Consider the following 120,323-nt stretch of genomic DNA (forward strand, 5'->3'; position numbering starts at 1 on the left):
CCGGACGATCACACTACACAAATCATGAGCTTTATATGGTGATCATTTCCTGTATTTTTGTGACCTCGATATCTGATTCAGAGGTGAATTTGTAAGAAGAAATTTGATTTTAGTCACTCTTAGTGGTCAAAGGGTCAAAACAAATGCGAAGCTACATCTAATACCGAATCATCAAGATTACCTTGAGAAACACGATGAAGAGAATTTAGGAACATTTTCCGTTTCGATCTGCTGCCCTTCAGAAATATAAGCACCTGGTTTTACTTCCCTTGCTGGCTAAACTCACCTTGAGTGAACATTTTGACTTGTTTAGGTTTGTTATACCAGATCGTTTCTTGTTCCCCTGAAAGTCATTAAATTCCTTAAGTTTATCATCCCTTGCCGTCTGGACACGAGGATGGCTCCCTTTTGTCACCTCTATTCAACCTCTCACCTTCATCTTTAAAGGTCCATGTAGTTGTAAAGCGTCTGTCTTGCGTCCCACACCACATCCTGTAAGAATTACTTAGACGCAGCTTAGTATTAGCGACTGCTCACTTTTTATCGCCGGGGAAAAGGGGGAGGGGTTGGGACGGAGGATTTTGATAAAATGATGAATGATCTTAATCCACTGCAAGGCTATGTGATATATTTAGAACCCTCACCTTCTTTGCTGGCAGCTAAATAGCGCTCAATTTTCTTTAGTCCTTCACCTACACTCTACTAGCGACAAATGGTCCCCACACCGTTCCCATGTGATCTTTCCGCCAACATCCTCGCCCCTTCGTCTCACCCCACTCAGACGATTAATGGTGGCTAGAATTAATGATTGGTCCCCGGTAAACTTTAATTGTTCAATCCAAGGTGCTAGATTTAATAATGTTATGGAGTGAGAAGAGATACGTATTTACCTTCTCTTGGTGACGTAATTATGGGCCGATCAATTCGAAACTTCAGCAGCAGCACCATTAACTATTGCGAGACTGTGCTAAATTCTACAACATTTGTTAGTCACCTAAAGAATCGCTCAATATTTGGTGGACCAAATTTGGCCCGAGGTGGCGGGAATTTGAGCGAGGCAATCTTCAAAAGTTCAAATGCTCAGGGGGGGTTGCCCGCGAGGGATGTTAGCTTCGAATGTACAGTGGACGAAATGATCGGCAGTGTTGCGTGATCACGTGAAGGTGCATACTATGTGACCTTTCCCAAGGGGTGTTAGGTTACGAAATAATAATTAGTTTGTGGGATATTTGCATAGTAATCTGTTTGGTCAGAGTCGTATGCGAGAGACTTACCATTATGGCGAGGAAACTGATTGAAACTCTCTTTACATACTGCTTCGTTACATATTATGGGCTGATGATGTTCTTTGTAGTCTTATGGCAGATGATACGTCGACTTGCAATCCCTCCTCGAGCAAAGCGAAGAGAAACCCGTAAGTGGGTCGGCCCAATGTTTGTCGGCCACGTAGTGAATTTTTCCTGCGTTTATTTTACACCATACAAGCATAGTTCTTATGCATTACAATGGGTAGACTCGTCTAAAGAAAGCGTTCTCATGCCTATCCTCCCTTCCCTCTTCAGCCTGTCTCTTTTTGGGACAATATATCCCACTGACTATTGCTTCTATCTCCAGAAAGATTCCTGAAATGTTGTTTAAGTGAAAAGAATCATATGTTACTTTTAAATTTGCATGGGGGGGAGGAAGAAAAAGCATTTCAACAACTGTTTTTTCAAAAATCTTTCTCTGGCTACGTTCTTTTTTACTTTAGAGTAGTATCTGTAGACAGCCGTGTTTGCTTGTGAAGGTCAAAGGCTCCATCGTAGGGATTCTAGCGAGTTGTTTTCTGTGTTGTGGGATATCAAAAAGAAATACTGATGCAAATGAGAGCTAGTTGTCTGTGAAAGTCCGCCATCTGGACTGGACTGATTTTCAAAGTAAAAGTAATATTGGACTATATCTGGGTTAGCTACCTTCTAAGACTTGTACTCATAGCTTTTGGAAAATAGAAGGAATTCTCCATGTAAGGATTTTTTTTTCTGTCTTTTAGTTTATGATGTAGAAACAAATTTTGGTGATTCTAAAGGAATTTTAAACCTAAGATATCTGATGAAGTGAAGGTTTGCACACTTTAAATAAATGGCAGTCCATGACTGCATGAGCCTGCTGTTGTATGGTTTTAGATTGTTTCAGTAAAAAAGCAATGTGGTTTAAAATGCGGAGGGGCTAATGCACAGCCCTCATTGATGCAAAACTTGCAAACATAGGAGGACTTGGTCAGAACAGAGTCTTAAAACTGGTCCATCAACAGGCCAGGGACAGGGCAGGGAATTAAAAGAACAGTGAAACTTGTGCATCCCATATAATTTTATAGTAAACTTTGCCACTTTGCCACTTTGCACGCTCTGTTTACCTAGGGCAATGGAATTGAAGATATAAGGTTTTAGCCCTTACCACTTTCACTTTTTGGTTGTCTTTCTTTTTCTCATCTTTTTCCTTTTCATCCTTTTGATTTGCATTCTTCTTCAAAGGATATGTTAGATATGTTCAGAGTAAAATGCCATATGCCTTTTTTTAATTAGGGCTATTAAAATAAAGATATTAATGTAAATGTAAAAATGTTTTAAGTTCAAATTGATAACAAGTCAACAAGTTGAAATGCAGAGGTGAGACTCTGAACAAACATAGAACTAAACCCATCAAACCAAAATGACTCTAAAAAAACCCATGTCAGATTTGTTCAACGATGGCCAGAGTTGGAGCTGAACCAGCACAAGTCAAGAGACAAGAGACGTTACAGCTGTCTTACAATAGTCCACCATTTTGAAAACCATAAAGAGTTTAGGGGAAGGTTTATGGACTTACACCATTACCAACCATTATGTAGTGCCTACAGCGTTGTATATTGTATATGCACAGTTTTTCATGTGTCTTTAGTATATTGATGAGAATTGATTTTCTTCTTTTTCTGTGTTGTCAGCTCCAGTATGCCTTCTAAACCCTGAACTTGGAACTCACCACTTTCTAAGAACAGCTTCAAACATAAAAATTCACTATGTGGCCAAAGGTGATCCACAAAAACCACTTATGCTCTGCCTTCATGGCTTCCCTGAGGTGTGTCAGTGATAAAACATGTATGAGTTACTCTATTAGAGGGAGGGGTGGGAGGGGGGGAGAGAGGGTAACACAGAGAGTTTTATTGTATCACTTGATGTAAACAAACCAACTCTTCCTTGAATGGGGATACAAAATGGTAGATTTTCTTAACAGCTAACCAGCTGAATAGGATTGGGTTGGTCTAGAAAAAAGGAACCACTTTGTTTTCACCCAAAACTAGTTAAATAATTTTTTATCTGATTTCCAAACTGTTCCTTATAAAGTGCCCTGTTATGCATCATTTAATTCTTTGTGGTGTTTAGAGTTGTGCTGATGAAATATTGTCTTAAGTATTTTGTGTTACAAACACTTATTTTTGAAATGTACAATACATGTAGATATGTAAACTACCAGTCCTCTATAGGAACAGTGTCCATTTTCTTGCTACAGTATACATGTTTTTTGATGTATGTATTATGTTGTGTTGTATTTCTTGGCTTGCACCTGCAGTTTTGGTATTCATGGCGATATCAGTTGAAAGCTTTCAGTGATGAGTATAGGGTGGTTGCAGTAGATATGAGGTAAATTGAGAAGATTGTCATCAAATAATTTCATTCCATGTGATTTTTAACTTGTGACTAGTATTTGATTTAGGAGAAGTTAACTACTGCAGTATCAAACAAATGCTTGTTAAATAATTTCTTTCAACTGGCTACCACCCTGTTGACAATGTATACATGCCAAATACACCAAGTTTTCTTTTTTTTACACTGTTGAATAAGATATGGACTCAAGGTCTCTTTTTATTATTGCACAATAATGATAATGATAATAATAATATTATAGTCAATTGTTTGATTTTGACAGCATATTTGCAAATATCTAGAGGGTATATAAGAGTTGCTTAAACCTCTAGTTTTTAATTCAGTTTTGGAAGATTGAAGCCTTGTAGGTCCAGAAAACAGCTGAAATGTGTTAGGTATGATAATAGTACTCTGTTTTTTTCTTTTAGGGGTTATGGACTTAGTGATCATCCAGTAGGAAAGGACAAATACAAGGGTTCATACTTGGTGAATGATGTCAAAGAAGTGGTAAGTTGAAATTTTAAATTAATGGTGGTAATTTTATATAACAATTATGTTGATAATAGAGAAGGATATTTTTTTTGGTCTTGTCACGAGTGTGGATAAAGAAAAAATTCTGAGTCCCCAGGAGGAATCGCACCTCAGACCTTCAGATTCCATGTTCCAATGCTTTAACTGCTGAACCATGGAGACTCCATGGTGAGCAAGGTCTATTATGAAGTTCATATGACACATGTCCTGTACACTGCTAGGATCTGCAATGTGTAGAATAGTAGTTTTCTGTAAATGTTGTTGAACAGTAGCAACACATCAGCCTGGAAAATGTAATATGTTGTGCAAATTGCTGTTGTCCTCTGAAATAATAATATCATGTTGATAATGTTGACTATAACAATGATTATGATCATAATGATATTGATTACAATTATAGTCAAAAGGAAAGTCAATGCACATATATTGCTAACAAAGATAAATTTTAGAGTAAAAAGATATTTATGTCCTTTTTTTGTGAAGTGAAGTTGGTTTGTGCTTTTTTGTGGGGGTCTGTATCCAAAAGCTTCCTGTTAGATGTCTTTTTTATGCTTGTTTAATGATGTAACAAGTTGATGGTAACTATGAAAGCATGTTACTCACATGTTTCCCAGTGACTCTGAGGTGCACTTAATCTTCACAGTTCTTGCAGCATAGTTTTGTTATAATTAGTCTATGTGGTGATTGCCTTAAATAGCCCTTTTTGATTCATTTTCTTACCAGTTAAACCAGCCAGGGGTATTTCTTTCCCCTTAGCTTGTGTGTTGGTGATGGTTAACACTTCATCCCTACACCCTCCTACGCATGACATGCCCGTCCCCTTTTACCATAACAGGGTACTGTTACTGACCTAATTTAAAGACAAACTTGTGTGTAATCATGTATTTGTGTTGTTTGCGTATGCATTGATATTTGTATCCACAGATTGAGGGACTGGGCTACAGTTCATGTGTGTTGCTTGCCCATGACTGGGGAGGTGCCATTGCATGGTAAAAAAATTCTCATTTTATGGCTTATTTGAAAGAATAGTAATTTTCTGTAAATGTTGTTGAATAATAGCAACACATCAGCCTGGAAAATGTAGTATATTATCCAAATTGCTGTTTTCCATTGAAATAATTGTTAAGTCTGGCTGTGACAACCTAAAGGTGCAGTGACAAATTTTGTCCTGTTGCCCTAAGAGAGGTTGTTTTCTCATCACAATTTCAATACTTATCCAGTGAAAATAAGGGGAGAAGATACATGGATATCAGCTAACAAGTATTGTCATGGGAAAAAATGATAAAGAAAAAAAACATTTTGTCCAATGTAGTTTTAAAGGAAATGTCTGGAGGTTGGAAGGGAGAATTTGAATTTATTTCAGGGAGGTAACATGGAAGGGACTAAGTCTTAATCAGCCATGGGTCTTTTCAGAGTATTTCTTCTTTGTTAGAGATTTTTGATTGTGCATTGATCAATTTGAAGCTTCAAGAACATGCTCATTAGCTGGGGAAAGTGAACTTTTACCTTTAAACACCTCCATGTCTGAAGATGAAACACTTGTACTCCTCTGGAAAGACTTGATACTTTTGGGTCGAATTTCCTACCTCACCCAGGCAAGGTTCAAATTCCCTACCCACTCCCCTACTTCACTGAACAAATGTAACCTGTTTTTCTTTCTTTTAGGAGGTTCACCCACATTCACCCTGAGTTTGTTGACCGGCTGATTCTGTGCAACATTCCACATCCAGCGTATGTGTTGCTTAAGTTTTAGCTATAAAAAGATCATCCACTTTCCACTTTCCATCTCTATTACAGTCTGTATTGTTATTTAAATGTAACTGTTATTAAATTGTTGGAAATGTTTGCTAGGCATGACAAACATGAGTGGGTCATTGGGGCTAGCAACCTAAGAGCACTCAAATGTGTACTGTTGTATTTATTTTCTTAATTAATTTGACTCTCTTTGCTTTATTATTCATTCAATAGCCATGGTTAACCCTTTAGCTCCAGCCAAGACCTGTTTATTAATTCTCCCTTTTAGCTGCTACACATTTCCTTATAAACGAGTTATGAGAATATGGTGTTGGATCAAGATAAATCTAATACCTTGGCTAACAAGGTTGTGTGTTCTTTCCTGTTTGCTGGATAATGTATAGTTCATACAAGGAGAAGTTACATGAAATTAGAAGATCCTCGCAGCTAAGAACACTACTGAAACTAGTAGTTGTAAGTAGGACCTGAAAAAAATTTCAGGCCCGTACGGGATTTGAACCCATGACCTCTGCAATACCGGTGCAGTGCTCTACCAATTGAGCTAACAAGCCAACTGGGAGCTGGTCAATAATACAGGCCTGATGTTTATTTGTACCCAATTCATTGACCAGCTCCCAGTTGGCTTGTTAGCTCAATTGGTAGAGCGCTGCACCGGTATCGCAGAGGTCATGGGTTCAAATCCCGTACGGGCCTGAAATTTTTTTCAGGTCCTACTTACAACTACTAGTTTCAGTAGTGTTCTTAGCTGTGAGGATCTTCTAATTTCATCTTTCCACCGCAGTGCAAATATGTGAATTTTCATATATCTAAATCGAGAAGTTACATGTTTATCTCTACTGGGATTCTCAAGGTTTTAAAAAAATATCAATAGTCATTTCTTTCCATTATTATTTATTCAGATGCTTTGCAAAGTGTTTGAAGTCATCTAAGAAACAATTCCATGCTTCCTGGGTAAGAGACTATTTGTTTTATTACAATCTAAAACTGATTTTCAATACAAGTTATATTATCGGTACTTACCATAACGAAACTTATGAAACAGAACTTAAAATTACACTACATTGTCTTGAAGTGCAATAAATTATATAATATCACAAAAAAAGAAAATTTGAATAGTTTCAAATAATAGGAAATATTAATAAACAGTTTCTTCTCTTTCTTAACTGTGTTGAAAAACCAGTGCACATCAGTGAATGAAAGAAGAGGAAGGAGAAGGAGAAGTGAAGGAACTTTTATTACCATTTACATCCTTTCACTCTCAATTTATAAAAAGCAATTCTCTTCACTGTCCACCTTACATTTCCTATAATTTTAGCTTTGAGAATTAATTTTGGTGTTTGATAAAAAAATATCCCTAATTTGATATTTTCCTTTCCTCTTTTTGCCTTTCTGCTTGAAATGTATTGATATTTTAAGGCTAAATTTCTTTTTGGTCACTCCTGGGAGTGAAAGGGTTGAATGTTTTCCTTTACAAGATGACAGCTATGGAAGATCAGTGCTTAGATATCCACTCAACCCAAATTCTCCCCTTTGGTTACTGTGAATTTCTTGTTGATTTATTTGACATCATTTTGTTTAATTTATATCACCTTCTGGCTAATAAGTTAGTATGTTGTCATGTATGGTTATTGTTTGGTTAAGTTGGATCCCTAGCTATTACCTCTGTGAGTGAAAGGTTTAAAATAGTTAACAACTATTCATCAAAGTGAAGGCAGCTAGCTGTGAGGTAAATATCCATTGCTAACCACCAACACTAAGGTGAATAGTTGTTGTACTATATACTAAAACAGGGAAAAAGTATGGCACAAAAGGTGATTTTGACTGATTTATTCCTGCAAGTTTTTCAGAGGTGAATGGTGAATAACTATTTACCAAAGTGGAGGTGAATAACTTTTTCAGAATATACCACACAGAAACAAAAAAAATCAGTTTATTTCTGTCATGATACCAAAAATTGGTTGGTAATTAAATTTTTTGACATGCGATTTTGTCTCTTCAGCTGCTTGGAGGTGAATAGTACTTGCCATTCACTTCAACACCAATCACTTTTGCATCAGTCACTTCTGCTCTAATCACTTCTGCATCAATCACTTCGGCATCAATCACTTCCGCACCTATCACTTCTGCATCAATCAGTACTGCTACACGTGAAAAGCACTATTCACCTGTGTGGTATATACAAACAAAAGATATTCAGAGTTTTAGTTGCCAATTGGAAAGCACCTTCAGTGCTATCCACTGTTTTAGTTAACAAATAGAGAAGCCTTGACTGTGCTCTGTTCTGCTGCACGCAGGAAGCGGCTAGAGCACGAAAGAAGTGTAGGGAGAAACACGGAGATGTAGTCAAGTGTTTCTCCCCACTTCTTGAGTGCTCTAGCCGCTTCCTAAGTGCTTTACAACAGAACAGAGCACAGTCAAGGCTTCTCTATTTGTTTTATAATAAAGAATCTGTTAAATTCCCCAAGCATTACTTTCAATTTTCAAAACAAACTTTATTTCCAAAGCAAACAAAGGTGTCGTCAGCATTAATTAACCCCTAATGTCACACCCTAATGCACTTTTGTACAAAAGTCAAAGGTCTTACTTTTTTGATGATTTTGTTTTCTTTTGCAGTACATGTTTTTCTTTCAGTTGCCTTACCTTCCAGAGTACGTGCTAGAGATGGATGACTTCAAAGTTTTTGACGAAGGTTTTGGGGTAATGATAGTTGCATTTAACTTAAGTTGTTGAAACTTAAATGTTTGATTGTGCCTATGATGATTAGCATTATCTTGATATTATCTCTTTTTAGTGTCTCTTTTTAGCTCTTAAAAGTTTAGTTGCATGCTTAAGTGTCTGGTGATAAGGCTATGGAATATAATATGATAACAACAGGAAATAGGGTTCCTCGTTTGTTGTAACCTTGTATGAGAAATGGACTTAACAAGATGGTGATATTGTTAGTATGATAATGTAATCACTTGTGATGTTAACTGTAATCCATACATTAACTGTGAATCATGAGGCAAAAAAATGTTATTTCATAATTTTGGTATTTTGCTTTTACCAATAACCGCAGCCTGTTTTACATAAGAATGAATGGCCTTCTATCCTGGACAGAAAGTTTTGTACTTTAAAGATCCATTTTTGAAGAATCTACTGTCTCCATTACACCCCCTTGTTAAAGCCTGAAGTACTTTTACTCAAGGTTTATTACAGTAGTTTTTATTCCAGGGGGGTGCTTTAGGGGAAGTTTTACTAACTGCAACTGGAATTTTTTCTTTATTTTGTTAACAGGAAGGCAAAAATTTCCACGAAGAAGATTTAGAGGCATACAAATATTCTATGTGTCAGTCTGGGTGCAGTGGTCCTGTAAATTACTACAGGGCTGCATTTTCACACAGAGATTTGCCTCCCACAACCTTTCACACCAAGATCAAGGCTCCTACCCTTGTGGTTTGGGTAAGTCAGAAATAAAAATCCAACCTTGTAACGTTGGTAGGGAGTTTGAAAAGTTATGATGGCCACACGTCAACCGTCTTTGAAATGGTCGACTTAAAACTGATCTGGGATTTTCTTAGTAGATTTGCGTGAGGCTTCATGTGTTTATTGCGTAAAATGGCGCTAGCATTTTACAACCTGGATACAGGGCCTTTGTTCTGCTCTTAAAATATTTTGTTTCATCATAATCTCTCTACCGAGGGGGCTCTGGGAAAACACATTCGCAATTGCACTTCCAAGAAACCCCACCCCACTCCTGGTGATCTCTTGGTTTGCAAGAGTTTGTCTCCGATCTGCAATCACAGAGGTTTTTTTTCTTTTTTTACTCACCTACTATGCCAAATTGAGATATGACTGCCTCTGTTTTCAAATGCGGAAGAATTTTAAATTTTCCGCAATATTGTGGATTTTGTGTGAATTTTATGTATGTGACTATAAGGTTTTCTCAGTTGATTGATTTCTCGCACGAAACTTGAAAAATGAACAAGTGTATTTACATACAAATCAAAGATTCAGGACTTGAACGGAATTGAACCTTGAGCATCCTTGATGTTCTGACAGAAATGGAATGTATGGGAGTATATACTAGGAACTGAACAGTGAAGGTAAAAAAAGTATTTATTCTGGAGTAAAATAATTACTTCTTGATATAAGGCGTTTTTCGTCCAATACTAGTTCCCTGGTGTGATTCTTAATCGTAAAATTGTGTTGTTCATCTTAGAAAGCTAACAGGACCTTGGATTGATTGAATTTAATACCGTTATTATTATTGTTTCAATATCAGCTTGTTTTTTAAAGGAGCACCTTGATTTCCTTTGCATTTTAGGGCACAGGAGATGCGTTTCTAATGGTGGAAACGTTGAAAGGAACAGAAGATTTTGTGGAAGACTTGACCATCAAGTAAGGCGTTAATTTTTTCAGTGATGATGCGGAGGTTTCAAAAATAACCTGCGCTAGACCGCCGCCCTATAAGACCTCTTACCACCGTCTGTGAAGCTTCCAAGAAGATGTCCAGAATGCTGGAAATTACCTTTCCGTGATTTTAGGGTTTTTCATGTAACATGTTTGATAGCCTGACATTTGAACTTTTAAAATTGTAAACAGCTCGAGTCAGTCAGTTTCCTAATGTGATTACCATATGTTCACCCAACAGTGATAGCGAAAACATCTTATTTTGCTCTGAGGCAACACTAAAACGTGTTGGTGACCCACGGAAACTAAAATGTCAAAATAATTTACCCTCGTCAGCTGAATAGGTTGTGAAAATAGACAAATTCACCTGTGAAACAGCGTCATCTTGATAAAACGCCATTCGCTTCTTCTCAATTTTAACAGATACGTTGACGGAGCAACTCACTGGGTCCAAATCGATGAATATGAGGACGTGAACAAACACATTCGTGAGTTTCTCAATGTCCATCCTCTGGAATCTTTACAGAAACCAGATTAAGAGAAGACGTGAACATATCAGGGTGCCTTTTCGTTGATAACCTCTGTTCCGAAGAAGAAAGTGGATTTCTGTCAAAACTTTCGAAGAAATAAGTCTTCTGTTCTTAGAAAATAGAGTGGAAATAACTGATAACTTGGTATCAATTGGTAGTTCTCGCAATCATCATCAGGATCTTGAAGTTTGTAATATTTAGAGAAATTTGCCCTTATGGATGATATGAATAGTATTCCATATATTTTACGTAGGGTTTCTTACAAGGGAAGCAGTGTTAGATCACATAACAATTATCAATTAGATGAGAATGAAAGTATATGAAAATATATGACTTTCATATATTCTAACCGTTTATTAATTAGATGATGTTGAAAGATGTTAGAGATTCGTCCAGCTTACTGTTGGATGCTCACTACTAACGGAGCCACTTAGAAACCCCTGGTGAACTGGGCTCGAGCTAGGCCATTTCTAGAATGGACGATGTTTTTGTTATGAAGTTGTTAGTTTTCAGGAATGTGTTATGATAAAACTCGAAGACTTAAGTCGGGAGGGTTTGTGTGCAGTTTCCTTCGACATTTTAATAAATATAAATCAAAGTATTTTCACTGCACACATGGCTAAAGAAAACTCGGAGGAAAACTTGCAGGAGTACAGTTTTATCATGCAACACCTTAATAAATGTCTTTGTCTAGTCGCCTAGAATCATAGATATTATTGATTACAAGCTTTGAGAAGGTGGACCATCAAAGAAGAAAATTATCTCCGATAAACTTTGAAGGAATAGTAGCTTATTTTTATGCGACCAAAGAGTAATCGCCGCGTGGTCGTTCGCCTTTCCACGCGCTTGAGACTGTGACTGTGACTGACCCCAGAGAAATGAGTCATTTTTGCTTCCCCTATTAGTGAGAAAAAGAATGATAGTATAATAATAACAATAAAAATAAATAAAACTAAAAGAATAACGACAGTAAACAAACAAACAAACAGATGATTAAATCTCCCGAAATCCCCTCCTTTGCCCCTCCTTTACCTCCTGGTGATGTGTACCTGTGTTCTGATTGGCTATTGTGACCTTTAGTGTTGATTCCGACCGAAGAGCACTCTGATTTTCAAAGAAGTAAAATACGCCTTATGGAATTAATTGAGAAGTGAAATCATCCTTTTTCAACGTGTTAGCTGACTAGAATTTTCTTAGTTCGTTTTGCCACTGCAGCATAGAGAGGAAGCAGTGGCCTATAGCTGTTGGCAGAAAGGTTGTAGGAGAAAAAGTGGATGCGACCACTTCGAAAGGACTTTCATGTCACGGTTTCTTGAGTCAGGATGTCAGGGAAATTTAAGAAAACATCACTGTCAGGAAAAGGCAAAACAAGTTTGATATTCTAATTTGGTAAGACTGACTTTAAATTCTAAACTTGATAACAAAGAGAACAAACTGACCCGATTGCAGTATTCACGTGTAGGTCGGCATTCATCCCCTGTTCATTAGATCTTTTGTCCATATTTATTTGTTAAACTTATCACTAACTACCGGATATCCAGATTACCTTGTTGCGTGCACTTTGTGTTCTTTGCCAACAACCTTGTTGCGTGCACTTTGTGTTCTTTGCCAACAACCTTTCTGCGGAATTAGGGTCCGGACGCACTGGACTGACAAAATTTGTTAGGCCCTACCAAAAATCTCGACAAAATTTGTCTCTGCCAAATTTTCAATTTGTTAAGCGTGGACGTATTGAGACACAGGAAAATATTCGTTAGCCACTTATTTCAACCACATGAGACAAGAGCCACCATCGCAACGTTCGAATGATTTTCGGATCTACCAAACATAGCAGGCGACATCGATGGGACACATCCAAAAATAAAGACTCCAAAAGTAAGCGCTGTCGACTAGTTTAGCCGATATAAATTGAACAATACTTGGCCCCGGAGAGACAGCTGGAACGTAAACTTGGGAACCGTAATAGTTGTATTCTGAGTAAGGATCGCTATGCATTATACCGAGGTAGGAATCTTCCATCTTTACCGTTTGATTGCCGCGCAACTAAGAAACAATTTCGGCGGGCTTCGGATTGAAATACTCCGACCAAAAATAGAGGTCAAATTTTCTTGATTGAGATTGTTCTTCAAATCATGGCGTGTAAATTGACAAATCTGTCAGATTTCACGCCTGACAAAAATTTGTCCTGCTCCGAGGCAAGCGACGGCGTCTCTGAGGTTTGGTAAGCCTTGACAAAATCTGAGGGAACTGGTGACAGATTTTTTCGCAAAATAAACAAAATTTGCCCAGTTCGTCCGGGCCCTCAGACAACATAATTAATGACGTCACCTAAAAGCAACCCTTCCCAGACTTCTCGCTGATAATGAGATTCCAGTGAAGAGGAAACCCCCTAAAATTTAAACAGAGAAAATCGGGGGATTTTTTCATGATTTTGCTGAAAATTTCTTCAGTTCTCTGGAAATTTAGCTCCTGCATAAGACGTGCAAAACGTAGTTGATTGCGATAAAATGATAAGCTGACAATCAAATGAAATAAACCATATTTTGAATCAGGACAATGTTCAAGCAAAATGATCCCCTCACAAAAAGTGCTGAAAAGAAGCTTGAAAATATTGCTTCTTTTGATCAATTCTTCCGAACAAAGTTCACCTGCGAGGTCATTTCTTTGAATTGATCAGCAAACATTTCGTGACAAAGGATCACATCAGGAAGCATAACATGTGACCTTCGATCAAAGATCAAAGCAGTCACAGGTACATATTTTTGCTGTCACACAGCTGCATGCGAGAAGCGTAGTAGTATGGCGAGTAAACTCATCGAGACGTTATTTATCTACAGCCTGGCTTCATTTTATGGGCTTTTGGCATCCTTCGCAGTCTTATGGCAGATAATACGTCGATTTGAAATCCCTTCCCGAGCAAAGCGGAGAGACACCCGTAAGTGAATCAACCCAATTTTGTTATCACTCATCTTAAGTGAAATTGTCCTTCGTTTAATTCATAGCCTGTTAATAGGTATTTGTCAGTTAGAGAGTTATTACCCAAGCGTACTTTATACACAATGTATTTTCAAATGTATATGAAACGTGGTTTATAACGAAGGTTATTCCTTCCCCTTCCCTTCCCATCTTAGTACTGGAGCAATCCCAGTTATTGTCGCCTTTTTTTCTTGAATAATTTCCTGTTATTTTGATTGAGTGAAAAGAAATATACGCCTCAATTTAATTGAAGGAACAAAAACGGCGTGAAATAATTTAATCACCTGCTCTTGTTACATTTATTTATGTTATTATTTTAGAGAAATGTCTGTAGATAGCCATGCCAACTTGGTGAGGTCTAAAGAACCTATAATCGATCAGGGATACGCGATTACAGCATGTTGTTCTTTGTAGTGCTGTGGAAAGTGGGACATCCGAGGAAGATCTTAATGCAAGTTAGATTAGCTGTCTATGGAAGTCCACGATCCGGACTGAATTTGTTTCCCACCAAAAAGGGCTTTATCGCGACTACCTGTCTTTCAAGACTTGGACCTATCAATAATTTGCATGATAATTTCTAATGTAGAACAGAATTTCCAACGTAGGTTTTTTGTGATTCTCTGATTATGATTTATGAAAAAAAAATACAACTAAAAGTAGAAGAGAGATAATAAGTCATTAGATTTCCCCAGTGGGTAGGGGAGGAAAATTTGTTTTGTTTGCCTACCCTGAAACACTGAAATTCAAGGAAATTTTGCATTGGTGTCTCATTGGGTTTTAAGTCAAAATTCTCTGACAAATATCACAAGGCAGACAAGAAATTCAAGAGAACATGTTAGTTATCAGCCTCTATTACTGTAAGCCATATCCTTCAATATTTTGTTTGAACTATCTGTAGTTGGATAAAGATGTAAGCTATAATTAGTTGTTCTAACTAGTTGTGTTAAACTGTTTTAAGTTTACTGTATTGTTAATTTTTAAGCCATTGATTATTTAGTATTTCAATGAGTTTGCTTTCCTTATCTTTTGTGTCCTCAGCTCCAGTATGCCTTCTAAACCCTGAACTTGGAACCCACCACTTTCTAAGAACAGCTTCAAACATAAAAATTCATTATGTGGCCAAAGGTGATCCACAAAAACCACTCATGCTCTGCCTTCATGGCTTCCCTGAGGTGTGTTAATAATCACTTTATAGACATGTTACCTTTCAGGGGTATCTCTTAGAGTTACATAATATCATTAATAACATATAACATGCAAATCTTTCTTTCTAACTGATGAATTGCTGAATGAGATTGTGTTGACCCACAAAATATTCCATACCATTCTCTCTCAAACATAATGTGTATTTGATCAAGAATGAGTTTTTCATTTGATTTTCAAACCTCTCATGTTAATTTTTTAAGTTAGACACTATGCATCAGTTATTTACAGTCTCTTTAGTGTATGGTATACAAATATGATTGCTTAGAATAAACTGTAGGTGTGTTAACTTACTGGTCAGGTACTGTACAGGACAATTTTTCATTTCTGTGCAGCAGTTTACATCTTCTCTTTCTTAATAAGCATTATTATTATTTGGAATGATAGTCCTGAGGTAAATTAGAGCATTCTAATGGGCTCTTACTTGGTACAAATTTTGCAAAACAAATCATTTCTACAGAAACAGTCTTACACTGTGAATTTTTGCTGTGAAAGTCAGAAAATTCAAATCAACAAGTTTGGTCTGAGTGCTGTGTAATAAATTACTTTCCAACTTCACTTGCTTAAGTCATGCTGGGGAATATTGGCCCTTGCTTGTTTTAGTACAGACCTTGCTGTGCTCAGTCTGAACTGCCATGATCATGGCAGTGCAAACTGAGCGGTGCGGCCCTCATGCTCAGTTGGGAAGAAGTTATTTTTTTTGTTTTGAACTTGCAGTTTTGGTATTCATGGCGATATCAGTTGAAAGCTTTCAGTGATGACTACAGGGTGGTTGCAGTAGATTTGAGGTAGATTGTAAAAATTGTTTATGAATTAAAGTAAAAATTATAATCAATAATGATGTTTTGATGTTCATGTGATTGCAAATTTATAAAATAATTTGATCAAAGGGAAGTGAACACCAGCAGTATCAAGCAGATGCCTGGTGATTTTGTTGTAACAGGTTTCTTTGTGAACAATATATACTTGTCTAAAGAACTTTTTTTTGCTGTGCAGGTCTATGTGATATTGTGATATTGTTACAACAATGATGATGATAATTATGTTGCCAAATATATTGTTCAATAGTTAATGACCCACCAAAATTTTTTTCAGACTGGGTGGGTTGTTCAACTTGTTTAAACCTCAGTATTTTGTGACCTAAAATCTGTATATAGTTTCCAGAAGAGGAAAAGCAGGCAAGCAATCAGTTTCTGACTATCACCTGATGTCTTAAGGCTTGATGATGGAAAAAATGAGAGCAAAATGGCAAATTTGTTTCAAAGTTAAACAAAGGTTGCCAATGATTTTTATGGAAATGTTTATTTCACTTAATAAGCTATTAATAATGAACAACTCTATCACATTTTTATTTTGTAACTGCCATGTTGCCAAACTGATGACATGAGCTTCTAACTAGTCACCCAAATTTTATCTACTTGCTAAGGAGACAAAACAATTGCAGTTTGAAATGCTGTTGCTTCCAGCCCTTTTACTCCCAAGATCTTAATACTTTTTCAACTAACTGGCAGCTATACATTGGCTGTAGTTGTACTTTAAAAAATTTGGTGCTAAGTTAAATAACATTTACAGTTGATATTCTCTGTAACTTATTACTTGTCTGCTAAAGGGGAAATTAGTTTTTAGTCACTCTAATGGTGAGCCCCCCACAGCAAAAAATTCTTTTACTTGGATTTTTATTGTAATTGCTGTAGAAATTTTTTTTTGTACTCAGTTATGGTTGATTAAGGCCTAGTAGGGCTATACAATTACCAGATGTGCTGAGTGCACCTTTACAGTGGCACTCAATGCCTTCTCTCATTTAGGGGCTATGGAGAAAGTGATCATCCAATAGGAAAGGACCAGTACAAGGGTTCATACTTAGTGAATGATGTCAAAGAAGTGGTATGTTGAAATTTAGGATTTATGGTAATATTGAATGATGATGACAATGACTAACGGTGATATTAATAATTGTAATGATAATAATAATGTGGATGAAGATAGGAAAGTTCATCAGCCAAATTGCCAACAAATGTCAATTTTAAATGGTTTGGAGCTTTGAAAAAGCTATTCATGTCCTTAGCTGGAAAGATACAATTAGATTGAATCTGCACAGGGAGTTTGTTTATGACAGCTTGCTTTCAAGTTAGTTTATGTACTTATGGCTCAGAAAGTTTTCTGTATTAAGGTATCACAAAAGGAAAATTAGGGTCTTCTTTCAAACTGATTAAAAAACAGCATGAGAATTATTTGTGCTGTATCCCTGTAAAAGTATAAATTTTCTTTAAGCTTAGTAAACACTAGTTCAATAATTTAGACCATTTTTAAATGTTAAAACAGAATGGGAGGGTATTTTTTTCATGCTGAGACATTTTACAAGACAAGATTGTCGATGCATTTTCATGAAAACCTTTGTTTTTATCCGAATGTGATCTGCACATATTGAACAAAAAAGCATGTCTGGAATTTGTATTTTAAGGCTCTCTAGTTTTTTAGAATGATTTTTAACTTCATAGTAGCACTTTTTCATGAGGTTTTCAATGTAGACACTTTATCTCAAAATGTAAGGAAAAACCCAGAGACCTTTTTTTGGGTTCATTATATGTCTGACATTCTTTCCAAATCTTACTGAAATTGTCTGATTTTTTTGCAACCCAACGCCTTTGGCAATTCAAATAGAAAAAAGATTCTGGCCTCTGCATTTCTTGAGTGTAGTAGAAACCCCTAACGCTAGTAGTCAATAATATTTCTGCTATGATGTGAACTGCGAGACTCTCCTTTTTCCAGGATGGCAAGAGAGACTTTTAAAGAGGTTTTTGGTCATGTTAACAGTTTGATAAAAACACTTGAATAACAAGGAAAATTTCTTTAGCTTTTTGAGAGAACTTATTAAATGAGTGATTTCATTACCGTGCAAAACTCGGCAGTGTGTCATGGTAATTCAGTAATGGTTTTGTAATTGATAATTAGGTGACAAAAAGAAGTTTACAATTAAAAGTAAAAAAGATACCTAAATGAAATTTTCAAAAATTAATAGATCTCTATTTTCTTTACTTAAGATATAAAACTTTCAGGAAATTTATAGAATATGACCTTTTTTCCTTCCATGATACCTTAATGTAATGAAATACTTGTATCGGCTTTGACTTGTGACTTTGAAGAGTAATAAACATTTTCTGTCTTCACTGCATAGGTTTGGTGTTATATGTCAGTGTGGCTTTTCCTTTAATTAGCCCTTTGTTTCATACACTTTATTACCAGTTCAAAGGAGTTTTTTGGTGGTGACAGAACTCTATATCTGTACCCTTAACTACACTTGGCCCCTTGCACTCATGATTTTTTTCACATCCTAGCTTTACAGTAAGAGGGTATTGTTATTTGCTGAATTGACTGAAAGTGTATATTAATTATGTCTATGTGATATTCATGTATGCATGGAAATTTGTATTTTCAGATTGAGGGTCTGGGCTACAGTTCATGTGTGTTGCTTGCTCATGATTGGGGAGGTGCCATTGCATGGTAAGGTTTTTTTTTTTAATGGAACAATCTGTTGCTAAGCCTACAATAGCAGTGACACATTTACCGGTAACCCATTGACTCCTGGAAGTGTGAAAGATTTACCTTCTCCTAATAGTTCAATACTTGCCCAAAGAAAAGGAGGAGAGAATTACTTTCAGTTCACAAGAGGTCTTGTAGAAAAACACCAAATTAACAAATTAACTACAATTTTCCATTGTCTATAACCTTATTGATCACAGAAATGAGATAAATGATGTTCAAAAATATAGTGTACCAAGTAGTTTCTATGTGATTACCAAGTGTTGCATTACACATTTTTCCATTTATATCTATAACCTTATTGACAATGGCTCTTTGCTCATTTAAAAGGAAATGTGTCAAAGCTAGAAAGGAGATTTTGAATCTTGGTAATTTAGGGGCAATTTTTGCAACAGAGCTGGTCAAATCTAGCCTTTCCTGTGGCTCCATAGATTTTCAGGTTTTTGAGTGATGTCCATGATTTGTTTGTCTCCTTGACATTAATTTTCATGAAATTGTCCATTTTGTTGTTGTTTAAGTACGGCTGACTTATGGATGTTAATTGATGTTTTACACCCCAACATCAGTATATTCTCCATACTGTTCTCTATACATATCCTAGTATGCTGTTGAGGAGAATTTTTAACAATCAAGACATTCTTTAATTGGTGATTATTTCCTTTATTCTTGTTACTTTAATGTTTGATTCAGGGATGATATTGTAAGGAGAAATTAGATGTTAGTCATTCTTAAGGGTTGAAGGGTTAATCCTGACATTACTTACTCTCCCAGCAGTGTCCATACAAATAGTATTTGACTTAAATCATCTCCAGAATGTATGCACAACTTAATAACAAAAAGTAAATTAATTGTGTTTATTTCTTTCAGGAATTTCACCCATATTCACCCTGAATTTGTCGACCGGCTGATTGTGTGCAACATTCCACACCCAATGTATGCATCATTAAAGTTTTAGCAAGAAATAGTCATCCAGTTATACAAAAAATATTGGCATTAACTATTTTTTTAACTGTATCTGTTATGAATAGAAACGCATCATTATATAGGAAATTTTTGCCAAAAAAATGACCTGCCAGAGTGGGTCATTAGGGCCAGCAACCAAACAGTCTGTCCCTTGAGATTTTGTACCGTTTTATTTATATCCAGATATGACTCTTGGTACATAAATATTCATTGGACAGGGACAGTCATGGCTTAAACACAATAATATCAACATTCATGTCTTAAACAAAATGATATCAACAATCACTTATTTTCATTATTATTTATTCAGATGCTTTTCAAAGTGTTTGAAGACATCTAAAAGACAATTCCGTGCTTCCTGGGTGAGATACTATTTATTTTCCTTTACAATCCAAGTATGACATGGTAGTTTTAATATTACCTACCATATCAGAACCACTCAGAGCACAAATAACTCTCAGTTATATGATATCCTTGCCCTGTACGTGCAAAGGAAATTACTAGCAATGAGCTAAAGGTCTGCTTGTGTTATCGGTTAAACCATCCAATAATTGACTTATTTCTCACTAGTATTCCACTGTTGCGTATTTTGGCTTCTGGTCTTCAAAATACATCCTACGGCCTTACCTTAGTATTGTATCAACCTAAATAATGAAGCGGGCGTCAATGACAAAGACAAACCAACGTATGAATTATGTTTATGACAAGCAAAAAAATCTCACATGCTTAAAATTTCGTTGCTTTAAAAATTCCAGCACTAGCAAGGGAAAAATTAGAGTTTTAGTAGTTCATTGTGAACAAAATTTTCACTACTTTCATCTGGATTGTTGTCCTATTTTTGTAACGTAGTACTATGGTACAGTTTACGTGTTCCATTGCCCTTATGATTATGGTAAAATGGGGTAATAGGAGATGATAAATGCAGATATTGACAGAAATCAGCGTGGTACCCAGTGTAAAACTTGAAATTTAGGAAGTTAAAACTTTTTCCGATCTGTTTTTATTTCTTTTGCAGTACATGTTCTTCTTTCAATTGCCTTACCTTCCAGAGTACTTCCTTGAGATGGACGACTTTAAAGTTTACGATGAGGTTTTTAAGGTAATGATAAATACATTTAACTAGGATTGTTAAAACTTTAATAGTTGAGATAATCAATAGTGACCTTGCTTTTTTTCGTTTATCGTCCTTGCTGTGAGGGTTTTTTTCTGGCCTCTCGCGGTTTTCTTCTCTGCATAAAGACCAACGTGCGAAATTCCTCCTGGAAAATAGTGGATGAAGAGCCAATCAATAAAATATAGAAGTGGATGAGAGATAGAAAAGTATTTTGTACAACGTCATTTTGGATGCCAATCGAACTTACGATTGGTTCATTTGTACCACGTGGCACAAGATACTCTTCTTTGATTGGCTATCCTTTAGTACCCCCGCATAGTACGATCAAAAATCTCAATTAAGGAATTTCCCATAATGGATATAAAACACGCGTCACCAAACCCAAAATCTAAGTTTATCAAACTAATTCTTATCCCTGGGTGCTTCTTTATGTGAAGTTTCGCAAACCACAACCGTCATCTATTTTTTTAGTCCACGGTGCCCAAGGCAACGTAGACTACATGTTGTCGTGCCCTTAGGTCCGTCCGTGAACATTCCCATCATTCGTAACGGCCTTACACATGCAAACGTTGTTACATTAACGCGTACGGGGAAGTGGCTGAAACAAATTTTCGAGTTTTTGCTATGTTCCGAAATTCACTTCATCCATCACTCAATTACTCCTTTCCACTTCTTCTTTCCAATCCTGTTAGCCTTTTTGGTAAGTCCGTTAGCTTATAGGGCTTTCGTATGTTCAGTTCGAATTCCTGCGTGGGGCTGAGCTGATCGCTAGAAATTGGTCAAAATTTGAACAGTCTGCCGAGAAATAGTGTGTATTTAACCTAAAGCTAAGATTTGAGACTAAAATATTCTACTGATGGATGAAAACTCGATTGAAATTAAGACTGCGTGCATAAGGTATCAACCAAGGCTGAAACAAATCGTGCGCATACGTCAGAGCACTGACGAAGGGATAACGCTCGAAGCGTCACCTTTGAAACTCTTTACGGTGGGCCAATTTACGTTATCAACTCGTTGTTAATACTAAATTACCCTGTTTAAATGTAATTTGAGACTGACAATTTTTTTCGGTAAGTGGATCAAATTTATCAAGATACCAAGTAAATTCAGTGGCTTGGGTATTTCATCCCTTCATAATTTATTTTCCGAGCTCAGTGGCCCACAGCCACTTTGACTTATACGTTTGTTCACATCGTTTGCATGTGGGTGCTTTTTTAGCAGAAGAACCAAATTTCATTAGAGGAGTGCTAGTTTTGATTTTAGTTGCAGAATCGTTAACTTTTATCACAATATTCAATGACTTATTTACTGAGCGCTGTGCCTAGCTCGGGTAGCTTTTTTCCGGCCGGTTTTAAGTAGCAGTTTTCGACGAATTGGTAACATGTCATGGCTGAACCACTGGTTTTATGAGTCACGACACCTTCGATTGCTTTTAGCTATATCACCTTAGCTCTGCAAAATGAATCCTTTATGGGTGTGCCTTGTACTTAAGGGACCTTTTTTAACTAGAAGCGTCGCTTTAAGTTTGAAAAAAGTCCACATATAGAGAAATGAGCCTTGTAAGAGGATGTTTGAGCCTCGAAAGAGGATATTTGTGACCCAGTATGAAAGCAAAGAGAACCTTAGACTCGTGCACTTATTGGGTGTCCATTTTTTATATTGCTCATCAGAATGTCAAAAACTTCACTGAAGAAGATGTAGAAGCATACAAGTATGCTTTGTGTCAGTCTGGGTGTACTGGTCCCTTGAACTACTACAGGGCTGCGTTTTCTTACCAAGATTTACCTCCTGGGTACTGGCGCACCAAGATCAAGGCTCCAACCCTTGTGGTTTGGGTGAGTGATAAAAATCCAACCTGTCAGTTAAAAATTGCTTGCGATCACTTGCGAAGATTCAACTAATAGCTAGCCTTACATTTTTAACATATTTTTGGGCGTGTTTTCTGATCTTCAGTGGAAAAATGTCTTTTTGCTCACATCTTTTGCAATAATTTAGAATTGTCTTCCATTGTTTCCAAATGCAAAACAACAGGAAATATACCAATACAATGGATTATATGATTCACATGAGTTGCATGTTCGTAACTAGGAGACTTAAGCGGTGAATTTCCCATTGAAACATCCTGAAAAATAACTAAGCGGATAAACACATAAATTTATGAGTAAATGAAAAATTAAGGTTAAGAGGACCGAACCCGTAGCCTGGACTCATTCAAGGACGTTAATGACCTTAGGTCCTCAGCCAGTTTGTTTCACATATTTGCAGAAGTGTATCTGAAGGAACGAAGACCATAAGTGGTTCTGTTAACGTATGGAGTAACAAGTTTCCTTGATCCTTGTAGGTTGCGTTCAGTATTTCTCATTTGAAAAAGACCACGTATGTACTTCGGCATCGTTTCAAACGGGATTGCCTTAAAAACTGTTTTAATCATGTCTTGGCACCTGATACTAAACAGATCACTAGAATTAAATTTGCTCAGTAGCTCCTGGTAGTGCAGAGACTTCTCGTCCAGAACAATCCTGAGCGCCCTTTTGTTAAGATTCTCTAATTTGTGTCTATTCGGAGTCCCGCAAAAGTGCCAACTGCTGAGCAATATCTAAAATATGAGACAATAAAGGCCTTACAAAGTTTACATTTCACATCTGTCAGTGCTATTTTTCTAAAGCGAATCACAGACTAGTTCTCAGATGTGATTCTTCACCACATAACTGACACTGTGATTTAACCGTAATAGTAAAATTTTTCGTTGTCCATCGTAGATAGCTGACAGTACCGTGGACTGATTAAACTTTTCCATATTGTTAATGTTGTGACATCAGCTGGACCTAAAAATGATCGCCATAATTCTCTTTGCATTACAGGGAAAAGAAGACATGGCTTTGTTGATGGAAACGTTGACAGGAACTGATAATTTTGTGGAAGACTTGACGATCAAGTAAGACTTTGGATGAGGGTCTGGATAGGGTTGTATCTCTGATGGTTGTTGGTTAAAAATTAGCCGTTTTAGTGGTAGAGACTTCATTTTTCGGCCATTTGACGGTTGACGCCGATTAAGTTTCCGCATGTTGGTTTATCATGAAAAATTAAGAAGGAAATAAGGTTGTCATTCATCGCAAAAGGATGCGATTCCGCGAGTACTAAAAAAAACCATGTAAAAAAAGATTTATAAGGTGTAAGAAACGTTAGTGCTAACGCTATGGCCGTCCAAAACATGGCCTCAGTTCTGGCTGTTTTCTGTACGCATACGCCATTGAAGTTGTTGATGAGGAATATCTGAGAGATAGTATAATTGTTCCGGTGATTAGTGGGTATTGTTAAATTATCCCCTCGACTTCGTCTCGGGGATTATTCAGCAATGTTCACTTCGTCTTCGGCGAATAATTCTAAAACATAAACTGAACGTCATATTGCTGTGAAAAAAAAATTGCAGGAGAGAAAACTTAGGCTAGATGGAAAATTTTCATTAATAATGGGCTTCCATTCATCAGAATATGTTAAGTTATACCACTTACGTATGTATTAAGTGGGAGATAGTTTTAAAATTTGACATATAAACACCAGTGAAATAAAAAATGAGGTTTCGCGCGAAAACGATATCTTCACACGCAAAGATGACCTGTTATCTTCACACGTAGAAAGATCGCAGTTGCTATGGTTACATATAATTCTTTAACATTATTTTATCTCTGCGCGGCCATGCTATATCCTGTAGGTATATTTGTACTTAACGAAATAAAAATGAAGAAAGATAAAAATGGTTCAGTAAGAAAAACGCAGCTCAAGCTTAAGAATTCCTCTCAATTTTAACAGATACGTTGATGGAGCAACTCACTGGGTCCAAGTCGATGGATGCGAGGACGTGAACAAACACATTCGTGAGTTTCTCAATGTCCATCCACAGGAATCTCTACAGAAACCAGATTAGAACGAGACAAGGACTGTTCAATGCGTCTTTTAGTTGATTTCTCTGCTACTGAAGAAAACGAGTGTCTGCCAAAATTTCCAAGGACATAAAAGTCTGCTCTTGGTTTTAGAGAGGAGAGTAGAACGAGAGGATTTGGTAATTCCCATTACCATCATCAAGATTCTCAAGATTGACATTAAATTAGATAACATTTTCCTTTAAGTTGTTCTATAGTTTTTGTACGTTGTGTCTGAGGCTAATAGTTTTCAATAGTGTGATATGGATTTGTCTCGTATATGTCATTTTCAATGCTCCATAAAATTAAAGTAAAGGAACATGTAATCAAAGATTGGTGAGGATTCTTATTTACTCGTCATTCAGAGACCTGAATTATGTCGTCTTGTGACAAATTTATCCGGAGAACCCTTATATATTTTACCAGTTCGTGTCGACGCAAACAGCATGTAAAGCTGGAAATGTGTGTATACATTTAAACCCTGATGTCTTTTTGGCCTGCTACGTGCACTGTTCTCATTGGAGGTTTGGTCAATCTATGAATTATTGACGCTGAATTACTTGCCACTGCAGTGGACAGATATCGCAGAGTTTAAGGAAAGAAATTCCTAACTATTTACAAAAATGACGCTATCGACATTGTTGATCCAAACAGTATGCAGGACGCGTGTCAAATGAACTTCATAATAGACCTCGTTCACCGTTGAGTCTCTGCGGTTCAGTGGTAGAGCATTGGAAAGCGGAATCCGAAGGTCTGAGGTTCGATTCCTCATGGGGACTTTTTCCTTTGTCTTACGCTCGCGACAAGACGAAAAAATATCTTTCTCTATTTCTTTACCGAGCTTACAACTTACCATGTCTCTTATTCTATTTAATATCAATATACTTCTCAATTCTTGAAACAAGGCAGCTTAAGGTTGAGGGTTCATAATCTGTCTTTTCTTTTAACGGAGCAGATGAACTCAAGATACATTATTGAGGTCCTCTTTCTTTCCGTCACGAAAATTATTTGAACGGTTTTGAATCTCGCCGCTTTTTTTTTGCTTCTACACCAGTTCCTTTTGTACCAGCGGATTAATTACAGGAGATGATTTCAAGCTACTGAGAAATAAAATGCCCTGCGGCTTAAATTCTGCCGAAAAGCTTTAGTTAAAGGAGAATGAAACAAACAAAACGTTCGAGAACTGTAAAAGACAATTTCAACAGTTGCCTAAAAATATCACCATTAGAAACGAAAGATGAAAAATAAGATAGTTATGGTTTAAAAAATCGGAATGCTATCTAAAACTAAATCAAAAGATCCAAGGAAGGAAATATTCTGCTCCCTTGCTAGTAAGAAAGGGGTTACCTCTGAAGGAATTGTGGTACTGCGTTGTTGGGGATTATAACAAGATCATTTGATTTTCTCAACTGAGCCGATAATGTAATCGGCCACCATTAGAGCGAAAGACGGAGGGCTAACGTTCGAAACGTCAGCTCTTTACGGTGACCAATTTACATTATGAACTCAGATGATAGAACCAATTATCTAGTTCGAGAATTGTTCTTTGTTTGTCAACTCCACAAGTACACATACAAAAAAAGACCTTTCCTGAGCCAAAAAATCCATTTCGTTCAAAATATTGAAAGTTGTTTGAATTAGGGAATTTGAAATGAATAAGGTAAGTTTATTTTATCAACCGAGCTGATAATATGAATTGGCGACCGTGAAGTAGAATCTCTTTAAGGCGGCCAAATTATCTTGTAGTGCTCTCCAGTCAGTTCGTTTAGAAACTTGCACCTCCTAGAAATAAAAAAGTTATGTTACAGGCCGTGTTTCTCCTTCATATCAGTACAAGTTTAAGATTTATCGAGGGCTTTAATTCCGGCTTAACGTTTTGGCTGATTAAGTTCATGTATTACACAGTTATTACAGGAGTTTAGAAGTTTTCACCGCGATAAGGACTATCTTCATTCCTACCAACGCTACGAGTTACCACCATTTGCCTCCGTAAAACAGCCCGCTTTGGGCCCACAACGTAACTAGTCGTGCATGCTAAAAGTTGCATTCTGTTGGTACGCAGCGACTTATGTAAACCGTCACGACTAAATTTATCCTTGCCTAAAGGGTTACCAAATTTGCTAAGCTATGGAACTACGCTGCGCGTTCTTCCCTACTAGCCCTCAAAAGGTAAATTGAAGACTGTCTTGAAATTTTAGGCCCCGTCTCTATAAGACTAAAAAGAAGCTTTGATTAGTACGATAAGAATGTTTTACCGTAACTAACCTAAATTCCAGTGAAAAACTGCCAAAAACATCAAAACTGTGTACTATGTTGGGGAACTTTCCGTATGCAGAGGCTAACAATCTTGTTGACCCCGTCCAAACTAAACCACACTTCAACAATAAATGATAGTTTGGACAAACTCTGATTCCTGAAGTGATCTTTGTGCTTGCGGCTCGGATTCTTGTTTTCACCCCATTCTTTGAGGCAGACGTGTATGGTCTTTGTCTTACACGCCAGTTGTTCACTCTACCAGGTGCGTTGATAGGTCTTTTCTTCTTTATCGTTTCTTGTTTTAATTTTTTTATCGCGCCTGTTTAAATACCTAAATGTATTGAAAAAGAGAAAACTTTGAACTTCTAAAATGTGTCTTGTATTTCTAAGTATTCTTCGGGAGACGAAAAGGGAAAATCTTGAAGAATAGTAGAAGATCACAATGTTTTACGTAAAATTATCATTAAATTCATCAACCTGAACTTGCAAAAACATGAGACGGACCGCCTTAGCTTGGAAAAAAGGATAACGTACCAAAACCTTAGCACAAAACCTTTCAATAACAGGACATTGTTTTTTGCAGTCATTTGTCCTGTCTTTGTTCCACGCTCGTGACAAGACGTAAACATCTTTCTCTATTTCTTTACCGAGCTCAAAACTTACCATCTCTCTTATTTTTATCTACAAAAATTACGCTTTCGACATTGCTGATCCTAGCAGTATGCAGGCTGCGTTTCATATCAACTTTGTAATAGACCTCGCTCACCGTGGTGTCTCTGTGGCTCAGTGGTTATAGCATCGGAGCGCGGAATCCGCAGGTCTTAGGTTCGATTCCTCATGCATGGGGACTCTGAATTTTTTCTTTGTCCCACGCTCGTGATAAGACAAACATCTTTCTCTATTCAATGATCGTTGTGTCTACTTCATATTAAGCGCCTTTGAACCTTTGAAAATCATAGAACCGATGCCTATGTGAGCTCTTAATTACTGAAAGTTAAACCAGCATCAAATCCATGATATAGAGTCCGTGATCCGTATCAGCAGTCCACACAACCATTTGAAGATGCAGCACGTGACTTAATAATTTTTGCAATGTTGAAAAACCGTGGTGCTATGAAACATATTTTTTTAAATTCAAAACGGCTGGAAAATCAAGGAAATTCGAAGAGCGGTAAAGGAAACCTATTTTACTCTCGTTTCTTGACTCAAACATGGTACGCATACATGTATGTAAAACAAAAATAAATGCGTTAAACACATCGTACTCCATAGATCGTTGGAAAGTGTTGTTCAATACGTCAACTCGAAATTTTAGACAACATGGAAGTAAATGTAACTGCCGCGACAATGGTTACCACGGTTACTTTGCTGGAGAATTATCGCATTAGGATCCCAAGCATCATTGAAAATGAGGAAAGAGATCTGGATAGTATTGTTTTGTTAAGCTGATAAAAATAAAGTACTTCACGGTCATTAGTAAAGTACTACTTGAGACGCCTAAAATAGACCTTTGTATCACCATGATAAAAGCTCCTTGGAATGGTCTACACTGAACAATACATGTAGAATTCTTCTTCTTATATTTTCTGAATCACGACATCTATATATTTATTGGAATAACATTTCGGTATTTTTCATCATCTGCTTTCATAGTATTTTGATATTTCCCTGGATTATAAACGATAATTCAGCAATCTATTAGATATGTTTCTCAGTTTTCGTAGACTTTCTAAGAAAGTTTAGCGGCTTTGTTCATTAAGCCGGTCAACTCAAGTCGACTTCATTTCGGCAGAGTGGTCCTATTAGGTTTTAAGATGATTCGGTTTTTATCAACTGAGCTGATAAAGTGAATTGGCCACCGTAGAGAGTTTTTAAAGCTGACGTTGCGAGCGTTAGCCCTCTGTCAAAGTAAGGTCAACTAGCTTTTAGTAAATATAATTAGACGCCCTGTGTAATTTCAGCGTATTATGAATATATACTCAAAATTCAAAAAGTAGACATGAATTAGAAACTTTTCATCATGGCATGCCTCACCCTTCAAAAGTCACTACGAACAAAATATAACTGGTCAGTCTCTAGAAAAGAGGACTTATCGAGAACCATAATTTTAACTTTTCTTTCTAAAATTTTAAATAGACCTTGTTAAGAGGAAAGTAGTTTTGATGCAAATACAACCTCTGGCTAGACCTTGATTAACTCTAGAGATATCGACAATTGGAAAATTAACAAAAGCTCTGTCCTTTTGTTATTAGTAAATGAAAAAGGAGGCGCCAATAGAACCAGCCTCGTTCATTTATATATTCACACAAATATTTTTACGAGAGAAGTTGTTTCGATGCAAATGCGACCTCTGGCGAGAACTTGGTCAATTATGAGCGTTATTGTATAAAAAAAAGTGATCAATTGTTTCGTTAGATATTGACAATTGGCAAATTGACAAAAGCTTTGTCCTTCTTTATTGAAAATGGAGTGGAGGCTCGAGTAGAACCAATCTTTGTTCAGTTGTATATTCCCAAAACATGAAAATGCTATCTTAGGCATTACTTGAAATCAATGAGATAAACATATTGCTCTGTTTTCTAAACATCTGCAAGGAAAATTATTTGAGAAAATGGTTTAAAAGTTTTAACCTCATTGAAATTCTCGACTGGTGCTCGTCCCAAATAAAAAATTAGTATAGTCTAATTTCCCAGTTGTGGAAAAAACTTCGCTTGAATTTAAGGAAGATTCAACAAACGCCTTATTTTTCTTAATCAGTATGATTATATGTAACTTTCATTATAGTACGTGACCATATAGAATAACACGAGTCAGATAAAAAATGCATACCCAAGGCCCTTAAGTAAACCACTAAAGTACATGATGACTAACTCTTATTGAGCCTAAAGAATATTATTGATGGATATAACCATGAACCTCAAATAACTCTATCCTAAATAAAGGTTTTTGTTGTTTTTTTTCTTTGTACCCCCACAATATTCTCGTCCATTTAATAACTATTTTCAAATGCAAATGCAACCTCTGACTAGACCTTGGTCAATTATGAGCATTATTGCATAAAAAAGTGATCAATTAATTCTAGACATATAGAAAATTAGCTTTGGAAAATTAACAAAGCTTTGTCCTTATGTTATTAGTAAATGAAAAAGAGGTACGAGTAGAACCAACTTCGTTGAATTGTTTATTCACACGAAATGAGAATTCTATCTCAGATATTATTTGAAATCAATGAGATAAACACACGGCTCATTTTTCTAAACGTCTGAAAAGAAAATTATTTAAAAATTAATGCAGAAACACAAAATGTCGTCACTGAGACAAAGGTTGGCCCAAATTAAAAAAAAAAAACAACCAAAAACAAAAACAAAAAACAAATGTAAATGAAAAGATTATTCTACATGTCAATTGAAATAACGTTCAATTTTGTAAATTGTTAAAGCTCAGAACTGTGCTTTGTGAAATAAGGACTATTATTTTTCGTTGTTTCGTCAGTTATTAGAATCTAACATTTTGGTTTTTAAAGACCTCTTGGTTACTAGGGTTGGGTATTATCTTACCTTTCAACGTTGAACTTTCTGCAGATAAAACGAAATAAAATGATTTAACGGGACAACTAGAAAAACAAGAACAGGGATGAAAAACAACGGAGCGCGAAATACAAAGGCAATGAAATTAACATTATATTTTTCGTTTTGTTCTGCTTTGGATGTTGTTCTGAGTAGGTAATTAAAAGGTATGACTTTACCACTTGAATGGATTAAAAGGCTCTTTCCAATTTATGAAGCATTGTTAGAATAACTGAAAGAATTCAAAGGATTTTCTGCTTAAAGGCTGTTTGATCTACACATTAGGCACATTAGCTTCTACCTTTGAGAGCGACTAGGTCAGCTATCTGAGAGGGGAAGGTGAGTTTAACAGTAATTTTCACGAGCTTTACCTCTTAACATGTACTCTTACGACTTTCAATTCATCCAGGCTCACTACGTTTAAAAAGATATAGGACAATATTTCAAAACATTCTTGTAAAATAAGAAACTACACCTAAACAGGAATCTTTTGTACATTCATTTTCAGGGTGGGGAAAGGAAAAGGGTTGCACTGCACTGCACTTCTTATCCCCTCAGCCAAAGAAACAGAGCTAACGTAGAGTTTTTTAACATCCCATTTAGGACAGGATAATCCTATTATTTATACCAAAAGATCGAGAAAAATTATAGATGTGAATAATGAAGAAAATAAGATTCACCAACGATTTTGTTCTTCTAGAATAGAATCAGACATTACGAACTCTCAGAAGTTTCATGGACGAAGTTTACAATGAGTTTTTAAGACCGCGTTATTAGCAGGAGGATAATTTGCAGTTTAAAATTTAAACCATGATTTCGCTGATATATTTTTTTTAATCTTACAAACAGACATTTTCTATGATGAACAGGTTACACCTAGGTATCAAACATTGACCATTTCCTAAAGGGGGTATTATTTTGAGTGCAAATTCTTTTGGAGAAGATATACAAAATTTCAGACCCGGGAGACATGACCCGAAAAAGATCGAAAAAGAGATGGCCAATTTCTGAAAAATTAAAAACAGTTAATTTTCGTAGGTCCTAAGCGTCACTTAGTTGTATAGACGCTGGAAAATAACTTCTGTAAGGTTAAGATATGGAACACCTGAATGAAAGTGATCCTCGCAGTGATGTGCACTACTTAGGCAGTAGTGAAAATAAGGTCTGAAAAAAATTTCAATTTTTCAGGCCTTATTTTCACTACTGCCTAAGTAGTGCACATCACTGCGAGGATCACTTTCATTCATGTCTTTATCCGCAGTTCAAATATATGACTTTCATATATTCTTAACCGTATATGGAACACCTGTTAAATAAAAGCCAGTCTTTATACCATCTAGTTTTTTTATTTAAGTTAATTTGTTCCGTGTCCATTTAGGTGCTTTTGTTCAAGACTGCTGCATTTCTCGGTTATCGAATGTGTTATCGTCGGGATTCAAATCGAAAAACCTAAATGAAATGGGCCAAGATATAGAGGAGTTCGCCCTCATCAAGGGAAAAATTGGGACAGAGCTGTTCCATTGCTTTTTTCTTGCTTTCACTCAGTTTAATTATGCATAAAAACAGCTGATGTAACCTCACTCCGATGTTTCTTTGTCTTGAAATACGCAACAGTTTTAAACTTCCAGCTCTCGAATTTTCAAATAAACTTTTGGAAAGCAGTAAAAGGCGGTGCGCGAGAAGATTCATCATATTAAGGAGCAAAATTTATATCATCGTGCAAACGTGTACAGTGTTGTTAACGTATAAGACAAAATACGAAGGTCAAAGTATCTTATAAATTAGCGTATTAATAGTTAAAAAGCAGTGATAACAACGAAGTAAAAGATTTTCTCTGATGTTTCTACGGCCAAACGTTTAATTGCGATGTGCTCACGTGCTTCAGCCAGTTCATGATGTCATGTTAAAGTCTCCTCTTCTTGCTAATCCCGAAAAAAGTTGCGCTTGATTTTTCCTCGCTAACGTAAACGGGAAGGTGTTACTTAACTGCGTCAAAACTAGATATTTCCTGAGCTATTCAAAATCAGACATCTTTGTCCAATAGAATCAGTTCTCTGTGTTTTTTTTTGAATAATTAAACAGAGCAAAATTGCATGCATAGAAGAGTGCAAGACTTGGTGTCCATGGCTACGCACAGTTGTTATTCATTGAAAGGACAAACATTTTTGAAAGATATTTCTTACCTCATGATTCTGAATGTTTTATCAGACCCTACAACAAATACTTCAAGGAGTGTATTTTCTGGATAAAATCTTTCTTTTACTTTTTATCGAGAGAAATCTCCTTTTGCGCTTAAGATTTCTGGAAAACAGAAAAAAATGCCAAAATACCAAAAATTACATTAGCGATTACCACATGAATAGAAATATACGCAGTCTTATCAGGCGATACGTGAATGAATGGCAGAATGAGAAGACGGATAACTGTCCTTTACTACGAGACGCTGAGCTGGTAAAGTGCGTTGAACTTGGAGAATAATAGAATGATAAAAAATAATTAGCAAATTTTCATCTTTTGAGTCCAGCTGCACAGGCGGTGCCTGGAATGGATAAATGTAGTCCGCATGTTTGCCTTATTACCTTGTACCTGGGTACTTACCATAAAAACTCCAAATTGATCAGCATTATATTTTTTGAAACGTGTAATCTGAATTTTATCACTCATTTTGATTAGTATGTGCATACTTTCGCGAGTATATTTCTACTTCTTGTAATCAAATCTTGTGATCAAAGTCAGATTCCCGTCGAAAATAACACTGTCATGCTCTCTTGAAAGCTATTTTTGCGCTTTTGGAGAAAATGTTTCCGGCTCTTTGTTGTTGCGTATTGGTAACAAGCTGCTGCGTATACATTTTGAATTTATCTACGAAATAAAGCGTTGCTTGCTACGCTTTGCGAGTACAAAACAAGCTTGCGTTGACGCTAAGATTTTAATAAAACGATTAGTAAAATTAAAAAAAAAATTCCTTAATGCGACTAAATAAAACGTCTTGACGGTGTGGCTGTTCTGTCGAGCAGAATTTATATGCCGCCAAGAGTTCTTGCAACCTTGAAAAAAATGGATCGCACGAAATTTTTCTCTTTTATAAAATATATATTTGTTTGTTGTCTATTTGCAGAGTTGAATTCCATTAAACATGCAACATTTGTGGGTTCTCGTACCTATCGCATTGGGTGTATGTTTAGGTAAGAATATCTGGCTATTTTCATCTCTCCATCCTAGCTTCTATCTCTTACAGCAGGTTATGATTTTTGATGATGACCATAAACTTAATCTATTTTTCTTTTTCAGGCGTGGTATCTGTAACAGGAGGTTCGTCAATATTTTTATTTGATAATCTAGTTACCGATGCTGATATTAATCTACATTGGCTAGTTTAAGGGTTGCTTATGGTTCAACGGAGATAATATTTAGAATATAGCATAATCCCTGATGATGGTATGGAGCGCTTTTGATTGATTTTCGTTAAAAAAAAAAATCAAAGTAATCACAACGGCCAGGTAGTGATTCGTTTTAGTTTTGCATCTGATTGGTTGAGATTGGCCCGAGTTTTTTTTTTTTATACCAATCGACAGAGCAAAGTGAAGCACTGAACAAAGCACACCGGGGTAGTTTCGATACTCAATTGAAAATTACTCCAATATCTGTGATTTTCGATTGTGGCCCAATTTTATTTTTCCCCGCAAGGTACAATGTAACAAGTGACAGTAAGTGTTTCTTCAACATTGTTTCCAGTTAAGATCCCAGAAGTACAATCATAGATCCATGGATGGGCATCCTAAAGTCAAACAGCCTAAGCCTTAAAAGCCTCAATATTTAGTCACTAATAAGTTAAACACTCATTTTTATTCCTAAAATAAGATGATAGGTGCCGCAAACAGAATATGGATGTAGCGATTTTCGGTGACATATCAAGGAGTATGAGGAAGCAACACCGCAAACAGATGATCAGCTTTATTGAAGGGTTACTTGACAAAACTCTTGTTTCCGCCGACGGAAATCATGTTGCTCTTGGCACATTTGGAGATTCTGCTGATGTTGCTATCATGTTTAACGAAGAGGTATTCCAAGATACAAGCAATCTGAAGAAGGCTGCAAAAGCAATGTTCATGGTTAGGCCAAAGTTAGTTGGAACTCGTACAGATCTTGCTTTGGACCTGGCTAGCAGGAAAGTGTTTACAGCAGCTGGAGGGGACAGACCCGAAGCCAAGAACATCTTACTTGTCGTAACTGATGGAAAACCTTACATCAGAAAGAAAGACAAGAAACCATTTATTCCTTTTGAAACGTCAACGAAAGCGTTGGAGGTAATAAAGAGACGGATTTATACCGGGAAAAAATACTCATTTTATAGAGTTCTCTTGGATGATATGGCCTTTCCGCTCAAATAAAAAATAATAGTCTCGTAACTTCATATACTGTGAATTTATAAGAAGTCTTTTTCGGTCAAACGAGGTGTTTAAGTTTTTTTTACCGTTCTGGTACGTTTGGTGGAGAAAAGAAAAAATGTGAATATTTTTAGGTTATCTTGTTTTTATTTCCACAATGAGATCTCACGTAAAGTATGTATCAAACTAACTGACTGTCTACTTAACTGTGAGACTGCATGTTTGTTTTGTATTAGGCTGAAGGTGTTCTCGTCGTCGTTGTTGGGGTTGGTCCAGCTGTGGAAAATGAAAAGGAGAAAATGGAAGAGGTTGCTGGTGAAAAAGGCATTGCTCTTTTGGTCCCGAGCTTTGACATACTAAGCGATCATTTAGACGAGGTCTTAGAACTTTATTGTGGTAAGTTCAGGTTGCAACACATTATATCACTAGTAACCGATAATTTCAATGTTGACGGTAAGAGAGCATAATATGTAGATACCATATCGTAAGAACCGAACTTATGGCTTTATAAACATCAGTGGATTCTAATAAGTCCTAATTTCAAAGTGTTGGTCTTCAAGAATTCCTAGCTATTTGGCGTAAATGAATACTTATGGGGCTTCACCTCATAGGCGCTAAACCCTACATTATTGTGTTCACGGCCGCTTAAAACTGTTAGATTTTAGCCCCCTCCAATAAAAAACAATTGACTTGACTTTGTTCAAAATAGAGTTATTAATGAAAGGAACGTTTAACTACACCATCAATTAGATATACAACCCACGAATTCATCACTAATGGAGAACAAAACAACGAATTCAGGACTTCTTTCCTTTAAGAAGACCTAAGTCAGACTGAGGATCTTTTTTCTTTCATTTGTTTTGTTTATTTTTTCCAATATCACGATCACATTAATATTCACGGCTAAACGATTTTTATCCAAGAGACAGTTTCACTTCTATCAAATTTTCTTTCAATAATAATAAGAACCTGTACCAATCCCCTGCCAAGGTGTGCAGATGAGTGAGCATTTTTTTTCTTTTTGGTGGTTTAGCAATTGACGGCAATTACACCGAGTGGAAGGAGTCTGACTGCAGTGTGACGTGTGGAGGAGGAGTAATGACACTTACAAGAACCTGTACCAATCCTCCGCCGTCTAATGGTGGAAAGGACTGCAGTGAACTGGGACCGGCTGAAAAGACACTTGCATGCAACGAACAAGAATGCCGTAAGCTGATATAGTAATTAATTAATGTCTTTAAGCGATGGGTATACTTTCTTCAATGTACTTTAAGATCCATCTTCAATTACTTCATAATTTGCATAAGTTGCGGATTTGTAAGCACTTAATTAAGAGGGTCCCCTATAGGCGTGATTGGGCGATTGTTTTTCCCTTGTGAATCATGATTTAATTTTATTTTAATTTGTGAATAGTGATTAGAGATGATGAGATCTTTTCATGTCTGCTTGAACGAAACTTTTTAAGTTAAACGTTACCCGCGAATTAGAAGCTGAATTAAACGTGATTCGGGAACCATTTTGTTTTGCACGATAAATTTCCGGCCTTTATATTGTTATGAAAATTTACGTATTGTTCTCGAGCGGCTCTGGTGAGCTTTTGACTCGGGATGGACTTAATACTCATCAAAAAAAGTTCTAAAAAGGACCACTAATAGTTCTTGAACAAATAAGATAAGACATTACGTCATTTTTTGTCGCGTAAGACTGGTCGGCAAGAATAGAAAAAGTAAAGTATTAATTCAACGTGAATATCTTGAATTTCGCGTGAACGTGACAGAGTTTTGAACATTACTTGTAATGTGTGAAAAGGCGAAATAGTATTTCGTGACTGAGTTTCTCAAAGGGGTATAGGGGTGGAGGGTCCCATATTGGTTGGACGAAAAAGGTACACAAACTCCTCGGTTTAAGTTGCTGTTTTAGTCTCGATTTCTGACTCCGAATCTATTGTTGAATCGCATTCAAATTTAATATCTTTTACTTTCAACCCTTGCTCAATTATTTTCTGTTTCAGTTATCTTCTTCTCTTGCTTTCTGACGCTCGAGCCCTTTATCGTTTGCGAGTTCCCTCATTGCTCTTAGAACCCTATCTCTGTAGTCTAGTTTGGCCGCTTATCTCAAACTGGACAAGCGTTTTTTTCCTGATGGACGTTTCTTGTGGCTAAGATGTAGGGATGATGTACAACCGGGATCCGTTCTTTTTAAAATTGAAAAACATTCTGTTTTAATGGTTTAGCAATTGATGGCAAATACACAGAATGGAAGGAGTCTGAGTGCAGTGCGACTTGATGACAACTACATTAAGTGGACTTGTGAACACTTAATTAAGGACAAATAGATTTGATTCTAAAACCAAGTTATCAATTCCATTTTTATGGCAGGTTGTGCATAAGGGTGAAAAGTATTTCTTTTTTATGATTTAGCAATTGATGGCGGATACACCGAATGGGAGGAGTCAGAGTGCAGTGCGACATGTGGAGGAGGAGTAATAACTAAAACAAGAACTTGTACCAATCCTGCTCCACAACACGGTGGAAAGGACTGCAGTGATCTGGGACTAGCTGAAATGACACTTTCCTGCAACGAGCAAGAATGCCGTAAGCTGATATAGAAATTTGTGTCTTTAAGCGACGATTATGCTTTCTTTAATGTACATCACTAAATGATGTTTTAATGGTTTAGCGATTGATGGCGGATACACCGAATGGGAGGAGTCTGAGTGCAGTGCGACATGTGGAGGAGGAGTAATAACTAAAACAAGAAATTGTACCAATCCTGCTCCTCAACACGGTGGAAAGGACTGCAGTGAACTGGGACCAGCTGAAATGACACTTTCCTGCAACGAGCAAGAATGCCGTAAGCTGATATAGAAATTTATGTCTTTAAGCGACGATTATGCTTTCTTTAATGTACATCACTAAATGATGTTTTAATGGTTTAGCGATTGATGGCGGATACACCGAATGGGAGGAGTCTGAGTGCAGTGCGACATGTGGAGGAGGAGTAATAACTAAAACAAGAACTTGTACCAATCCTGCTCCACAACACGGTGGAAAGGACTGCAGTGAACTGGGACCAGCTGAAATGACACTTTCATGCAACGAAGAATCATGCGGTGAGCACAAACAATCATTTTCCAACCACATCCTAAAGCTCTTGAGAAGGCTCAGAGAAAGCGATAGCAAAGTACAACGAATAAAAGTGCTGAGATAAGATTTGCTGCCCTGGTTCTAGGCAATGCTTGGTAACTGAAAATTCACGTTACAGGTCAATTAAAATTTTTTGAAGAGTTTTTTTTCTTCACGGTTTAGCTATTGATGGCAACTACATTAAGTGGACTTGTGAGCACTTAATTAAGGACAAAGAGATTTGATTCTAAAACCAAGTTATCAATTCCATTTTTATGGCAGGTTGTGCATAAGGGTGAAAAGTATTTCTTTTTTATGATTTAGCAATTGATGGCGGATACACCGAATGGGAGGAGTCTGATTGCAGTGCGACATGTGGAGGAGGAGTAATAACTAAAACAAGAACTTGTACCAATCCTGCTCCACAACACGGTGGAAAGGACTGCAGTGATCTGGGACCAGCTGAAATGACACTTTCCTGCAACGAGCAAGAATGCCGTAAGCTGATATAGAAATTTGTGTCTTTAAGCGACGATTTTGCTTCTTTAATGTACATCACTAAATGATGTTTTAATGGTTTAGCAATTGATGGCGGATACACCGAATGGGAGGAGTCTGAGTGCAGTGCGACATGTGGAGGAGGAGTAATAACTAAAACAAGAACTTGTACCAATCCTGCTCCGCAACACGGTGGAAAGGACTGCAGTGAACTGGGACCAGCCGAAATGACACTTTCATGTAACGAACAACCTTGCCGTAAGTATCTGTAGTGTGAAGTTATCTGGATGTTTTGCAGCGATAGTTGTCATTAGTACTGCACTCTGTTTTGAGGAACCTGAAGCAGTAAGAGCATTGAAGAAAATTATTAACAAACTGGGACACAGACTGCGCTATATGATTGTTCACACAAGTGGATCGCGAGACTGACGATAAATTTAAAATACATGGTTTTAACTTTTAAATTGAATGCTCGTTGCACCAGTCCTGCCTAGGCATGCATGTCCTAATTCTTGTTTTTTCTACCCTGGAAACTTCAAAGCTCATTTAAAAACATAACTTTTATGCTTTAATGAATGCTGTGAAAATTTAGTGAAATTGGAACCATGAAATGAATTTCTCAGTAATCTAGTTCCTTGTTGCCGAATATATATATTTTTAAACCTTTATTACTATATTAGCCATAACCCATTATTCTTGTTTATTCAGGAGGTATTAAATGAACAACGTAATGTCCTTTCTTTCATAATATAATGGGATATTTGTCTGAGAAATGCGAGTTATAGGGAAGGGATGATGTCGAAAGTCGGAAGCGATGTAAAAGGCTTTTTATTCTAAAAGTATCGCGAATTGTATGGAGAATACAGACAGACGAATCGGTACATTTTGCACTACCTTTAAACACTGTGTATAAAGATAAATCGTCTCTTCTCGACACGTAAGAAAATATAACCAGACAAAATTTTCTATTGAACGGAAATGGCCGGAGAATCTTCGCCGAAGCCATGAAATCCATAATCATATACTGGGCCGTTAGTACACGCGGTCATGCATCATGAACTCTTAAAAGGACTTATGACATTTACTCTGATGACCTATGTCCCTTTTGGTGGAAGTAAATAATGTTGGCTATTTGCAAGCGGCTTAGCTCGAAATTATAAAGGGACACTGCGGAGGTTTGAAAACGATAGCCTTTAGATTTCAAATTCACCAAGCTATCTAATGAGACGGATTCCACAACACTTCTCACCTTTAGTCAAACTTCAATGCGTGATAACATTTAGTTAAGATAAAGACGTAACACAGAAATATTGGAAAAGATCACTTGATAAGCCTCTCATTTCAATGAAGAAATAAAAATATATCGATATCGAATAATGGGTAACTATCATTGTCTGTACCTTATAAGACTAGAAATAATGACTTGTAGCAATGTTCTGATGTTGCTTCATGACTCAGATATCACTGCTGGCATTTTACATCTTTCTTCAAGTTGTTTCACTTTTTCATCTCCACAGCTCCTCCGTGCACAGCTGGACTTGACGTTGCAATCGTTCTCGACAAATCCCAGAGTGTTAAATTAGGTAATCTGGCAAAGGTTATCACCTTCTTGGGTAAACTGGTTGGAAGCTTCCACCCTGCTCCTGACGCAGATCACTTCGGCCTTATTACCTTTAACAAAAACGCACAACTGTCTTTCACACTTGGCAACTCACAATATCACGATAAAGACGCCCTATTACAGAAAATAGCCGAAGAACCAATGGTCCTACAGTATCAAACTCGCACCGATATGGCTCTCCTTATGGCGAGGGACGAGATGTTTACTGAGGCAGGAGGAGACAGACCAGACAAACCAAATATCATGATTGTACTCACAGATGGAAAGCCAACAAATCCAAACAGCAACTTTGACTTCAAGGCATTTGCTAAAGAGATATCGAAAGATTTCAAGGCGAGTATAAAATCGTTATGTCGAGGCTTGATTGATGCGAACATAGGGTTAAGACAAATAACAATGTAAACCTAATGAGTGGAATTTTTCAATTCTTTTGAACTGAAAGCCAGGACATTGACTTCAAGGCTTTTTCTGAAGAAATGAATAAAAATTTCAAGGTAGATATGAAGTAGTTAAAAAAAAGTTTAAACAGCGACAGCTGCTGTTTCAACGAGTCATTTCACTAAGAACTAGAGCCCTAGTTGGGTTCCCTGTGTTGTGTTCGTGGTAATTTGTTGAGATGAATTGGCATTTTATCTTGCCCGCTTTAGGTTGCAACAACCTGGAGAAGTTCTAGCAGTAATGGACCCTTAAAACTAACTTAATCCTTCTCCAATCAAAAGTGACTCATGTGTCAGAGATTCTCTTCTTACAGGAAAAGAAAGTCAACATTGTAGCAGTGGGCATCGGTCCAGGAGTGGAAGAAGCCACTTTGCACGATATCGCTGGCACAGGTCCTGTGGTTCAGGTGGAGGCGTTCGATAAGCTTGATGAAATGATGAAAAAAATCAAGGCATCAGCATGTTCGGGTAAGTTATCGTGCATATACTTCAGTCACTCTCACTTTTGAATCCATCCGGCTTTCTCAGAGAGAAAAATGGATTCCCTTCAAGTACGTTATGGTCAAATTTATTATTATTTATATTACTATTACAGCTATTACCATCACTGCTATAATTATCACTATAACTGTTATTATTTTTGTCCTGATAACTCTGGTTATTAGCTCTACTATGCTTAAGAGAAACAAGAACAAAGAGACGTATTCTAAATACTCAAGAGAATAATTTCTATTTAGATTATGTGTCGGCTGGAATGGTATAGTTTTGTACATATTTTTATTCATCTCATGGTATAGAGCAATTACGAATTAGAAACTCGTTTCTTTTTTAAATAACATTTCATCTTTTATCATGTTATATTTAACAAAGAAGACACTTTTCTTTTCATAAAATTCCATAATGTCAAACAGTTCTCTATTTTTTTAATAATGTAGTTCGTAAGTAGGATTGTAGGACTTTAACGTATGTTTTTAAAATTAAAAAAAATTATCAGTATTTATAATTATTTCCATACAGTGATGCTTACGGAGAAACTTTTCTCACATGCGATTGTCACAAAATCAAGCTTTTGTGTTCATTTTGATTTGTAGGATAAAGAGGCTGGTTTTTCAAGACATGCCGTATATTTGGATTAAAACAAATGGGGGTAGACTACGTATGAAGTAGCAAAAATTTACGGAAGGATTGTGTATGCATTACATACCGAAAATAAACTATTTTAAAGAAGGAACCGCTGTCTTTGCCCATTTGCAATAAAATGATCGCGGAGCATCCTTCTCTACTCGCTCTTTCCCAGTTCTTTCTCTCTTACGCTCACTTTCCATTCTCCGTTATCTTAAAGAAAGCCACTGGGGGAAAGAAATCGTCGTTTTATCATCTAAATTGATTTTTAGAATGAAATTCGTCAGCATAAATGGCAATGAAATATTCAGGGTGGAAAAAATTGAAACAGATAAGGCTGGTGACCGAAGATTGTAAATGATGTAATGTTTTAATACAACTATTCTAAATAGAATTGAACTATTTCAAATAGAATTGAAAGAGAACGGGAAAAAAATACGCTTATAATAAATGGAGATCTTCGTGTATGGAAATTGCATTGGGAAAAATGCTATGTCGATGAAAATCGTAGAAAAGATGTTCATCAGAATTGCTCTTGAGAATTAATGTGTTTCTAGTTGAGAACTAGAAGTCTACTTCCGATAAGTCTCAAACTCAAACTGTTGTTTACTCCAAATACGCGCCAATTGGAACTAAAATCGATTCCCCTGGATTTCCGCCCTCTCTTTCTGCAATTTGACTCCGGCTGCTAATTCGAAGCAGTTTTCTTTCCCAATAAGGACATTTTCTAAGTCACCTTAACCTTGAAAATTCTAAACGTGCCCGTCAGTATGTGACAAGTGAAAACAAAAAGTACGGTTGTCAAAACATTGAATTTGTTTTGATGAAGCCATATATTCTTTGTTTTATTTTTTGGGGAATTACGGAAACCGCCATAGAGTCCACTGAGTCAAATCTGCCAGTCAAGTGTACCATCAACTAAAATGCATTGTATCTCAATAAAGCTTATCTACTGAAATTCTTTTTTAAAATGTTCCATTGTAACTGAATTGTTCATATTGATTATTACGTATGAATAAGAAATAGAGTGTGTGCATCTTTTATCCTTCTTTCTGACCATGTCTTCCCTGGAAGCCCTCCTCAGGTCTTTTATTCTGCTTTAACTCACTAATGCTTGCATCTTAATATTTTCTTAGTTTCAATGCCAATCTTGAACTTTGTTTTCAATTTCATTTTTGAAAAAGCAACCGAGAATGATAATAAAGAATTATACGTTTCACAGACGTGAATTACTATCATTGTTCATGATATGACAAAATTTCAATAACACGAACTTCCCTCGAGTCGCAGCTGTTTTAATTACATTGTATCATCACCCTTATGATAGAGTTAGAGTTAACGGGAATCGACACCATACCTGGTTCGCACAACTCCTGTGTAAGGCAGTGTGAGTTCTGTACCTCTGCGAATACTTAACACCCTTGTAAAGACCATGACATGGATGCGTAACAGTAATTTCCCAAATCTTAATCTCTCTAAGGCTTTTCAACGAAAGAAGTATAAAGATTTAACAAAGCCTTAAAGCGGAACTAAAGTTAGTTTATTTTCCAACCCTTCAATTTATGAAACTCCTCAGCTCTGGCGGCTAAAGAGTTTATTCAATGAAGTTTACGATAGGTCATTAATCATGTAGAAGGGAACTGGAAACAAAATATTTTTAGCCGTAAAAAAGCGGGCTTTCCTTTCTTTTTTAACAATTTATGAATTCAGCAGAAAATTAAACTGTTGTGTTTTTCAAACGCGAAACGACTCCACTTTAAGAAAAGACGTGTAATATACAATGACTAAACTGTAACTGACAAGAAAATTACAACACACGCTATTTTGAACGAAAACGAATAGTAATAGATTCCTGATAGTTCTGGGTTACGAAACTCCTTTAAGATTTAAAACACAAAAATCGAGCTCTTTTAACAACAAAATGCCCTGGTAATGGCTGTTACCTTGGTAGTGGCTGTTACCTTGGTGATGGCTGTTATCTTGGTGATGGCTGTTATGTTGGTAATGGCTGTTACCTTAGTGATAGCTGTTATCTTGGTGATGGCTGTTATGTTTGTAATGGCTGTTATGTTGGTGATGGCTGTTATGTTAGTAATGGCTGTTCTCTTGGTAATGGCTGCTATGTTGGTGATGGCTGTTATGTTAGTAATGGCTGTTATGTTGGTGATGGCTGTTATGTTGGTAATGGCTGTTATGTTGGTAATGGCTGTTATGTTGGTGATGGCTGTTATGTTGGTGACGGCTGTTATGTTGGTAATGGCTGTTATGTTAGTGATGGCTGTTATGTTGGTGATGGCTGTTATGTTGGTGATGGCTGTTATGTTGGTGATGGCTGTTATGTTGGTGACGGCTGTTATGTTGGTGATGGCTGTTATGTTAGTGATGGCTGTTATGTTGGTAATGGCTGTTATGTTAGTGATGGCTGTTATGTTGGTGATGGCTGTTATGTTGGTGATGGCTGTTATGTTGGTGACGGCTGTTATGTTGGTAATGGCTGTTATGTTAGTGATGGCTGTTATGTTGGTAATGGCTGTTATGTTGGTAATGGCTGTTATGTTGGTGATGGCTGTTATGTTGGTGATGGCTGTTATGTTGGTGATGGCTGTTATGTTGGTGATGGCTGTTATGTTGGTAATGGCTGTTATGTTGGTAATGGCTGTTATGTTGGTGACGGCTGTTATGTTGGTGATGGCTGTTATGTTGGTGATGGCTGTTATATTGGTGATGGCTGTTATGTTGGTAATGGCTGTTATATTGGTTATGGCTGTTATGTTGGTGATGGCTGGTCTTTTGGTGATGGCTGTTATGTTGGTAATGGCTGTTATGTTGGTAATGGCTGTTATGTTGGTGATGGCTGTTATGTTGGTGATGGCTGTTATGTTGGTGATGGCTGTTATGTTGGTGATGGCTGTTATTTTGGTGATGGCTGTTATGTTGGTGATGGCTTTTATGTTGGTAATGGCTGTTATGTTGGTGATGGCTGTTATGTTGGTGATGGCTGTTATGTTGGTAATGGCTGTTATGTTGGTAATGGCTGTTATGTTGGTAATGGCTGTTATGTTGGTGATGGCTGCTCTCTTGGTGATGGCTGTTATGTTGGTAATGGCTGTTATGTTGGTGATGGCTATTATGTTGGTAATGGCTGTTATGTTGGTGATGGCTATTATGTTGGTAATGGCTGTTATGTTGGTGATGGCTGTTATGTTGGTGATGGCTGTTATGTTGGTAATGGCTGTTATGTTGGTAATGGCTGTTATGTTGGTGATGGCTGTTATGTTGGTGATGGCTGTTATGTTGGTGATGGCTGTTATGTTGGTGATGGCTGTTATTTTGGTGATGGCTGTTATGTTGGTGATGGCTTTTATGTTGGTAATGGCTGTTATGTTGGTGATGGCTGTTATGTTGGTGATGGCTGTTATGTTGGTAATGGCTGTTATGTTGGTAATGGCTGTTATGTTGGTAATGGCTGTTATGTTGGTGATGGCTGCTCTCTTGGTGATGGCTGTTATGTTGGTAATGGCTGTTATGTTGGTGATGGCTATTATGTTGGTAATGGCTGTTATGTTGGTGATGGCTATTATGTTGGTAATGGCTGTTATGTTGGTGATGGCTGTTATGTTGGTGATGGCTGTTATGTTGGTAATGGCTGTTATGTTGGTAATGGCTGTTATGTTGGTGATGGCTGTTATGTTGGTGATGGCTGTTATGTTGGTAATGGCTGTTATGTTGGTGATGGCTGTTATGTTGGTGATGGCTGTTATGTTGGTAATGGCTGTTATGTTGGTAATGGCTGTTATGTTGGTAATGGCTGTTATGTTGGTGATGGCTGCTCTCTTGGTGATGGCTGTTATGTTGGTAATGGCTGTTATGCTGGTAATGGCTGTGCTCTTAGTAATGGCTGTTCTCTTAGCAGTGGCTTTTCTCTTGGCAAATAGCTGTTACCTCGGTAATGGCTGTTATCACTGAGTGGATCCTAATTTCACAGCATCGGGCGGCTGAAAAGGAGGGAGAGAAAAGAGCAAGAATAGTCCGGGATACTTATCAGCTTTGATAACCCCTTGACGTCACAACATGGCGACCATTTAAGAAATCGAAGATGTTCGCTGTTTACTCGTTACTAATTGTTGTATGTACCAATAATTCTATTGGAAATTAGTGAATAGATACTGATCTTCGCTTTTACTCAAGATGGTGGTCATCGAGGAGTGATAGAGGCGACGTTTCGGGCACAAAAGTATCAATACAGTTGAAAACAGTTGAAATGACACTTTTGATCGAGGTATGTCTTCCAACTTTCCCTCAAAGTTTAGGTTAGTAAATGAATTTTTCCGAAGGTAAAAAATTATGGAGCTGTTCTTGAGCTAATTTCGATGCAGCTGTTAGTTATTGTGATGCAAACTACAGGAAAAAAGAGCATGGAGTGATCTTGATTTACGTCTAATTTAGTCACCAACCGCCATTTTGTGTTTTCGACGATAAACTTTTAATCTTTCTGTTTATCATTTGAACATTGTTGTCTAATTTACGATTTATTACCACTATGCCATACTAAGTTTTTAAAGAAACCTTTTTAAAACAACGATGGTTCCTTTCATTGTGCTGTTATTGCCCCGAAGAGAACCTTCTTAAACAAAACCAAACTAGTTCTTTGTTCAATGAACAAAGGGGGTAAGTTGCTAAAGAAACTGTGGTGCTGCTTCGGTGGTAGAGTATAACAGGGTATTATCAGCTAAGTTGATAACGTAAATTGGCCACCTTAAATAGATTAAAAGCTGACGTTTCGAATGTTAGCCCTTCGCCATCGTTCTGACGAGGGGCTGACGCTCGAAACGTCAGTTCTTTGTCAAACGAGAGCCCGCTGTCATCGAGTGTTGTGCTTCGTTTGAGGGTTGACCTTAGTTTTGCTTTTAGTCGCTTCATACTAAGGATAAGCTCCAGCTAGATGGGTAACTTGGCTCGAGTAAAGATTTAACTTTATCTTACCACAAGTCAGGAAATGGTCAGGAAAAAAAGTTTCTTCAAGGTTAGGGAAAAATCAGGGAATTTCACTCTAAGTCAGGAAAAATTTATTTATCAGAGAAGTTAGAGAAAATTGGATTATTCTTTTAACCAATACACTAGTAGGTTTTAATAGACATGAAATGTGTAAAAGGGTTTGCCATCTATTCATTAACCTGACAGAGTGGCGCGAAAGGCGAGTGACGTGTCAGCAGCTGTCGGTGATATCAGACACACGTGAAAAGTTATCGTATTTTTTCACGTGCGTTATTCAGGGCTGGAAATTCTTGTATAACACCACAGTTTCGTGTTAGTTATCGTGCTCAATACGATAACTCGCTATTGCAATGCACTCACAAGTGAGCTATTGAGTTGAACAGTCGAAGGGAAATTCCATATGTACACGCGCTTATGTATATTTTCTGTTTATCACACGACATGTTTCAACCATTACTTGAAATCAAAGAGAGAATCATACTGCTCTTTTTTCTAGACTTCCGGGAGGAAAATTATCTGAAAACTTTTGAAAAAATAGTAAAGGTTAATGCAAAATCATAAAATGTCGTGAATAAGACAAAGGGATGACCCATATTTAAAAGAAACAAGCTAAATATTAATTTATCAGTGTTTTTCATACGGTAAGTATTTTTTGCACAAAAATTGATCTACATTTCAGTTGAAATAACGTTTAATTTTAAAGGGTCGTTAAAGATCAGAAGTATGCTATGTGAAATAGGAATATTTTTATGTTTTTTAGTCGGTTGTTAGAATCTAATTTTTTGGTTTTTGAAAAGACCTCCTGGTTACTAGGGTCGGGTATTACCTTAACTTTTCAATGTCGAACTTTCTGCAAATAAAACGAAGTAAAACTATTTAACGGGACAAATAGAAAAACAAGAACAGTGATTAAAAACGAAGAAACACACATTACAAAGGTAATGATATCAACATTGTTTTTTTCATTTTGATCACCTGCTTTGGACGTTGCTTTGAGTTGGTAATTAGCAGCTATGGATTAAAAGGCACTTACCAATTCACGAGGCTTTGTTTGAAAAGTTGAAATAATTCATAGGCTGTTCTACTAAAAGGCTGTTTAATCTACACACTAAGTACACTACGTTCCACTTTTCAGAGCGAGAGCATTACTGAAAAAGATTAGGTCGGCTATCTGAGAGGGAAAGGTGAGTTTAATAGTAACTTTCACAAGCTTAACCTTTTAACATGTACCCTTACGACTTTCACCTTATCCAGGTTCATTACATTTAAAAAGATAAAGGACAAATGTTTTTAAACCATTCTTGTGAAATGGGAAACTACCCTTAACTAAGGGATCTTCTGGACAGCCATTTTCAGGGGGGGAAAAGGAAAAGGGTTGCATTGAACTTATTATCCCATCAGCGAAGGAAACAGAGCTAACGTAACGTTTTTTAACATTCCATTTAGGACAGGATAATCCTAGTATTTATACGGAAAGATTGAAAATCGTAAATGTTATTAATGCAGAAAATAAGATTCAGTTAAAATTCTTGGAACCAAATGTTCATTAACAGTTTTTATTAGCCTAGAATGGAGTCAGATATTACGACTCTCGGAAGTTTCATGGACAAACGTTACAACGAGTTTTTAAGACTGCGTTATAAGCCAGAGGATAATTTTAATTTGAAAATCTAAGCCATAATGTCGCTGATATTCTTACTTGAATCCTTCAAACAAGCATTTCCTGGGATGAACAGGTTACACCTAGGTATCAAAAATTGACCATTTTCTAAGAGGCGAATTATTTTGAGTGCAAATTCTTTTGAAGAAGATAAACAAAATTGCAGACCTGGGCAGCATAACCCGAAAAAATCGAAAAGAGAGAACCAATTTAATTGTCTTAAAGTGCGTAACGGTTTTTAACCTTTCCGCTCTCGAATTTTGAAAGGTGGTGTGCGGGAAGTTCCATCTAATTTGATAACAACAAAATTTTTGTCATCGTCCAAACGTGTACCTTTTTTTTAATGTACCAGACACAATTTGAATGTTCCCAAGGTGAACTGAGTTTTAAAAAGTAATGATTATAGTGAAGTGAAAGATTCTCTCTCATGTTATTACGGCCAAACGTTTGATTCCGATGTGCCCACGTGCTTCAGCCAGTTGAGGATGCCATGTTAGAGTGTCTTTTTCCTTGCTAATCACAAAAAAAGAAAATTTTTCTGACTAAACTTGATATTCTTAGAGTGAAAAAATAAAGCACAAACACTGTGAAACACTGTGTAGACAATGTGTTCACAGTTAAACTCTTTCAGGCTTGATTTTTCCTTGTTCATACAAACGAGAGGAAAGTAATAAGCGAATTCCTAAGCTATTCAAAATCAGACATCTTTGCCCGATAGAATCAGTTCCTAGTTGGTTTTCTGAATAATAAAACAGAGCAAAATTACTTGCATAAAAGAGAGCTATACACAGTTTTTATTCATAGAATTGACAAAAATGTTTTGAAAGGTATTTCATACCTCATGTTCTGAACTTTTTGCTCTTATAATTCGTGAAAAATAGAAAAAATGCCAAAATACCAAACATTTATTATTATAATTACTCTGGCGACCACATTAATAGATTATACGTGGTCTTTTTGAATGGCTCAATGAGAAGGCGAATAGTTGTCCTTGACTACAGGAAGCTGAGCTGGTGAAGTATGTGGAACTAGGAGAAATATAGATGAGGAATAACTGGCAAATTTTTACCTTTTTTTGAACAGTTACGAAGGCGGAGTCTGGAATGGATTTATGAAACCCACATTTTTGCCCGATTACCTTGTACCCGCGTACTTACCATTACTGAAAATCTCTGTATCGTAAATTAAATAAGCATTTTTGAAGCCTTATGTTTTCTTCACGCTCTTCATGAAAGAGTTTTGTCGTCTAAATTTGATTGCTGATTAGTATGCACATTCCTCCACGACTATATTTCTGCTTCTTTTAATCAATTTTTATAACTCAAAAACTACATTGAGGGTTAATGATTCATGCCAAATATAAATTCATGCCAAGTCACGTTCATTGGTCAAAGTAAGATTCCCGTCGAAAATTAGGAGACAAAGAAACTGTGTTGTACTCTCATTAAAATTATACTTTTCTATTGGAGAAGATGTTTTCGGCTCTTTGTTGTTGGGTATTGGAAACAAGCTGCATAGTCCTGATGTGAAACAACTGACCCCACTGCGTATACCATTTTGAATTCATCTCCAAAATTAAACATTGCTGGATATACTTTGCGGGTAAAAAACACGCTGGCGCTGACGCTGATAAAATTAAATAATATCTTAACAATTGTTCAAGATATGCAACAAATAAAAAGTCCTGACGATGCAGCTGTTCTGTAGAGTAACACGTACGAAACGCCAAGAGTACTTGCAACCCTTTTTGACGAAACTGAACTGTAGAAATTTTTCCTCTCTATAAACTGTATATCTGTTGGTTTTCTTTTTGCAGATCTTAATTTCATTAAAAATGCAACATCTATGGATTCTCGTACCTATCGCATTGGGTGTATGTTTAGGTAAGAATATCTGGCTTTTTTGATCCCTCCTTCCTATATTCGATCTCCTACAGCGGTTTGTGATTTTAAGTTTAGAGAATGACCATTAACATAATCTGTTTTTCTTTTTCAGGCGTGGTATCTGTAACAGCAGGTTCGTTAATTGTTTTATTTTATAATCTAGTTACCGATGAATAAGGTACAGTACTAATATTAATCTAAATTGGGAAAATATGGGAAAAAAACGCATGACTCACTCGACTTTGTTAGTTTGAGGGTCGCTTAAGGTGCGCTGGCGATAATCTTAAGAAAATAGAATAGTCCCCATTGATGATATGGGGACTACTACGCTTTTTGATTAATTCTCGTAAAAACTGACCAAAACTATAGTAATTAGAGCGGCCAGTCAGAAGAAAGGAATATACCTTTAAGACACAATAAGAGCACAAAATTCACCAGCTGAATTGCCTGAGGCGCGGGAAAACGTGAGCGACCAGGCCGTAATTGGTTTCAGTTTTACATCTGATTGGTTGAGAGAGTGGTGCGGTTTTGTGGGACGATTGTATGGGCGAGGTAAAGCAAAAACAAAGCAATCCCGGACTGTTTGCTCTAAGAACTGTGATTTGATTATGGACATCCTAAAGTCAAACAGCCTAAGCGGTGCAAAATTACTAATCTCAAGTCTTAAAAGCCTCAATATTTACTCGCTGATGAGTTTAAACACTGATTTCTATTCTTAAAATTAGATAACCAGTGCCACCAACAGAATATGGATGTAGCGATTTTTGGTGACATATCAAAGAGTATGAAGAAGCAACAACGAAGAAAGCTGGTGAACTTTATTGAAGAGTTACTTGACTCAACTCTCGTTTCTGCTGATGGAAATCATGTTGCTCTTGGCACGTTTGCAAAAACTGCTGATATTCATAACAAGCTTAACAATAAAGAATACTACGATGCAGGCAAATTGAGGAAGGCTGTAAAAGAAATCTTCATGGTTAGGCCAAAGAAATTTGGAACTCGTACAGATCTTGCTTTGGACCTGGCTGCCAGAGAAGTGTTTACAGCAGCTGGAGGGGACAGACCCAAAGCCAAGAACGTCTTAATTATAGTAACTGATGGAAAACCTCATATCCCAAAGAGAGACAAGAAAACGTTCATTCCTTTTGAAACATCAACGAAGGCGCGGGAGGTAAGTAATGAGATTTTATATCGGAAAGCAAATACCAATTTGTAGATGACATGACTTTTTCACTAAAGTTAATCATGTAAATTCCGCGACTTTATTATTCTTGGTCAAACCAGGTCCTGAAGTTAGTTAGCCTTCTAGTACATTTGGTAGAGAGGTGAAGAATTAATTTTTAAAAAAAAATTTTTTAAGGTTATCTTGCACTCATTTTCACGATAAGACCTTAAGTAACCTACATATCAAACTAACTAACTGCCCAACTAACTCTGAGCCTGTGTAGCCTGTGTAGTCTAGTTTGGCCGCTGATCCCACACTGGACAAGCGTTTTTCTTCAAGCGTTTGTTGTGGCCAAGATGCAGGGATGGTTTCCAGCCGGAACCAGTTCTCTTTCAAATTGAAAAACATTATTTTTTTTAATGGTTTAGCAATTGATGGCAAATACACCGAATGGAAGGAGTCTGAGTGCAGTGCGACATGTGGAGGAGGAGTAATAACTAAAACAAGAACTTGTACCAATCCTGCTCCACAACACGGTGGAAAGGACTGCAGTGAACTGGGACCAGCTGAAATGACACTTTCATGCAACGAAGAATCATGCGGTTGGCACAAACAATCAATTTTCAACCACATTCCTTGAGAAGGCGAATAAAAGTGCTGAAATAAGATTTGCTGCCCTGGTTCTAGGCAATGCTTATTAACTGAAAATTCATTTTCAAAACTTTTAAGGAGTCTTTTTTCACGATTTAGCAATTGATGGCAACTACATTGAGTGGTTGTCGATTATTTCATAATTTGCATAACTTGTGGACTTGTGAGCTATTAATTGAGGGAAAAGAGACCTTTTTTCTGTAACAGCAAGAAAAAGCTTTCCCATAATATACGATAAGATTATTTTTGCTGTAATTGATTCTAAAGCGAAGTTCATGGCAGGTTGTGCATAAGGGTGAAAAGTATTTCTTTTTTATGGTTTAGCAATTGATGGCAAATACACCGAATGGCAGGAGTCAGAATGCACTGAAACATGCGGAGGAGGAGTAAAAACATTTGCAAGAACCTGTACCAATCCTCCGCCGTCTAATGGTGGAAAGGATTGCAGTAAACTGGGACCTTCTGAGAAAACAGAATCATGCAACACACAGGAATGCCGTGAGTATTTGTAAGAGCAACTGTCGGAGAAATTGTCTGTACATTTACTTTTCTTTTAATTTAGTATCACCGAGTGTTGTTCTAATCCTGGCTGTAATTCACTCTATAGCGATCTTTAACCTCGCTTTATGTTGCTTTAGATAGATTTCATGATTTAGATTTCATTATTTATCATTTACTTCGTCACGATAAAGATGCCTTACAAACAAAAAATAGCCGAAGAACCAATGGTCCTACAGCATCAAACTCGCACCGATATGGCTCTCCTTATGGCGAGGGACGAGATGTTTACTGAGGCAGGAGGAGACAGACCAGACAAACCAAATATCATGATTGTACTCACAGATGGAAAGTCAACTAATCCAGACGAAGACTTTGACTTCAAGGCATTTTCTAAAGAGATATCGAAAGATTTCAAGGTGAGTATAAAATAGTTACGTCGAAGCTTGATTGATGAGAACATAGGGTTAAGACAAATAAAAATGTGAACCTAATGAGTGGAATTTTTCAATTCTTTTGAACTAAAAGCTAGAACATTGACTTCAAAACATTTTCTGAAGAAATAAATAAAAATTTCAAGGTGGGTGTGAAGTAGTTAAAAAAAAAAAGTTTGATCAATGACAGCTGATGTTTCAACGAGTCATTTCACTAAGAACTAGAGCCCTAGTTGGGTCCCTTGTGTTGTGTTCGTTGTCATTTGTTGAGATGAATTAGCATTGCATCCTGCTCACTTTATGATGCAGAATAAGTTCTAGCAGTAATGGACCCTTAAAACTAACTTAATCCTTCTCCAATCAAAAGTGACTCATGTGTCAGAGATTCTCTTCTTACAGGAAAAGAAAGTCAACATTGTAGCAGTGGGTATCGGTCCAGGAGTGGATGAAGCCACTTTGCACGATATCGCTGGCACAGGTCCTGTGGTTCAGGTGGAGGCGTTCGATAAGCTTGATGAAATGATGAAAAAAATCAAGGGATCGGCTTGTTCGGGTAAGTTATCATTGCAAAAACCTCAGTCGCTCTTACTTTTGAATCCACCTGGCCTTCTCAGAGAGAAAAATGGATCCCGTTTAAGTACTTTATGGTTATATTTACCATCATTACTGTTAGTATTACTGCTATCAAAATTATTGTTGTTACTTTTGTTTTTATCATTAAAACTCTGGTTGTTAGCCTTTATAAGCTCTAATCTACTTACATTGGTGTTTACGGAAAAAATTTTCTCACATACGAGCGTCACAAAAAAACAACAATTCGTGTCATTTTCGAGGATAAAGGGGCTGGTTTTTCAAGTTCTATATACTTTTAGCAATGTAGTCTGTAGGCAGGAATGTAGGACTTTAATGCAGTGTTTTTTAAAATTAAAAAAAATCAATATTTATAATTATTGTCATACAGTGATGCTTACGGAGAAACTTTTCTCGTATGCGAGTGTCACAAAATTAAGCTTTTGTGTTCATTTTGCAGAATAAAGGGGCTGGTTTTTCAAGACATGCCGTATCTTTGGATCAAAACAAATGGGGTAGACTATGAATGTAGCAGCAACAATTTACGGAATTATTGTGTTGGCATACCATACTGAAAATAAACTATCTTAAAGGGGGAACCTCTGTCTTTGCCCATTTCTTAAAGAAAGCCCCTGGTGGAGAGAAATCGTCCTTTCATCATCCAAACTGATTTGTAGAAATAAAAATTTTTCGGTATTTTGTGTGGAAAAAAAATTGAAACAGATATCAGTTATTTTAAATGTGGACTTTTTGAGCGTCGCCATGTTGAATCTCCTAACTCTCCAAGGTACGTTACTACAATCTCCGTATTATCCCCTGTGGACCACTGTGGACAAAATGCCATTGTTTAATGATAATAGCGGCAACCGAATGACGTCATTTAATCCAAAATGGCGCCTGCTGAGAAAGTCAGACATCGATATTGCTTTTATTTGTTTCCAGTTTCAAATATTTGGTTCCTGGATCCCATGTTTACGCCAAAATCATTGAAATGACATTTCCATCTATTTAATGCTAACTTATTCTACCAGTAGAGGTTTCCTTTTTGATCCTGTCTCTTACAATTTAAACTCAATGCTTCATCTTCTTGCCCACCTGCTCATCCGCGCCCGCGCGCGTTATAAGGAATTCTTCTCGAGCTTGCAAACTGCACTGCACAAGTAGCCTAACCTTCATAGCTTTTCATCCGCTCTTATCGGTCGTTAGGCGTTTACTAGTTGGTAATGGACGCTCGATTATGAGGTCACAAACAAATTTTCTCCGCTTTATGGATTTCTACTAGAAATTTTCTTAGTAATAGTGCTAAGTAAAGTCTGTAAACTATTAAGATATTCACGATTCTAAATTAAATTTCATTTTGGATTTTGCGACAAAAATAATCACCGTTCATGAAAACAATCCATGATGATACCGTTTAAAATTAATAAGTTTAATCTAACCCTATTTTAATGCTAAAAAATCCAAAATCTCATTGACCTGAAGCTGGTTTGGAAAAACCTCAATGTCTTTTTCCTGCTACCATTATTCTAAATATTTAAAACCAGTGACAATAACAAATCTCTTATTCCAAATTTCATCTATTTTTAGCATCTTTATTTATCTTTATTTCATCTTTCTAGCATTTTAAACATTTTAAGTATCAAAGCAAAGCATTTCCAAAAGCAAGCTTTTATTAACCTGAAATCTGAGAAGAATAATTTCTACACTAGTAATCTGACACATTGTAGGCAAACCCTATAACTGATTAACCTTATCTGATGAGAGAATGAAAGGCTACGAACGAAATAAGTTAGCACAATTCAATTTTGTCTTCTAGCATTCTGTGATCTTTTTCCTAACAAATGGTAAAGTTTATAATAACGGTAAAGTTTATATCTAGCGACCACTTTTTATATTTCAAGCTCATTTTCACACAAACCCTGTTAAAATGATTCTTCCGGTTGACATAGTTTTAACCATGACTATTTTTGCTTTGCAAGTTAACTAGAAATTGTATTGTTTTCGAATAAAAACTAACTGGTATGATCTCCCGCCCAAGGCGTAGGCTGGTTATTCTCTGCTTGCTGGCTTCACATTTATTAGCCTAAGTGAAGACCGAGTAATGCCGAAGCATGCGCCCGTGGTACGCTGTACCAAGCCCTGGCATTCGAGTATGCGTAATGGCTAGATTTGTGCCGCCCACAATACAGTTTTTTGTGCATGCTTTAATAGAGCAACTTGTACGCACGGACGGAGAGACGTGCGATAGCGCAGCGCTGCGTGATCTTTTCCTCGAAACGCACCAATTACAACTTTTAAATCCTAGCCATTCACAGCTAAGCACGATGCTTCATAAGGTGACAACTATCCAGTTGATCTTCAAGGCATCGCTTGATAAAGACTAGCTGAATGCTACATCAAGTTTGTCAATGGTCGTGATACGCTCCCAGTTTCAATGGCGCTCTTTTTTTTTTTTTTTTCAGTGACACGACGAGATAGCATAATTTAGGTGATTAGAACTTTAGAGGATTTCCTTGAAACTTTGCAGATGAGTAAACCTTTATCAGGTCTCTTCTTGATACTTTATTTTGATAATTTTGTTTTATCAACTGAGTTGATAATACGAATTGACCGCTGTAAAGAGTTACTAAAGCTGGCGTTTTGAGCAGAGCTGATGGAAGAATTGTGCATGGGTTTTGTTTGGTTTATATACAAAAAAATGGAGTTACGTTATTGGTGGGAACATGGCAACGTGAAAAAAGAGAGCCGATTTGAAGGACACTTTAAGGCCGCAGACTATCATATGTTGCTAAGAACGATTTGAGAGATTAAAAGTGTCTAGCGATTGGTTTGAATTCCTTTCTACGCCACGAATGTGTTCTCAGAATCGGTCGCCTCGTCGTCTTCCTTTTTCGCCGATGTATAAATTTTTGTAACACGTTGTACAAGTTATGCAGTGGATGACGTTGGCTGTATTACGCCATTCTGAAACAATTGACTTTTGTTATCGCAACAGTAAAAGAATCATGTTACGAATTTTAGTAAATAAAAAGTGCTTAGTTTTCCGTTACATATACCCAATTTAGTGTGTTTTTCAGTGGATCTGGTAGTCTAAAGTTGCTGACGAATTCATTACCTATATTTGTCGGAGCTAGGTTATGAGCTGGGAGCATGGTTACAAGCTTAAAACATGGCTTCGTTCAGCTAGTTTGAAGGCATGAAATTAAAAAACCGTACTCCAGTTTTTACCAAAAGGAATAATAAATAAAGTTCTCTTAAGTAAAATGATAAACATCATGAACATGGTACTTTTACTGAGGTGACTTTTATTTATCCATCTGTGAGTGTCATCAATATCATCTGCAGATAAAGAATGTCTTGAAAGTAAAACTACAATAGCCCTGCACCATTATACCCCTCTTGATGGGCGTCATGTTCTGCTTGTCAAACGTCTTTAGCTTGAAAAGTAAGTAAAAACAGCTCTGTTTAATTCACTCAAGGAAAGCTAGAACCGAAAAAATCCACAGAAGCAATTGTGTTTTATGTAGTGATTCCGGCTGATAACAATGATATATGAATTCTATTCCAGACCTAATCGTTTGCCCTTGCTCAACGTGCACAGTCAGGCATAAGAATGTGCTATATTCTATGTATTACATCACGTCAAAATACTCACGACATACAAATGTTATGAAAAATAGCCTGTGCGTTAAGTAATTAAAACGGAGCGAAATGATAAATGGTATGATAGAAGCGGCAGAGTCAAAAAAGGGAGGAAGGTCTGGGTCGGTTCAGGTAACCCGGAACGGTTCGGGTAACTCAGAAATGAAAGAAAAAATTGACACTATCCAGTACTAAGCCCGCGGAATAAGCCGCGGAGTTAAAAAAGGAGGAATGTCTGGGTCGGTTCGGGTAACCCGGAAATGAAAGAAAAGATTTAGTTCATCCAGTTCTAAGCCCGCGAAAGAAGCGGCTTAATTAAAAAAGGAAGGGAGGTTTGGGTCGGTTCGGGACGGCTCGGGTAACCCGGACAAGTAAGAAGAAATTTGCTTTATCCAGTACTAAGCTCGCGAAAGAAGCAGCAGAGTTAAAAAGGGAGGGATTTCTGGATCGGTTCGGGTAACCCCTGAAATGAAAGAAAAAAATTTAGTTTATCCAGTACTAAGCCCGCGATAGAAGCAGCGAATTGAAAAATGGAAAAATGCTTGAGTCGGGTTACACGAACCCTCAAAAAACTCCTCAACGTGATTAAAATGGGCATCAGTTTGTCGTGGGATTTTGCCGACAAATGATTCAATTTAGGCGTATAAATACTCACCGGAACAAGCCGATCCTTTGATTGTGTCCAACATTTCGTCCAGCATACTGAAGTCTTCTACTTGCACCACTGGGTTACCTTCACCCGCAATTTCCCGTAAGGTTCCCTCCTTCACACCTGAACCAATCCCGACAGCAACAACACTGACGTCTTTCGCCTAAAACGAAGACCAAAATATGAAGTTTATCATCAGCTATTGTTACAACTCCAGTTGATTGAAAACCGCGCTTTGTGATTCCGAGAAATCGGTGTTTTATTCTTTGGTGAAATGTATGTGGCTTATTTGAGCTGTTTCCGCGTCCGAAGTCAAATTTCTCAGCATATTTGAAGTTAATTTTCGAAAGAAAAACCGCAGTGGTGTAGGGATTCAAGTCGTTAATCAAAGCCTGACATAACTCGTTTGTCAAAACTAAAGCAATCAATGTTACCTTCGGTACTTGATTTCTCTACGTCCTAATTAGTTAAGTGAAAGAGCGAAGCAAAGGGGAGCACTTCAATTGTGTGTACTCAACAAAGTATTGCAAGTTTGTATATGAAGTATAATCATTCGTCTCACAATAAAACCTCTTCTGTTGTAGATCGCGACGTTACGATTTCATGCTAGTTTTCTTTAAGCGATAATGTCGACTGGGCACGCCTCGCCATATGAACTGTTCTGCTAAGCTTTGATTGACTGGCATTATTCAACTGTGTTGGGTTTCTTGAAGAACTGGTCTCGCAGCGGCCTGATGTCGCAAACTTTCCTGTAGTTGTGTTCTTTAATCGTCGCCAGCCATGCTTGTGGGATTTGGACTACACTGTCCCTATTGGTGTTGTTAGGGTGAACTCTTTTATGAAAAGTCTCTTTTAACCATGGTTGTGTAATAATGACGATAACGATCAATGTGCTTTACTTCGTCCAAGAGCAGGCAGAGTCCGATGTGGACGTTCTCTGTCACGGGGGAGGTTTATGTCCAAGGGAGTCCGATACCCCTGTTATGCTTCTTGATCCTCTCTCATTGAGGCCCGAGTGCCGATTTAAACTTTGCCAGACTCAGAGAGAATCCTAAAAACCACGCTATCTTGTTTAGATGAATCAACCACATCCAACAGTCGTTTTATGCATGATCGTAACGTAGTCTCCGAATTGAAAACGGCGCGTATTCCTTATAGCTGTAGGCAGAGGGGAAGTTGTTCAGAAAGACCTGTGACATCTGACAAATCTGCCGTAGATTTGAACTCGATGGAGGCTAAACAAGAAGGCGTTGTTTACAGGATTCTTCAGTATCACTTGAAGAGAACTCACAGTTCACAGTCAGTTACAGTTGAAACGAAACGCTGCAATCCCTACTGGAAGTGACTACGTCGTGAGATGAATGACTATACTTTACATACAAGTGAATTCACCACTATGAATAACCGCATCCTAAGTTTAAAAATCTGCCTTCACTGACTCTGACGAAATCTTCTGAAAACAGTGTTCACACCCTAACGCTCCATTTCAGTTAAAGTTCTCGATGGAATTCAAATCAGTGTAGCCGGTGATGGTAGATATTACGCAGATTGACATATTGTACGTTTTATATGAAACAACCTGTTAACGTATCACCAAAAAAGAGAAAAATACTTCCTTATTTATTACAGGTTTTTCGCGAAATAAATCAATGTTGCTCTTTTTCAGTTGTGATTTCAATGCTTTGTCATACCTCTCGTACTCCTCTTATTATCAATGCCTTAACTTTCAGTTCAAATGGATTGAAAAATTAAACTCAATAAGTTCAAGTTCCCATTGTTTTACCCTTCCGTTCTTTTCAATCAAGCCTCAACCTAGCTTATTTACACTCGCCTTGAAATCCTTCGATATCTCTTTAGCAAATGCCTTGAAATCAAAGCTTTTATGGATGAGTTGGTTTTCCATCTGTGAGTACAATCATGACATTTGGTTTGTTTGGTCTGTCTCCTCCTGCTTTGGTAAACAACTCGTCGTCCGCCATTTTCAGAGCCAGATCTGTTCGAGTCTTTAGTTCCAGTTTAATTGGTTCCTCTGCTATTTTCTTCAAGAGCGCATCCTTCTCGTGAAATTGTGAGTCAGAAAACTTAAACACCATTCGGGCCTTTTTGTTAAACGTGATAAAACCGAAGTGATCTGCGTCAGGTGCAGGGTTGAAGTTTTTAACGAGGTTACCCTAAGAACTCGATGACTTTTTTAAGATTGGGTATCTTTACACTCTTGGATTTGTCAAGAACAATTCCAACGTCAAGTCCCGCTGTGCATGGGGGAGCTGTGAGAGATATTGAGGAATTTATGATCAAAGCATCATAAAGCATTTTCAACATTCTAGAATCATACCGGTCAGATCAGTTTGAATAGCTTTATTTCAATTTATACGACGGGTCCTCTGACGGATAACTTTTACCCGGATGGGCCCACGAATTACTTATCTTTTTAGTTGATTTTGTGCTAGTCTCTCATCTGCTCGAAGAATCACTCTTTCATGGACTCGTGGATTGCTTATGTAGACTTTGCGTACGATACATACCTAATAGAAACTTTAACTGTATTGCCAGAATGCAAATTAATTAATCGACCAAATTCGCTTGATATGACACCGCGAAAACTGTTATGTTTTCTGCAGGTTACTTAGCGTTTACAGCAAACGTTTATCTTGAAAGTATGTGAGTGATTGTAGTTCAGTGAAAAGAATAAAAAATGACAAAAAAAGTACACTGCGTTCTAAAAGAAACTTTCCAAAACTTGAATTATTTTCTGGAGTAGTTTTCATCTCGACATAAAAAATGTTTCACATGCATTCAAAGCTATTCTTAAACACGTAAATGATAGTCTTTACATCGACTAATGCTCTCAAAAAGATTAGGACCAACAAATGTTATTTCCTTAATACTTACGGCATTTTTGTTCGTTACATGGAGCTGTCTTTTTAGCTGGTCCCAGTTCACTACAGTCCTTTCCATCGCTAGATGGCGGAGGATTGGTGCAGGTTCGTGTAAATGTCTTCACTCCTCCTCCACAAGTCTTACTGCACTCAGACTCAGACCATTCAGTGTATCCTTCGTTGATAGCTTCGAAAGAAAAAATATCCCGTCGTAGAATTTGTTTCTTGGTGGTCCATGTAAGTGTGTGCTTTTTTTTCCAAAGGAAAAGCTAAGAATATCCTCAGCGGTTTCAAAGAATTGTTTTAATATCCACATACAATGGATGTTTCCCTATGTTCTACCTAAGCTAGTCTTAAAATCACACTTCCAGGCGTTGCAACGACTAATTTTTCTCAAGAAAATAGTTTTAAAAATACTTACGGCACTTTTGTTCGTTACATGGAACTGTCTTTTCAGCTGGTCCTAGTTCACTGCAGTCCTTTCCACCGTTAGATGGCAGGGGATTGGTGCAGGTTCTTGTAAGTGTCTTCACTCCTCCTCCACACGTCACACTGCACTTTGACTCAGACCATTCTGTGTATCCCCCGTTAACAGCTGTATAGTGGGAAAAGAAAGATCAACCTTTAGTAAATGAGAATGGTCACTTTTCAGAACACAGTAACACATGAATCCTAGCTTCAGCCTGCATGATGAGTACATCTTATAAAATAAGGAAGAACATAAAATTGTTACTTAAAAACTTACAGCATTTTTGTTCGTTACACGGAACAGTCTTTTCTGGTGGCCCAAGCAAACTGCAGTCCTTTCCACCGTTAGATGGCGGGGGATTGGTGTAGGTTCTTGTAAGTGTCTTCACTCCTCCTCCACACGTCACACTGCACTTTGACTCAGACCAATCTGTGTATCCCCCGTCCACAGCTTTGATGAAGAAAAATGATCCGAATCGAATGAATAAATAAATTGAACATTATCGGAATTAATGCCTTCGTGAGGATTTTTTATCAAACATCGATCAAAATTCTAGACACCTAATAGATGGGATGGAGACCAATGGAACTTACTGCATGTAGCTTTTAAGTGGCTTTCCACACTATTGCTTGAGGAAAAAAAAAGTGGCGTAGGAACTTCGCAGACGAATATACAATTTAGGTAATTCCATATAGGAGTACACTATACGTCTTAAGAGAAGGCTAGGTAGAACGTTAGCTGTTTCTGAGGGTATTCTTAATCTCTAGGTTAACTGGTGACGACCAACAAAAAACAGTTACAAAGATACTTACGGCCCTTTTTTGCGTTACATGGAGCTGTCTTTTCAGCTGGTCCAAGTTCACTGCAGTCCTTTCCACCGTTAGATGGCACGGGATTGGTGCAGGTTCTTGTAAGTGTCTTCACTCCTCCTCCACACGTCACGCTGCATTTCGACTCAGACCAATCAGTGTATCCTCCGTCGACAGCTTAGAGGGAGAAAAATGATCCTTATTTGAAATTGTTTCTCCGGGTCCATATAAGCATTCCTTTCGATAAAAAGCGTAGAAAATCTCCACGCTCTTAATAACTTTTTTTAATCTCAACTTACAGTGGATATTTCTAAAACTTCAACCTATGCTAGTCTTAGAATCCAATTACTAATTCTCTCCGAAGATGAAGAAAAGCAGGTAATGCTAATCTTAAAATCACATTTCCAGGCGTTGCAATAACTAATTTTTCTCAAGAAAATGGTTTTAAAAGTACTTACGGCATTTTTGTTAGTTACATGGTGCTGTCGTTTCAGCTGGTCCAAGTTCACTGCAGTCCTTTCCACCACTAGATGGCGGGGGATTGGTACAGGTTCTTGTAAGTGTCTTCACTCCTCCTCCACACGTCACACTGCACTCAGACTCAGACCAATCAGTGTATTCTCCGTTAACGGCTTTGAGGGAGATATATTAGCCGTATCAGATGAATAAACAAATCCAATAGTCTCGGAACAAATTTCCAATACTTACATGTGGATTTTACAAAGCATCTGTCAAAATACTTTTGAACTAGCACATAAGGAGGAAGCAAAAGGAGCTTACCGCATGTAGCTTTTAGGAGATCGTCGACACTATTGATTAGTGCGTCGAAATTTCCGTAAACCAGAACTGTTCCCTTCTTGCCGGCTATCTTTTTCATATCTTCCTTGCTTTTGTACAGCTCCTTGCCAACTCCGATTACAACTATTTTCACGTTTTTTTTCTGAATAGGAAGAGGTTAAAAATCCATTTTAATTGAATTCAATACATCATAAAATATATTTTAAAGCAATTGAATCCAATAGTTTTTAATCTCAGTGTGCTTGAATTAGTTTTCATTTGAAACGCAAGGGTTTTTTGTGCTTTCACCACTGCGCAGGCATCCCCAGGTAAACGAAAATTTGAAGAGCTCCTTCCTCATAAGGGTTGGACTTGACACATTTTAACAGCCCCTCTGCTCTCAAAGTACTGTTACCACCTAACTTTCCTTCTTTGAATTTCATATGGTCAGACTGTAACAATCGTATTCAATAGTCATAGAGATTCTGCTTTTCGTGGTATTTTCAGTGCCAACAAACAGAAACAAAAATGATTGAAACCCATTTTTATTTTTTTGACTGCCAAGAGAAGGTTGCCACTCGACAGTATGATCCATCGCACGAGAGTTATTTTCCCTACTGGTAAATTGGACATTTATTAATAATTGTTTGTGGAGAAAGTTGTGACTATCCATGGGGAATCGCGCTTAGTCACTTACCTCAAAATGGGTAATATCGTTAAGGAATTTTTTAAACGTGCTCTGAAACTATTTATAAACGTTAGAGTCGTTGATAACTACCCGTTAAAAGGCTTAGCTTATCCGTGAACAAAGCTCGATAAAAGTTGACCCAGCCGTTCAAAAAATGTTAAGAAAATTTGAGCATGCTTTAGCGGGCTGCGTAATGCATTTGTTATTCATTGTAAGGGAGAGAGTATTCCCTATCACGCACATTAAGTGAATCAGTACACACTGTGACAATGTTGTTATTAAACAGATAAACGTCTGGGTGAACTGTTGCTCATTTCATTTATTTGTTCCGTCTTGAAGTATAACGGCCTGAAAAAGAAACGCCCCACGGCCACATAGAAGTTACGTTTTGGCAATTTTAAAATCACCTCGAAAAGAGTAAATATAAGAAGGCAGAGGGAAACATGCAGGGCTATCATTTATTATCAAAGCTCCAATCATTAGATTATGCAATTCAAGAGTTTTCATTGGCTTAGCCATCATGGGTCATGAGCCATTTTGCCATGCACGCATATGAAGACGAGTTTACTCGGAAGTGTTTTTGTACCTTGTCACATTTCGTTAGTCCTTAAAAAATAAAGTTGGGATGATTTGTTTATGTTTTGGGGCGTTTTTAATAAGACAATGATTCCACTCGCGCTCATTGAATGTGAGATAATTTCAGCCAACTCGGACTTACGGGCCTCATCTCATATTCAACACGCGCCCGTGGAAAGTTTATCTAAATGATATTTCATGCTGAAATTGGCAAGGCAGTGGGTAACAATCCTCGGCCATCCGGGGATACCATTTATTACCAGAGGATTAACACTTATCTAAATGAAACATCTCACTGAAATTGTTCGTTTGAGGGCTTCACCTGTGTACTGCCTTTGCATGATTCAATCCAAGGGAGACAAAGGGTAATTTATCCAGGTGAAAATTTAACTAAATAATCGAAGCTGTCTTTGTCTCCAAATCCAAAGTTGGTGTCTTACAGATTTACCGTATCAAAGTTGAAAAAAAGGTTTAGCTGTGTTACCTCCAGAGCTTTCGTGGTTTCCCAAAAAGGAACCATCTTTCTGTCATCCCATTTGCCAATCCATGGCTTTCCGTCAGTGAAGATGAGCATGAGGTTCTGAGCATCAGGCCTATCCTCTCCGTCTAGGGTGAACAGTCTGTTAAGGGCTACTCTCAGGACAAGATCAGTGCGCGTACCTGCTTTACCGGGAACAACTTTGAATTCCTGGTTAACTTTTTCCTTTAAGTTTTGGCATTGTAGTATCTGCTTTCTTTAAAGTATGTCTTAATTGAGGCGTACGATCCAAAAGTGGCAATTGCAAAATGATTTCCTTCGGCAGAGACGCCCTTCTGGTCCACCAACGACTTCGATATGTCACCAACAACGGCGATGTCCATTATCTGGTCAAGACATTCATCTATTTATGGATAAAAATGAGAGAAATTTGTGTTTTGACTCCTGCAACGAATGCAAGATTGTGATGGATAAATAAATGTTGACAATTCCTCACTCTTAGGCAAACCAGGCAAACCTGTCGCAACTGCAACTGGCCTGAAAACAACTAAGTACGTTAAATAAGCTGTCTATGACCTTTCTCTGCAAACCCATACTTTACTTTCAAGTGTTTTGTATCGGCCTGTTGATTCAAGGTTTTTTTTTAATGGTTTTGAGCGTTTATTGAAAATTATATTCCAGTTCATGGCCAATTTCATCTTGTGCAGTCATCTCCTGGAATACTCATTGAATGCTTTTATTCTGGATCGCATTGATTGGCGCCACCTTACCAGTGTGTAACGAGGTAGGAAAATGAATGTCTGAAGAATTTGATGAGAAATTCTCTACTCGCTTTTACATATGGACAGTTCGGTTCAGCTCTTCGCCCAGTTTGCGATCAAAACGATATTATTTTGTTTTTAATTCTCCTGGTAGCAGTGAAACTTTCTCTTAAGACTTGATAGATGGATAGTAAAAAAGGTTTAATACAATGAGTAACATTAATATTGCCAAGTGAAATGCTTAAATCTGCACTAAAAGTTAAAACAAAAGAAAATTTAAAATTAAAAATTCTTTGTGACAATTCAATTAGACATGAGTTTAAGCCACAGATCATCAAGCTGAGATTCTAAAATCCCCCTTTTTCTAATGTTATGGAAAATTAGGCACTTCTGACTAATTATTGTATATATTTTTTCAATGGAAAGATTATGAAAGGAAAAGAAAGTTTACATTACGAACAACAAGAGCGAACCGCACTAAATATGAACGTACCTTCTGTCTTAAAAACGCCAACTCTGTTTTCTCTTTACCTTCGAAACAAGAGCCTTGGATTCGATCTTGTAATGATTGTCTCAACGTAGCTAAGCGCTTTTAAAACGCTTATGGATAATTGGAAGGCTCAAGCAAATAATCAAGAATGACCTTAATTTGTTCTTGGTATTCAACTTGGTGAATACGCTGGTAATGAGTAATGGTTATCGTCTGTCTGAAGTGTTATCGCCTGTCTAGACCTTTTTTCCAAAAGGAAACTAATAGTATGCAGTCAAACCGTCGTGAACCGTGTCGCATGTAACTAAACTGTGATGCAAGCGACCGCAGCTTGCATGTAATTTATATATATGGGAAAGGGGAAACTTTTTTCATTTTCATTAGCCGCTCGTTATATATCTATGCTTATGGCTGCTTATGTGCACAACGTATTTAGAGCTAATTCAGTAAATTTGTAAAGTGAAGAAAAAGTTTTTGATGTTCTCTGAATATTGCTCGTATTCTTGCAGACGAACCGATGAAGATAATCGTGATTTTCAGCCATTTGAGAATTATTTATATATACCCTGTAACAGCTGTGGGCATTTCCAGGAGTTAACTTATATAAGTTCTATTTGTCTATAAGATGAAATGCATGTGCAGCACCGCAAGTAAAATTTGATTAGCCTTGAACAGTGCACTTATTGTTTCTTGTTGTCCTTCTGTATCACCACGTATCCATACCAAGTAACTTTAAAAATGAAAAACGTTCGCTGATCCATGGGATCATTAGGGATGCCTGATGGTGCTGTTAATCGGCGAAAGATTGGAAACTCGTATTCGTACAATATTTACGACCCCACCTCAAACCGATACATAGTGATGTGCACACTGAACAAATAAGTATTTACTGGCCTGGTAAAGTTAGATTCATCAAAGGCTTTTTAAAGTGAGCTCGGGGATAACAACGTGAAGAAAGCTCTCTTAAAAATCCTTTACAATAGTCTACGTTTTATTCCTTTAGGAAGGCTAAAAAATTTGCCTTATGTTCTAAAAGGCTAATATTGTTTGATGGTTAATTATTACCATTATTTTCGGTTTTATTGCATCATTTCGGCGATGGTATCATAAAAATTCCCTATCATTAGTAGACGATACAAAGCATTTTCAAAAATGCATAAGGTTACCGTAGCAACATTTCTGGCCTCTTGAAAAATTCCCATATTCAGCTCTATGTGCCTTCGGCTTTGAACCGATTTCAACTTTTATCGCAAGTCTATTCAGCTGCTAAGATTAATTTCTCTGAAAGATTGAAAATATTAATCTTCCAGGTTTAGAGCCACCCCGGTCACCGGCGAAATGCACTACACATTTTCTTGTTTATATGAAGAAAGATTAATTTCTATTTTGAATTCAATGTTAAAAAACTAGGGTCACTAAAAAAAAAAAAAAAAAAAAAAAAAAAGAAAACAGTAAAGCTTTATATGGGCCACTTTACGCAAGAAATTTTAACAACATGTCTTAATTTTTCAGATCGCAAAGGAAAACTGATTGTCTTTAGATCATAACAATACAAGTGCTGTTAATCAAGAGAATTTCAAAATGCAAAGTAAAATTTCAATTATCTTTTGTTACTGCTCCTGTTCATACATCCTTAGTCAGATAAGGTACTGTTAATTTTGTGTTCTACTTTCTACTTTCGAACGACACTTTTCCCCTAAGTGAAAGCTTAGTAATAAGTCATTAAATCAAAAAACGTTATTTGATAATCTATATGAATAGCCAGGCTTAAAGTGGGAGCTTACTGCGTATTCTCTAGTGGGACTTTGATAACTTTGTTGAAGAGTTTTCTCTCTCCCTCCGTATAGCTCATCTAAAATATATTGGATCAATGAATTTCCACTTGAAAGAAAAAAAGGGCTTTTCAAAGGACGAAGCGTTGTTGCGATGAATAAGTTTGCCGATTGATTGTTTTTATCGATGCGAATGTTTGTTAGCAGGCATTGCAAATGTGTACATGTAACCACTTGTACTTTGCAAACACATGCGCAGCATGTTACAATATTGACAGTCAAATTCATGCTCTGCCAAAGCTCAACTTGTGGATGAACGCCTTGTGGCTGGCGGGTGGTTGGGATTCCAAAACAGCGGGTTTGGGAGGTGTTGCAAAAGCCTTAAGGCTAGGTTTTCTCTAGGAGACAGGCATCGCCTGCCTTAACGCTGTTTGTAACTTACAATGTCATACCTCGGCCATAGGGCTAACATTCCATGGCTGGAGGATCGTTAAGTTTAGGGGAGGAAACTGACATTGCAAAAACCTGATGGCTAGGTTTTCGCTTGAAGGCGAGAATCACTCGTCGTCAAGCCTAAGCAGACCAGCCATTGGCACATGCAAGGATGGGTAAGCAGTTAGCATGTTGTTGCTTTGGAATGTGTCTAATGATTCACTGTCGAACTCATGCCCTTCGGCATGCAGCTCTGCTATTGGTCTATATCACTATGGTTGGGGGTGGGGCGGAGAGAATTTTCAGTTTTGAGATGTGTTTGCTTGGAAATCGACTTTGAGTTTGCTGTTTTGTTAGTTGCGTTTTGGTGAATTCACGCTGTATTATATGTATATCATTAGCAATAAAGGCATTTTCCATCTTGAACATCTAAACTGGGGGAATTCGAGGAATTGTACAAAACCGGCAAGCAGTCAAGGTTTTGCACTACTTTCGGGAATCCTCCCTACGCTGCGAGTGTTTGCTTGAGACAAAGAAATAAATATTTTTTTATTTACTCTCATCAAAACAAACTTCTTGACCAATGAAAGCGTGCGTACAATCGTAAATATTTCATAATTACAACGCTCTTTGAAAAATGAGCCATTTACTTTTGAACGCCAGCAAGTCACAGCTGAGCCCATTGGTTCATGAGGTGGATCTTATCGCCTGGTAAAGAATACCAGTATGCTGAAATGAGTTGATTAATTTGTTGTGACACGCTGCTCGTTTAAATAGCGCTCTTTCTGTTCTCTGGTATTTCCTAATAGCGGAGTGCGCATAGCTCATACCTAAAAAAATAGGCAAGAAAATATGTGTTGGAGGCTGGGCAAAACTTAATTTTGGTCACTTCAAAGATTTACACGAAACGTTTCAGGTTCTATTCAAGATACTTGGTATTAAGGCTCATTTTGTCTGTTTCCACGAGGTTCATGTTTGAGCCTAGCGATTCGGAAGTTAAGCCGATATTCCGCCTTCCACTTGAGGTCAGAGTTACGATACGTGCCGGTAACACTGGTATTAGGAATTATGAAGATCTTTCTTTTAATTACAACGAAAAACATGACAAACAAAGTACTAATATTGGGGTGGCCTTTATTTATCCCATTATCATCAACATCATCAACATCATCTGCAGATAAAGAATGTTGTGTAAGAACTACCACAGCAACCCTGCACCGTTGCACCCTTCTTGACGGACTTCATTTCCTGCATATCAAGCGTCTTTATTCTAAAAAAATTAAGCAAATACAGCTCTGTTTAATTTGCTAAATTTGCTAAAGGGAAGCTTAAACTGAGGAAGCTGAAGAACTAAAATGTTTCCTGCCGTGATTTCGGCTTATAACAATAATATATTCTATCTCGGCCCTATACTGAATGGACTCAGTCAGACCTAAGCATCACTCTTCATTGCAAATAAAAATGCCTTCTATGTTATTAATCGAATCACGTCCAAATGCTTAACGCGTTGAATTTTTTGAAAATGTCATGCATTAATCCAGCAGCTATCACACTACTCCCTTCGGCCTAAAATGGCTAAGGGAACTATTCCATCAACAAATACGTTGACAACATTAAATTACTCAATTCCTTCTCGGACCACTTAGTGTATCTTCTGTCAACAACTTTAAAATGATCCGTACTAAATAAATAAACATTAACAACATTCTTTGAATAAACTTTAAAAACTTACTTATGGATTTTTGCTGAGAATCGATCACAATACCAAACAACTAATAGATAAACTGGAATAAAAGGAACTTACCACATGTAGCTTTTAGGATATCGTCCAGACTATTGATTAGTGCGTCGAAACTGCCGAACACCAGAACTTTTCCCTTTTTGCCAGCTATCTTTTTCATGTCTGCTTCACTGTTGGCCAAGCTGTTGCCAACTCCGATTACAATTATGTTCACATTTTTCGCCTGAATGATAAAAGAAGGAGAGGATGAGGTTAAATGGAGTTATTTGTATTCATTAATGTTAATCTCAGTGTGCTAAAACTAGTCTCAGTTTAGAAAAAAAATCCTTTTTTTCACTCTTACCACATGACAGGTATCACTATTCCTAGAGCCATGAAAATTTTCCTTTTTGGAATTAAATCAGTTATGCTGGGGCTTAAGTATTTCACTGGTTAAAATATTATAGTTTCATGTTGTGCCTTTTTTTTTTCGTGGAAACAGAAAGGAAAAAAAACCGATTGAATCCCAATTCTTTTTTCTTCGACCAGAAGGGAGAGCAATTTGAAGGGAAATTCATCAGACGGGGCTGTCACCTTTACATGATATTACTTCACATTTATTTTCAAGGAGAGAGTTGTGATCATCCGTGGGGAGATGCGCCGAAACACTTATCTTTTAAGACCGTTTAAGCGGGCAATAGCGCTATGCATCTGCTAATACTCCACGTTAAATTCGAGATGCGTCGACATCCGCCCATTAGAAAGGTTAGCTTATCGGTAAACACAAATTGAGTAAACTGCAGCTTATTTCAACAATCTGCCCAGTGATTACCATACCACTTTCATTCCGTGCAAATGTGCAAAGAAGTTCATTTTGAGGCCATAAAACACACTACTTCCACTTCGAAATCGATTTTATCACTTCACCATAAGGGTGATTTTGACGAGGCGGTGGTGAATTATCTTCGCCATGCGGGCCCTCATTTATTATCTGCGCATTTAATCTGTCTACATGATATATCATTCTTGCCTCTTTCCTTTTAGGTCTCTCCCTTGTACTGCCACTGATCGATTCAGGCCCAGGGAAATCAAGGGTTAGTTCCAGGCGTAGATATAATCAAAACTTAAATTCATTACATTCCAACTGTCTTTGTCTCCAACCCAAAAGTCAATACTTAGCCGATAAACCGTATGAAAGTTAAATAAGGTTTTAGCGATAGTACCTCCAACGCTTCTGTGGAATCCTCAAAGGGAATCATCTTTCTGTCATCCCATTTACCGATCCATGGCTTTCCGTCAGTGAAGATGAGCATGAGGTTCTGAGCATCGGGCCTATCCCCTGCCGCTGGGATGAACAAGTTTTTTAAGGCGAGATTCAGGACAAGATCAGTGCGCGTGCCTGCTTTACCTGGATTTTGTCTGAATTCCTTGTTGATTTTGTCTTTTACGCTTTTTGTACTGTAGTATTTGTTGTCCTTAAAGTCGGTCTTAATTGAGGCTTGCGATCCAAAAGTGACAATTGCAATGTGATTTCCTTCAGCAGAGATGCCCTTCTTGTCCACCAACGATTTAACCAGGTTAATCAATTTATCACGATGGTCCTTCTTCATGCTTTTCGATATATCACCAACAATGGCGATATCCATTTTCTGTGCAAGACAATCGCCTACTTTTGAGAAAAAACGAGAGAAATTGGCATTTTTACTCAAATTTATGATCGCTGTTGACACTTCCTTTGTCTTAGGCAAGCAAAAACAGTCACAGTTGCAAACTGGGTGGACTGAAAACAGCTAAATACGTCAAACACCCAGGACTCAGTCGTGTAGTACAAGTAGTTGCTGTCACCGGGAATGACCTACTGTTTGGACAGCTATACCAAGAGAGAAAGCTAATGTAGGAGGAGATTTGGAAAAAACTGTGAGTTTCTGTCAGTGGTGAGCTAAGATTTAGAATGTAGTGGGCTTAAGTAAGTTCTTGGAGGGGAATTATTGGATTCACTCCTGTATAAAAATATCACACGTCGTTTAATAAAATAGTTAAGTAAATAGAAGTACAGTGTTCTTTCTTTCGATTGGATTGTACCGTAGCAAAAGCCTTAGCAGTTTTCGAGGGTAGTTTTAATCTGTACATAAAATGGATGTTTCGAAAAGGATCACAGTTTTAATCTTTTTCATAAATAATTTTATAAAAAAGATAAGGACCAACAAAAAACGTTACAAAGATACTTACGACATTTTTCTTGGATGCATGGAACTGTGTCTTCAGCTGGTCCCAATTCATTGCAGTCCTTTCCACCGTTCGATGCCGGGGGATTGGTGCAAGTTCGTGTTCGTGTCTTTATTCCTTCTCCACACGTCACACTGCACTCAGATTCAGACCACTCAGTGTATCCTCCATCAACAACTACGAAGGAAAGAATAATCCATACCAAATGAATGAACAAATCAAGCATTCTTGGAGTAAATTGTGGAATCTTGCATATGGATTTTTACTGAGAACCGATCAAAATACTAGAGAACCAATAGATAAGACGGAAACAAAAGGAACTTACGGCATGTAGCTTCAAGGATGTCGTCCACGCTATTGATTAGTGCTTCAAAACTGCCAAACACCAGAACCGTTCCCTTGGAGCCAGCTATCTTTTTCATGTCTTTTTCTCTGTTTTCTAGGTTCTTGCCAACTCCGATTACAATTATGTGCACATTTTTAGCCTGAATGGTAAAAAATTGAAAATCTATTTAAAACCATTGATTCTAATGGCGCTGTACTTGAATCAGTCTTCTTTTGAAACAAAAGACTTCTTTGCGCTTTTATCACCTGGCAGACGTCACTTGGTAAACTCTTTCCCCTTAGGGCTTGAGATTGGCACCTTTGATCAACTCCCCTAGTAGCAAAGTATTATTCTGAGCCACACCTAATTTTTCCGTTTTCATTTATTAATTTAATAAATAAGTTTAATGATAATTTTTTTATCATTAATTTAATACAGTCAGAGTGGAAAATAATTATTTACTGGGTGCGAGCAAAAGAGCATATGATTTTGATGACCTTTTCCATCACACGGGACTTACTTTTCCTTTTGCTAACATATGACGATTATTTCCATTTATTATTCATAGAAGGAGTTGTGATCATCGATGGGAAAACGGAAAACAAGGCAGTGAGCAACAGTTATCTACTATTCAGAGCTCTTATTTATTATCTGAGCAGTAAAACCTACTGAATAAAGCTTCGTTCTGAAATCTTCCCTGACGAAGGCTCTACTTATGCACTGCCTCTAAGCGATTCAATCAAAGGGATATAAAGTTTCTATAGCTAGGTGAAAATGTAATATCATATTGAAGGCTGTCTTCGTCTCTTAACCTAGAGTCGATATCGAGAATTGACAAATTAACCAGATTTAAGTTAAATAAGGGTTTAGCGATAGTACCTCCAAAGCTTTTGTGGAATCCTCAAAGGGAATCAGTTTTCTTTTATCCCACTTTCCAATCCAGGGCTCTCCATCAGTGAGGATTAGCATGAGGTTCTGAGCATTGGGCCTATCCCCTGCTGCTGGAGTGAACAATTTGGTTCGGGCGAGATCTAAGACAAGATCAGTGCGCGTTCCCGTTTTATTTGGAACCTCTTTGAAGTCCTCCTTGACTTTGTCCTTCACGCTTTTTGCATTGTAGTATCTGCTGTCTTTAAAGTCAGTCTTTAATGAGGCGTGCGGTCCAAAAGTGGCAATTGCAATGTGATTTCCTTCAGAAGAGACGCCCTTCTTGTCCACCAGCGAACTAACCAGGCTAATCAATTTATCACGATGGCCCTTCTCCATGCTCTTCGATATATCCCCAATAATGGCGATATCCATTTTCTGTGAAAGACAATCGCCTATTTATGGAAAAAATGAGAGAAATTGGCGTTTTTACGCAAATCTATAATTGCTTTATGTTGACACTTCCTTTGCCTTAGCCAAGCAAAAACAGTCACAGTTGCAAACTGAGTGGACCGCGAACGAATAAGTACGTCAAACAAGTTGGCTGTAGCCAAAATGCGAATCTTTCTCTCTGAAACGATGTTTCTTTTACAAGTTTTACCTTGAATTGTGGGCGATGATTGAAAACAGTACTTCAGTTCATGGCTAACCCTATCAGGTATAATATCCATCTCGAAAATCTTGTTAAGTCCTGGTGTGGAATGTTCCTTGAGTGCATTCTAGCTAAGCAAAGGTTTGACTCCAAATATTCGTTTTATAGATTTCATTCCTGAAATCTGAGCTGAGATCTGTGATCTAGGATATGTAGCCTGTGATATGGTTTAACTAAGGAAAATGACTTGTTTTGCTTACAAGATTTGTTAGCTCACAGGAAAACGTGTGATTGGAACACAAATTTTTCACTCTCGAGCGAGAACATTGTCTATACTAAACGACTGTGAATATATGACTTTCCTATATTCACAGTCGTTTATTCACCGCTTCACGGGTTTATTTGGAACCAAAGTAATGACCAGCTCCCAGTTGGCCTGTACGCTTAGTTGGTAGAGCACTGGAACGGTATAGCAGAGGTCATGGGTTCAAATCCCGTGCAGACCCAAAATTTTTCCGGCCTTATTTTCATTACTGCTGAAGTAGCGTTCATCACTGCGAAGATTGCTTTCATATTCACGTGGTCTATACTACAATATCGGTACAATGGCGCATTCTAACGCAGCTCCGCGCAGATAGGATAGAAAACTAGATAGAACGTCTTGTAATCTACATTCTGTTTGGATCACATCGCACTCCTGATTGAAAGCGTTATTATATAACTAGTTTATCTGTTGTTTAAGTCATGAGAGCGGCGCCACCTTGATTCTTGAAGACTGGGTCTCGCAGAGACAGCAAGTAAATTTAGGATATGAAAAAGATGTACAAACCTTTGGCCAGAGATATTTCTGTAAAGAGGAACACAATTGGAGACGCGTTAGTCATCTTTAACACCAGAATATTATGAACTATTGGATTTTTTGTTTTTATTCTCATCATAATTTGTAGATTTTCTTACCCAAAGAGAGGCTGAATGCGACAATGATGAAAACCCACAGAGTTCTCATGTTTTATTCACCTGAAATCTGGAAACAATAAAAAAAAGAGTATGACGACATATATCTGCGAGTAGATTGGATATGTACTGTTTGGGAATAGTTGTTGATTTAAAAATAAACCCACTCACTCATGAAGGTGGGTAAACCCCAGGCTGTAATAAGAAATGTGACATACTACAGATATGTTTCGTTTTCGTTGGGTTTGGGAGCTCGCAGCAAATTCGATACAACAAAGAAATTTAGTTGACTTGGGGATAGAAAGGTACACCCACAATTAAGATTTTTTATGTTCCTGTCGAAAGGCTCGAGAACTGGTTACCCTCTTAGCGTTTTCAAATTGGGGAGCTGAATAGTTTTAGATCTTTTCCACTCTACTGGAATCCAAGAGGAACATAAGCCTTAATATAGTATATGAAAACAGATTTGAGAAAAAGAATAATTTCGCAGGAGGCATTTTTTCCTTTTTATATCTCTGATATTGACTCTTGGGAGGATAAATTGTCATAATCCTTAACTTGTTTGAGGAACAGCACCTTATCCCCAGCTGATATCGGAAAATGACTGCTATATTGCTAATGATACTCTAATGCCCATATTTTTTTTACTGTTCGTTCCTTGTGTAAAGTAATTTTTCAACGAAGGGCTTTACCATCAATCGAACTGTCTGGCCTAACCAGTCCATTGAAAGACGATTTCAGTTAGTAAACATTTCTTTTCTGCTAGATTCTTTCGAAAAGGCTCAAGGAACTCCCGAAGAGAGACATTTTCACAAGGCGCCTTCGGATTTTTCATACCATGTCAAAAGGCACACCCTTAACAAGTCTATTGAAAACCATAAAGACAAGCATATCAGAATAATATCGAGCAAAGCATTTTTTCCGAAAAAAAGTCTCAGTTGTTTTAAAGAAAGACATTTTCAAGTAGGGTTTACGATAAGAACGATCAATAGAGTGGCGCGTTTAAGATGAGCTTACCTCCTGTCTATGGAACGTTAATTTGCGTTTCTGGTTTCTTCTTAACGAGAGCCAAGTGATCGATCTCCTAATGGTTGTCTTAGCGCGGCTAAGCTCTTTTATAGCAACTCTTATAGATAATTGGAAGGCTTTTAAGCAAATAATCAAAAATAACCCTAAATTGTAAGTGCTATTCACCTTGGTGAATACGCTGGTAATGACGTATTATGGCCTTTCTCGTCTCGTCTCGTCTGATGTGGCTCGCTGAAGTTTCGAGTGCAAACCGTTAGACTTCTTTTCTTAAAGAAAATCAGCACCATGCATTCAGACCGTCGTGATTGAAATGGGAAGTATCTATAATATGATACAAAGGATACTTCTCATCCCCAGCCCCGAGTTACGCAAACTATGACCGCAGACCTCATGAAATTTACGTCTATCGCAATGAAATAACCTTTTTTTTATGATTAGCTGCTCATTAGACATCTCGTACTTATCGCCTCTAGTTTTCAGTTTTATTGCTCCAGTTCAGCGATGGTATCCTAAAAGTTCCTTCTCATAAGTAGATAATGCAAGTCTTTTAAAAAACGGATTACGTTTCCTAAATTTAGCTAGGCGTTCCTTCGGCTCAAAACCAAGTTTTAATTGTATCGGCTTTGTCATACATACAATTTCAATCAGCTTATTGATATTACTCTTTCTACAAAGTTTGAAAATATAAATCTTCTTGGTATAAAGCCACCTCGGTGATTGGAAAATGTAGAACGGATTTTCATTGACATTTACAGAAGAATGTATTGTAAAAATTGTAATTTAAAACAAACCAATTGACCGAGACGAAACAACGCGTCATACCAGCCACGAAGTATTTTTTGTCACGTATTTGACAATTTTTTAATTGTAACCCGTGAGCGTGCAGTAGGAAATCCTTCTGTGATAGAGAGTCAGACTGTTAAGATCTTTAATAAGGAATGGAACTTTGAGCGCGTTGCTCAACGAGTTTGCTTGACTGTTCCGAAAAGTATCTGACGAGTCTCTTCGCCGAGACGGAACGCCGCGTCACACCTGCCACGAAGATTTTTTCACAAGTACTTGACAAATGTTTTATTGTAAAAAAAAGTTCCCAAAAACAAACCAAACTGGGTCACTTTAAGCAAGAAATGTTGACATAATACCTTACTCTTAATAGATCGCAAATGAAAAGTGATTCTCTTGATATCATATTAATATTATAGCTGTTAATCAAAAACCTTTTTTCAAAATGCAAAAATAAATTTAAAATTTTTCTTTGTTATTTCTCCTATTCATACAAACGAGCCTTGGTCAGATTAGGTATTGTTAATTTTTAGTTCTTTCTATCATTTGGTTTTAAAAAGACGTCTTTATGTCAGTAACCTATAAAATTAGCCAGGCTTAACGTTGGAGCTTTAGATAATTAATGTTTGTTGCCGTTCTCTCCAATAGGACTCTGCGAAGGATGCTGTAGAGTTTCTCTCTCCCCTAGATAGCTTATGTCAATAAAAATTAAGGCCACCGAAATTTCTCTAACGGAGTTACAATTTAATAGAGCTGAGTCTTAATGCTGTGCTTCCAAAAGATATAACGTTGCTATGATGACCCAGTTGGAAGGAAACATGCATGATATGAGAATTTTAGGCCATAATTGAGCCACTGTAACCAAGGAATGATAAGAACATCCCTGTATTGTTTAGATCGCAAACAAAGAATGATTATGTATTTGCATCTTATTTCATCATGGCAATACAACTATCAAATGCCAGCTAATCCAGCAAATTTTCAAAATGCGAGGACGAATTCCAATGTATTGATTATATTTTTCTATCGTTACGAATGATCCGTGTCTCAGTAGGCATTGTTGATATCAGGTTCACTCGTGGACAAATACATGTTTACACAGCCTTTTCTTAACACATCTAAATCTTCAAAATCATCTAAACTCGAGGAAAATATGCAAACCCGAGAAGCGGTAAAAGGCTTACAAAACTTTCAACCCTGCAAGAGTTAAGAAAACACAGAGTAAAAACGGAAAAAAATTTCCTATTGCTTTTATACAATATTTCTCATGATGCACAGAACGCACGTTTACATTAATAATCCTTTTTATCATAAAGGAATGAGAGGGTTGTGTTCTCATCTGGACTGAGCGACAGTGATGGTTAATGATTGAAGTGCTTCCTAATATGACAGTGGAGGTCACGGCTCCAACAATTTACAGTGGACCCTCAACTACTACATAACATCACTTTGTTGAACAGTCTTTCTTTCCTTCTTTTTTTAATATCAACTTTTTGATCATATTCTTCCTCCTGATTACTTGTTTTCATCGCAATTCATGAAAAACATATAACGATGATTTTAACCTACTTTTTTTACAGGTTTTCTACGACCTTCTTATACCATATTACTATACGGCTATAGTCTTTCAAGTCATTCTTTTTGATGATCTATTTCCCGTTACCCTTTGCCATATTTCTCGATTTCTATTCAGTGATGATGTCGATGGTTGCATAAATGTTGCTTCGCTTTGTTCCGATCTTTTTGCAAGTTATTTGATTATTTTTTGTCTCTGTTAAACCCCGGCTTCTAGAAGTCAATTGTAATGAATTTTTCTTCTGTATTTTAATCCACTTTTCTTCGGCTTGCTATTTGCAAGGACATTTATTACGAGAATTTTTGGCTCTGTACAAACAGGAGCAACATTGACGTGGCACTGTGGATGAGCCGCAGTGCAGCCGGACGCGCATGCTTAAATTACTATTTTTGTATGTGGGGTCGGTGGGTGGGTAAAGAGGCTCGTGTACGTAGAGCTGTACACGTAAGATACACAACAGCACTGAAAAGTGGTTTTACGTTGGTTTTACGCGGTATACAATTTTCAAATTTCTTGTTGAAAAAAAATTGGTTGTAATATAGTACTTGTTTGAAGAACTTATTTAGTTTTCTACTTCATTTATGCCCTTTGCATCAATGCTTTTTGAAAAATATATTTTTTTATTCTTTCAGTTACTACTGTTTTCAACAAAGGTGATAAAAGACTAGGACATGTCAATAAGCTATGTTCTGACACATAAAGTTGTTAAGGGTAAATTTGAGCCGAGGAAAGTAGAATTAATTCGAGTTAAGGGGAGCTCGAGCTAACCGACTTCGAGTCAGGTGATAGGGGGTGAGTTCGGTTTAGCAAGGTTCTACTCAACCTATTTTAGAAAATCGTCGGAAATATTAGAAAAAAATTGTATTTTGTATATTTTGCGCTTGTGTTTTGAAACTTTTATCTTCAAAAATTTGACATCTTGAAGTTCGGATAAAGAAATTGAAAAAATTGTTGTCCCTTTCTAACCTGAGATGTTAAATGTATTGCTTAAGTTTCATTTTATTTGATTTCCGGCTGCTTCTATAAATTTAATTTTAATTAGGTCCCTTTTAAGCTTTGTGTGAGCTTCGTAATTATTTCATGGTCATTTTATTATAAATGAACAGGACAAAAGTTTCCTTTTTGACAAAGTTTATTTTCAGTATCATTTGCATCCATACGAATTCTGTTGGCTTGTACGGTTCATGTACGCATGTCCGTCTCGAAATACCAACCTCGCTATCCTAGAAAAGAATCAAAGAAGGTTGCTACGTTGGAATGAGAGAGAACTTAACAGACAGAAACTCAATTAAATTGCTTTGTTTTGGTGTGTGCAAACATTTGAACGTTACGTAAGCAACCGACCATAATTTTTTTTTCTTGTTGGTGGAGAGGGGAAGAAGTCTTAGAATTTTCACCCTTTTTTTCTCTCTGTAGACAGTTTTTTCTCTCCTTAATTTGTTTTGTTTTTAAGCAATTGTGTTTTTAATGTCGTTATTCCCCACACCGTCAATTCAATAATGGCCGGTTCCTTAGTATCCGCCTCGAAAATGTACCTGAACAAGCAGATCCCTTGATTTTTTGGATCGTTTCATCAAGCTGATCGAAGTTTTCCACGTGAACCACAGGACCTGCGCCAGCGATATCGTGTAAAGTGGCTTCCTCCACTCCTGGACCGATACCCACTGCTACAATGTTGACTTTCTTTTTCTATAAAATGAAAAAATGTACGGCATCAACTGTTTTTCATTATCTGTTGCCATGAAATATCTTTGTAATTCGGCTTCAATTGCATGAGACAGCTATTAACCATTACAGGTTAGGTTGAGATTGTGCCTAAGCCCTATAGATTTTCGTCGGGTTTTCCTGATAGTTTCCAATGGGATAGTTTTAATTTTCTGTCCGCAGGAAGTCGTGCAGTGTAGGATTTGAGTTTTCTTTTTCTTTCAACACAGATGCCCCTGCCAAAGTTTAAACCCGACTTTAACCGGAATGCAGGGCAATGTGTATTCCCTGCTTTTGATTGGAATCCTTCAGAAATTGCTCTATAGACAATAATCGATTCCGCAGCTGATCTACTGATTAATAAATCGCAGGTGAAATGGGAAGTATTCAACGAAAGAAACTAGCGCATTGCATCTAGTACCTTAACACGAAAGAATATTGAAAATGAACGTTACACCTCAACTAGAAATTGGCGCATGATATTTCTCAATATACAACAAACCACATTAAAGGTATAATAACGCTTAATTAATAACCCGATAACGTGATTTTACACTCACCGTGAAATCCTCGGATATTATGTTGGCAAATGCTTTAAAATCAAAGTCATTTTTCGGATGAGTTGGTTTTCCATCTGTAAGTACAATCATGACATTTGGTTTGTCTGGTCTGTCCCCTCCTGCCTCAGTAAACATCTTGTCCCTCGCCATAATAAGAGCCAGATCGGTGCGAGTTTGATACTTTAAGACCATTGGTTCGTTGGCTATTTTCTGTAGCAAGGCGTCTTTATCATGATATCGTGAATCACCGAGTTTGAAAGACATTTGTGCTTTTTTGTTAAAGGTAATAAGGCCAAAGTGATCTGCCTCAGGTGAAGGGTCGAAGTTTTTAACCAGATTGCCCAAAAAGGTGATGACCGTTTTCAGATTACCTAATTTAACGCTCTGGGATTTGTCGAGAACGATTGCAATATCAAGTCCAGCTGTGCATGGAGGTACTGTGGAGATTAAAAGTAAAATAACTTAAGGAAAGACGTCAAATTCCATAAGTGATATCTGAGTCGTAAAGCAACATCAAAACATTATTACAAGCCTTTCGTTGTACAGCCAGTGATATTTCTAAGATATCTTTAATTTTTTTATTCTTTTGTAACTTAATTTCATAGCACATTGCAGTGTGACCTAAAGTAAAAAGTGATGTTTGAGCGGCTTAATCAGATAATTTTAAGTCTAAGGACTCTTTGTTTCAATTCTCGACAGTGTCCCAAAACAAATTTTTTCCTTTGCATTCCCAAGTCTAAGCCGCTTGCAAATAACCAAGTGGACTAAGTATACAAAAGGTTTTCCATTCGATTTCAGGTTTCCTGGCTTTGGTACACATGTTTGGGTCATTGCTGGTAAATTAAAACTTTTTGTAATCTCATATTCCGACGTGTGCTCTTGAAGAACGTAAAGAGGTGAATAAGCATCTTAAACAATACTTAAAGGTAGTGCCGTGTCGTCTGAAAAGTATAGGTAATTGATGAATTTTCTTGGATGTCTTGTGCCTTTTCCGGGTTATAGAAGAAACTTATCAAGAAATGGTCTAATCTTGCAGCTCGGCTTTAAGCATCAAGCAGTAATCGTATTGTTTTTGGCATTGCTGAGGGACTTAGGCCGAAGCTACGTGGTAGAGCTCGTGTCTGATCAGGAGATTATTAATGTGAAAATTTTGCTGCGAGGGAGAGGTGGTTGGCGTGAATTTGCCCAATATCAATATCTACTATTGTACCTTTGCGAAGAACTGACCATCGATAAGCACATCATGGATCAGACTAAGGGTTCAAAATTTTGAGAGCTTTTTCTAACACGCACCTGTTTGGAATGTAGTGTTCACTCTTTAGGGCCAATACGTCTTAGATTAGCAGAAGTCTAAGAATTGTATTGACGAATAAACTGATGAATACAATTTTTTTTCGTTTTGCAGAAGGGATATGTCTTGACCGTGTTGGCATATACTGATACGTAGATCTCGTAGTCAGTCACTTTGATAAAAAGAGAAGGGGAAACAGAAAACTGTTGTAAAATTACTCACGGCATTCTTGTGTGTTGCACGGAGCTGTCGTTTTCGCTGGTCCCAGTTCACTGCAGTCTTTTCCAAGGTTAGATGGAGGGGGATTGGTGCAGGTTCTTGTATACGTCTTTACTCCTCCTCCACACGTCTTACTACACTTTGACTCAGACCAATCAGTGTATCCTCCATTAATAGCTTTTAAAGAGAAACATGATACTAAATTGAATTTGTTTCTTGTGGTGTATGCCCTATTTGTTATACGTAAAAGCTCAGCAAAGCTTCAGCACTCTAAACTTTTTAATCTCGATGAACAATGGATATTTCTATAGGTTCCGCATTAGCTTGTCGTAAACACTTGAATCAAAGTTTCACGCCTTGTGATGCTTTAACCCCTCAAAAACAGGATCAATCGAAAATTGCTGCAAAAAAAAACTTACGGCATTTTTGTTCGTTACGTAGAACTGTCTTTTTAGCTGGCCTTAGTTTAATGCAAGCGAAAGGTTAGCAAAGCTTCAGCTCCTTTAAATAATTGTTTTTATCTGCGCCTACAAGAAATATTACTATAAGTGCACGTAAACTTCGTCTCAACCATCTAAAACATATCTAGTTCAAGCTTGTGATGATCAATTCCATTAAAAAGATAAGTTAAGGCAGAAAGTTGTCAAATGAATACTTACGACATTTCTGTTCGTTACATGGGACTGTCTTTTCAGCTGGTCCAAGTTCACTGCAGTCCTTTCCACCGTTAGATGGCGAGGGATTTGTGCAGGTTCTTGTAAGTGTCCTCACTCCTCCTCCACACGTCACACTGCACTTTGACTCAGACCAATCTGTGTACCCCCCGTCAACAGCTGTATAGTGGGAAAAGAAAGATCAACCTTTACTAAACGAGAATGGTCACTTTTCAGAACTCTGTAACACATGAATACTAGCTTCCGCCAGCATGATGGGACTAAATCTTATAAAAAGGGAAGCACAGAAAATTGCTACCAAAAAAAACTTACAGCATTTTTGTTCGTTACATGGAACAGTCTTTTTAGCTGGTCCAAGCTGACTGCAGTCCTTCCCACCGTTAGATGCCGGGGGGTTGGTGCAGCTTCTTGTAAGTGTCTTCACTCCTCCTCCACACGTCACACTGCACTTCGACTCAGACCAATCTGTGTATCCCCCATCAACAGCTTTGATAGACAACAACAATCCAAAATTTAAATTTGTTTTTCTGTGGTCCATGTAGGAGAGCACTATTTGTCGAATTGTTGGCGAAAGCTTAGAAAAGCTTTAGCTGTTTTAAAGTATTCTTTTTCTCTTTACCTACAAGGAATATTACTATAAGTGCACCTAAACTTCGTCTTGACCATCGAAATCATATCTAGTTGCAAGCTTATGATCATCAAGAAAGAAAGATCAATTTTTACTAAATGAGAATGATCGTTTTTCGACGTAAGGGTCAGGAAAGAAATCAGCATAGAGACGCATTTAAAGGAAACCACTGATAAACTTACGGCATGTAGCTTGCAGGATCTGGTTCAGACTTTTGATGAGTGTGTCGAAGCTGCCGTACAGAAGAACTTTTCCCTTTTTGCCAGCTATCCATTTCATTTGTTCTTTTCTTTTGTATAAGTCCTTACCAACTCCAATAACAACTATGCTCACACCTCTGGCCTGGTCAGGTGAAAGTTCAAAACATCAATCAGAATAATGTAGGGGTTTTTCTTCGGCATTTCTCTTCCCTCACCAGTGCATGAATTAGTTTTGTTTTCACAGTCGCCTCCATGATATTTTACTTTGGTGTTCTTGGGTGTGGGGAAAGGTATTAAATTCTGTTAAACTACAGACTGATACAATTAAAAAGGTAATTTTAAACACACTTGCTGCATGTAAGTAATAACAGTCTAGCTATATTACCTCCAGAGCATTTGTTGACGGTCCAAAAGGAATCTGTTTTCTCTTATCCCATTCGCCAATGAACGGTGCTCCATCAGTAAAGACGAACAAGACATTCTTAGCGTCAGGCCTGTCTCCTTTTTCTTTGGTAAATATATTTAACGCGTTTTTCATGGCGAGATCAGTGCGTGTTCCCACTAACTTTGGAACAAAATTAAAACGGGCTTTAACTATGTCCTTTAAGTTTTTTGGGTTGTGGTATCTTCCTGAATTCAAGTAGAAGTGAATTGGAACATATGATCCAAAAGTGCCAAGAGCATAGTGATTTCCTGCAGCAGAAACCCCTAGTTTGTTCACCAATGAATAAACCAGTTGTGTTAACTTATTTCGGTGGTCCTTGTTCATGCTCTTGGACACGTCACCGAGAATGGCGATATCCATTTTCTGATCAAGACATCCACCTATAAACGATCGTAGAATATTAAGTTTATGTCTTAACAAGAAATACCTTTATTCTAAATTCTTTTTAGACAGCTATCTTTAAATGATAAGCTTATTCAATCCATTAGTATCGAGATGGAGAGAATTTATTGCTCTTTAGGATGAGAAATATTTTTATTTTAAAGAATCAGAATTACGCAGTCATTTGAAAAAATTAAAAAATTTTTTTTTCCTAGATTTGAACTCGATTTTTCAGCGGTATTTTCCCAATAAATGTTAAACTGCTGTATAATCCCAAAAGCATTTTTGTTCAATCTTTTTAAGGATCCCTATCGTAAACAGTACTCAAATACTGACGAAGTCATCTTGGTAAAGTAAAATGATCATCATTATCATTACAATAAATTATTCGAACTTAATTGCGTTCGATTCTTCAATGGCTATGCAAACCACAAAGGCGACGGCAACGAAAATGAGGCAAAACAAAAGATGCTTCTGGCAGAATAATGGCTCAGAAAGTGCGTTTTAAAACTTTATGCATTTCTAAACCGTCCTCTGCAAAACAACAGCACGAAATTACCAAATGTGCGTGGACTGAAAAAGGTAACCCTGACGGAAATTGTTTAAGCTTCCATTTGGAACTCAACGCCGCCCACGGCAAAATTTCCTCACAGCCCCATGCTATTGTAAAACAATTCTGTTTTCCCAATGGCAATGTATTGTTTTTGTCATTGTTTTCTCTATCCAAGAACTGAATGCACAATGTATTGTGGGGCTGTGCGGAAATTTTACCCCGCTCACTTACATTGCGCTGAAGTTGAGTTTAACGTAAGAGACGGTAAACTCATACAGCCATTCGCCAAATTCTAACTAAATCATAGATGAATTTGTCATCTACATCTTCCATGGTGTTGCCATTCTGACTCCTTAAGGTCTCTTATGAATGGTAGTGAAAGACGACGAAGTCGAAATAATGAAGGTTAATCCATTCTGCTAACTTTTGTTCATCTGAATGATTTATGCATGCAAAATGTCTACGAGCAATACGCATCAGAACTGATTCACTTTTTGCTCAATTTAACTTTAATTAAAGGAAAAATGTATGAGACTTTTTACAGACGAAATATATTCGTTTTAATGAGTTAGAGATAAATTCGTCATCACCATTCGCTTAGAACAACAACAAAAAAATTACGCATACAGACCTTCTACGGAAGATTTCTCTGTGGAGAGGATTTAGACGAAGAAACATGTTAGACAAGAGACCCATACAGGCACAATGTTATCAATTTAAACGATTCAAAATAATTAAGTCTAATAACTTTGTGCATGTGCTAACGTTCTGATTTTGTTTTTTACCTAAAGATACGCTGAATGCCACGACGATGACAAGCCACAGGAACTTCATATTAGAATCACTCAAACTCTGCAAAAATAAGCAAAGAAGTGTGACTATAGCAAAGAGGCCTACAAGAGGACATTAAAAGCTCAAGGGCCCGCCAAACTTAAAATAAATGACGTGTATGAAACTGCCTGAGATAAAATAAATTTCATTAACGGAATTAGAAGAGGACGATTATGTTTTAAGAGCAGAGTGTTCGTAAAGGAATTAGTTTCTGCATGTACAACATTAAATTGGCCCAAGTCAAAAAGGGTTCCTTTAAAATGGCGATCTTTTACTTTCCTTGTACACGATAATTTTCTCCTCCTCTGGACACACGGCACCTTCTTGGTGTTGGAGACAAAGGGCACGTTACAATGGAACACCGCCTCCTTAACCTATCTTTTCATTGTTTTCCGGTTCTTTTGTCTTTTTGTTCTCTCTTGTTTTACGTAAGCTGTCAAGCAAGAGCTTTTTACTCTCGCAAACATCCATGCTTACTAACTTTTAAACGATTAAAAAAAAAAACTTAATAATTTGAAAAAGAAATTCTTAGAAGAAGTCCTCGGAGAGTAAAGATCTAAAGTATCCCAGCTGTTTATCCATGATAACAGTTTTACGAAAATTTAACTTGACTTGGCTTTCAACCCACGTTAAAATTTATTAGGTACTCAAGAAAGGTGTCAATTTATTTCTTTCTTCCGTATGGTAGTTCTTAAACAGAAAGAACTACTGTAGTGAAATGTATTTGAACTTGAACGGTTCCTCCCAAACTGCAACATTACTTTGTAGGTATAAGTAGTAGGAGCATGGCAGTTACGTCAACAGCTAACTTTGAAATTATCTCCAATCATGTTCTCCTTTCTTTGAATGGAAATTTTGCAAGTATTTTAGCGTATTGACTCGACTAAGCGCCCCCATCCCAGTAAAAACATTCCCTCTCTCTCCTATAAGTGTTCCCCTAGAATTTGGTTTTGTTAATAAGCACCTATATTCCAATATGAGCCCCTTTTCTATTTCAGTAATATCACCATTGGAGCACATGTACATTGAGATCAACCCTGGTTCATCTTCACTTAAGTGTTCACTTAGAGCCTCATTACAAATTAAAAACAACGGTCAACGTGTCAGTCTCTCAACTATTATGCCCACGTCAGCGCGCAGTTCCTTCGAACGAATGATCCGTCTTCAAATTTTGCGGCAATTGCTTGGCTGTTTGTTTTAACCAGGAAGAATAACAATTACGTTTTTCATTATATTTTAGCCTTTTCAATGAAACATGAACACTTCTTTTCGCACACTCTGCTATATCTTGAAAACGTAAAATATGCGCCCTGCTCCTAATGAACGCTTACCATTGAGTTACCATAGGTAAATAAGCGCCCCGGGCATTACATTGAATCAATACGGTAAGCCCAAAGAAGGCAAGTACCAGAAGGCACACGACTTCTGCCTTTTGCCATCATGTTCGAGCATAAGTTTCTTCTTTGTTTTGGTATTATTGACAAAGACTGCATTCAAAATGCAAGGCCAAAAGCTGATACCACACTCATGTATTACCAGAGAACTTATAGCATGGTGTGAGAAAGAAAAGAAACAAAGGGTGAAAATGGACATAAAAACCAAAAGAAAACTGAAATTTGGGAAAAGTATTGGAAACCAAACAACTGTGCTAAAAAACGTTGCAGCAATGCCTGTCGCACTTATATTACTGATATACCCTTCACCTACAGGAAAGTCAGAGCCAAAGTGCTTAGTGCTAGAGGTCAACCACTTGGCTATGATACTCTCATTAGTTTCCTCTTTGCATTAATAGTACTACAAGTGGCTTTTGGAGTGAGAATTTTAAGTGTAAAATAATGTAAATGATGGTAACAAAGGACGAAAAGAGTTTCCCGAACAACAAACTCACCTTTGGCCTTCTATCAGGAGTTTCCTCTTGGAACGGCAGACTATCGATTGCGAAGGCTCGCCTTCGCAGTCAGCAGCTTTTATAGGCAATAATTATAATTATCTTGAAAATTCTTATCAAATCCTCATCAATAGGCTCACGTTTCATTCAGTTAAGCAATTGTGATTTTGTAAAATGCAAGTGTTCAACATGACAATAAAAATTTGTTCATTGTTCTACTCATGATAATAGCTACTAATCAAGCCATTTTTTTTGAAATTCAAAAGACAATATTAGAATTTCCTTATTATTGGTTTTATTCCTACAAACAAGCCAATTGTTTGACACGTGGCGTAGCTCTACTTTCTGCTGATAAAACACGCACATTCTACAATTCCTTTATTTGCTCTGACGAAGGGCTACCCCGAAACGTTAACTTTAGAAACTCTTTACATTGACCAATTCACGTTATCAGCTCAGTTGATTAAACCATATTATCTTGTTATACTTCACCACCGACGCTGCACAAAAGTTTCTTTAGAAACTTACCCCTTTTCTCATTTTTTGGATATCTATTTACAGTGATTATTTTTGTTTGATTAAAGATAGTACCTTTTTTAGGGTTGCCATGTCTTTCCCAGAGAGAAGCTAACGAGAAATTAATCCACGTTGATAACTAGCTCAAGAGTCATCGGAGGAAAATATTGCCATCAGCTGCTGAATCGTTGTTTATTAGAATTCAAAGCCAGGAATTGATTGCTTACGTTTGTGTTGAAAATTATGGAAATTTTGAAATTGTACGACTTTAAAATTATTGAACAATACTTTCCAGGACATATTGACACTTGAAATTAATATCAATTGTTCGAAAAATGAAGCAAAAATCTCTCAAATTTCTTGCATTAACGAGTCCCGCGTGGTAGATTTCCTTTCCTTGAATTGTTGTTTACTAGAATCTGCAACCAAAAAAACGTGCGTAGGTTAATGTTAAAAATTCTGAAAATTGTACGATTTCAAAAAAAATCTACTATTATAAAACACAGTTTTGGAACATATCAACACAACATTTACCGATTTAAGGAAGAGTCCCCATCGTCGAAACGAGTATTATTTAGTATATTCTCTTTTCATTTTGAGCTCCAAAAAGTTTATCTCAATCGGGATGAAGCGTGAGAGAAATCTTAAAAGTTTTGAAACCTCGCGACTAAACTCGACGGAAACTTTCAGCCGAAGTGATACATCATTATTTTTACTCTGGTAGCTCCTTAGGAATTAGGTAGGACTTGCGCGCACGCTGTGTTATAATATTATATATTTTTTCATTCCATTGTACCGTATTCTATGCCATAATATACATTGCTCTGTACTGTACTATACTATACCGAACTATTATAACTATTATTAGCTATATCATACTGAGACTTGCACTAAAAAAGCGCCACATAAATTTTCTTTCACAAGGTGGTCGAAGAAGCTGAGAGCCAATCAAATAGCGAATATCACATAATTCACCAATGTGGAGAGCGTTACGTCCAATCAGTGCAGGAGCCCCATTTGTTTAATTTGAAAACAACGTGTTAAGTGTTAAACACCACAATGCTTATCGTTTTTAACAAGAAATTAATGCTGAAAGAGAAGGAGAACTTATCACAATTGCTTTATTTTATTTTCCTAGTTTGCCCTCAGGAGGGTAAAGTTATACATGTCCATCGAGGTCATAAAAAATTTCTTCATAAAAATAAATGATGCAAACAAAATTCTGTCTCAGCGTGTTTGTAAAGAACTTACATATTCACAGCATTATTCCCAACCGTTGCATTTTAATCAGTAAACAACAAAACCAAGATAAGAAGGAAAATTATATTTTCACGGCTCGACCTTGAACCGCCTTGTGGGAATTTCTCACATCAAAGCTATAACAACAAGTCTGTGGATAATTCAAAGTTAAAAAAGTGTTCAATCACTTATGTTGCGTTGATGCATCTTGTCTTTTCTATGCTTCCATTTACTAGCCAACAAATAAGTATGACCGTTTTTACAAACATCACGATACCACTCTTTGTTGAGCATACATTTTGTCTTCGATATTCGGATAGCGTCTTTTCTTTCCTCATCAGTATTATATTTTATCTGTACACCTCTTTTTCTCTTTTCATGTTTTCCCAAATACTATGCATACTAGATTGTGCTATATTTTTTGTGTATTTTTTGGTGCATTTAAACGTTGACAAAGTTCCATGTATATGTTTTGGTAAATTTTGTAAGTCCTTCATTGGTATTCAGCTATTGAAATCATCACTGTATCCCTTCCACTTTAAAAAAGCTTGTTTCCTTCTGTAATCTCCCCGAATAACTTTATCAATTCTGAACACACCTTGGTTTGGTTTTAACAATTCTTTAGTATAGAAACTTACGTTAATTTTTTCACCATTCAAGTCTCTTATTTTGAAAGTGATTGGAGCAGTGTTTTGGATTTTATCAACTATAAAGATATCTCTTTTGTCCAGATTGGAGTGTATCCTTTTATCGAATGCCTTCTTCTATACTTCGATAATCGATCCTTATCGCCTGCTTTGAATTTTAGTTTGGATAATAGCTGCTCCATATCACCATATAGATTGAAGAAAACAGTTCCTTCCTTCTTCTTTGTGCTTACTTCCACTGGTGTCATTTTAATGCTTGAGTGCTTTGTGTCATTATAATGTTTCAATATTTCAGGTAGTATGTCTAAATACTGTGTATTACCTTGAATTGTAAACTGTTTCCACATTCTCTGTTTTATTTGCTATTCCATCTTTTAACAACATTGGATTTTGTTCATATTGAGATGTTTATTATAGAACTCCTTACTACTATACCCTATTAGTAACTTACGCTTTATCTCAAAATTGACTGAGCGCGCCATCTTTGATCAGCTACAAACCCACATGTTGGACCACGCTTTATATCCCTTACTACAATCTGCCTACAGAAAATCGCACAGCACTGAGACAGCATTAATAAAAATTCAGAATGACATCTTGATGAAAATGGACCGTCAGCAAATAACTCTATTTGTATTACTCGATCTCAGTGCCGCGTTCGACACTATATATCATCAAGTACTATTAAATCGCCTTAGGTTGAGTTTTGGTATACGTGGATATGCTTTAGAGTGGATCGCGTCGTATCTTTCTGACAGGACACAACGTGTTTCTTTTGAAAATAACTTCTCTAAGAGTCGTTATCTGTCCTGTGGTGTACCCCAAGAATCATGCCTCGGTCCGCTGTTATTCATAATGTATGCGAGCAAGTTCTTTGACATCATCAAAGGTCATCTTCCTCGGACACACGCCTATGCAGATGACACTCAATTGTATTTATCTTTTAAGCCTGACACTACATCTTCTTAAAGCAACGCAGTGGACGCTATGGAACGCTATATCAGCGCCATCAGATGTTGGATGGTTAAAGACAAGCTTAAAGTAAATGATAGTAAGACAGAATTTATACTAATCGAAACGAGACAACAGCTCGCTTAAGTTGACATCAAGGGGTTGGTCGTTGGTGACACTACTATCAGTCCTGAGACTGCCGTTAAAAACCTTGGATCGTGGTTTGATGAAAACATGAACATGGGCTGTCATATCAACAAGATATGTAAGACCTTTTCATTTCACCTGTATAACATCAGACGCATCAGAAAGTATTTATCTAAAGACTCCACACAAACACTCGTTCATGCATTCATCACCGCACGTATTGATTACTGCAATGGTTTGCTGCATGGTCTACAGTGCCGCCCAACTTGTTTGTTCCCTTCCTCGTTTTTTTCATATAACTTCTACTTTGTTTTCCTTGCATTGGTTACCTGTCTGTTTCAGAATTGAATTTAAATTACTTATTTTAGCGTTCAAGGCTATCCACGGGCTGGCACCTCAGTACATTACGGATCTAATTAACGTTAAGCAACAATTCGGACGTATGATGTTACGATCTCAGTCTGAACTACAATTATTGCCACCCAGGATCATAACTAAGAAAACTTTAGGTGATAGATCATTTATGGCATCTGCTCCTAAACTTTGGAACAGATTGCCATCAAATATAAGAGCAGTAAATGATCTTAATTGTTTTAAAACACATCTCTTTAGACAGGCATTTTCTTGTTTGCTTTTATAGTTCGTTTCTAATTAGTCAAATTGTATATTCTTAGCCTTTTAAAGTTCGTTGTCATATTTTATTTTGCTTAGTCTTATTGTTTAGTGCATTAGATCATATCCACATGTATTTTTAGCTATACAAGTAATAAATTATTATTATTATTATTATTATTATTATTCAACCCATAGATATTGTGGTTGTCTGCCTTCTTTAAAGATGTTCTTAAATGCTTCAATTACAGTTTCACCTTACTTATCCTTTAAAGGTTTTATCCATCAATACATAATGAACACATCAATAACCATAAGCAGATATTTATACCCTTTACTGAATTGTTGCAAATCAACAAGGTCTGCACTCCATATTTCATCTATGTGATGCAAAATAACACGCCTTCAAGTAAAATCCCTCTTTAAAAGCTTGTGTAATTCTTCTGCTAATTGTTTTTGCCAACTTATTTCTTTACTCGACGGCCTTTTCCGTGTTTTGAAACACCTAAACCAAGTTCAGGTGTTTCTTATCGATCATATTTCTCGTTAATCAATGACCTCATTGGCGATCTTCGTAGGGCGCATTGTCTAGTGCCTTAACCATTTTTCTTTCTGCTTTATTCTTGCATTTTCTATCATCTTTAAAAACGGTATAATTGATTTCATGTTGCATTGCTATTGTATCTGCTTTGCCTGCTGGATGGTCATAAATTTCGAGAGTTTCATCCGTTATTGGATTGTATTTTCCTTGCGAATCTAAATCGGTATAAGGCCCTGTATAACGATTTCCCGGCAATGTCCGAACAGATTTAGGTTTTGGTAGCTTGCCAATAGCTTTATGAATATCTAGGGACCCACCAAACGGATATCTGTATTTGGGTCTTTCAGCATAGCCTTTTTTCAAAGCCCATTTTGACAGACTTCCCTTATATCCATTTCTTTTGCCTTTTTCACATTCTCTTTTATATTCAGCAACACTTTTTTCAGCATCAATTCCTGTCTTTTTTGTAAGTTACTTGTTTGCTTTTGGAGTTATTTTTTTCATTTAAAAAAATAAAAATTATGTTAGCGTACAGAGAATAGTACGTTGCTCGCACCAATCAGATCGTTTAGGGTATGTATCTCGCACCAATCAGATCGTTTAGGGTATGTATCTCGCACCAATCAGATCGTTTAGGGTATGTATCTCACACCAATCAGATCGTTTAGGGTATGTATCTCGCACCAATCAGATCGTTTAGGGTATGTATCTCGCACCAATCAGATCGTTTAGGGTATGTATCTCACACCAATCAAAGCGTCGCTTTTGTTCTTTGGTTTGAGAGGTGTTCAAATTTCAACGAAGCAATAGAGGACTCGGAGAGAGCGGTTCGGTAAAATGGAATAAACTTTTAGCATGAGAAATGTTGGCTTTTCTATGTTTTTAACGTGTATTTTACTGCGCCTCATGAGAAATGCGATACTACTGGCAGATGAAAGATATCAGATTACCTATAGTAAACGTGCTACTCGTACTTTGAAAATGGTTGATAGTTGTTCGAGAGAAAATGGAGTTCTGTGCACTGCAGCACGATCATGATTACTGTTCCTTCACGACGAGAGTGAGTGGAAAAATTTTGAATCAAGTATGCTTGAGGTGTTGATGAAGTGCACCAAAAATATTTGATTTTAACAGTTCTTTAACGGCAAGTGTGCCGATTATATTTTTCTGGATTGTTTGCTCGGTGCTATCTCTAGATGAATGTCTCATCAAAATTAACTGGAGTGAATGATTTACGGAGGTAAGTTAACATACTGTGATTTACTAACGTCGAAAATATATCTAGTCGAAGGAACAGTTTTGGTCTCGGTCCGCATTTTTGTCAACAAAATAAACACACACTGCTTAAAAAGATAATAATAAGGACCACGTGAAAAGCTGTCAATTGTTTCTCGAATATTGCGCGTGTTAAATATTCATCTACATCTACATTATACATCTACATCTACAAAAAATCTGTACAGACATCACACCAACAACTCGCGCGCAAAGTGAGAAGACTATATGAAGACTTGAAATTATATTATGATCGATTTTTATCAATAAATGGGCCAGGAATATTCCAAAATAGTGCAAATAATCGTGAAAGCTGATCGCGGAAAAGCGATTGCGTGACGCTCGGTAAGATGTAAGATGTCATGTTATCACATACCAGACGAAAAAACTCTTTAGATTCTCAGTCTACATTCTGTACCTAGTCAACATTTTGTATCCGGTCTGCAGTCTGCATTTTGTACCAACAGGTATCCGTGGAACCAATACAGTTTATTTTTAGTAACAGTTATTCGCACAACACACACAATCTACCACAAAATACCTGTTTGTGAGTTAATTCGACATTTTCATTCTTTTCCGCGTTAATACTCTTCTTTCCTCTTGTAAGAATGTAGATATCAATTACAATGTTTCAAGTAATCAACCCACCCCTCCCCCCCCCCCCCCGCAAAAATAACAAATGAATAAAGGGGGTAAGTTTCTAAAGAAACTGGGGTGCTGCGTCGGTGGGAGAGTATAGCAGATAATTTAGTGTTAAAAACTGGGTTGAAAACGTAAATTGGCCACTGTAAAGAGTAAAAAAGCTGACGTTTCGAGCGTTGGCCCTTCGTTTATCGCTCTGACGAAGGGCTAACGCTCAAAACGTCAGCTTTTTTACTATTTACGGTGGCCAATTTACCACGGTTTTCAACTCAGTTGTTAACACTAAATTACACAAAAAAAATAACTCTTGCATGCATAGCATGCCTATGTTTGTCTCTTTTCAACCTTGGCGACTAAAATCAATTTTAATTCATTTTTCTTCTGCTTGCTGTTTGTAAACAGGAGCAACGTTAACGTGGGACTATGGATGTACCGTCATGCAGCCGGACGTGCGTGCTTAAACTTATATTTTGTATGTGGGGTCGGACTGTGGTAGGGTGGCTCGTGTACATAGAGCTGTACACGTAACATACACATAAACATTAAAACGGGGTTTTACGTTCGTTTTACATTGTATACAATTTAAACAAAACTTGCTATGGTATAGTACTTGTTTAAAGAATTTATTTAGTTTTCTACTTCTTACATGCCCTTTCCATCCATGCTTTCGAAAAAAAATAGTTCGCTGCCTCATGTCAATAAGCTATGTTCTGACACTTTGACGGTTATCGACCTGAATTTTGTACATAAAGTTGTTAAGGGTAAGTTTGAGCCGAGGAAAGTAGAATTAATTCAAGTTAGGGGAGCTCGAATTAACCGACTTCGACTTAGGTGATAGGGGGTCAGTTCGGTTTAGCAAGGTTCTACTCAATAAATTTACCTATTTTAGAAAATCGTCGGAAATATTCATGATATTAGAAAAAAATTGTATTTTGTATATTTTGTGCTTGTGTTTTGAAACCTTTATCTTCAAAAATTCGACATCTTGAAGTTCGGATAAAGAAATTAAAAAAATTGTTGTCCCTTTCTAACCTGAGACGTTAAATGTATTGCTTATTTAATTTTATTTGATTTCTGGCTGCTTCTATAAATTTAATTTTAATTAGGTCCCTTTTAAGCTTTGTGTGAGCTTCGTATTTCATGGTCATTTTATTACAAATGAACATGACAAAAGTTTCCTTTTTGACAAAGGTTATTTTCAGTATCATTTGCATTCTTAAGAATTCTGCTGGCTTGTACGGTTCATGTACGCATGTCCGTCTCGAAATACCAACCTCGCTATCCTGGAAAAGAATCAAAGAAGGTTGTTACGTTGGAATGAGAGAGAACATAAAAGACGGAAAATCAATCAAATTACTTTGTTTCTGTGTATGCAAACATTTTTACATTGACCTTGGCATTTTGTAACAAAGAAACTCTTTCTGTAGACCTCATAAAAATAAAAAGCAGGGAAAGGAAGATACTTGAATAGTGAAGACGTATTTTATAATGTTGGATTACTGAGACACTAATACGTATTGCGTAGGAAGATAATCAACAGTTAAGAATCGTAAAAAAGTCAAAAGCTTTTGTTTCTTTTTTTTTTAATTAAAGTGATTTTTTTGTTTCATATGTTCCCAACCACATTTTGATCCACAGTTCTCGAAGCTATTTCTGCAAAATACGAGAATACAATGGTCATAATCAAAAGACTGTCATAGATAAAAAACTCCAGGCTACATCTCTTCATCTTTCCTAAAGGCGATCTGATGAATGAAAATTTGAACGTTACGTAAATAACCGACCATTATTTTTTTCTTGGTGTTGGAGGGGGGAAGAAGTTCAAGAATTTTCAACCTTTTTTTCTCTCTGTAGACAGCTTTTCTATCCTTTCTTTGTTGCGTTTTTAAGAAATTTGTGTTTTTAATATCGTTATTCCCCACACCGTCAACTCAATAATGACCGGTTCCTTAATATCCGCCTCGAAACTTTACTCGAACAAGCAGATCCCTTGATTTTTTGGATCATTTCATCAAGCTTATCGAAGTTTTCCACCTGAATCACAGCACCTATGCCAGCGATATCGTGCAAAGTGTCTTCCTCCACTCCAGGACCAATACACACTGCTAAAATGTCGAGTTTCCTTTTCAGTTAAAATGAAAAATTTACGGCATGAGCTGTTTTTTACTATCTGTTGCTATGAAATGTCTTTGTAATTCGGCTTCAATTGCATGAGACAGCTACTAACCCTTACAAGTAAGGTTAAGATTGTAGCCAAGCCTTGTACATTTTCGTCGGGTTTCCTGATAATTTCCAATTTCCAAGTTTTAATTTTCTGTCCGCAGGAAGTCGTGCAGTGTAAGATTTAAGTTTCCTTCTCAAGAACCCAACATAGCCCTTGCCAAAGTTTAAACCCGACTTAAACCAGAATGCAGGGCAATGTGTATTCCCTGCTTTCGATTAGAATCCTTCAGATCCGCTGATCAGTAAATCGCTGGTGAAATGGGAAGTATTCAATGAAAGAAACTAGAGCATTGCATGTAACATTTCAGCACGAAAGACCATTGAAAATAAACATCACACCTCAACTCGAAATTGGCGCATGAAATTTCTCAGTATACAACAAACCACATTAAAGGTATAATAACGCTTAATTGATAACCCGATGACGTGATTTTACACTCGCCATGAAATCTTCGGATATTATGTTGGCAAAATCAAAGACTTTTTCGGATGAGTTGGTTTCCATCTGTAAGTACAATCATGACATTTGGTTTGTCTGGTCTGTCTCCTCCTGCCTCAGTAAACATCTCGTCCCTCGCCATAATAAGAGCCAGATCGGTGCGAGTTTGATACTGTAAGACCATTGGTTTGTTGGCTATTTTCTGTAGCAAGGCGTCTTTATCACGATATCGTGAATCGCCGAGTTTGAAAGACATTTGTGCATTTTTGTTAAAGGTAGTAAGGCCGAAGTGATCTGCCTCAGTTGAAGGTTGAAGTTTTTAACCAGATTACCCAAGAAGGTGATGACCGTTTTCAGATTACCTAATTCAAAGCTCTGGGATTTGTCGAGAACGATTTCAATATTAAGTCCAGCTATGATATCTGAGTCGTAAAGCAACATCAAAACATTCTTACAAGCCTTTCGCTGTACAGCCAGTGATATTTCTAAGGCATCTTTAATTTTTATTCTTTGGTAACTTAATTTCATAGCACATTGCAGTCTGACCAAAGGTAAAAAGTGATATGTGAGCGGCTTAATCAGATAATTTTAAGTCTAAGGACTCTTTGTTCCAATTCTCTACAGTGTTCCAAAACAAATTTTTTCCTTTGCATTTCCAAGTTTAGGCCGCTTGCAAATAACCAAGTAGACTGAGTATACAAAAGGTTCTCTATACGATTTTAGGTTTCCTGGCTTTGGCACACATGCGTCAATGCTGGTTAATAAAAAACTTTTCTTTAAATCTCACATTGCGATGTGTGCTCTTGAAGAACTTATAGAGGTGAATGAGCATCTTAAACAATGCTTAAAGGTAGTGCCGTGTCGTCTGAAAAGTATAGGTAATTGATGAATTTTCTTGGATGTCTTGTGCCTTTTCCGGGTTATAGAAGAAACGTATCAAGCAATGGTCTAATCTTGCAGCTCGGCTTTAAGCATCAAGCAGTAGTCGTCTCGTTTTTTTCCGAATGATTATCTGTTATTTTATACAGCCTATACAGACCAATGCTGGGTTAATGGAGATACATTTTATAAAGGCAGCTTAGCACAAAAGAACGAAATTTAGTTGTGGATTGTTAGTCTAAAACATTTGGCTCCGGTTGTTCGTAAGGTTGATAACGCTGTCCATCATTTAAACAACTAGGGGCCTGATGCACCGCCTCCGTAGATGTTGAAGGTCATCAAGAATGCCATACGCAGTAGGCTGCAAGTAACTGTAACAAAAACCCCTTAGGGAGACAGCTATCAGTTATTTTCGTTTGCCTTCAATATTATTTACTCCACCTTAAGGGCTCTCACATTTGTGATTGAAGGCATACTTCCATATTAAAACAGATGGAAGCATTGGAAGTGATTAGCAATTTGGAGGATTTCCACGAAACTTTGCAGGTGAGTGAACCTTGATCAGGTTCTCTTTTAGATACTTTACATTGATACTTTTGTTTTATTAACTGAGTTGATAATGTAAATTGACCACTGTAAAGAGTTTCTGAAGCTGACGTTTCGAGCAGAGCTGATGGAGGAATTGTGCATGGTTTGTGTGTGGTTTAGATACAAAAAAATGGAGTTACGTTATTGGTGGGAACATGGCGACGTGAAAAACTTAAGAATAAATGAGTTGAATAAAAAGGGATAAAGGGAGCCGATTTGAAAGACACTTGAAATTTTGTTCAAGAGTTTTGCAGCCTACCTTATATTCTAACAGTGGGCAAAGGCCGCAGATTGCTATATGTTGCTGATAATGATTTGGGAGATTAAAGTGTCTACCGATTGGTTCCAATTCCTTTCTACGCCACGAATGTGTTCTCGGAATCGGTCGTCTCCTCATCTTCCTGTTTCGCCGATGTATAACTATTTGCAACACCTTACACAGGGTATGCAGTAGATAGCGTTGGCTGTATTACGCCATCCTGAAACAATTGACTTTTGTTATCGCTACCGTAAAAGAATCATGTTACAAATTTAGTAAATAAAAGTTGTTTAATTTTCTGTTACATATACTCAATTCAGTATCTTTTTCAGTGGATCTGGTAGTCTAAAGTTTTCTATACTTTCTTTACTTGTAAGCTCTGAGGCAAACTCTTTTTATTCTGCTTTTGGCTTACTGTTTGCTCACAGAGGTTTTATTTTCAATTTGCTGACGAATTCATTACCCATATTTGTCGGAGCTAGGGTATGAAGTGGGAGCATGGTTACAAGCTTAAAACATGGCTTCGTTGAGCTAGTTGGAAGACATGAAATGACAAAAAACTACGCTCCAGTTTTTACTAAAAGGAATTATAAATAAAGTTCTCTTAAGTAAAATGATGAACATCACAAATAAAGTACTTTTACTGGAATGGCTTTTATTTATCCATCTCTGAGTATCATCAATATCATCTGCAGATAAAGAATGTCTTGAAAGTAAAACTACAATAGCCCTGCACCATTATACCCCTCTTGATGGGCGTCATGTTCTGCTCGTCGAACGTCTTTAGCCTGAAAAGTAAGCAAAAACAGCTCTGTTTAATTCACTTAAGTTAGAACCGAAAGAAGCCACACAAGCAATTGTGTTTCATGCAGTGATTCCGGCTGATAACAATGATATATTAATTATATTTTAGCCCTCTTCGTTTGCTTCTACTCAGGCATAAGATTTCTGTATATTCTATTTATTGCATCACGTCAAAATACTCACGAGAAACAAATGTTATGAAAAATAGCTTGTGTTAGGCGTTAAGTAATTAAAACGTAGCGAAATGATAAGCGGTACGATAGAAGCAGCGGAGTCAAAAACAGTTTGGGTAACCCGGAAAATGAGAGAAAAAAGTTTAGTTTATCCAGTACTAAGCCCGCGAAAGAAGCGGCAGAGTTAAAAAGGGAGGGATTTCTGGGTCGGTTCGGGTAATCCCTGAAATGAAAGAAAAAATCTAGTTTATCCAGTGCTAAGCCCGCGATAGAAGCAGCGAATTTAAAAAGGGAAAAGGGTTTGGATCGGGTCACGCGAACCGACACAAACCTCTCCCAGAAATGGAAAAATGATATATATTTTATCCAGTATTGAACCCGTCGTTTGTAAACCTATTTAACGTATTTAGGCCACATCGTTTAGGATTAACTCTTTTAATTGTGATTTTTGAAGAAAAAAGAAAAAAAAACAAATCTCTACTACATCATGCCAAACAGTTTGAAAGAAAAATTTTGATCATTATAACCTCTCAAAGATTTATTTGCTGCAGAATATCGAAACCACCACACTAGCGTAGAAAGGTAGTTTTTACTGAATTTTAAAAGAAAAAGTGAGGTTCTCAGTGAATAAGACGACTATAACCTACTTTAACTACGATTGCGTTAATTCATAATAAGAAGGCTAAGTTGCAAAAGTCAAGTTAGCGGCCAATGCTAACTTTTGTGGTCTTCAGCCCAAAAAGTTTTAGAGGAGTAATGACAGTGAAACAAAATTATGTCGCCTTGAACTCCTCAACGTGATTAAAATGGGCATAAGTTTGTCGTGGGATTTTGTCGACAGATGATTCAATTTAGGCGTCTAAATACTCACCGGAACAGGCCGATCCTTTGATTTTGTTCAACATTTCGACCAGCATACTGAAGTCGTCTTCTTGCACCACTGGGTTACCTTCACCTGCAATTTCCTGCAAGGTTCCCTCCCTTATATCTGAACCAATCCCGACAGCAACAACGCTGACGTCTTTCGCCTAAAACGAAGACCAAAATACGAAGTTTATCATTAGTTATTGTTACAACTCTAGTTGATTGTAAACCGCGCTTTGTGCCTCCGAGAAATTGGTGTTTTATTCTTTGGTGTGATGTATGTGTGGGTTGTTTGAGCTGTCCCCGCGTTTGCAGTCAAATTTTTTCAGCGTATTTGAAGTTAATTTCCTGAAGCAAAACCACCGTGTTATAGGGACTTAACTCATTAATCAAAGCCTGACATAACTCGCTTGTCAAAACTAAAGCAACCAATGTTACCTTCGGTATTTGATTTCTCTATGTCTTAATTAGTAATGCAAAAGAGCGAAGGAAAAGGGGAGCACTTCAATTGTGTGTACTCAGCAAAGTATTGCAAGTTTGTATTTGAAGTATAATCATTTGTCTCACAGTGAAATCTCTTCTGTTGTAGATCGCGACGTTTCGATTTCATGCTAGTTTTCTTCAAGCGATAATGTCGACTGGGCACGCCTCGCCATATGAACCGTTCTGTTCAGCTTTGATTGACTAGCATTATTCAACCGTGCTGGGCGTCTTGAAGAACTGGTCTCGCAGTGATCTGATATCGCAAAGCTTTCCTGTAGTTGTGTTCTTTAATCGTGGGATTTGTACTTAATTGTGGGATTTGGACTACGCTGTCCCTATTGGTGTTGTTAGGGTGAACTCTTTTATGAAAAGTCTCTTTTAACCACGGTTGTGTAATAATGAAGATAACGATCAATATGCTTTACTTTGTCCCAGAGCGGGCAGAGTCCGATGTGGGCGTTCTCTGTAACGGGGGAGGTTTGTGTCCAGGGGAGTCCGATACCCCTGTTATACTTGTTGATCCTCTGCCATAAAATTCTTGCCGATTTAAGCTTTGCCAGACTCACAGAGAATCCTATAAACCACGTTATCTTGTTTAGATGAGTCAACCACACCCAACAGCCGTTTTATGCATGATCGTAACGTAGTCTCCGACTTGAAAAGGGCTCGTATTCCTGGTGGCTATAGGCAGAGGGGAAGTTGTTCGGAAAGACCTTTGACATCTGGCAAATCTGTCGTAGATTTGAACTCGGTGGGGGCTAAACAAGAAGGCGTTATTTACAGGATTCTTCAGTACCACTTGAAGAGAACTCACAGTCAGTTACAGTCGAAACGCTGCAATCCCTACTGGAAGTGACTACGTCGTGAGATGAAGGACTATACTTTACACAGAAGTGAATTCACCACTATGAATAACCGCATCCTAAGCTTAAAAATTTATCTTCATTGACTCTGGCGAAACCTTCTGAAAATAGTGTTCACATTCTAACGCTCCAATTCAGTTAAAGTTCTCGATGGAATTCAAATCAATATAGCTGGTGGTGGTAGATATTGCGCAGATTGACATATTGTACCGTTCTTATATGAAACTACCTGTTAACATATGACAAAATAAGAGAACAATGCTTCCTTATTTATTACAGGTTTTTCGCGAAATAAATCAATGTTGCTCTTTTTCAGTTGTGATTTCAATGCTTTGTCATACTTCTCGAACTTCTTTTATCATCGATGTCTTAACTTTCAGTTCAAATGGATTGAAAAATTAAACTCAATAAGTTTAAATTCCCATTGTTTTACCCTTCCGTTCTTATTAATCAAGCCTCGACATAGCTACTTTACACTCGCCTTGAAATCTTCCGATATATCTTTAGCAAATGCCTTGAAATCAAAGTCTTTTTTTGGATGATTTGGCTTTCCATCTGTGAGTACAATCATGACATTTGGTTTGTCTGGCCTGTCTCCTCCTGCTTCGGTAAACAACTCGTCGTCCGCCATTTTCAAAGCCAGATCTGTTCGAGTCTTAAATTTCAGTTGAATTGGTTCCTCTGCTATTTTCTTCAAGAGCGCATCCTTCTCGTGAAATTGTGGGTCAGCAAATTTAAACACCATTCGGGCCTTTCCGTTAAACGTGATAAAACCGAAGTGATCAGCGTCAGGTGTAGGGTTGAAGTTTTTAACGAGGTTACCTAAGAACTCGATGACTTTTTTGAGATTGGGTATCCTTATACTCTTGGATTTGTCGAGAACAATTCCAACGTCGAGTCCTGCTATACATGGAGGAGCTGTGGGAGATATTGGAGAATTTTCAATTAAAGCATCATAAAGCATTTTCAACATTCTAGAAACATACCGATCAGATCCGTTTGAATAGCTTTATTTCAATTTACATGACGGGTCTATTGATGGATAACTTTTACCCAGATGGGCTCACGAATTACTTATCTTTTTAGTTGATTTTGTTTTAGTCCCTCATCCGCTCGAAGAATCACTCAATCATGGACTCGTGGATTGCTTATGTAGACTTTGCGTACGATAAATATCTAATAGAAACTTTAACTGTATTGCCAGAATGCGAGTTAATTAATCGACCAAATTCGCTTGATATGCCACCGCTAAAACTGTAATGTTTTGTGCAGGTTACTCAGTGTTTACAGCAAACGTTTATCTTGAAAGCATGTGAGTGATTGCAGTTCAGTGAAAAGAATGAAAAATGACGGAGTCGCGGTCTGGTCTGCAATTTAGTTAATTCCATAGAAAAGTACACTATGCGTCCTAAAAGAAACTTTCCAATGCTTGAATTATTTTCTAAAGCAGTTTTCATCTCTACGTAAAAAAAAAAAATTTCAAATGCATTCAAAGTCATTCTTAAACACGTAAATCATAGTCTTTGCATCGACTAATTCTCTCAAAAAGATTAGGACCAACAAAAACTATTTCCATAATACTTACGGCATTTCTGTTCGTTACATGGAGCTGTCTTTTTAGCTGGTCCCAGTTCACTACAGTCCTTTCCAAAGAATTGTTTTAATATCCTCATACAATGGATGTTTCCCTATGTTCTACCTAAGCTGGTCTTAAAATCACACCTCCAGGCGTTGCAATGACTAATTTGTCTCAAGAAAATGGTTTAAAAAAAAACTTACGGCACTTTTGTTCGTTACATGGAACTGTCTTTTTTGCTGGCCCAAGCAAACTGCAGTCCTTTCCACCGTTAGATGGCGGGGGATTTGTGCAGGTTCTTGTAAGCGTCTTCACCCCTCCGCCACACGTCACACTGCACTTCGACTCAGACCAATCTGTGTATCCCCCGTCAACAGCTTTAATAGAGAACAATGATCCAAAATTTAAATCTGTTTTTCTGTGATCCATTTTAGAGAAAACCATTTGCCGTAATGTAAACGGTAGCTTAGAAAAGCCTTAGCTGTTTTAAAGTATTCCTTTTCTTTTTTTACCTACAAGGAATATTACTATAATTGCACCTAAACTTTGTCTTGACCATCGAAATCATATCTAGTTGCAAGCTTATGATCATCAATTCCATCAAAAAGATAAGTTAAGGCAGAAAGTTACTAAATGAATACTTACGACATTTCTGTTCGTTACATGGAACTGTCTTTTTTGCTGGCCCAAGCAACCTGCAGTCCTTTCCACCGTTAGATGGCGGGGGATTTGTGCAGGTTCTTGTAAGTATCTTCACTCCTCCTCCGCACGTCACACTGCACTTCGACTCAGACCAATCTGTGTATCCCCCGTCAACCGCTGTTTAGTGGAAAAGAAAGATCAATTTTTATTAAATGAGATTGGTCATTTTTCGACATAAGGGTCAGGAAAGGAATCAGCAAAGAGACGCATTTAAAGGAAACCACTGATAAACTTACGGCATGTAGCTTGCAGGATCTGGTTCAGACTTTTGATGAGTGCGTCGAAGCTGCCATACAGAAGAACTTTTCCCTTTTTGCCAGCTATCCATTTCATTTGTTCTTTTCTTTTGTATAAGTCCTTACCAACTCCAATAACAACTATGCTCACACCTCTGGCCTGGTCAGGTGAAAGTTCAAAACATCAATCAGAATAATGTAGGGGTTTTTCTTCGGCATTTCTCTTCCCTCACCAGTGCATGAATTAGTTTTGTTTTCACAGTAGCCTCCATGATATTTTACTTTGGTGTTCTTGGGTGTGGGGAAAGGTATTAAATTCTGTTAAACTACAGACTGATACAATTAAAAAGGTAATTTTAAACACACTTGCTGCATGTAAGTAATAACAGTCTAGCTATATTACCTCCAGAGCATTTGTTGACGGTCCAAAAGGAATCCGTTTTCTCTTATCCCATTCGCCAATGAACGGTGCTCCATCAGTAAAGACGAACAAGACATTCTTAGCGTCAGGCCTGTCTCCTTTTTCTTTGGTAAATATATTTAACGCGTTTTTCATGGCGAGATCAGTGCGTGTTCCCACTAACTTTGGAACAAAATTAAAACGGGCTTTAACTATGTCCTTTAAGTTTTTTGAGTAGTAGTATCTTCCTGAATTCAAGTAGAAGTGAATTGGAGCATATGCTCCAAAAGTGCCAAGAGCATAGTGATTTCCTGCAGCAGAAACCCTTAGTTTGTTCACCAATGAATAAACCAGTAGTGTTAACTTATTTCGGTGGTACTTGTTCATGCTCCTAGACACGTCACCGAGAATGGCGATGTCCATTTTCTGATCAAGACATCCACCTATAAACGATCGTAGAATATTAAGTTTATGTCTTAACAACAGAGGTTCTAGCTGTGATATAAACCCTCCGATGGCCCTTTTCGTTATATAATCCGTCGCTGTAATCACAGATTAAGAAGGTGGAGCATATTTCTTCTTCAGTGAGCCAACTCACGAGGTGGAGGTAACGCATCAGTCATTTGAAAAAATTTTAAGGTTTTTTTAAATTAGATTTGAACTTGATTTTTCAGCGGTATTTTCCCAATCAATGCTAAACTGCTGTACAATCCCAAATGCATTTTTGTTCAATCTTTTTCTTAGGATCCCTAGTGTTAACAGTACTCAAATACTGACGACGTCATCTTGGTAAAGTAAAATGATCATCATTATCATTACAATAAATCATTCGAACGTAATTGCGTTCGATTCTTCAATGTCTATGCAAACCACGAAGGCGACGACAACGAAAACGAGGCAAAACAAAAGATGCTTCTGGCAGAATAATGGCTCAGAAAGTGCGTTTTAAAACTTTATGCATTCCTAAACACTCCTCTGCAAAACAACAGCGTGAAATTACCAGGTAAAATTTCCACACAGCCCCATGCTATTGTAAAACAAGTCTGTTTTCCCAATGGCAATGTATTGTTTTTGTCATTGTTTTCTCTATCCAAGAACTGAATGCATAATGTAGGGTCCCCAATGGGTGGTAATGAAAGACAACAAAGTCGAAAGAATGAAGGTTAATCCATTCTGCTAACTTTTGTTCATCAGAGTGATTTATGCATCAATTAATAAAGCTGACTGCGCATTAATTCGAAACGTCTACAAGCAATAAACATCGGAACTGAATCACTTTTTGCTCAACTTAACTTTGAAGGAAAAATGGATAAGACTTTTCACGGACGGAATATTTTCTTTCTTATAAGTTAGAGGTAAATTCGTCAATACCATTCGCTTAGAACGGAAATTAGAAAAAAAAATAAACGTATACAGACCTTCTACAGATGATTTCTCTGTGGAGAGGAATTAGACATAAAAACATGTTAGACAAGAGACCCAGACGATTCAAAATAATTAAGTCTTATAACTTTGTGCATGTGCAAATATTCTTTTTTTGTTTGTTACCTAAAGATACGCTTAATGCCACGACGATGACAAGCCACAGGGTCTTCATATTAAAATCACCCAAAATCTGCAAACAAAAAGTAAAGAGGAGAGATAGTAGCAAAGAGACCTTCGAAAACACATTAAAAACTCAAGGGCTCGCGAAACTTGAAATGAATGACATGTATGAAACTGCCCGAAGGTGAAATAAACGTTATTAGAAGTGGATAATTATATTTTAAGACCAGAGTGTTCGAAAAGGAATTAGTTTCTGCATACAACATTAAATTGGCTCAAGTCAAAAGGGGTTCCTTTAAGATGGCGATCTTGTACTTCCTTGTGCACGATAATTTTCGCATCTTCTTGGTATAGGAGACAAAGGGGCAGGTAACTAAGACAGGTGTCAATTTATCGGTTTCTTCCATATGGTAGTTCTTAAACAGCAAGGGCTACTGTGGTGAAATGTATTTGAACATGTTCCTCCCAAACCGCAACATGACTTTGCAGTTATAAATAGTATGAGCATGGCAGTTAAGTCAACGGCTAACCTTGAAGTTATCTACAATTATGTTCTTCTTTCTTTGAAGAGAAAATTTTTAGAAGTATCTTAGTGTAATGACTCGATTTAGCGCCCCCATCCCAGTAAACACACACTCTCTCTCTCTCTCCTATAAGTGTACCCTTAGAATTTATTTTTGTTAGTAAGCACCTCTTTTTCACTGATATGAGCCCTATCCTATTTCAGTAATATCACCATTGGAACACATGTACATTGAGATCAACCCTGGTTCATCTTCATTTAATTGCTCACTTAGAACCTCATTACAAATTAAAAACAGCGGTCAATGTGTCAGTCTCTCAACTATTATGTCCACATCAGCGCGCAGTTCCTTCGAACGAACGATCCGTCTTCAAATTCTGCGGCAATTGCTTGGCTGTTCGTTTTAGCCAGGAGGAATAACAATTCCGTTTTCCGTTATATTTTACCCTTTTTAATGAAACATGAACACTTTTTTTTCGCACACTTTGCATCATCTTGAAAACAGAAAATAAGCACCCTTCTCCTAATAAGCGTCTACCATAATGTTGCAATAGGTAAATAAGCGCCTCGGGCTTTAAATTGAGTCACCACAGTACCCCAAAGAAGGCAAGTACCAAGAGGCACATGACACTAAATTGACTTCTGCCTTTTTGCCATCATGTTCGAGCATAAGTTTCCTCTTTTTTTTGGTATTATTGACAAAGACTGCATTCAAAATGCAAGACCAAAAGCTGATACCACACTCAATATATTCCCAGAGAACTTATTGCATGATGTGAGAAGAAAAGAAAGAAAGGGTGATAAGGTACATAAACATGAAAGAAAACTGCAATCTTGAAAAAGGATAAGAAGCCAAACAACTTCGCTTAAGTGCCTCTTTCGCTAAGAGCGGTCCTCTCGACTTCCCGTCGGAAAAAAGTTTTCTTTTACTTTTTGCCCATGAAAAGGGTTTAGGGCACATGTTTCAAAAATAGTTCAGTTGTTCTCCAATTCTCTTTTTTTGCGTCGCCACAAGTCAAAAATGATTTTTGGCCAGACCACCCCTGTAGACAGCGATCGAAAGTGTAAATTTCAAAGATTTTGTCCAGCGCGCAGCGACTGCAACAATGTAGCTCACGGAATTCCATCTTGATACAAGTTGTAAGATGTATTCAGTTAGTTCACAGACAAAATATGGAAACTTCAGCTGAAATATTTTTCATACCAGCGTGATCAGAGGAGACCCTTCTCTTTGACCTTAATTTGCATATCAAAATTTCACTACTTTGTACGAAAGAATTCTCGAAATGCAGGCGTTATTTGGGCTGAAAAAGCATATCAGTGCATAGTTTATACACCAATGAGGTCACGGATTGCCTCAAACCCGCGGGTATATCTCTAGCTTCCATCCACCAACTTCTTAAAAACAACGCAAATCTATGTTTTTACTCAATTGCGCTGGTGTCAAAGATCATTTGCATGATTCCGAAAATCGACCAAGATCTCCTTTTGGCAGTTCAAACTTCGTTCGTTTATCTTCTACGGGGAGGATTTTAGGTTTTCGTAGCAACTGAATGGAGAATACATGCCGAGTTGTCCTAAAACATTCCGTAAACGTGATCGGTCGTAACGCTTGCACGCTTGCGTGACTTAAAAAGTAGACAAAGGTGATCGGAAGGCGCCTTCTCGATAATTTACGTTGAAATATCAGGTCATGAACTACGCACAGTGTGGAGAAGATTAAATTAAAGAATAAAATTTGGCACTCTGGTCATAACAGACATATCGCGTTGCTTAAAAGGACACAAAAACAAGTTAAAATAGGTTACAGTGTTTATATTTACAAAACAACACGCATACACTCTGAAACAATTCTGGCAGTTTCTCCTGAGATTTAGTTCACGGAACCCAATGAACTAACCCTCCTTTCCGCAGATTTGTTTCCATCATTTATGATGTTACGCTCTTATGGACCACAACGGTTTTGATCGACAAACTCGACATTTTCTTACGACCATCAAAATCAATTGGACAAACCTAGCTTGATATATTGCGTGACGTGATTGTGCAAATTTTTCCCCTTGCCATATGGCCTGTTTCGCGGGTTCTACAAATTGATGTAACGAATTAGATTCGAAACTTATTAAAGTGGACTGAAGAATTTTACATTTTAATGAGAATTTTAACTTTTAAAAAGGTTTACTTGATTCATGGAAAGCAAAGATCGGAGTGGCTTTGGGCATTTCAGCCCTGATTTCTCTCCTGGAGTGCCGTGTCACAGAGGATTTGAACCCCCCGCGGACTCGGACCCCCGTCCAAATTCGCTAACGGATATGGACCCCCCTTCCAAACGTTCCTTTTAAGCATCGTTTGTATCATATTTGGTAACTAATTCTATTTACAAGCTTTTTGCTGATGTTCTTTTCCATCACAACACAACATTCCTCAATAAAGGTAAAGAAAAACAGCCATTTCGTTCCAATTCCGCCGCATTTATTAGAGCTAGTCGTACAGTATACGCAATAATTAAATGCGAAAAACTCTTAAAATTGTTCTAGTTAATCTTTGCTTCTTCTGATGCGAATCAACATTAATACGAAGGGTACATCTCTGGAAAATCAGAGCCAAAGTGCTCAGTGCAAGAGGTTAACCACTTGGCTATGATACTCTCGTCAGTTTCCTCATTAATCCTCATTAATCCTCATTTGCATTAATAGTACTACAAGTGGCTTTTGAAGTGAGAATTTTAAGTGCTGAATAATGTAAATGATAGTAACAAAGGACAAAAGGAGTTTCCCGAACAACAAGGTTGCCTTTGGCCTTCTATCAGCTGATCCCGATTTTTGGAGGTTCCTTCTGGAACGGTAGACTATCGATTGCGAAGGCTCGCCTTCGCAGTCAGCAGCTTTTATAAGCAAGAAATATAATTATCTTGAAAATTCTCATCAAATCCTCATAAATAAGCTCACGTTTCATTCAATCAAGCAATTACGAAGTGATGATAGATCCGTCTCATTTACTTTTGTAAAAGAAAACCGCTCTATTTAACAAAAAGACTGAGAAGATTGTGAACCCTCAGACTGATATGCCTTGTGTAGTGTATTGAGAACATAGTACTTGTAGTAATGCTAGTAATATCACTGTGGGATTACTGAATGATGTGAAATTACTTAACTCAAGTAACATGATTGTACCAGCTTATTAGAAAATTGACTCCTTTAATTAAATACACAACACCTTGTTTCAACAGAGTATTGAGGGTATTTTGATATTTTTCACTTTCTGTCGGTAGGTGCATGATTACTTTCGCCGAGGCAATTCATGTGGATTACCAATTTCATTATATATTTTGAAAATTTGACGTAAATATGTTTGAAAAATTATCGTTAAATTCTGCATTCAAAATAACAAGGGAGAGCTAAATAAAACGGAATTCGTTCAGCTTGCTAAACAAGCTGTTTAGTTTACAACTACGCAATGCATGTTTTGTAGTTGCTGCGGGGTAACTCTAGAAACAGAAATTGAATTGTGAATCGTATATATAGCTTACGCCGCCAGGCAAAACAAGGAAAATACTCGCTTCCTCTCTTCTTTTGGTTTTGCCGTGTGGACATGGAAAATAAATGGAAAAAAAAGAAAATAGTTCCATAACATTGTTTTCTTTGGCTGTTTACTATTACTAATAATGTAGGTCAGGCTTTCTTTTCAAGCGTGTTGGGTCAGAATTTTGTTTGAAGCAATCTGGATTTATTAGCCTTCTCATCAAGCATCCATTACTTGTTTTAGGCTAAAAGCATCATTTGAGATCTGGGTGCGAAAATAGCACGGGCTTAAAAGTGGCAACATGCGAAACAAACATGACAGCTCGATACCATCGCACGATTGTTTTCTGGAAAGATGTGTTCAAAATAGTTTACAGCAATACAGTTTTTATGTGATGGAAGCCAGGGTTTCCAGCAACTGCACCCGTAATATTCATAAACCTTCTACCCCTGAAAAAGAGATCAACCCGAAAAAAAAAACCGTGAGAAAGATTGCCAAAAGGCGACAGATTCGAAAGTCTACGCATGCTCAGATACCGATCTTAGCTAAGATCTATTCAATTCCGTAATGCTTGGCAACAAAGGAAATAGGGATCTTTCGAGTAAGATCTATCATAAACATATTTGTGCCCTTCCTAGTGCTTGTTAAGAGAAAAAAATTCATAAGACCAAATTTGAGATGGAGGTAGAAGTCACAAAATTGCAAATAACAAGGAAACTGCCTTGGAAACTCCTAAGTTTTTCGGGTTGATCTCTATTTCGGGCGTAGAAGGTTTATGAATATTACAGGTGCCGTTGCTGGAAACCCTAGACTCCATCATCTAAAAACTGCAATGTTTTTAACTATTTTTAACACACCTTTTCAGAAAACAATCGTGCGATCGCATCGAGCTGCCATGTTTGTTTGGCAAGTTGCCAATTTTTAGGCTCGTGCTATGTTCGTACCCAGATCTTGTGCGGTCAAAAAACCCTATGGAACCTACTTAATAACTGATCAAAATTAGGTAACTTCGCATGGATCCGAATTCATATATGCTATATCGTGCCTAAGGATAACATGCTCCAGACATGTGATCAGGAAAATGCACAAGCTGAGATAGCTAATAAGGATTTGGGTTTAATTTTTTGGATTAAAAAGAGAGAGCGCTTCTACCAACTTCATGTTGCGTAGAAATATATTGGCTTCAGAGAAACTCCTGCACAAAGTTTTGAATATACTTTGTAAACTTGTCGTCTGACATGTCATAAACGTTATTGATGTCAGACTATCGTCTGACATGAATAACGTCTACGCATGTTCAGATACCGATCTTAGCATAGTTCTATTCCATAACGTAATGCTTGGCGACAAAAGAAATAGGGAGCTTTCAAGTAAGATCTATCATAAACATATTTGTGCCCTTTCTAGTGCTTGTTAAGAGAAAAATTCATTAGACCAAATTTGAGATGGAGGTAGAAATCACAAAATTGCAAATAACGAGGAAACTGCTTTTGAAACCCCTCAAGGACGATTTTCACAAATTGTGAAAATTTTGAGAGACTTCACCGCAGCAAATTGAAGAAAGTCAAAGGCAAAGCCAAATCATCGCTAGCTAGCGCCTCCCTTCGTAGAGTCTTAATAACGAAAATAATTTTGATACTTACCACAGCAAATGAAAGTGACAATGCCTCCTTGCCTTTCTTTATCCTTTGATACTGAGCAACAAGTGATAATGAAAAGTAAGCTAATTAAAAATTGCTTTTTATTTAAGCTAGCGCCTACGCAAAACACGTATGGCGGTTGTTAACAAAACTGATTTACATTTTCATTGAAAATGATATAACCCATGTCGGTTTGGTTATAATTAATTCTAAAATTATAATTTGATGATACTTTTAGCCTAAAAAAAGTAATGAATGCTTAATGAGAAGCATAATAAGATTCAGGTTGCTTTACTTTCAACTTCTACTAGGAGGGTAATGCTACCCATGATCATCGAAGTCATCAAAAAATTGAGGACAAAAAGTCCAAACATAATTCTGACCCAACACGCTTGTAAAGAAAGCCTGGTCTACACTGTTAATAATGGTAAACAGCCAAAGAAAAAAATGTTGTGCAACTATTGCATTTTTTTCATTTATTTTCCATGTCTACAAGGCAAAACCAAAAGAAGAAGGGAAGGGAGTACTTTCCTTGTTTTGCCTCACGGCATGAGCTATATATACGATTCACGATTCAGTTTCTGTTTCTAGAGTTACAACGCAGTAACTAAAAAAAAATGTATTACATAGTTGTAAACTAAACAGCTTGTTTAGCAAGCTGAACGACTTCTGTTTTTTAGCTCTCCCTTGTTATTTTGAACGCGGAATTGGCATCATACCAAATAAGTTCATAAATGGCGAAATTACGTTTTTTTAAACGCAAAAACCCTGGAAAGTGATAAGAACAGCAAACCATAAAACAGAAAAGGGTCAACTTCTGTTGCCAGAATCACAATATCTCTTCTACAAAACATGCACAAATTACAATTTGAAAACCCTGGAGCCAGGGAGGGAATTTTCTTGCCTTTGGTTGTTCTGCGTGACATAACTACAAACTACAAATAAAAACTTGACTAACTGGATGTCTCTGGTTTTCCTTAGGCATCGTTTGCACGAGTACGATTGTGCTCTTAATCACCAAAACATTCATTTAGCAAACATTGCAACAATGGTAGCTTTGTATACATTAGCTTTTGTCATCGTCGAAACTCATTCACTTAGCGATTATTTAGACTTGACCCACTTCTCCTCGAATAAGGTACTCTCTGAATATTGAGGAAGCGACGTCCACCAATTGGGGAATGTCATTGTGGGGCTGCTGTGATATTTTTGTGATAGTTTTGCGGCTTTCTGACCTGCCTAGACATAGGGAAAGGTCGCAAACTGCCATATACTAGTTATAATGACTATGAAGATTAAAGTGACTAGCGACTGACTTCGATGCGTCCCTGTTATTTTCTTTCTACATCGCGAAGGTGTTTAGACTTGGCCCACTTCTCCTATAATCTTGAATCAGGTACTCTCTGAATACTGAGGATGCGACATCCACCAATGGGGGAATATCATTGTGGGGCTGATGTGATATTTTTGTGGCCTTCCGAACTGCCAAGATATAGGGAAAGGCCACAAACTGCCATATGCTGTTTATAATGACTATGGAGATTAAAGTGACAAGCGACTGGCTTCGATGTGTCCCTGTTATTTCTTTCTACATTGCGAAGATGTTCTCGGAATCCGTCACCCAGTCGTCTTCCTTTTTCACCAATGTTTAACTTTTTTCAATAAGTGCAAGTTATGCAATAGATGGCATTAGCGGAGGTGGACATGAACTGATCAGTTATGAAATAAATGAAGGCTGCGAAAAGATAGTACCAGTCTCTGAATCGTTTTTAAGTAATTTAAGGTTTTTAAGAATGATAGATTTAACTATTGAATTTAAATTTTGTTAACAGCCGCCATGCATGTTTTGTGTCGGTGTTAACTTAAATAAAAAGCAATTTCAAGTTAGCTTACTTTTCATCATCACTTGTTGCTTAGTATCCAAGGATAAATAAAGGCAAGGACTTATTGTCACTTTCATTTGCTGTAACAAGTATTATCAAAATGATTTTCGTTATTAAGCTAAGGCTCCACGAGAGGGAGGCGCTCGTCAGTGATAATTTGGCTTTGCTTTTGATTTTCTTCAATTTGCTTTACTGGAATCTCTCAAAATATTCACAATTTGTGAAAATTGTCCTTCCGATCATTTAACAGACGCAAAAATTAGGAGTTTCTTGTGAATTTGTTTCTCTTAACAAGCAGTAGGAAGGGCACAAATATGTTTATGATAGATCTTACTCGAAAGATCCCTATTTCCTTTGTCGCCAAGCACTACGTTATGCAATAGAACTATGCCAAGATGGGTATCTGAACATGCGTAGACATTAGTCATGTCAGACGATAGTCTGACATCCATAATGTTTATGTCATGTCAGAAGACAGGTTTACAAAGTAAATTAAAAAACTTTGTGCAGGAGTTTCTCTGAAGCCGATATATTTCTACGCAACATGAAGTTGCTGGAAGTGCTCTCTCTTTTTAATCCAAAAAATAAACCCACATCCTTATTAGCTATCTCAGCTTGAGCATTTTCCTGATCACATGTCTGGAACATGTTATCCTTAGGCACGATATAGCATATATGAATCCGAATGCGCGCGAAGTTACCTAATTTTGATCAATTATTAAGGAGGCTATATAGGGTTTTTTGACCGCACGAGATCTGAGTGCGAACATAGCACGAGCCTAAAAGTGGTAACATGCAAAACAAACATGGCAGCTCTATGTGTTAAAAAAGAACACCTCGCGGTGTAAAAAGAAGTGACAGGGACGCATCGAAGTCACTTTAATCTCTCTAATCATTTTAAGCAGCATATCACCTTTCTCTATAACTAGGCAGTTCGGAAAGCCGCAAAACTATCACAAAAATATCACAGCAGCCCCACAATGGTATTCCCCAATTGGTGGATGTCGCATCCTCAATATTCAGAGAGTACCTTATTCGAGATTCTAGGAGAAGTGGGCCAAGTACAAATAATCGCTGAGTAAACGAGTTTCGGCGAGGACGAAAGCTAATGTATTCATTGCTACTATTGTTGCAATGTTTGCTAAATGAATGTTTTGGTGATTAAGAGCACAATCATACTCATGCAAACGATGCCTAAGGAAAACCAAAGACATCTAGTTAGTCAAGTTTTTATTTGTAGTTTGCAGTTATGTCACGCAGAACAACCAAAGGCAAGAAAATTTCCTCCCTGGCTCCAGGGTTTTCAAATTGTAATTTGTGCATGTTTTTAGAAGAGATTGTAACTCTGGCAACAGAAGTTGACCCTTTTCTGTTTTACTATTTGCTGTTCTTTTTTACTTTCAAGGGATTTTCTGTGTTAGAAAAATGTAATTTCGCCATTTATGAACTTATTTGGCAGGATGCCAATTCTGCTTTCAAAATAACAAGGGAGAGCTAAAAAAACTGAAGTCGTTCAGCTTGCTGAACAAGCTGTTTAGTTTACAACTACGCAATGCATGTTTTGTAGTAGTCGTGTTGTAACTCTAGAAACAGAAATTGAGTCTTGTTAGCCCTATAAACGGCTTTCTTGTGGGAACTAACAATGTCTGTCCGTCTGTCATACGTATTGCTAATGCCGCGGGGCAAAACAAGGAAAATACACGCTTCCCTTCTTCTTGTGGTTTTGCTGTGAAGATACGGAAAATGAATGGAAAAAAAAACGCAACAGTTGCACAGCTCTGTTTTCTTTGGCTGCTTACCACTATTAATAATGTAGATCAGGCTTTATTTACAAGCGTGCTGGGTCAGAATTTTGTTTGGACTTTTCGTCCTTAATTTCTGATGACTTCGATAATCGTGGCTGTATTCGCTGTCATCCGCAGCGTCTAAATTCGGCCCTTGTTTAGTAAAGACAGACATAAAAACATGAACTCAGTGAAACGGTATTAATTTTGTAATTTAATCAAAAGAAGGTAAGTTCGCGCGGATTCGGATTTCCATGTGCTGTATCGTTATAAAGGATAACATACTCCAGACTGAGGTAGCTAAAAAGGATTTGGGTTTATTTTTTGTATTGAAAGGAGAGAGCGCTTTTATCAACTTCACGTTATGTAGAAATATATTGGCTTCTTGCGTTAGTAGTTGATGTACATTTAAAAGTAGCGTACAATCTTACTTGATAGTTCGTCGGGGGTTTGAATTTGTCAGCAAAGTAATAGCGGAGCTCGCAGCGCGCGAAGCGCGCGCAGCATAATTGTACGAAATAGTAGTAACACATCAAGCCGAAAAAATTTGGACTTGAGACCGCACGACCGACCGTACAAGGTGCTACTTTTAGCATGCGCGGCCAACTGCATTCCGGGCACGTCAACGCCATAGCCTTATTCTTGTCCAGTGGACGTTTCAGTACAACGCGTGCGCAACTCTTGTAAATAGCTGAGGAGACTCTGAGTTCGAAATGAATTTGGTCGGTAGTACTTTGAGCATGCGCAGGCGAGAGCCTTACGGGCTCATCCTCGCAATCGTATTTGAATACACGTGCGCAAGTTAACGTCACATGAACGGTCACGTCAATGTATGTGTTACAAGAAATGCGCATACTCGAGTGCGGTACAGTGTTTGTGTTCTGCAAGCGCGAGATCTCGTAAAAAAAACGTGGGCTCCACGTGAGCGAGTGAGTGTGAAGTAAGCGCGGTTGATTTGCATGAAACCCGCGTCATTGGCGGGAAATCACTCAGTTTACTGTGTAGTTGAGTACATTTTAATGAGTACTTTGCAATTTCGATTGAACTAGCGGGGCTATGTTACTCAGCTTATAGCTATGTCAACAGAAAATAATGACTCGAATTCAACTTCAAAACAACAACAAAGAAGACAGGGCTCACAAAATGAAGAAAGACGGGAAAGAGAGAGAGAGATAGAGCAAGAATTAATAGACAGAGAGCGAGTCAGGAGTAAGAGCGTGAAAGAGTTCGCCAAAATCGGTAGAAATATGACGAAAAGCAACTTGAAAGAGAGCAGGAAAGAAATAGAGTGAAAAGGCACACTTCGAGCGAAGAACAGCTTGAAAGGGAGAGACAGAGGGCTCGAGAAGACAGACGGAAAAGAAGTCAAGAACAGAACATGAAAGAGCAAGAAAGGTCCCGAGTAAAGCGGCGAAGATCTGGCGAAGAACAGCGTGAGAGACACAGGCAAAGAGCTCGGGAACACTGGTGAAAACAAAGTCAAAAACAAAAGGAAAATGAACTACAAAGAAGAAGAGACAGTGGCCCAAAAGAAATATGTAAGAAAATTGTTATTTGAATTTTGCTTGAGTTAACCAACTGCAGAATTGTAAATATTATTTAGCCTTCGTTGTCAAGAAGTTTAGGTCTCAGTTTATTTCAGTTTAAAAGGTGTATTAGGTGAAATGGTAACCGAAAAGTTTTGCTGCCGTCAGCAGGCCGCATAATTACTTTTGCATTTTATTCGGTCCTCGTTTTACTGTCAAATATTAATAAATTGGAATTAAATAACGAATGTAGACCTTTTTTGAAAAGATCGCGCGAAGAGAAATTTTGTTCGCTCCAAATTATTTTTGCCAGCACCGCAAACAAACGAAAATTTTAATGTAACTGGTGTTCAATCCACTCATCGTTTCGTGCGGTAAGACTTTTATTTAAATCATTCCTTTGAATGTTCATTTGAGACAAGATGGGGGCACGTATCGCGAGAGATAAACAGAAGATAAACAAACTGTATGTACAGATTTGTCATGCGACTAAATGCTTTCCTATTTTATTACACCCATTTTGAAATCCCTGGTGGTCCCTGTAATCTGATTGGCTCTAATTGGTGCGATTTATTCACGAATCGCACCATTTTTTGCTTTAAATCACATCTTTTTCCCCGCTAATGAGCTGGCCACACTAAAAACATAACAACCAATCAGATTTCAAGGCTTGTTTAAAGTAACCAATCAAATTGCAGGAAAATGATAGACAAAGAGTATCCTATGGCAAATTTTGCTACTTTTGTTTCCAAAACTCTTACTTTTTCCCCCCCAAAAATGGATGAATTTAACTTCAAACCTGCTCAGTACTGCATCAATAAAATATTTGAAGTGACCAAGTCCTGTATCAAATGGATGTAATAAGTAGTAATTGAACTTCGTTTCGTGCAATTTTGGTCGGAAATCATACTTGTAATTTCAGATCGAACTCGTGCTGGGCGCTCGATCGATTTTGTAATCACGCGTATGATTTCAGCCCAAATTGCACTCCACTCAGCTCAATTACCATTATATAAAAAAAAATTCCCATTCTCAAAGATTAGCATAAATTCACCTTGTGTTTAATTAAAATTGCCTTGAAATGTTTCGTGGGCTGTGGGTCTATTTTACCGCTTTTACTGAGAAATTAAAGTTTTCAATCACTTTTTAAACAGAACACAGTTTGTCACAAACGGTTACCTGAATTATGTTACTTTACCGTAAGCAATGGTCTTTCCGAAAAGTAATATGGAGCCGGACTATAAGTCGGCCTTGTTAATGTTTCTAGGTTAGCTGTAAACGTGATAATTTTATTTCGTCAAATGTCATGTAAGAGCCCGTCAATCACTTGTTAAACAACAACGCAAACACGAAGGAAAACAAAATGTTGATCCCACGGAGTTTAATGTTGACTGTGGAAAAAGCGGACTGCATTCTTTGGCCATGGCTTTTATCGTTATGTTTCTTCGCGAACTTAACCATTCGCTCGGTGCTTTGCCTAATAAAACAAGCGACCGCTGTCGCGTCGCGATTCTTCGTGATACATCGCATACTGAAGCAGATTTCTTATATTCTTCTAATAATCGTGCAGGTAACCACTTTGTTGGAGAGCAGATAGTTTTCGCTCACAGTTTTCACTTGGAGAACAGTTTGATTGTATTGAGTCATTACAGAATACGCGAAGCACTTTCAGAAGTCTACTTGAATTTATACCGTTCAATTCAGTTTATTACACCTTCAGATTTTCAATAAATTAATTTGTATTTGTATTTTACGCCTTCGGAATTTCACAAATGTTTATAATAGCAGTACCACAGATAAAGCACTCGGCAAAATTTTCTCACGGCTTTACAAAACTATGCACTAAAGTCGACACTAAGATATTGCCTCTATATAATGCTGTGCTTATTATTTTGTATCCGCCGAAGCCACTTATGCTCTTGAATATGCTGAGCTTAGAATTTTGGACACAGAAAACTCTCTCGAGGAGGGAGGAACAGAATGTTCTCTGGGTAAAATTGTACACTGCATCCATCCATATTACATCAACATGCAAATAACAAGTGGCTATGTCATAATATAGCAGTCTTATATTGCGTGTATTGTGTTTGTAATTTGTGCTGTGATTTTGATTTTCTTTCTATGTTTCGATACATTCACTTATAAGGTTGGTTACATTGTCTATGCAGGCCCCCATTAAGATCAGCTTCCAGCCAATGAGTGAAGAATATTTTTTATTATTTTAGTGTTTACACTAGACTGTGGCTCCCTAAATTTCTTGGAAATAATGTAATTTTATGTTTACATTTATCGCACAAAGATGAAAGTGATATGCCTGAATATGAGTGTGGCAGTGAGTTCTCTCTCCAGAGTGAGCTATGGGAACATGATTCAGGCCGGAGTAGACTTAAATTGATAAGGTTATGTCAATGTGAATTTTATGAATCTGGTGATTCATCAGTGTGATTTTTACATATCTGAATATGTCTCAGTCTGTGAATGACAGCTTGCAATCATAATTTAAGCCTTTACACCCAAACATCACAATACATATTCTCCCTACTGTTCTCTAAACATTTTCTGAGATGCTGACAAGGAGAATTTTTTAAACAATCAAGAGCTTCATTAGTTGGTGAATTCATCTCCTTTATTCTTCTTACATTAAAGTTTGATCCAGGGATGATGTTGCAAGGAAAAATTAGATGCTATATATAGTCACTCATAGGGGTGAAAGGCGTTAATGAAGATGTACTTTTCCATGCCAGATTTGACAAAAATAATTTTATGCCATCTTTATTTTTTGGCATTGTGTGCAAATTCATAAATGGCATTGGGACACACAATGTTCAAACCAATAACAACACCAGAATTATTGATTTAATTTTACTAAAATGAGTATCAAATTTTACTGTACACAGGAAATTTGACCAAAATAACAGTCAAATATGAGTAACTTTTCTTCTAGTGTAGATGGCTATATGTATTTGTCAATCTATTTATAATGGTGTGATTTAAAGACACTTAGTATGCCATCAAAAAACAAGGGTTTAGAAATTTGATCATACAATGAAACATTTAAATAGAAACCTCGTTGCTACTAACTAACATGTCTTCGATTTTTATATTTTTATGCAGAATAATTTATGGAAAGCTGAGGCTCAGAAGGTGCTGATGCTGCCACAGATAGCAAACTGACATCTGTAAACCATGTGATAATCTCTACTTTCTACAATACAGGTAAATTTTAGATAATTTGAAGTTGCTTTGACAACATAACCTTAACAGTTAGTTTGTGTCTTCATAGTCATCCCATGCTTATTGTTATCAGTATGGAGTTTGAACTCTATCTGCTGCTTGTATAAAGCTACATGTATGTATTAAGCTACATTGATTTTAACTGTAGACCTGTAACAAATTAGGTAAAGATGTTTATCTTGATTTTTGTATTTTATTTTATGCAGAAAACTATAATGAAAGCAGAA

The 120,323-nt window shown here is 37.3% G+C and overlaps 4 protein-coding genes across 5 annotated transcripts; 3 read left to right on the forward strand and 1 right to left on the reverse strand.

Moving 5' to 3' along the window:
* The first annotated feature begins 1,190 nt into the window (after positions 1–1,190).
* Positions 1,191–11,855, forward strand: LOC131786449 (epoxide hydrolase 4). The gene is made up of 11 exons (XM_059103513.2): positions 1,191–1,414; positions 2,960–3,093; positions 3,586–3,656; positions 4,088–4,166; positions 5,115–5,179; positions 5,856–5,921; positions 6,845–6,896; positions 8,559–8,642; positions 9,222–9,386; positions 10,252–10,325; positions 10,761–11,855. The coding sequence occupies exons 1-11, from the start codon at positions 1,279–1,281 to the stop codon at positions 10,873–10,875; spliced, it is 1,041 nt and encodes a 346-aa protein (XP_058959496.1). The 5' UTR covers positions 1,191–1,278; the 3' UTR covers positions 10,876–11,855.
* Positions 11,856–13,602: 1,747 nt separating this feature from the next.
* LOC131786436 (epoxide hydrolase 4-like) lies at positions 13,603–25,183 on the forward strand. Its single transcript, XM_059103499.2, has 11 exons — positions 13,603–13,802; positions 14,882–15,015; positions 15,764–15,834; positions 16,852–16,930; positions 18,483–18,547; positions 19,454–19,519; positions 19,860–19,911; positions 20,565–20,648; positions 22,334–22,498; positions 23,525–23,598; positions 24,474–25,183. The coding sequence occupies exons 1-11, from the start codon at positions 13,667–13,669 to the stop codon at positions 24,586–24,588; spliced, it is 1,041 nt and encodes a 346-aa protein (XP_058959482.1). The 5' UTR covers positions 13,603–13,666; the 3' UTR covers positions 24,589–25,183.
* A 9,400-nt stretch (positions 25,184–34,583) lies between these two features.
* On the forward strand, positions 34,584–41,570 carry LOC131786452 (coadhesin-like). Its single transcript, XM_066158855.1, has 11 exons — positions 34,584–34,712; positions 35,030–35,189; positions 35,827–36,000; positions 37,214–37,387; positions 37,473–37,646; positions 37,732–37,905; positions 38,243–38,416; positions 38,501–38,674; positions 39,934–40,374; positions 40,757–40,942; positions 41,566–41,570. Exons 2-11 carry the CDS (start codon positions 35,093–35,095, stop codon positions 41,568–41,570), a joined length of 1,773 nt encoding a protein of 590 aa, XP_066014952.1. The 5' UTR covers positions 34,584–34,712; positions 35,030–35,092.
* Positions 41,571–56,760: 15,190 nt separating this feature from the next.
* Positions 56,761–115,786, reverse strand: LOC131786430 (uncharacterized). Of its 2 annotated transcripts, none has more exons than XM_066159132.1 (11): positions 115,768–115,786; positions 111,673–111,723; positions 105,988–106,054; positions 105,858–105,875; positions 104,443–104,882; positions 104,040–104,199; positions 103,747–103,920; positions 103,305–103,478; positions 102,007–102,443; positions 100,186–100,343; positions 56,761–56,889 (listed from the first exon to the last, which is right to left on the reverse strand). In XM_066159132.1, the coding sequence occupies exons 3-11, from the start codon at positions 106,034–106,036 to the stop codon at positions 56,886–56,888; spliced, it is 1,614 nt and encodes a 537-aa protein (XP_066015229.1). In that variant the 5' UTR covers positions 106,037–106,054; positions 111,673–111,723; positions 115,768–115,786; the 3' UTR covers positions 56,761–56,885. The 2 variants fall into 2 exon arrangements, with proteins under 2 accessions (XP_066015229.1, XP_058959477.2); XM_059103494.2 differs by lacking the exon at positions 56,761–56,889 and adding an exon at positions 98,974–99,126 and having other exon boundaries at positions 100,187–100,343.
* Between the last annotated feature and the right edge of the window lie 4,537 nt (positions 115,787–120,323).

This window comes from Pocillopora verrucosa, chromosome 12, assembly GCF_036669915.1.
Source record: "Pocillopora verrucosa isolate sample1 chromosome 12, ASM3666991v2, whole genome shotgun sequence".
NCBI classification, from domain to species: Eukaryota; Metazoa; Cnidaria; class Anthozoa; order Scleractinia; family Pocilloporidae; genus Pocillopora; species Pocillopora verrucosa.

Excerpts from the sequence above, each read along its gene's own strand:
- LOC131786449 (XM_059103513.2), top strand. The coding sequence starts at position 1,279 with ATGGCGAGGAAACTGATTGAAACTCTCTTTACATACTGCTTCGTTACA. Across the intron at positions 8,643-9,221 it reads TTTTTGACGAAGGTTTTGGG|GAAGGCAAAAATTTCCACGA; the intron begins GTAATGATAGTT and ends TTTTGTTAACAG. Across the intron at positions 9,387-10,251 it reads CTCCTACCCTTGTGGTTTGG|GGCACAGGAGATGCGTTTCT; the intron begins GTAAGTCAGAAA and ends TTTGCATTTTAG.
- LOC131786436 (XM_059103499.2), top strand. The coding sequence starts at position 13,667 with ATGGCGAGTAAACTCATCGAGACGTTATTTATCTACAGCCTGGCTTCA. Across the intron at positions 13,803-14,881 it reads AGCAAAGCGGAGAGACACCC|CTCCAGTATGCCTTCTAAAC; the intron begins GTAAGTGAATCA and ends TTGTGTCCTCAG. Across the intron at positions 15,835-16,851 it reads GTGGTTGCAGTAGATTTGAG|GGGCTATGGAGAAAGTGATC; the intron begins GTAGATTGTAAA and ends TCTCTCATTTAG.
- LOC131786452 (XM_066158855.1), top strand. The coding sequence starts at position 35,093 with ATGGAAGAGGTTGCTGGTGAAAAAGGCATTGCTCTTTTGGTCCCGAGC. Across the intron at positions 38,675-39,933 it reads ATGTAACGAACAACCTTGCC|CTCCTCCGTGCACAGCTGGA; the intron begins GTAAGTATCTGT and ends TCATCTCCACAG. Across the intron at positions 40,375-40,756 it reads ATCGAAAGATTTCAAGGCGA|TGACTCATGTGTCAGAGATT; the intron begins GTATAAAATCGT and ends TCCAATCAAAAG.
- LOC131786430 (XM_066159132.1), bottom strand. The coding sequence starts at position 106,036 with ATGAAGACCCTGTGGCTTGTCATCGTCGTGGCATTAAGCGTATCTTTA. Across the intron at positions 103,921-104,039 it reads GATCCTGCAAGCTACATGCC|CGGTTGACGGGGGATACACA; the intron begins GTAAGTTTATCA and ends TCCACTAAACAG. Across the intron at positions 103,479-103,746 it reads ATGTAACGAACAGAAATGTC|CTGTTGACGGGGGATACACA; the intron begins GTAAGTATTCAT and ends TCTCTATTAAAG.